Source organism: Misgurnus anguillicaudatus, chromosome 18 (assembly GCF_027580225.2).
Source record: "Misgurnus anguillicaudatus chromosome 18, ASM2758022v2, whole genome shotgun sequence".
NCBI classification, from domain to species: domain Eukaryota; kingdom Metazoa; phylum Chordata; class Actinopteri; order Cypriniformes; family Cobitidae; genus Misgurnus; species Misgurnus anguillicaudatus.
The window spans coordinates 61,274-205,452 of record NC_073354.2 but is presented as its reverse complement, the minus strand read 5'-3'; the positions used below and the strand labels follow the sequence as shown (position 1 = coordinate 205,452).

At 40.1% G+C, this 144,179-nt stretch overlaps 7 protein-coding genes and 2 long non-coding RNA genes across 10 annotated transcripts; 5 read left to right on the top strand and 4 right to left on the bottom strand.

Moving 5' to 3' along the window:
• Positions 1–26: 26 nt before the first annotated feature.
• LOC141350367 (paraneoplastic antigen Ma2-like) lies at positions 27–1,356 on the top strand. The gene is made up of 2 exons (XM_073855443.1): positions 27–1,121; positions 1,279–1,356. Exons 1-2 carry the CDS (start codon positions 27–29, stop codon positions 1,354–1,356), a joined length of 1,173 nt encoding a protein of 390 aa, XP_073711544.1.
• A 6,274-nt stretch (positions 1,357–7,630) lies between these two features.
• Positions 7,631–13,555, top strand: LOC141350366 (uncharacterized). Its single transcript, XM_073855442.1, has 2 exons — positions 7,631–10,052; positions 10,119–13,555. Exons 1-2 carry the CDS (start codon positions 7,631–7,633, stop codon positions 13,553–13,555), a joined length of 5,859 nt encoding a protein of 1,952 aa, XP_073711543.1.
• Positions 13,556–38,638: 25,083 nt separating this feature from the next.
• On the bottom strand, positions 38,639–39,922 carry LOC141350382 (uncharacterized). Its single transcript, XR_012358481.1, has 3 exons — positions 39,786–39,922; positions 39,607–39,689; positions 38,639–39,461 (listed from the first exon to the last, which is right to left on the bottom strand). It is a non-coding gene; the product is annotated as an uncharacterized lncRNA (long non-coding RNA).
• On the top strand, positions 39,804–62,838 carry LOC141349101 (uncharacterized). 2 transcript variants are annotated; one of them, XM_073855462.1, is made up of 8 exons: positions 39,804–40,260; positions 40,439–40,502; positions 43,179–43,364; positions 53,782–53,904; positions 60,747–61,679; positions 61,787–61,955; positions 62,039–62,171; positions 62,379–62,838. In XM_073855462.1, the coding sequence occupies exons 3-7, from the start codon at positions 43,181–43,183 to the stop codon at positions 62,166–62,168; spliced, it is 1,539 nt and encodes a 512-aa protein (XP_073711563.1). In that variant the 5' UTR covers positions 39,804–40,260; positions 40,439–40,502; positions 43,179–43,180; the 3' UTR covers positions 62,169–62,171; positions 62,379–62,838. The 2 variants fall into 2 exon arrangements, 1 of the variants encoding a protein (XP_073711563.1); XR_012358480.1 differs by lacking the exons at positions 39,804–40,260; positions 40,439–40,502 and having other exon boundaries at positions 40,514–43,364.
• Positions 45,563–52,296, bottom strand: LOC141350383 (uncharacterized). The gene is made up of 2 exons (XR_012358482.1): positions 50,915–52,296; positions 45,563–50,868 (listed from the first exon to the last, which is right to left on the bottom strand). It is a non-coding gene; the product is annotated as an uncharacterized lncRNA (long non-coding RNA).
• A 6,225-nt stretch (positions 62,839–69,063) lies between the features above and the next one.
• Positions 69,064–115,965, top strand: stxbp6l (syntaxin binding protein 6 (amisyn), like). The gene is made up of 7 exons (XM_073855460.1): positions 69,064–69,256; positions 69,466–69,636; positions 69,756–69,886; positions 69,965–70,214; positions 70,337–70,435; positions 111,820–111,992; positions 112,247–115,965. The coding sequence occupies exons 2-7, from the start codon at positions 69,477–69,479 to the stop codon at positions 112,265–112,267; spliced, it is 834 nt and encodes a 277-aa protein (XP_073711561.1). The 5' UTR covers positions 69,064–69,256; positions 69,466–69,476; the 3' UTR covers positions 112,268–115,965.
• Positions 115,966–116,115: 150 nt separating this feature from the next.
• On the top strand, positions 116,116–118,311 carry LOC129437604 (uncharacterized). Its single transcript, XM_055195854.2, has 3 exons — positions 116,116–117,418; positions 117,678–117,896; positions 117,981–118,311. Exons 1-3 carry the CDS (start codon positions 116,589–116,591, stop codon positions 118,186–118,188), a joined length of 1,257 nt encoding a protein of 418 aa, XP_055051829.2. The 5' UTR covers positions 116,116–116,588; the 3' UTR covers positions 118,189–118,311.
• A 417-nt stretch (positions 118,312–118,728) lies between these two features.
• On the bottom strand, positions 118,729–122,081 carry LOC141350381 (G2/M phase-specific E3 ubiquitin-protein ligase-like). Its single transcript, XM_073855461.1, has 5 exons — positions 121,896–122,081; positions 121,543–121,721; positions 121,231–121,403; positions 119,876–120,090; positions 118,729–119,128 (listed from the first exon to the last, which is right to left on the bottom strand). Exons 1-5 carry the CDS (start codon positions 122,053–122,055, stop codon positions 118,893–118,895), a joined length of 963 nt encoding a protein of 320 aa, XP_073711562.1. The 5' UTR covers positions 122,056–122,081; the 3' UTR covers positions 118,729–118,892.
• LOC141350379 (uncharacterized) lies at positions 122,066–125,525 on the bottom strand. The gene is made up of 9 exons (XM_073855459.1): positions 124,564–125,525; positions 124,299–124,426; positions 123,872–124,187; positions 123,693–123,772; positions 123,401–123,453; positions 122,637–122,676; positions 122,494–122,561; positions 122,292–122,381; positions 122,066–122,201 (listed from the first exon to the last, which is right to left on the bottom strand). Exons 1-9 carry the CDS (start codon positions 124,703–124,705, stop codon positions 122,066–122,068), a joined length of 1,053 nt encoding a protein of 350 aa, XP_073711560.1. The 5' UTR covers positions 124,706–125,525.
• Positions 125,526–144,179: the final 18,654 nt, after the last annotated feature.

Here is a 144,179-nt window from a genome sequence, read left to right as displayed (position 1 = left end):
TCACTGTAAGCGCATAACCCGTGGGGATGGCTCAGTTGAAGAATTGGTGTATTGGAGAAGGCATGGACCCTGTGAAAGCCTTGCTGGTTAAAGATGTACCCCCAGAAACTGAAGTTGGTTTCATTGAAGACACACTGCAGACTATCAAAGCACTCGGGAGAGTCAAGGTGAGAGGAAGAATGTATGATTCACAGTCTCAAAGTTTAACTGTGTTATGTGAGTGCAGGGAGAAAGTGAATGCAGACGCCATTCCTCTTGATGTTGTGCCTGAGGGGTTTACTACGACATGGAGAATATTTGGACCTTCTAAGCAGGATGAGGAACCCCAAGCTCCGCCCACCTGTGATGGTCAAAATGTGCCGCTGCCAGATTCCAGTGTTTTCTCTCCACTGCAAGGGTCCACTCCTGAAGCTATCATTCGTGCAGTTGTTGATGTCTTACAAATGACAAGCAAGCCCACACAAGGTAACAATCTTTACAGAAGATTGCGCACTTTCTCAGGGGTCATGCCCACACCACAGGGAGAAGAACAGTTGGAAAATTGGGTTGAACAAGCCAGACTTATGAATGAAGAATGCGATCGCCCTGAACCAGAAAAGAAAATGAGAATAATGGAAAGTGTAAAGGGTCCTGCACTCGAAATCCTCCAAGCTGTCCGTTTCAACAACCCATCTGCAACCTCAATGGACTACATTGATATTCTCGAGACCACATTTGGCAACCCTGAGAGCGGGGAAGAACTTTACTTTGCCTTCAGAATGTTGTGCCAACACCATAATGAGAAACTTTCTGAGTTCCTGAGACGCCTTGAGAGAGTTTTAAATAAAGTTGTCCAAAAGGGTGGACTTCAGTCATCTGCGGCAGACAAAGCACGTCTTGACCAGCTCATTAAAGGGGCCACCAAATCTGACATTATGATACTAAACCTTGGATTAAGATACCGCAGAGACAGTCCTCCCACCTTTCTCGAGCTGATGAATGAGATACGCCTGGAGGAGGAGCATGAAGCTGCACGTCGCAGACTCCATCCACCCAAAGCAGTCTACGCCAAGAGCGCTACTGTTACTTCCGACACAGAGTTAAACGATTTGAAAGCCGAAATACGCCAACTCAGAGCACAAGTAAGTGAACTCTCTACTTCCAGCGCCATGTCAAGGCACCTTTCGACGAGCACACTGCTTCCAGTCAATGTGGCGGCAGAGAACGCAGAAGACAAGAACGTGCAGGCTTTAAAGAAAGAGGTTGTTAAGCTGCAAAAACAAATCTCTGTCATGTCAGTCAAGCCAAAGTGTAGTCCTGCTACTGAGCCCTGCCTACAAGAGACCCAGTCAAGACCCTGGCCGCAAAGACCTTTGACAGTCCGAGATCCAAGTGATTTTTTCTGCTATCGCTGCGGAGAAGACGGGCATTACGCCAACAAGTGTGCTTCTCCCGATAACTATCCCAAAGTTATTCAGAAACTGCTGCAAGCTCAAAGAAAGTCCAAGCAGAACCGCAAATCTGATAACGAAGCAAGAACCCAGACCACAAATGCAAGTGTCAAGAGAAGCGCGGTATATGTACAGACCAACAGTTTGCCCGAGGGACTCGTGGGACCACCCTCCACTGCTCAGGTCAGGATCAATGGCAACCCCTGCACCGCGCTTATGGACAGTGGATCTCAAGTTACCATCATCTTCGACAGTTGGTATGCCAAACATCTGTCACACATCCAGTTAAACTCTGTGACCGGTCTAGCCATATGGGGTCTAAGTGAGTCCGAGAGCAGTTACCCATACAAAGGTTACATCCAGGTAGAGTTGGAGCTGCCACAAAAATCTAAGTCCAACAAAGTCAAGTCTGTTCCTATCCTGGCTCTGGTGTGCCCTGATCCACGGTGCTCCGAGACTATACCTGTCCTGATTGGCACAAACGTCAAAGGGGTTCAGCCTTTCAAGTCCAGAGCAGAGAAAAGAGAACTGGAGAACGTCCACTCAGACAAAATCCAAGTTCAAGAGAAAAACCATTCACCCGTTCATGCAGGGATGACCATTAAATGCAACAAAGACTTGCCTGTGGCTGAAGTTAAGTGGTCTGGGCCTGGTCCTCTCAGCATTCCTCCTGGCACCGAATATGTTGCTAGTTGCAAAGTTAAAGAAAAACAAGATATTGGAGACAGTATACTCATTATTGAACGAGCCCACTCACCTGCTCTTCCTCCAAGTGTACTTGTCCAGCCAACTGTGTTGTTCTCCAAGATGCTAGATACAAACAACTTCCTGGTGCTTTTGCGTAATGAGTCTCTTAAGCAAACTGCCATTCCAATGGGCACCGTGATCGCTCACCTTCATGTCGTTGACATGGTGACAGATGCACCCAACCCTAAAGTCGAATCTGTTCCGACCATGGATCCTTCTTTGTTTGACTTCAGTGAGTCACCCATCGACAAAGAGTGGAAAGAGAGGCTGAGTCAGAAGCTGGCTAAACACCCTCAGGTGTTCTCTATTGAATAATGGGATGTCGGTTTGGCTAAAGGGGTAGAACATCACATCCGCCTGAATGACAACACTCCCTTCAGGGAGAGATCGCGACGTATTGCCCCTGCTGATTTGGATGACCTACGCCGTCATCTGCAAGGTCTGTTGGCGGCGGGGATTATAAAAGAATCAAGAAGTCCATACGCTTCCCCGATTGTCCTTGCACGTAAAAAGAATGGTCAACTTCGTATGTGCATCGACTACCGCACCCTGAACCGGAGAACTACCCCAGATCAGTACACTGTACCACGTATCGATGACGCCCTCGATTGCTTGTCCGGCAGTAAGTGGTTTTCAGTGTTGGATTTGCGCAGTGGATATTACCAAATCCCAATGGCAGAGGAGGACAAAGAAAAGACCGCTTTTATCTGTCCATTGGGATTTTTCCAATTTGAGCGGATGCCTCAGGGGATCACAGGGGCCCCTGCGACCTTTCAACGGCTCATGGAAAAGGCAGTCGGCGACATGCACATGCTTGAAGTCATCGTCTACCTAGATGACCTCATTGTTTTTGGTAGGACTTTGGAAGAGCATGAGCAAAGACTCCTCAAAGTCATCGCTCGCCTTGAAGAAGCCGGACTCAAGTTGTCCCTCGACAAGTGCCAGTTCTGTCGCTCACAAGTCACCTATGTCGGGCACATAGTCTCCGAGAACGGCATCGCCACAGACCCAGACAAAGTTGAAGCAGTGACGCGGTGGAAGCAGCCAACCGACCTTCCGTCTCTGCAGTCATTCTTGGGGTTTTGCGGCTACTACCGCAGATTTATAAAGAACTACTCCATCATTGTCCGACCCCTTACAGAGCTGTGCAAAGGATATCCTCCTACCCAAAAGAATCGAAAGTCTGCCTCTTCATCAGACAAAAGCTACTACAAAGTCAATGAGCCTTTCGGTGACCGGTGGGATCAGTCATGTTCTGAGGCATTCCAAAAGATCATTCACTGTCTCACAAACGCACCAGTGCTGGCATTTTCTGACCCCACCAAGCCTTACATACTTCACATTGATGCCAGTTTTCATGGGCTCGGCGCTGTCCTCAACCAAGAGTCCCCCGAGGGCTTAAGACCGGTGGCTTTCGCCAGCCGCAAGCTCAGTGCATCTGAAAAGAACTACCCGGTGCACCAGCTCGAGTTTTTGGCACTTAAGTGGGCAGTGGTAGACAAGTTCCACGACTACTTATATGGAGCACAGTTTACAGTGAGAACTGACAACAACCCCCTAACGTATATTCTCACAACTGCAAAACTCAATGCGACTGGTCACCGCTGGCTCTCAGCACTTGCCACATATCATTTCACTCTGCAGTACAGGCCTGGTAGCAGCAATAACGACGCCGATGCCTTGTCCCGAAACCCTCTTCCAACCACAGAGGATGGCTGGCAAAGCGTACCGACTGAAAGTGTCCAAGCTCTGTGTAAACAGATCAAGTGCTGTGAAATGCTAAAGGAGTCTACAACTATTGCTGAGTCACTCGGAGTGTCGCCTGATGGTATACCAGAGTGTTTCGCCTTCCCAGTCAGATTGGATCTCGGTTCTTTGAGTCAGCTCAGCCACAAAGACCTGGTCAATGCTCAAGATGTTGACTCTACTATTGCTCCAGTCAAACAGTCACTTCGGGGTGGTCCCTCAGTCACCAGCTTTGACAATCCAAATGCTGCCCTGTTGAACAAAGAAGCAAGCAAGCTGTTCATTCAAAACAATCTGCTCTATCGAAGGGTTGAAAAGCATGGAAATGTGGTAAAGCAGCTGGTACTGCCCAGAGAGTATGTTTCGATGGTCCTGAGATCTTTGCATGATGAGTCTGGTCACTTGGGCATGGACAAGACTATTGAACTTATCAGACAACGATTCTATTGGCCGAAAATGGGAGTTGAGGTTGAGCAGTACATCAAAAACTGTGGCAGATGCATCACTCGTAAAGCGCTTCCTCAGAGAGCTGCTCCCTTAAAACAAATCACCAGCCAAGGCCCTCTAGACCTAGTTTGTATCGATTTTCTGTCACTTGAGCCAGACTCCCAAGGTTTCGCCAACATTCTTGTAGTGACAGACCACTTTACTCGATATGCCCAAGCTTTTCCGGCCAAAGACCAGAAGGCGGTCACCGTGGCCAAGATACTGTGTGAGCGCTACTTTGTACACTACGGACTCCCTGCCCGCATACATTCAGATCAAGGCCGTGATTTTGAAAGCAAACTGATCCAAGACCTTCTGATGATGCTGGGAATACGTAAGTCAAGAACATCGCCTTACCACCCCCAGGGAGATCCGCAGCCCGAAAGATTTAATCGGACACTATTGTCAATGCTTGGCACACTTGATCTGAAGCAAAAACAGAAATGGAGTCAAAAGATCAGCCAGTTAGTCCACGCCTATAACTGTTCACAAAACGATGCAACTGGGTATTCGCCCTACCTGCTAATGTTTGGCAGAGAAGCTCGCTTACCGGTAGACATCCGTTTTGGTGTGACCGAGGATAACCAAAAGACAAAGTCCTACCCACAGTATGTTGCTAAGCTCAAGCAAGATCTCCAAAGAGCATACAGTCTTGCAACAGAATCGTCAGACAAGAACCACCAAAGAAACAAAGCAGCACACGACAAGCACGTCAAAGAACAAGTCCTTGACAAAGGCGACAGGGTGCTACTCAGAAACTTTGGGGTCAAAGGCAAGCACAAATTGAAATGCAAGTGGCGATCCTCACCATATGTTGTGGTGGAGAAGCTACCAAACTTACCTGTTTACAAGATTAAGCCAGAGAGAGGCATGGGAGCAGAAAAAACTATTCATCGTAATCATCTGTTACCCATTGGTTACCTGGTGAGACTCCCTGTTGACGAAAGGGAAGTTGGGCCACTACAAAGACCTAGGACCAGAGCATTTCAGCAAAATACAACAGAACCAGTCCAGACAAACAATCATGATGAAGACGTGTACTCCGAGTTGGAGTACAGCGAAGTATATTTGCCAAGACCAGTTGAGTTGGAATGGGATAAGTTGCTGACATGTCCAGAATTGTCCACTAAGCAGCCCGAGTCCTTCGTCACAGAACCTGAAAGACAAGTTCAATGCACTACAGAGATAGAGCCAGAGGCAAATGATCTTTCAAACTTACCTCTTCATGCTGATCTAGAAGTGGATGTTATAGAAGAGGAGGCAGATGTCAATGCCGATATGGACATTCAAGCGGAGAGTGAAAAAGTTGAGCGTTCCAAAAGAGTCATCCGTCCAGTGGTCAAGCTGAGTTACGATGAACTTGGCAAGCCCTGTGATTACCCTGTGACCGTACTAAGCCATGGAGTATTGGTGGGAAGTGGACTCTACGGAGACTCCAGAAGCAGTCTATGTCAAACTTTCTGGTGCCACCCCATGGCGTTGTGCTTCACTTGTTCCAATTTGGTCTCTACCCTTGACATTAAAACTATTAGAGTCCTCTAAGGTTTATTTGATGAGGACATCAAAACTGTCTAGAAGGGGGAGGATGTAGCCCAGTGGTAAACTTGGGTGTTCTAATGTTCTAAAAAATAGAGGTTATGATTAATCTCTTATTAAACTTGAATACATGACTGTTAAACAAGTAAATGTTGTTTACTTTAAGTAAATCATAGAAAACCCTGATTTCTAAAGAAGGAAATATTAAATTCATTTTACATTATTAAAAGGGGATTACTATTTGTGATTTTATGTCATGACAGTGATGAAAAGTTAAAGTTTATTACTTGGTTAAATAGTATTATCAAAAGTTTAACAATGACTTTTTGTTACATTTCATTGGTCATTTGAGTATTAATGCTGTATAGTCAATAGTGATTGGCTGTCGGTATGGCAACGGATGCACGTGATCGAGAGAGAGAGGACGTGAGTGAGAGTGCGGGAGGTAGATTTCGGGCTCTCGCTGGACAGGTGTGAAAGAGAGGACGCTTGAGCGCGTTTTATAAAGATATCACGCGAAACAAGAGTGATTAACCCCGATGAAACTGAGCAGGGGTTTGTTGAGTTAACTATGAGTGAGAAAATAAGCGGAGACCCGTTTTGACGGAGCGGGAGGAGCGGACGCGTGATCGGAGGTAGCTGAAAAAGCTAGACACGTGAGCTTATGCTGGCGGTTCTGTCTGTGAATCGCGCTGCACGTGAGCATCGTCCGGACCGAAGTATTTTCAACGCTCTCAATGTTTTGCCAGTTTGTTCAGCGAACTCAATGTTTTTGCAAGAATAATACAGGCCTGCAACGTGTTTTTCTTCGTTCTAAGCAGTACAGTGAGTAACTGAAACGTGAGTGTGTGTATGTGTGAGTGGGCCCACCGCCATTGCACGTGCTAAGAGTTGTTTCAGTGCACGTGGCGACGTTGTATTGTTTATTGTAAAGTTCTCTGTGTATTTTCAATTGTTGAGAAAGAGATAAGTGATGAGAACTTTTATAACATTAATTTGATGTACAACGTGTGATTGAAACTATTGAGGTTTCTAGCTAAATTGAACGAGGCTATGGTTTAAGTATTTGGGGAATTTTTTGGTTATTTATTTTGTATATTTGTTGATATTTTGTTTTGGTGAAAAGTTTTATATTCTATTTACTCAATTTTGTGGTTTAAATAAATCAGGGCTAACCTTATTTTTGTGTTAAACTAAAACTATCTCTGGGTCTCATTATTTTTAAATATTTTGTGGTCAAAAGGTTTCACAGCTGGTTAGAAACGTATTAGGTGCACCTTCTTGGTATCCACCTGAGCTATAACGAACCCAAGCACCCGCCATTTTCATGCAAGTAATTAGCAGAGTGGCAGTACGGGTGCTACATAAATAAAATGGAGGCACCGCTGGGATTTATTTAGTTCAAAAGTAATTTTATATCAGATCTTACTCCAGTTTGACCCAGAGATTGAAATAGTTTGTTTAAAAATATAGTTTACAACCAAAAAGCTGGTTAGCTGTTAAACTACATGTAAAACCATATTAAAGGGGACCTATTGTGAACATTTTAAAACCACAAAAGTAGAGTTTTACTAAGCATTTAAGGCAAGAAAACACAAATCAAGCTTTATTTGTGTTAAAATACAACTAATACCTACCAAATTTAGTTTTGACAAGTGATCACTGTAAGCGCATAACCCGTGGGGATGGCTCAGTTGAAGAATTGGTGTATTGGAGAAGGCATGGACCCTGTGAAAGCCTTGCTGGTTAAAGATGTACCCCCAGAAACTGAAGTTGGTTTCATTGAAGACACACTGCAGACTATTAAAGCACTCGGGAGAGTCAAGGTGAGAGGAAGAATGTATGATTCACAGTCTCAAAGTTTAACTGTGTTATGTGAGTGCAGGGAGAAAGTGAATGCAGACGCCATTCCTCTTGATGTTGTGCCTGAGGGGTTTACTACGACATGGAGAATATTTGGACCTTCTAAGCAGGATGAGGAACCCCAAGCTCCGCCCACCTGTGATGGTCAAAATGTGCCGCTGCCAGATTCCAGTGTTTTCTCTCCACTGCAAGGGTCCACTCCTGAAGCTATCATTCGTGCAGTTGTTGATGTCTTACAAATGACAAGCAAGCCCACACAAGGTAACAATCTTTACAGAAGATTGCGCACTTTCTCAGGGGTCATGCCCACACCACAGGGAGAAGAACAGTTGGAAAATTGGGTTGAACAAGCCAGACTTATGAATGAAGAATGCGATTGCCCTGAACCAGAAAAGAAAATGAGAATAATGGAAAGTGTAAAGGGTCCTGCACTCGAAATCCTCCAAGCTGTCCGTTTCAACAACCCATCTGCAACCTCAATGGACTACATTGATATTCTCGAGACCACATTTGGCAACCCTGAGAGCGGGGAAGAACTTTACTTTGCCTTCAGAATGTTGTGTCAACACCATAATGAGAAACTTTCTGAGTTCCTGAGACGCCTTGAGAGAGTTTTAAATAAAGTTGTCCAAAAGGGTGGCCTACAGTCATCTGCGGCAGACAAAGCACGTCTTGACCAGCTCATTAAAGGGGCCACCAAATCTGACATTATGATACTAAACCTTGGATTAAGATACCGCAGAGACAGTCCTCCCACCTTTCTCGAGCTGATGAATGAGATACGCCTGGAGGAGGAGCATGAAGCTGCACGTTGCAGACTCTATCCACCCAAAGCAGTCTACGCCAAGAGCGCTACTGTTACTTCCGACACAGAGTTAAACGATTTGAAAGCCGAAATACGCCAACTCAGAGCACAAGTAAGTGAACTCTCTACTTCCAGCGCCATGTCAAGGCACCTTTCGACGAGCACACTGCTTCCAGTCAATGTGGCGGCAGAGAACGCAGAAGACAAGAACGTGCAGGCTTTAAAGAAAGAGGTTGTTAAGCTGCAAAAACAAATCTCTGTCATGTCAGTCAAGCCAAAGTGTAGTCCTGCTACTGAGCCCTGCCTACAAGAGACCCAGTCAAGACCCTGGCCGCAAAGACCTTTGACAGTCCGAGATCCAAGTGATTTTTTCTGCTATCGCTGCGGAGAAGACGGGCATTACGCCAACAAGTGTGCTTCTCCCGATAACTATCCCAAAGTTATTCAGAAACTGCTGCAAGCTCAAAGAAAGTCCAAGCAGAACCGCAAATCTGATAACGAAGCAAGAACCCAGACCACAAATGCAAGTGTCAAGAGAAGCGCGGTATATGTACAGACCAACAGTTTGCCCGAGGGACTCGTGGGACCACCCTCCACTGCTCAGGTCAGGATCAATGGCAACCCCTGCACCGCGCTTATGGACAGTGGATCTCAAGTTACCATCATCTTCGACAGTTGGTATGCCAAACATCTGTCACACATCCAGTTAAACTCTGTGACCGGTCTAGCCATATGGGGTCTAAGTGAGTCCGAGAGCAGTTACCCATACAAAGGTTACATCCAGGTAGAGTTGGAGCTGCCACAAAAATCTAAGTCCAACAAAGTCAAGTCTGTTCCTATCCTGGCTCTGGTGTGCCCTGATCCACGGTGCTCCGAGACTATACCTGTCCTGATTGGCACAAACGTCAAAGGGGTTCAGCCTTTCAAGTCCAGAGCAGAGAAAAGAGAACTGGAGAACGTCCACTCAGACAAAATCCAAGTTCAAGAGAAAAACCATTCACCCGTTCATGCAGGGATGACCATTAAATGCAACAAAGACTTGCCTGTGGCTGAAGTTAAGTGGTCTGGGCCTGGTCCTCTCAGCATTCCTCCTGGCACCGAATATGTTGCTAGTTGCAAAGTTAAAGAAAAACAAGATATTGGAGACAGTATACTCATTATTGAACGAGCTCACTCACCTGCTCTTCCTCCAAGTGTACTTGTCCAGCCAACTGTGTTGTTCTCCAAGATGCTAGATACAAACAACTTCCTGGTGCTTTTGCGTAATGAGTCTCTTAAGCAAACTGCCATTCCAATGGGCACCGTGATCGCTCACCTTCATGTCGCTGACATGGTGACAGATGCACCCAACCCTAAAGTCGAATCTGTTCTGACCATGGATCCTTCTTTGTTTGACTTTAGTGAGTCACCCATCGACAAAGAGTGGAAAGAGAGGCTGAGTCAGAAGCTGGCTAAACACCCTCAGGTGTTCTCTATTGAATAATGGGATGTCGGTTTGGCTAAAGGGGTAGAACATCACATCCGCCTGAATGACAACACTCCCTTCAGGGAGAGATCGCGACGTATTGCCCCTGCTGATTTGGATGACCTACGCCGTCATCTGCAAGGTCTGTTGGCGGCGGGGATTATAAAAGAATCAAGAAGTCCATACGCTTCCCCGATTGTCCTTGCACGTAAAAAGAATGGTCAACTTCGTATGTGCATCGACTACCGCACCCTGAACCGGAGAACTACCCCAGATCAGTACACTGTACCACGTATCGATGACGCCCTCGATTGCTTGTCCGGCAGTAAGTGGTTTTCAGTGTTGGATTTGCGCAGTGGATATTACCAAATCCCAATGGCAGAGGAGGACAAAGAAAAGACCGCTTTTATCTGTCCATTGGGATTTTTCCAATTTGAGCGGATGCCTCAGGGGATCACAGGGGCCCCTGCGACCTTTCAACGGCTCATGGAAAAGGCAGTCGGCGACATGCACATGCTTGAAGTCATCGTCTACCTAGATGACCTCATTGTTTTTGGTAAGACTTTGGAAGAGCATGAGCAAAGACTCCTCAAAGTCATCGCTCGCCTTGAAGAAGCCGGACTCAAGTTGTCCCTCGACAAGTGCCAGTTCTGTCGCTCACAAGTCACCTATGTCGGGCACATAGTCTCCGAGAACGGCATCGCCACAGACCCAGACAAAGTTGAAGCAGTGACGCGGTGGAAGCAGCCAACCGACCTTCCGTCTCTGCAGTCATTCTTGGGGTTTTGCGGCTACTACCGCAGATTTATAAAGAACTACTCCATCATTGTCCGACCCCTTACAGAGCTGTGCAAAGGATATCCTCCTACCCAAAAGAATCGAAAGTCTGCCTCTTCATCAGACAAAAGCTACTACAAAGTCAATGAGCCTTTCGGTGACCGGTGGGATCAGTCATGTTCTGAGGCATTCCAAAAGATCATTCACTGTCTCACAAACGCACCAGTGCTGGCATTTTCTGACCCCACCAAGCCTTACATACTTCACATTGATGCCAGTTTTCATGGGCTCGGCGCTGTCCTCAACCAAGAGTACCCCGAGGGCTTAAGACCGGTGGCTTTCGCCAGCCGCAAGCTCAGTGCATCTGAAAAGAACTACCCGGTGCACCAGCTCGAGTTTTTGGCACTTAAGTGGGCAGTGGTAGACAAGTTCCACGACTACTTATATGGAGCACAGTTTACAGTGAGAACTGACAACAACCCCCTAACGTATATTCTCACAACTGCAAAACTCAATGCGACTGGTCACCGCTGGCTCTCAGCACTTGCCACATATCATTTCACTCTGCAGTACAGGCCTGGTAGCAGCAATATCGACGCCGATGCCTTGTCCCGAAACCCTCTTCCAACCACAGAGGATGGCTGGCAAAGCGTACCGACTGAAAGTGTCCAAGCTCTGTGTAAACAGATCAAGTGCTGTGAAATGCTAAAGGAGTCTACAACTATTGCTGAGTCACTCGGAGTGTCGCCTGATGGTATACCAGAGTGTTTCGCCTTCCCAGTCAGATTGGATCTCGGTTCTTTGAGTCAGCTCAGCCACAAAGACCTGGTCAATGCTCAAGATGTTGACTCTACTATTGCTCCAGTCAAACAGTCACTTCGGGGTGGTCCCTCAGTCACCAGCTTTGACAATCCAAATGCTGCCCTGTTGAACAAAGAAGCAAGCAAGCTGTTCATTCAAAACAATCTGCTCTATCGAAGGGTTGAAAAGCATGGAAATGTGGTAAAGCAGCTGGTACTGCCCAGAGAGTATGTTTCGATGGTCCTGAGATCTTTGCATGATGAGTCTGGTCACTTGGGCATGGACAAGACTATTGAACTTATCAGACAACGATTCTATTGGCCGAAAATGGGAGTTGAGGTTGAGCAGTACATCAAAAACTGTGGCAGATGCATCACTCGTAAAGCGCTTCCTCAGAGAGCTGCTCCCTTAAAACAAATCACCAGCCAAGGCCCTCTAGACCTAGTTTGTATCGATTTTCTGTCACTTGAGCCAGACTCCCAAGGTTTCGCCAACATTCTTGTAGTGACAGACCACTTTACTCGATATGCCCAAGCTTTTCCGGCCAAAGACCAGAAGGCGGTCACCGTGGCCAAGATACTGTGTGAGCGCTACTTTGTACACTACGGACTCCCTGCCCGCATACATTCAGATCAAGGCCGTGATTTTGAAAGCAAACTGATCCAAGACCTTCTGATGATGCTGGGAATACGCAAGTCAAGAACATCGCCTTACCACCCCCAGGGAGATCCGCAGCCCGAAAGATTTAATCGGACACTATTGTCAATGCTTGGCACACTTGATCTGAAGCAAAAACAGAAATGGAGTCAAAAGATCAGCCAGTTAGTCCACGCCTATAACTGTTCACAAAACGATGCAACTGGGTATTCGCCCTACCTGCTAATGTTTGGCAGAGAAGCTCGCTTACCGGTAGACATCCGTTTTGGTGTGACCGAGGATAACCAAAAGACAAAGTCCTACCCACAGTATGTTGCTAAGCTCAAGCAAGATCTCCAAAGAGCATACAGTCTTGCAACAGAATCGTCAGACAAGAACCACCAAAGAAACAAAGCAGCACACGACAAGCACGTCAAAGAACAAGTCCTTGACAAAGGCGACAGGGTGCTACTCAGAAACTTTGGGGTCAAAGGCAAGCACAAATTGAAATGCAAGTGGCGATCCTCACCATATGTTGTGGTGGAGAAGCTACCAAACTTACCTGTTTACAAGATTAAGCCAGAGAGAGGCATGGGAGCAGAAAAAACTATTCATCGTAATCATCTGTTACCCATTGGTTACCTGGTGAGACTCCCTGTTGACGAAAGGGAAGTTGGGCCACTACAAAGACCTAGGACCAGAGCATTTCAGCAAAATACAACAGAACCAGTCCAGACAAACAATCATGATGAAGACGTGTACTCCGAGTTGGAGTACAGCGAAGTATATTTGCCAAGACCAGTTGAGTTGGAATGGGATAAGTTGCTGACATGTCCAGAATTGTCCACTAAGCAGCCCCAGTCCTTCGTCACAGAACCTGAAAGACAAGTTCAATGCACTACAGAGATAGAGCCAGAGGCAAATGATCTTTCAAACTTACCTCTTCATGCTGATCTAGAAGTGGATGTTATAGAAGAGGAGGCAGATGTCAATGCCGATATGGACATTCAAGCGGAGAGTGAAAAAGTTGAGCGTTCCAAAAGAGTCATCCGTCCAGTGGTCAAGCTGAGTTACGATGAACTTGGCAAGCCCTGTGATTACCCTGTGACCGTACTAAGCCATGGAGTATTGGTGGGAAGTGGACTCTACGGAGACTCCAGAAGCAGTCTATGTCAAACTTTCTGGTGCCACCCCATGGCGTTGTGCTTCACTTGTTCCAATTTGGTCTCTACCCTTGACATTAAAACTATTAGAGTCCTCTAAGGTTTATTTGATGAGGACATCAAAACTGTCTAGAAGGGGGAGGATGTAGCCCAGTGGTAAACTTGGGTGTTCTAATGTTCTAAAAAATAGAGGTTATGATTAATCTCTTATTAAACTTGAATACATGACTGTTAAACAAGTAAATGTTGTTTACTTTAAGTAAATCATAGAAAACCCTGATTTCTAAAGAAGGAAATATTAAATTCATTTTACATTATTAAAAGGGGATTACTATTTGTGATTTTATGTCATGACAGTGATGAAAAGTTAAAGTTTATTACTTGGTTAAATAGTATTATCAAAAGTTTAACAATGACTTTTTGTTACATTTCATTGGTCATTTGAGTATTAATGCTGTATAGTCAATAGTGATTGGCTGTCGGTATGGCAACGGATGCACGTGATCGAGAGAGAGAGGACGTGAGTGAGAGTGCGGGAGGTAGATTTCGGGCTCTCGCTGGACAGGTGTGAAAGAGAGGACGCTTGAGCGCGTTTTATAAAGATATCACGCGAAACAAGAGTGAGTAACCCCGATGAAACTGAGCAGGGGTTTGTTGAGTTAACTCTGAGTGAGAAAATAAGCGGAGACCCGTTTTGACGGAGCGGGAGGAGCGGACGCGTGATCGGAGGTAGCTGAAAAAGCTAGACACGTGAGCTTATGCTGGCGGTTCTGTCTGTGAATCGCGCTACACGTGAGCATCGTCCGGACCGAAGTATTTTCAACGCTCTCAATGTTTTGCCAGTTTGTTCAGCGAACTCAATGTTTTTGCAAGAATAATACAGGCCTGCAACGTGTTTTTTCTTCATTCTAAGCAGTACAGTGAGTAACTGAAACGTGAGTGTGTGTATGTGTGAGTGGGCCCACCGCCATTGCACGTGCTAAGAGTTGTTTCAGTGCACGTGGCGACGTTGTATTGTTTATTGTAAAGTTCTCTGTGTATTTTCAATTGTTGAGAAAGAGATAAGTGATGAGAACTTTTATAACATTCATTTGATGTACAACGTGTGATTGAAACTATTGAGGTTTCTAGCTAAATTGAACGAGGCTATGGTTTAAGTATTTGGGGAATTTTTTGGTTATTTATTTTGTATATTTGTTGATATTTTGTTTTGGTGAAAAGTTTTATATTCTATTTACTCAATTTTGTGGTTTAAATAAATCAGGGCTAACCTTATTTTTGTGTTAAACTAAAACTATCTCTGGGTCTCATTATTTTTAAATATTTTGTGGTCAAAAGGTTTCACAGCTGGTTAGAAACGTATTAGGTGCACCTTCTTGGTATCCACCTGAGCTATAACGAACCCAAGCACCCGCCATTTTCATGCAAGTAATTAGCAGAGTGGCAGTACGGGTGCTACATAAATAAAATGGAGGCACCGCTGGGATTTATTTAGTTCAAAAGTAATTTTATATCAGATCTTACTCCAGTTTGACCCAGAGATTGAAATAGTTTGTTTAAAAATATAGTTTACAACCAAAAAGCTGGTTAGCTGTTAAACTACATGTAAAACCATATTAAAGGGGACCTATTGTGAAAATTTTAAAACCACAAAAGTAGAGTTTTACTAAGCATTTAAGACAAGAAAACACAAATCAAGCTTTATTTGTGTTAAAATACAACTAATACCTACCAAATTTAGTTTTGACAAGTGATCACTGTAAGCGCATAACCCGTGGGGATGGCTCAGTTGAAGAATTGGTGTATTGGAGAAGGCATGGACCCTGTGAAAGCCTTGCTGGTTAAAGATGTACCCCCAGAAACTGAAGTTGGTTTCATTGAAGACACACTGCAGACTATCAAAGCACTCGGGAGAGTCAAGGTGAGAGGAAGAATGTATGATTCACAGTCTCAAAGTTTAACTGTGTTATGTGAGTGCAGGGAGAAAGTGAATGCAGACGCCATTCCTCTTGATGTTGTGCCTGAGGGGTTTACTACGACATGGAGAATATTTGGACCTTCTAAGCAGGATGAGGAACCCCAAGCTCCGCCCACCTGTGATGGTCAAAATGTGCCGCTGCCAGATTCCAGTGTTTTCTCTCCACTGCAAGGGTCCACTCCTGAAGCTATCATTCGTGCAGTTGTTGATGTCTTACAAATGACAAGCAAGCCCACACAAGGTAACAATCTTTACAGAAGATTGCGCACTTTCTCAGGGGTCATGCCCACACCACAGGGAGAAGAACAGTTGGAAAATTGGGTTGAACAAGCCAGACTTATGAATGAAGAATGCGATCGCCCTGAACCAGAAAAGAAAATGAGAATAATGGAAAGTGTAAAGGGTCCTGCACTCGAAATCCTCCAAGCTGTCCGTTTCAACAACCCATCTGCAACCTCAATGGACTACATTGATATTCTCGAGACCACATTTGGCAACCCTGAGAGCGGGGAAGAACTTTACTTTGCCTTCAGAATGTTGTGCCAACACCATAATGAGAAACTGTCTGAGTTCCTGAGACGCCTTGAGAGAGTTTTAAATAAAGTTGTCCAAAAGGGTGGACTTCAGTCATCTGCGGCAGACAAAGCACGTCTTGACCAGCTCATTAAAGGGGCCACCAAATCTGACATTATGATACTAAACCTTGGATTAAGATACCGCAGAGACAGTCCTCCCACCTTTCTCGAGCTGATGAATGAGATACGCCTGGAGGAGGAGCATGAAGCTGCACGTCGCAGACTCCATCCACCCAAAGCAGTCTACGCCAAGAGCGCGACTGTTACTTCCGACACAGACTTAAACGATTTGAAAGCCGAAATACGCCAACTCAGAGCACAAGTAAGTGAACTCTCTACTTCCAGCGCCATGTCAAGGCACCTTTCGACGAGCACACTGCTTCCAGTCAATGTGGCGGCAGAGAACGCAGAAGACAAGAACGTGCAGGCTTTAAAGAAAGAGGTTGTTAAGCTGCAAAAACAAATCTCTGTCATGTCAGTCAAGCCAAAGTGTAGTCCTGCTACTGAGCCCTGCCTACAAGAGACCCAGTCAAGACCCTGGCCGCAAAGACCTTTGACAGTCCGAGATCCAAGTGATTTTTTCTGCTATCGCTGCGGAGAAGACGGGCATTACGCCAACAAGTGTGCTTCTCCCGATAACTATCCCAAAGTTATTCAGAAACTGCTGCAAGCTCAAAGAAAGTCCAAGCAGAACCGCAAATCTGATAACGAAGCAAGAACCCAGACCACAAATGCAAGTGTCAAGAGAAGCGCGGTATATGTACAGACCAACAGTTTGCCCGAGGGACTCGTGGGACCACCCTCCACTGCTCAGGTCAGGATCAATGGCAACCCCTGCACCGCGCTTATGGACAGTGGATCTCAAGTTACCATAATCTTCGACAGTTGGTATGCCAAACATCTGTCACACATCCAGTTAAACTCTGTGACCGGTCTAGCCATATGGGGTCTAAGTGAGTCCGAGAGCAGTTACCCATACAAAGGTTACATCCAGGTAGAGTTGGAGCTGCCACAAAAATCTAAGTCCAACAAAGTCAAGTCTGTTCCTATCCTGGCTCTGGTGTGCCCTGATCCACGGTGCTCCGAGACTATACCTGTCCTGATTGGCACAAACGTCAAAGGGGTTCAGCCTTTCAAGTCCAGAGCAGAGAAAAGAGAACTGGAGAACGTCCACTCAGACAAAATCCAAGTTCAAGAGAAAAACCATTCACCCGTTCATGCAGGGATGACCATTAAATGCAACAAAGACTTGCCTGTGGCTGAAGTTAAGTGGTCTGGGCCTGGTCCTCTCAGCATTCCTCCTGGCACCGAATATGTTGCTAGTTGCAAAGTTAAAGAAAAACAAGATATTGGAGACAGTATACTCATTATTGAACGAGCTCACTCACCTGCTCTTCCTCCAAGTGTACTTGTCCAGCCAACTGTGTTGTTCTCCAAGATGCTAGATACAAACAACTTCCTGGTGCTTTTGCGTAATGAGTCTCTTAAGCAAACTGCCATTCCAATGGGCACCGTGATCGCTCACCTTCATGTCGCTGACATGGTGACAGATGCACCCAACCCTAAAGTCGAATCTGTTCTGACCATGGATCCTTCTTTGTTTGACTTTAGTGAGTCACCCATCGACAAAGAGTGGAAAGAGAGGCTGAGTCAGAAGCTGGCTAAACACCCTCAGGTGTTCTCTATTGAATAATGGGATGTCGGTTTGGCTAAAGGGGTAGAACATCACATCCGCCTGAATGACAACACTCCCTTCAGGGAGAGATCGCGACGTATTGCCCCTGCTGATTTGGATGACCTACGCCGTCATCTGCAAGGTCTGTTGGCGGCGGGGATTATAAAAGAATCAAGAAGTCCATACGCTTCCCCGATTGTCCTTGCACGTAAAAAGAATGGTCAACTTCGTATGTGCATCGACTACCGCACCCTGAACCGGAGAACTACCCCAGATCAGTACACTGTACCACGTATCGATGACGCCCTCGATTGCTTGTCCGGCAGTAAGTGGTTTTCAGTGTTGGATTTGCGTAGTGGATATTACCAAATCCCAATGGCAGAGGAGGACAAAGAAAAGACCGCTTTTATCTGTCCATTGGGATTTTTCCAATTTGAGCGGATGCCTCAGGGGATCACAGGGGCCCCTGCGACCTTTCAACGGCTCATGGAAAAGGCAGTCGGCGACATGCACATGCTTGAAGTCATCGTCTACCTAGATGACCTCATTGTTTTTGGTAAGACTTTGGAAGAGCATGAGCAAAGACTCCTCAAAGTCATCGCTCGCCTTGAAGAAGCCGGACTCAAGTTGTCCCTCGACAAGTGCCAGTTCTGTCGCTCACAAGTCACCTATGTCGGGCACATAGTCTCCGAGAACGGCATCGCCACAGACCCAGACAAAGTTGAAGCAGTGACGCGGTGGAAGCAGCCAACCGACCTTCCGTCTCTGCAGTCATTCTTGGGGTTTTGCGGCTACTACCGCAGATTTATAAAGAACTACTCCATCATTGTCCGACCCCTTACAGAGCTGTGCAAAGGATATCCTCCTACCCAAAAGAATCGAAAGTCTGCCTCTTCATCAGACAAAAGCTACTACAAAGTCAATGAGCCTTTCGGTGACCGGTGGGATCAGTCATGTTCTGAGGCATTCCAAAAGATCATTCACTGTCTCACAAAAGCACCAGTGTTGGCATTTTCTGACCCCACCAAGCCTTACATACTTCACATTGATGCCAGTTTTCATGGGCTCGGCGCTGTCCTCAACCAAGAGTACCCCGAGGGCTTAAGACCGGTGGCTTTCGACAGCCGCAAGCTCAGTGCATCTGAAAAGAACTACGCTGTGCACCAGCTCGAGTTTTTGGCACTTAAGTGGGCAGTGGTAGACAAGTTCCACGACTACTTATATGGAGCACAGTTTACAGTGAGAACTGACAACAACCCCCTAACGTATATTCTCACAACTGCAAAACTCAATGCGACTGGTCACCGCTGGCTCTCAGCACTTGCCACATATCATTTCACTCTGCAGTACAGGCCTGGTAGCAGCAATATCGACGCCGATGCCTTGTCCCGAAACCCTCTTCCAACCACAGAGGATGGCTGGCAAAGCGTACCGACTGAAAGTGTCCAAGCTCTGTGTAAACAGATCAAGTGCTGTGAAATGCTAAAGGAGTCTACAACTATTGCTGAGTCACTCGGAGTGTCGCCTGATGGTATACCAGAGTGTTTCGCCTTCCCAGTCAGATTGGATCTCGGTTCTTTGAGTCAGCTCAGCCACAAAGACCTGGTCAATGCTCAAGATGTTGACTCTACTATTGCTCCAGTCAAACAGTCACTTCGGGGTGGTCCCTCAGTCACCAGCTTTGACAATCCAAATGCTGCCCTGTTGAACAAAGAAGCAAGCAAGCTGTTCATTCAAAACAATCTGCTCTATCGAAGGGTTGAAAAGCATGGAAATGTGGTAAAGCAGCTGGTACTGCCCAGAGAGTATGTTTCGATGGTCCTGAGATCTATGCATGATGAGTCTGGTCACTTGGGCATGGACAAGACTATTGAACTTATCAGACAACGATTCTATTGGCCGAAAATGGGAGTTGAGGTTGAGCAGTACATCAAAAACTGTGGCAGATGCATCACTCGTAAAGCGCTTCCTCAGAGAGCTGCTCCCTTAAAACAAATCACCAGCCAAGGCCCTCTAGACCTAGTTTGTATCGATTTTCTGTCACTTGAGCCAGACTCCCAAGGTTTCGCCAACATTCTTGTAGTGACAGACCACTTTACTCGATATGCCCAAGCTTTTCCGGCCAAAGACCAGAAGGCGGTCACCGTGGCCAAGATACTGTGTGAGCGCTACTTTGTACACTACGGACTCCCTGCCCGCATACATTCAGATCAAGGCCGTGATTTTGAAAGCAAACTGATCCAAGACCTTCTGATGATGCTGGGAATACGCAAGTCAAGAACATCGCCTTACCACCCCCAGGGAGATCCGCAGCCCGAAAGATTTAATCGGACACTATTGTCAATGCTTGGCACACTTGATCTGAAGCAAAAACAGAAATGGAGTCAAAAGATCAGCCAGTTAGTCCACGCCTATAACTGTTCACAAAACGATGCAACTGGGTATTCGCCCTACCTGCTAATGTTTGGCAGAGAAGCTCGCTTACCGGTAGACATCCGTTTTGGTGTGACCGAGGATAACCAAAAGACAAAGTCCTACCCACAGTATGTTGCTAAGCTCAAGCAAGATCTCCAAAGAGCATACAGTCTTGCAACAGAATCGTCAGACAAGAACCACCAAAGAAACAAAGCAGCACACGACAAGCACGTCAAAGAACAAGTCCTTGACAAAGGCGACAGGGTGCTACTCAGAAACTTTGGGGTCAAAGGCAAGCACAAATTGAAATGCAAGTGGCGATCCTCACCATATGTTGTGGTGGAGAAGCTACCAAACTTACCTGTTTACAAGATTAAGCCAGAGAGAGGCATGGGAGCAGAAAAAACTATTCATCGTAATCATCTGTTACCCATTGGTTACCTGGTGAGACTCCCTGTTGACGAAAGGGAAGTTGGGCCACTACAAAGACCTAGGACCAGAGCATTTCAGCAAAATACAACAGAACCAGTCCAGACAAACAATCATGATGAAGACGTGTACTCCGAGTTGGAGTACAGCGAAGTATATTTGCCAAGACCAGTTGAGTTGGAATGGGATAAGTTGCTGACATGTCCAGAATTGTCCACTAAGCAGCCCGAGTCCTTCGTCACAGAACCTGAAAGACAAGTTCAATGCACTACAGAGATAGAGCCAGAGGCAAATGATCTTTCAAACTTACCTCTTCATGCTGATCTAGAAGTGGATGTTATAGAAGAGGAGGCAGATGTCAATGCCGATATGGACATTCAAGCGGAGAGTGAAAAAGTTGAGCGTTCCAAAAGAGTCATCCGTCCAGTGGTCAAGCTGAGTTACGATGAACTTGGCAAGCCCTGTGATTACCCTGTGACCGTACTAAGCCATGGAGTATTGGTGGGAAGTGGACTCTACGGAGACTCCAGAAGCAGTCTATGTCAAACTTTCTGGTGCCACCCCATGGCGTTGTGCTTCACTTGTTCCAATTTGGTCTCTACCCTTGACATTAAAACTATTAGAGTCCTCTAAGGTTTATTTGATGAGGACATCAAAACTGTCTAGAAGGGGGAGGATGTAGCCCAGTGGTAAACTTGGGTGTTCTAATGTTCTAAAAAATAGAGGTTATGATTAATCTCTTATTAAACTTGAATACATGACTGTTAAACAAGTAAATGTTGTTTACTTTAAGTAAATCATAGAAAACCCTGATTTCTAAAGAAGGAAATATTAAATTCATTTTACATTATTAAAAGGGGATTACTATTTGTGATTTTATGTCATGACAGTGATGAAAAGTTAAAGTTTATTACTTGGTTAAATAGTATTATCAAAAGTTTAACAATGACTTTTTGTTACATTTCATTGGTCATTTGAGTATTAATGCTGTATAGTCAATAGTGATTGGCTGTCGGTATGGCAACGGATGCACGTGATCGAGAGAGAGAGGACGTGAGTGAGAGTGCGGGAGGTAGATTTCGGGCTCTCGCTGGACAGGTGTGAAAGAGAGGACGCTTGAGCGCGTTTTATAAAGATATCACGCGAAACAAGAGTGATTAACCCCGATGAAACTGAGCAGGGGTTTGTTGAGTTAACTATGAGTGAGAAAATAAGCGGAGACCCGTTTTGACGGAGCGGGAGGAGCGGACGCGTGATCGGAGGTAGCTGAAAAAGCTAGACACGTGAGCTTATGCTGGCGGTTCTGTCTGTGAATCGCGCTGCACGTGAGCATCGTCCGGACCGAAGTATTTTCAACGCTCTCAATGTTTTGCCAGTTTGTTCAGCGAACTCAATGTTTTTGCAAGAATAATACAGGCCTGCAACGTGTTTTTCTTCGTTCTAAGCAGTACAGTGAGTAACTGAAACGTGAGTGTGTGTATGTGTGAGTGGGCCCACCGCCATTGCACGTGCTAAGAGTTGTTTCAGTGCACGTGGCGACGTTGTATTGTTTATTGTAAAGTTCTCTGTGTATTTTCAATTGTTGAGAAAGAGATAAGTGATGAGAACTTTTATAACATTAATTTGATGTACAACGTGTGATTGAAACTATTGAGGTTTCTAGCTAAATTGAACGAGGCTATGGTTTAAGTATTTGGGGAATTTTTTGGTTATTTATTTTGTATATTTGTTGATATTTTGTTTTGGTGAAAAGTTTTATATTCTATTTACTCAATTTTGTGGTTTAAATAAATCAGGGCTAACCTTATTTTTGTGTTAAACTAAAACTATCTCTGGGTCTCATTATTTTTAAATATTTTGTGGTCAAAAGGTTTCACAGCTGGTTAGAAACGTATTAGGTGCACCTTCTTGGTATCCACCTGAGCTATAACGAACCCAAGCACCCGCCATTTTCATGCAAGTAATTAGCAGAGTGGCAGTACGGGTGCTACACGCGTTAAAACGTCCATAAAAGATAAACATTCAATTTATTAATTTCTAAATAACATGCCATAGCCTATATATTTTAATAATTATGCATTTATACTGTATTCATTCATAGGTCTTAAACTGCATGTGGTAAGATTACTCGTAGTAGGCTTACCCGAAATGTTTTACTCCAAAACATTATAGCAAAAAATTACATTTCACCCTAAAGGCACTACTTTTATTGTAGTCATAAGTAAAGTTCGTTTTTATGTCAAAAGAATAACTTAATTACGTTACGAGTTAATGCGGAAATGGTAACGCAGCAACACGTGTATGACGTGTCTTGTGGTAAAACTGTCGTCCAATGGGATCTCTGGATCTGGACCCAGCTCCGCCCCTGGATCTGAATCCAACCCCGCCCCCTGGATGTCGTGTTCTGCAGTGAGGCGCTACTGCAATCACACACCCTCATACACAGTTTGTAATAACCCCACCGTTGCAGGCCTGTGTTCGTTGCTTGAGTACGGTGTGGCCGAGAAAACAAAACTTAACTGGCCGCTTCACTTATAAAGCAAACAGAAAAAAAACTAAATAATCAATGCACGTGCAGGTATTGTACTCACACACAGCGATGAGGAAATTGTGGAGATGAAATAACCGTGCTGGATGTGTAAAATAATGACTGGCAAATCCACAGGGTGGTCACAAATCTGGTCGGAGGTAACTCGTAGCTTAAAGAAACTCACGCAGCAGATGGGATGATGAGATATTGGTCACATAGATCAGAAAGATTATCCTGATCATGCCTTCTTCACTGAGAAAAACAGTCCGTTTTTCCTATGTAGGATGCAATAATTACTAAAACATTCAATAAATTGCATCTAATATACAGGGTTAAAGCTTACAGACCATATGTTACAACCACACAAGCTTAAATAAGCTAACAGGCTAATCGCGATTAGCATAGCCTTTATCATTACATACTGTATTGATTTAACACAGCAATCTCAACACTTCAAAAACTCTATTTAATACCTTTTTACTGGGTACATCAAGTTCCAAACGTAGCACAACGGTAAGTTGTCCAAAAGTCTGGCATATTTTAAATGAGCTTTCGTCCATCATACGGAGGCTTTCTCGCTCATCAACCTTGCGAAAAAACTGTGCACTTCCAATAAGCCCCACCCCTTTACACAGACTTTCAATGACTGCCAGGTAAATAACCAATCAAAGCAAAGCATTACCAAACTTGAGTGCACCTAACACTTGCAAAACAAAGCACATTTCAACCAAACATTATTTCTCTTAACCCTTTACCTTCTGTAACATTTTAAATCATAAAATTGACTTTTGCACAAATTAACTAAATTTAGTCTGGGCTACATTTGTTATAAGACTCAGTTATCACATCACGTCTTTTCTACTGTACAGTAAGAACACAAAAAAATAAGACGAATGATCCGCGTTTAAGTCAGATTTTTATGAAGAATATTTGACTGTTTATGTAACTGGCAAAAGAAAACTTGTTTGTCAAAAAGCTTACATGTGACATCAAAGTACTGCCAAAGCACTGAGAATCCCTGTCATGTTACTTCAATATCATATAGTATGCTTAAAGCATAAAGTCGAGCACACATCGTCGTCTGTATGGCCTACTTAAAACACAACTGTCCTCTACAGGTTTTTTATTTCCTGCGTCCCCCACTGAATCCCCCTTCTGCGGGATCTCGCAGAATTTCGGAAGCGCTCGCGGCATTCTGCTCTCAGAGACGCGCATTTTTAAAGGTCACATCTGTACATAATTTCCATTTCAGGCTCCAGCATTACCTGCAAGCCTAACACTATCTCATGGCAATTCGTAGTATTTTATGAAGTGGCTAATTATTATCTTGTGAGATCAGGCTGGCAGGCACAATACCCAAACATGGAAACTGTATACAGTAAATATGAATAGATACTGCCCTGATAGCACACAAACATCTCAAAGACGTCTATTTGATGTCTGCGTTTACATCTGCAAGACGTATTATTTAGATTGTTTGCTCATCTGCAATACGTCTCTGAGACGTTTCCTAAAAGATGTCATATAGACATATTGAAGACATCTGCGAGACGTTTTTGATTTAGAATGTATGTAAAGCAGCTCTTTCTAAGACCTTTATAAGACGTTTTTACACACCAGATGTATTCCAGATCTCCAGATCTTTACCAGACATCTTGCAGACGTGCGTGTGCTATCTGGGGTGCTTTTCATTTTAGTCTAATTAGTCTTTACAAACCCTAGGTTGCACGTGACATTAGCATCAGAGGTGGAAAGGGTAGCCAAAATCTTTACTCAAGTAAAAGTACAAGTAACAAAAAAACCTTCACATGTGTACCTGCCATTATATAGGGGAGACCGGGGCTGGTTGTCTCACGGGTTGGTTGTCACACTGCTTATTTCAGACATACCAGTGTTCGAATTGAAGGTGGTCTGGGGGGTCCCGGACCTCCTATAAGCCTTAAGGGACCCCCCATAAAGCACAAAAATATAAATTAGGGGGGTCCCCTGGTTTTTATTAAAATTAAAATACTACATGAATTTAAAATTCTAATGTTGCGTGTCACAAAGCGAAACTGTCTTTATTTGTCCCAATTTCGCAATAAACTAATTCAAATGACTGTCTGAAATAAATAAACTCGCAAGTGTGCCTCATGCTGTTTTCTGGAGGAATTGACAGACAAACAGTGGCAAAACTATCCTGCAGTCTGACGGCTGCTCCACCGAGTCACACAAAATATTTTATTGGGAAAGCAGAAAAAATCACGCTTAAATGATAATAAATGATAGTCTCTTTAACACTTAACACCAGGGCACATAAACTGCACTTGAGCGCGTTTGTGACCAACTCTCATTGACGACAAGCACACATACATAGCCTCACGCATTTGTACATAAACCCTGCGCGTGTTTGCTGTGATTGTTTTTAATGATAGAGAACACGAACCATTTGATATTTAAGATTAAATAAAACTTATCACTAAGTTAAGCATATCTTACTTGTAATTGTCATCTATGTGACGCGACAGTCTGCACTCAGAAGCACATCATCTTTTCAAATCCGTTTACAAGATGAATGCTCTTGTTATGTTAAATTTGAAGTTTACATTGCGTTGTAAAAATGATGAAATTATCTTCATACGTGCTTAATTCATAATGAGAACGTATTTATACAAGCTTTTTATGCTGCTATAATATATAACAAAATAAACAATAATACATGTCATTTTATATACAAACTATAATTCTATCTTGACATGCACATTATCTGCTTCATTTGGTCCGGTTTAATTCAGAGGACTCATTTGGTGTAATCATTTTAATTTTAAGCCTTTAAAAAGTAATTATTTTGGATGCAATATTTTAATATTTATAGCTTTAATTATCTAATATAATTTTTAAAACATTTAAAATCATTTTGCAGAATTCCGCAGATTTTTCAAAAACATTTCCAGAGATAAAGCAAAAAAGTCTGCATTTTTCGTCTGGCCCTGTTTATCGCTCAAATACGCATCATTCAGAAATAAATAACTATATTTATAGAAAGTATCTTTTGCATGTGTTTTTTTAAACCTTGCAAATGTTAACATGCACGCGATTTTAAACAATTTGAGCGAAAGATGTTAAAGTGAGCTGTTTTATGTGCGCAAAGACAATGACTCGCACACATACTTAAATGGACGCAACACTCATAAGCGGAGGCACAGAGACGCGCGATTCCTAAAGCATGCAAACACAACATTATTTTGAAATACCACAGTCCTGTCGCCTATTCTCATAAAAACATTCAGTTATGTCACTCTGAGGCTATTTTGGGGATTTCCGCCTGGATTTGGCCTACCCAATTTCAAAAGCTTCCCATTCCCACATGCAGAGGTGCACATACAAAAGTTTGGTATCATTTTACAGGAAACCCTTTGAAATTACATAAAACACTGTTAAAAGTGCTCAACATGGTTGTGTGTGTTGTCAGTCCTCTAATAAACACAAAAATAAATAGGCGCTTTTTGATGTTTTTTTTATAAAGTCTGTATTTAAAAGTGTATAACTCTGGCCCTGAGTGGTAACGAAACCTGCAGGCAGTTTTGTTTGATTCCAGCTTTTTTTCTCTATCATAATCAATGCAAAAGTTATTTTACTCCAACTGAAGGGAGGAATAATACCCTTTTTGTATTTAATTTCCGCCTAAAATATTTGAAGTGCCCCCATACCCACATACAGTGGAATAAATGCAATATCTTTATATCATTTTAAAGAAAACCCTTTGAAGTTACATAAAAAGCTGCTGTTTGTGACAAATATTGTTATTTATGTTGTTTTTCATATGATGAAACACCAAATTTTCCTTTTTTATATTGTAAATACTGTATTTTATAGTGTATAACTCTGGTTCTGTGTGCTCTAGCAGACTGCAGACAGTTCTGGTTGTTACCAGCAGCAGACAGTAAACACCAAAAAAAGAATGAACTCTTTAGCATGTCGCATTCAAAAGTTATTCTCATTTTACTGAAGTGTGCGAAAATACATTTTTCATATAAATATTAATTTTTTGTTTGGCACATATAATAAATAGCAAGGGATTATTCATGCACACAACCAAAGAAAATGCTGTGAATTGACTCATTTTTTAGAGTAGGACCTAAGAGAAAAGATGGTGTATCATTTGTGGCTATCTGTGCTATCTGAGGCAGTTCACACTCAAGTTTCCCATATGTTTACAAAAGACCATTTTTTACCTCATTATTCATTCGACTATTGTTGGATATGTGATGAAAATAGAACAAAACTAACGATGTAGCCTTATTCCTGAAAGTGAAAGCTTTCATTTGATATAAGACTTGCCCATGTTTGTCATACTTGAAAAATATGAAATATGTGAATATTAAATCATATAAAAAATTATGGGGGGGTTGATAGTGTAAATTAAGTGTAAATAACTTTCTTACAGTAAAACATATCTCAAAGTGATGCATATCTGCAGAAAGTACACTGTAAAAAACAACCTATAGAATTTACTCAAAAAAATTGTTGTAACAATTTGCACTCACTAAATTGAGTAAATTATATCCTATATATTTGATTAAAGAGTACCTAAATTTAATTACTATGATAAACTAAAAAAAATTAGGTAAGGTCTACCTATTTTTTTCATAACTAATTACTTATAAAAAAATGAATAACATTAACCCTATTGGTATTAAGCCACAGATCTATTAAATTATTATTAATAATGATAAGCCATTAACCCTCTGGGGTCTAAGGGGTTTTTAGGGCCCTGGAGAAGTTTTGACATACACTGACATTTGTGCTTTTTTCAGTTGCTTAAAAACATAATAATGGCAAAAGTCTTATAACACTGTGTTCAGCACAAACTGGGCTACTATATTATATGATCAACATGTATGTACATGTTTGTATTTTTGAGAGAAAAATGTTTATGCATGGTTTTTGAAAAAGCTACATTTTTAAGTGACTGATATAAGTAAAAAAAAACTCATACTAAACATGTTTTCCCAAGACTTTTCAAAACAGGATCTAGTAGTCTAGAGTTTTTTCTTTAAAATGATGTGAAAATCATTCTGCTTACTCATTTACATAAGACAATAATATTGATTTACAATTCCAAAGTCACTTTTTGGTTAGGAAGGCAATATGCAAGGAGGCTGGAAGCTCTTGAATAGTCTGTGATTGACAGCTGAAGAACAAAACACTTGCATAATGAGCTGCATAGGCTAATGAGCCTTTAGGCAGTAAGACGACGCCTTGTTACGTGTTTGTTTGTGAAAGCAACACAAAAGAAATGCCTTCTCATGCGTGATCCTGCGTTAAATAAACTTACTGTGCAGAGATATACGCGAACAAACATGGTTTTAGATGTGTTTAGATGCGTCTTAATACAAAAGTGCGTCAAATATGAGGCATTGTGTGTTTGTGTGTGCGTTTGGACGTCGACCGCGTCTGACAGAAGCACAAAGAAAACATAAGCGCCTGGAGATAACTTGTATTTACAGGCGAGAGAGCATACTTTATAATTTTACCACAAAGCGCGTCAAATATGAGGTATCTTGTGTTTTTGTGTGCGTTTGGACCTCGATCCCGTCACACTGACGAAGCACACACTCGCGTCTTTTTGGAGATAACTTTATGCGGGAGTAAACAAGTAGATGTGATGTTTGCAATGGCACCTTTTATAAAAAAACCACAAGGCGCGTCAAATATGAGGCATCGTGTTTGTGTGTGCGTTTGGACATCGCGTCACTGACGAAGCACACACACTCGCGTCTGTTTGGATATAACTTTAGGCGCGAGTAAACAAGTAGATGTGATGTTTACAATCGCATATCTTATAATGATACCACAAAGCGCGTCACATATGAGGTATTTGTGTGTGCGTTTGGACGTCGATTGCGTCTGTTTGATGAAGCACACACACTCGCGTCTGGAGATAACTTAAGTTACAGTTTGAGTAAACAAGTAGATGTCATGTCACCAACACTTGGGATTAAAACTCAACACAGCACTGCCACTGACTGAATGGCTACAGAGACGGAGTCTCCATTGACTGGGGTTGACTAATGAATATGGATGATCTCTGCTCTTCTCTTCAATGGAGCGGGGCGTGGCTCATTATAGATAATGCAGGAACACGAGAAAGACGGTACATCTCCCTCTTCTAACACAGTTAACAACGAATTACAATATTTGATTTCGATTTCACTTACATCTTCCAAAAGCAGACATTCCAAGCATTATGTAGATATGTATCTTTTGTTTATATGAGAAGTATTCCTTAAGTTACAGTTAATTTTTCTGACGTGTTTCTGAAAGGACTTCACTGAGGGAGAGAGAACAAAACACGCATCATGTTTATTTTCTTAATTTTGCGAAAAGCACAACATTCTGTTTTTATTGGGAGTTGACAGAAAAAAACTAGACACTTTAACGTTTTAAATAATGTATAAATCATATCTGTATGACCAAAATCAGCAGAGTTATCTAACTCTCTTTGCGGAGTGATTGAAAAATAAAGAGTTTGCGGCGCCCGCGCCACCGTCGACCCCAGAGTGTTAAGAAACGTCTCGGGTTACGTTCCCTTTCGAGGAACTCGAGCTGCGTCGCCATAGCAACGCTTTGGGGAACGAGATGCCCACGCTTCCATACTACCAAATGCCTGTAGCGTGTATAACTGAACACAGTCAAGGCAAAAGAACCTGGGACCCTAAAGAGGAGTCTAGGTCTAAATCATAAAATCTGACGAAGGTGAGCGGCGAAGACCAACCGGCCGCATCACATACGTCCTGGAGTGAAGCGCCTGACCCTAAGGCCTTAGAGGCAGCCATACCCCGGGTAGAGTGGGCCCTCACAACAACGGGTGAGGGTAAGCCCTGATGTTCATACGCCAGTGAGATAGCATCTACTATCCATCTGCTCAAAGTCTGCTTGGTCGCCGGTAAACCTTTTCTGGGTGAACCAAAGCACACAAATAACTGCTCGGACTTCCTCCACTGAGCAGTCCTGTGAACATACGTATCCAGTGCTCGCACAGGACACACCAAATTCAACTTTTCATGGTCCGTGCTCCTGAAGGGGGGAGGACAAAGGGCCTGTAGAACAATGGGCCTCGGCACATTGTTCAGCACCTTGGGAATATAACCTGGCTTCGGGTGTAAAAAAGCCTTAGCAATTCCAGGTGCAAACATGCAAGACAAGTCGGGGATACCGACAGGGCCTGAAGGTCCCCAACCCGTTTTAAAGATGTAATAGCCAGAAGGAACACTGTCTTAAAAGCCAGAAGCCTATCTGGTGACGCCTCCAGTGGCTCAAACGGAGCCAATGAGAGTCCTTCCAGCATTACCGCTAGGTCCCAGGTGGGTACCCTAGAGCGATTAACGGTTCGCAACCTGCGGGTGCCACGGAGAAAGCGGGCCACCAATGGGTGTCTACCCACCGATGAGCCTTCCACAGGGGTATGGTAGGCAGAAACTGCTGCCACATAGACCTTAAGAGTGGAAGGGGTTAATCCATCAGAAAAACGCTCCTGCAGAAACCTCAGTACCACATCGACAGGGCAGTTGACCGGGTCTGTCAGACGAGCTGAGCACCAGGAGGTGAAAATTTTCCACTTAACAGAATAAATTTTCCTTGTAGAGGGAGCTCTGGAGTTTAAAATGGTCTCCACAACCTCAGCTGGGAGACCCGAGTCTATGAGTCCGGCCCTCTCAGAGGCCAGACCCATAGTTTCCACATCTCTGGGCGGGGATGAAAAATTGCACCCCCCATTTGAGACAGCAGGTCCCTCCTGATGGGAATCTCCCACGGGGGGCTCTCCAGAAGAGATATGAGGTCCGAGAACCATACTCGGGCCGGCCAGAAGGGGGCTACTAGCAAGAGCCAGACCCTGTCCTGGCGAACCCTCTCCAGAACTCCTGGAATCAACGTGACCGGGGGGAAGGCATACAGACGTAGTCTCGGCCACTTCTGCACCATGGCATCCAAACCCAGTGGAGCCGGATGCCTCAGGGAGAACCACAGCGTGCAATGTGTGGTGTCCTGGGATGCAAACAGATCTACCTCTGCGCGTCCAAATATCGTCCAGATGTGGTCCACCACATCTGGATGAAGTCTCCACTCCCCCGGGGATGTCTGTTGTCTCGACAGGGCATCTGCCACATTCAGGTGGCCTGGTATATAGACTGCCCTCAGCGAGCACAGTTTGTTCTGTGACCAAAGGAGAATCCGTCGCGCAAGCTTGTAAAGTTTCCGCGACCGTAGACCTCCTTGGTGATTTATGTATGAGACCACAGATGTGTTGTCTGTCCGGACAAGAACATGATGGCCCCTCAGGTCTGAAAGGAAATGCCTGAGTCCAAACCATACCGCCATCATTTCCAGGCAATTTATGTGCCATAGACGATGATGCGGTTTCCAGCGATTTTGACCCTGGCGGCCTTCCATAATCGCACCCCAACCTGTGAGAGATGCGTCTGTCGTCAGCGTCACACGCCGACAGCGCGCACCTAGCACAGGACCCTGGGATAAAAATCCCAGCTTTTTCCACATTACCAGAGTACGCAGACAACGGTGCGTGACTTTGATCATATGACACGGGTTTCCCCTCGGGGAAAAACCCTTGGTCTTCAGCCACCACTGTAGAGGTCTCATGTTCAGTAGGCCAGTGGGAATAACGCTGGACGCGGCTGCCATAAGACCCAGCAGTCTTTGAAACTGCTTCACCGTGCACAGCTGGCCCAGCTTGAATGCACTCGCGGCAGCTATAATGACACCGATGCGTGCAGGTGAAAGCTGCGCCCGCATCGTCATGGCATCCCAAATCACACCCAAATAAGTGGTTCTCTGTGCAGGAGAAAGCACACTTTTCTTGGTATTCAGACGCAAGCCCAGATCTCTCATATGAGCAAGAACAACATCTCGATGTTGAACTGCCCTCTGTTCTGAGTCCGCCAGAACGAGCCAGTCGTCTATGTAATTTAATATGCGAATGCCTTGCATGCGCAGGGGAACCAAAGCCGCATCCACGCATTTCGTGAACGTGCGGGGTGATAAGGCCAGGCCGAACGGGAGAACCCGATACTGGTATGCTGTGCCCTGATACGCAAATCTCAGGAACTTCCTGTGTTGAGGAAGGATGGAAATGTGGAAATATGCATCTTTTAGGTCTATGGTGACAAACCAGTCGCCCAACCTTATTTGTGTGACGATATGCTTCAGTTTCAACATTTTGAATTTTAACCGCATAACTGAGCGGTTTAATTCCCTGAGGTCCAGAATGGGGCGTAACCCGCCATCCTTCTTTGGGACAATAAAATAGTGGCTGTAAAACCCTGTGTTTCTCTCGTGTGGAGGAATAATCTCTACAGCCCCCTTGCACAAGAGTGAGTGTACTTCTTGTTCTAAATATCGAGTCTGCTCGGGTCGCACTGCCGTGGGGCGCACGCCGGAAAATCGAGGTGGGTGGCATTGAAACTGAATGGCATAACCGTGCTCGATTGTGCGTATGACCCATTTTGATACATTTGGCAGCTTCCTCCAAGCCGCAATGTAATTTACCAAAGGAACCAGTCGCTTGAGACTGGTGTCTGGTGTGCTTTGTATACTTTGTGAAGTGAAGAGCGTCCTGCCCTGTCGCGCTACGTGCGATAGAGCTGACGTCAGGATGTGCTGGGAGCTTTGAGACACAATGGGCACCGTATACTGAGGTGCCCACCGCTCCGCCCCGGCAGGGGGAGCCCCCGCTGCGTCTAATACTAGGACCGCTTCTTCGCCGAAGCCTTCCTCGCCAGTATGACGTTGCGCAGATCAGACCTCGGTTCGGCTCTCCGTGATTGAGAGCGTTGCCCTGTCCCCCGTGTGCTTTGAGGGGGAACACGAGACGCTACACTTTGTCTCTGACGGTCTCTATGAGAGTAGCTACAGGATGGTTGGGGCTGACCACGCCCGGCAGCCTCATAACGATCTCGACGAGGGAGATATCGTCTAAAAGCTGCAGCCTGTCTTTGCGTTTCCTGGAATCTCTCGACCACGGAATTAACAGCATTGCCGAAGAGACCCGAGGGAGCGATCGGGGCATCCATGAGAAAGACCTTGTCGGCTGATTTAATATCTGATAAATTCAGCCAGAGATGCCTCTCAACAGCGACCAAAGCAGCCATCGCACGCCCGACCGACTTTGCCGCTTCACGAGTTGCCCGGAGGGAGACATCCGTCGCCAGACGCAGTGAACTGACCACGTCTGGGTTAGCCTCATTATCTTTAGCCAGCTGTTGTAAACACTCCGCCTGAGACGCCTGTAACAGCCCGATGGTGTGCAGACAAGCACCCGCCTGACTCGCTGAGGTAAAGGCTTTACCAACCAGCACGGACGTGATGCGGGATGGTTTATTAGGCAGTGAAGGAGCCTTCAGAGAGGAAGCAGAGGGCGGGGAGAGGTAACTTGCCAGGGTCGGTTCTACTTGTGGAATCGAACCATACCCATGATCTTTCGCCCCCGAGATGTTTGAGTAAATATTGGACTGAGGGGAAAAGGTGCGGGCTAAATAGGGACGTTTCCAAGACCTAGACAGCTCTCCGTGGAGGTCGGGGAAGAATGGAAGGCACCGCTTAGCAGGCTGAGCCGGTAACTTCAAATACCGCTCGTCCAGACGACTCTGCGGGCGAGCGCACTCTTGTTCAGCCGGCCAATCCAAGCCGAGCTGAGCCACCGCAAGCGTCACCGCCTCCACCAGCTCGTCATACGCAGGGGAGACCGTAGGTGCGTCATCCAGATCTCCGATGTCTCCTGCATCGACGCTTAGGACATCCACTTCTTCAGAGGAAAGAGAACACGTCAGGCTACCTTCGGGAGGAGGAGGAACCACTCCTACTACCCCAGAGGGAGGAATAGAAGCCACGGAGGAAGGGAGAGACACCGTCTCCAACTCCTCGCTGAGATCCATTTGCGACCCCCACGAGTGCAGTCGCCGCTCTACCTCAGCAGAAGCGGGACCAGAGCCGCGAGGGGCGCGAGCCTTAGCACCCTCCTCAAAGAGTGCGAGGCGAGAACGCAACACGTGCATGGGAAGCCGTTCACAATGCACACAGCCAGATCCCTCAAGACCCAACTGTGCATGCTGCGCTCCAAGGCACTTAACACAGAGGCTGTGTGTGTCCTTGTCCGTGATATAACGCCGACATGGAGGTACGCACAACTTATATTTCTTAGACATACTTCAGATGTGTAATCCATGTCATGTTTTGTTTCTGTTCTGATCGTTGTCACCTGGACATTCAGTGATTAATCACCTGATTCATTCCACCTGTTTGTCATTAGTCTGTGTATTTATACCTGTGTTTGTGCAATACTGACTGCCGGTTCATTGTCATTTCTTCCATGTCTGTTCACGTTGGATGTTCCTGTGTTCATTACCTGCCCGTTGTTTGATTCCCGTGTTTTATTTAATGTTTTATTATTAAATGTCCTTACGTTTTGTGAACTCTGCACTTGTGTCCTTACTTCTGTTCCCCGTCGTGACATTAATAGCTTACTCATTTGCACTTGTAATTTTGCTGAGCAGACACGAAACATTGAGGTTAGGAGAAAATGTTTTATTTTTATGGGTCAGAGTAAATTTTCATGTTGGTGTTGTTTTTGTGTTGAGATCTTGTAGGATATTAGTCATTCAAAAACAAAATATTTATTAAAAAGCCAAAAGTAGTAGCTTTATTTTGAGTCGTCTTTTAGCTATCAAGTTAAAGCCGTGTGGCAGCTAACTTAGCATGTTTGTCAAGAAGTCAGTTGGGGATGGTTGTCTCATAGCTTGCGGAGTTGGTTGTCACATGTGAGTATTGGTCATGTAGACCTTTTAAGACTGTTTGTTTGTTTTTGTTTGCTGTTAAAATAAAATAAATAAAGCATTAAATAAAGAGGTTTTAACACTAAAAATTATTTCATTTTATTTCTCAACAAAGTAGACAATTCAAGTAACTGATCACCCACTTTAATCCCATTGTTTAAACATAATGGGCATTGATGACAACTATCATATGGGTGGTATTCATATTAAAACTTATTTGCAGTTTCTAGCTTAAAAAACTAAAAAATGACACATTATCTTTTCAGATCCCAATTTATCACTGAAATCCTATTGAACCACTATAGGGACAACCAACCCCATACCCCGTGACAACCAACCCCGTGATGGGGTTGGTTGTCACATTGTGTCAGATTGTCTTTGATGGTTAATTACTTCCTGTTACAATACATTCGAAAAGTAAAAAGTATACACATTTAAAGCCAAGACCCCAAGTTTTCATTTCATGTAAGAATTACTGCTGAATTTTATTTTTGAAGATGAGCAATTCATGCTTGAGTAAAAATTGTGACAACCAACCCCGGTCTCCCCTACATGCGATTTGTTCATTGTCAGACACAATTAAACGTGTGCAACCTCCAGAAATATTGTTTACACTTGAAGCACAGAATGAAGAAAATCCATCAATGATTGACATCTGATTTGCTACAGTATATACTATACTGTATGATGTAAGTAGTGATTGGAGAAACAAAGCTTTTCAAAGCTTCAAATGAATTGAATCAATTGCTTTGCAAAATGATTCACCATTTCGAAGCGTTCAAAACATCATACATGCTGGTGACACCTGCTGTGTAAAGGCAACGAGATATAGGCCCAAACATAATCACTTTCTACAAAGAATTGCAAATATGTTCATAACAGTGTAATGATTTCAATATAATTTATAAATAACGCATTAACCCAAATTCATTTTAGTGTCACTACTTTTAACGGCGATTAACGCAATGCAAAATTTCAGTTTGACCATTGATCTAGCCCATAGTTGGATAAATTGAAACGCAGCTTTAGACAGTAAGGGCCAAATCATACACATGGCACAATGAAACTGGCAAGTGTCTTTTGCCAGTTTCAACCAGGCCGGGTCTACGGGGGGGCTGGGAGGGTCATTGCCCCCTCAGATTTTCCTTCTGCCCCCCCAAAAAATGTCCAGCCAACCATAAAATAACGGAGTCTCTTTAAACAAAAAACGTCTTCTAACGGCAAACACTAGTGTTAATGGCTCCTGCCCACTATTGTCTGATTAGCTTATACACTGTAAAAAGTCATTCTGCAGGCTTGTAGATTTGATGAAATTGAATATGTAAACTTTATTTAATAAAATTAATTTCATGTAGTTTGGTATTTTTTTTGTGTTAAAATTCTTTAAAAATGACTGGAATAAAAACAACTAATTGTTTTTGTGAAGGATTTAGCTATTCTTATTGTGTATCTGCGCATGTAGCGAAAACTGAATAAATCCAACGTAATACGAATAAGCTGTTTTAAATCAAAAACCATTCCGGGTTGATATGCAGGTCGTGAGCGCTGAGCAGACGGATTTAGGAAATATTTCTGTTATTGTGCCAAAATTCAAAGTTTTGAAAGCATTTCAGTCGAGAATGTATGTTTTTTAAACAATAATCTGCAGTAGGTTCATAAAGATATCGCCTATTTAAACATTTCCTTCGCGCTTTGTGGCGCTGGGAGCTCCAGATAATCAGCGGGGGCTCCGCGCGTATACCGGACAACGGCGCCTCACCTCGGCCAGTCTTGCTGAAAATCTCCGCTGGCTGTGACGTCAATGTAGTGTTTAAACTGTGGATAAAATTCATTTCGGGTAAATTTAACGGGCAATCTTTAGCCTTATAAGTCTATAAGCAGTGTTTCTTTGTATAATTTGTTTGTAATTTGTAAATATTAATTACAATAAGGATTAATATGAACTGGGTTTGGACGTAACTTCAGCTTTAGGACCCAGGAGGTCTCATAATTAGGATGCATTCGTCGATTCGCATGCTGCGATTGGTGGTCCAGATGCAACTCATTTTGAGTGACAGAAAAACTGACCAATCATACTGTTCCTCTGAATGGGTGGGTTCTCTTATCACTAACTCTCATAGATATGTATCATGTATGTATCTCTATTATGACAAATTCTGCTCGCTCGCTCGCTTGGTTCGTGTTTTAAAGATAAATGTGACTCTAATGCGGTCTTTCTCGCTTTATTTAGTTTTGTGTTAATTATATCCACAAAGTATTCGAATAAATTGGTAATGTAAAACTATTCTCCGCTGTAAATTACTTGTGTGCTCAATTGCGACGCCCTGTGTTGAATTTTCCCACGGATAACATGAACCATTTCTGACTGAATTGTTAGACAAAGGCGTCTTACGGGAGTACAGTATCATTACTGAGGGGAAATATAACATTATTCATTTAATTCCACAAAAGGTGAGTATAATATTAAATGTATAAGTTGTCTTTTTAAAATGTTTAAGCTTTCAACATAATGTAAATTGAACATTTAATATTATTATTATTATTATTATTATTATTATTATTAATTTCGCGCCCTATTATCTAAATTGTGTGTTCATGAAGGCCTGTAACATACTGCAGCTTCCTGCAGGCAACGTGAAACATTGCTGAGGGAGAACTTTATTCACAACAAAAAGGTGAGGAATATTATTAAATAAATATATTGTACATATTATATTGTGTATATAGTGTATGTGTGTGTATATACACATGTGAGTAACTTGGTTAACAAATAAATATGTGACTGTATCGTGTGACAGAAAAAAAATGTAGGGAAAAGATTTGCCCTAATTATAAATATAGATTATATATCTTTTCAAACATTTTTGATATTATTTGTAATTCCAATGATAATTTATTATCAGTTTTCAATATTACTGCACATTTCAAACACACATAATAAGCCACAAACTCGGATGAACTCCATTGCACATCTCTTCCAGTTTTCTTTAAAACATTTTACACAAGTTTACTGTGTGGATTATTTCAATATTCAAGCTGTATACATTTATAAAGGTTTTAACACATAATTGCTGTTTAATGTCGCAGGATAATGATGAAGAGGTGGGACTTGAGCAGCTTGTGATGCCTGTATTTGTAAAGAATGGATCTTCTAGGAGTGGAAGCCCAAAGGATGCTGGAATTGTTATCGAGGCCTTAAAGGTGTTCCCAGGGCAGGCTTTATACTCATTGGATTGGATTGGATCTATGCATTGAATCTCCAGTATCCCAGGCATCTTTTCAGGTGTTTCAGAAACTTTTCTTGGAGCTGGATTCTTCAAAGTTTATGAACTGATTACAGTACAGTAAGTCTAAACTGCTGTCTGATTTTCTGGGTGTGAATCAATGTAACAGAACACAAACATGGAACTTTTCGTCGGGAAATGTGGATGGTTTTCTTTAAAGACTGTAAAATACTTTTTGAAGTTTACACTGTTACAAATACATCATTAAAATGAGATGCTTTACTGTTCTTTTGACTGCAATAAAATAAGAATTGATTCATCTTTGTCTGTCATTCTGAAATCAGATATAATACTCATTACTAATAAAAATATTAATGGATGATGTTAAATTAAAATAGTATAATTGAATAGTATTTATTGTATAGTGCTAGGTCTTTGTCCTGTATACCCAATATTTTGTTTACATTTAAATTAATTTCTAATTGCAAATTGCAGATTACCTTTTTGAATGGGTTACACTGTAAAAAAAAAACACAGAAAAAAACGAGCAAATGCATGGCAGCACAGGGTGCCAAACGTTTGCCATTTATGAAAATAACGGTAAAACCCCATGAACTGAAGTAACATGTTTACACAGCTACATGAAAAAAGAACATTGACCAAACAGTACTATAAAATAAAAAAAATGTAATCTGAAATAACATATTTTGTCTGTATAATTGCAAATACATGCATAGACCATTAAATGTAATGGCATTATTTGACTGTAAGTTAACGTAACATGTTTAAACCCTTTTTAATAAAATTAATGTTTTGACTGTAAACGTAAAAGGATGGTGTAACAGTTGTTTAACATGATTTGAATGTAGATATAAATGACATGTTGACACCATCACTTCATAAAGCATATTTTGAATGTAAACTGAAATCATGTTTTAATCATTATTTAACAGAGTTTGACCGTTATTTGAAATAACAAGTATTGACCGTTATTTGAAAAATGAACTGTGATGGACCATAATTTTGAAAGGCATGTGCAGCATTTTTATTTTGATTATGGCTTACAGATAATTTTATATGTAGTTCATGAAATGTATGTTATATGTCACACTAAAAGTCATTATAGAAAATAATTTGTATTTCCCCTCTTTATTTTTTTCTGTTACAATAGTTTCCATTGTAAATAACAACAATATTAAAAACTTTAAACAGTGTCACAGTACCATCATATGAACATTGCTTATATGCTTAAAATACAACATTGACAATTCAAAGTAATGTCATCATTGCATCTTCCACAAACTACACTTCGAACAGAACAATGGTCTCCAATTCAATCTCCATGTTGATGCCTTTAAATAAAAAAAGAGAAAATGGTTATATATCATCCATCACATTTCTATTTTAATTATGATGTCTGATCATGTTACTCTTTTTAGATGTTCTTACACTTCTTACATTAAAAATTTTGGTCCATTAAATATGTAATGCACTTACAAATTTTATGATGGTCCACGATAACTTACTTCTTCAGAGAGTTAAGTGATGTGACCTCAGCCACTGACAAGGCCAATGGTGCACTGCAAAAAAGCAGAAACAACGTAAATACAGTAACACTTGTTGATTACAATTTTATTTTCAATATTATATGCCAGCATATTTACCCAGTAGATTACCTCACAATGTCGCAGGAAATTTCACCTTTTGCTTTCTATGGTAGACATTTTTTGTGTGCGTTTCTTTCTGCACTGTTTTGATCTTTCTTGATAAATCCCGCCTTCACGCACGCCATTGGTCAAACTGCTTCTCAGTCATTGCCCTTGCCCAACAGCATCAGCCAAGACATAGCAGCAGCCTGTTATCTGCAGGTGGTACACAATGCTCCAAAACAGCGTAAAAATGCCTCGAGAAAAAATCCCTGGGTTTTTGTTTTGGTCGGGAAACTTACTCATTGACATGGTTAATAAGCTAAAACACGGAGCGGAGTTGGGTTCGCTGGAATATTTGCAGGCGTCAGTTTGTTTTCAAAATTCGTAAGTGACTTTGTTAAGTAGCTTTGTGTGTTAGGCAACATATTCTGCTGTATGGATGCAATATATAACACAATGACAAATCAAAACAATCATGGACCTCGATGTCAAGTCGTGAATGGTAAGTGTTTAAAAACATCTGTTGACGTATTATCCAACCTAATTTAAAGGTTAACTGGCAACAGTTGAATACAATTACAATAGTTAATCATCACATACGTTTTTAAATCTTATTGTTTGATGCAAGTTGCATTAAAAAGTACTAAATAGGTTTCTGAATTGTGTTGTTGTTGTTTTAGAACAATGCTTTCACAATCATTTAAGAAGACTCGTTTTCCTGGACAACGAATTTCATCTTATGAGGTGTGTTACCTTCCAACATATGGATGATTATGTATTTGTGCAAATTTTGTGATTGCTCTCTGAAGACAGTTAAGGGATATGTTAATCATCAAATCTTACACAGACATGAAGCAAATGTTCAATTTCCATGTTGCTTCCCAGAATGCAAATGTAAATTCTCAAAATACAATGCTCTCAAAGCTCATGTTTATCGGCATCACAAAAGACCACATACTCATTTTGATGAATCGATGGGCACGTTTGTTTGCAACAATAGAGTGTCAACAAAAATTTACAGACATGACCAACGTCCTTTCTCATCTCAGGTCACATTTAGCCAAGGGAGCACCTCTGGTGTGTTGTCCTTTTGAAAAATGTGACAAAAATTTCCGTTTAAGATCAAGTTTCACTGCCCATGTTTCACGAAAGCACAGGACTTCTACATTTGCACAATTACGGATTATGGATACTTTATCTGAGCAACCTTATTCAGCATTTTCTGATGTCACTGAGGATGAGGTTAATGAAAATAATTTCAAAGACTCACCGACTAAATGTAACACACATTCATTGTACATGAAAAATCTCTGCCTGTTTTATATGCAGCTGCAAGCCAAATACCTGGTGCCATCGTCAACCATTCAAATGATTGTGGAGGAAATCAGTGGTTTAAATTATATCTGTCATCAATACACACAGAAGTTGTTCAGTGAAATACTCAAGTCAAAAACAGCCCTCTCACAATGTGATATTGAATCTGTGGTGCAGACTTTGCAAGGCCAAGATTTACATTCTGCTTGTAATTCATTACTTTCCACAGAATACCAAAGAAGACAGTATTATCAGAAAAATTTTTCATACGTGCATCCACAAAGTATGTGTCTTGGTCGTGATGAGAACAGAAAACAACGTTATGCCCAGTATATTCCATTGAAGAACACTTTAAAAACCATGTTAAACGACCCAGTGGTGTGGGAGCAGTGTGCCAAACATCAGCATCTACACTCTTCTGTATTCTCTGACATCTGTGATGGCTCTGTATTCAAATCCAATGACTTGTTTAAGCAGCCAGAGATTACAATCCAACTTATCTTGTACCAGGATGCCTTTGAGATTGTGAATCCCCTTGGGTCAGCTAAAAAAAAACACAAAATGATTGGAGTGTATTTTACACTTGGCAACTTTGAGCCATTTTACAGATCATGCATTGATAACATTCAGTTATCACTTTTGTGTTATGAGCGAGACTTTAACTATTTTGGTCAAACCAAGATTTTTTCCAAGTTGGTGGCAGATGTCAAAGAGCTTGAAGAGCATGGATTTGTGACATCTTCAGGAGACATAGTACGCGCAACAATTGTGGCTATTATCGGGGATAATTTGGGGTCCCACTGCATCGGAGGTTACTCGCAGAACTTCAGTACTGCCAAGCATTGCTGTAGGTATTGCTTGGTATCTCGCAGTGAACTTCAGAATGTGTGTGTAGACTTTCCCAATCGCACAGTTGAGTCCTATAAGGCAGCAGTGGAAACTCTAAGGATGACCGAAGAAAATGTTGTAAATGGGTTGAAGTTTGACTCCATTTTCAACTCTCTCAAATATTTTCATGTTGCTCAGCCTGGCCTTCCTCCATGCCTTGGCCACGACTTGTTTGAAGGCGTTGTAGCTATCGATCTTGCCATTTTCTTGGAATACTTTGTAAAAAGGAAGTGGTTTTCATATACACAGCTGAACAGGAGACTTGCACAATTCAAATATCTGGATTCTGATGCTGCTTCTGCCCCTTCCCAGGTATGTGAAAAAGGCAGAAAGTTAGGTGGTCAAGCAGCTGAGAACTGGTGTCTCCTCAGATTTCCTCCTGTCATAATTGGAGACAGAGTAGAGTCACAAGATCCTGTATGGCAACTGACTGTTAAGTTGAAAGAACTGGTTGAGCTAGTGTGTGCTCCCAAGATTACCACTGCACAGATTGCATATCTCAATGTCTTAATACGAGAATATCTGGAAACCAGAAAGGAGCTGTTTCCTGGTCAAAATTTGAAACCAAAACACCATTACATACTTCACTATACGTCACTCATTTTGAGTCTTGGACCTTTAATTCGTTTATGGTCATTGAGATTTGAAAGCAAACATTCATACTTCAAAAGATGTATGAGAAGAACACAGAACTTCAAAAATGTATGCAAGACATTGGCACACAACCATCAACTTCTTCAAGCATATCTTCACTCACGGTCATTTTTTTCACCAAAGCTTAAAAGTGTTGACTTGGCCACATACTCTCCTCATTTGTACAGTGATGCTGTGTGCAAAGCTGTTGAGAAGAGCTTGCTTAATGAACCAGACTTTGTTTCAACACGGGTAGAATGCAAGGGTACCCTCTACAGGAAAGGAAACTTAATTTGCCTTAAATGTGAAGAGGAATATTTTATTTCACAATTTGGACAGATTGAGCTGATTTTCGTGAAAGATGATGATATGACTTTTCTTGTTACTCCTCGTCCCTCAATGTATTTGCATGATTATGGACTTTATGAGATTTTGCCTGCGACAAAGGAACTAATTTGTGTAAATGCTGAGGAATGTCTGGATTATTATCCCTTAAATGAGTACAGTTTTATGGGACTGAAGGTCATTACTCTGAAGCACAGCGTTGTTCATCTGTAAAAAGGATAAACTGTCCTTTCCCAACAGAAATGGATGCATTGTTGCATTTTATTGAGACTGTGTTCCCAAACCCTACTACTTCAAAGCTAGCCATAGAGGGTTTGAACAGCCTAGGTGTGGAGACCATAGATGACCTACAGTTTTTGAAAGATGATGATCTAGGTGGCTTTCTGAGACCAATTGAAGCAAGAAAACTAATAGCCCAAATCCCAAGTAAGTTTTCAAATCAATGGTTATTTTTACATATACACTAGTCAATATTTGAAGCGGATCAAAAAAGTTCATTAAGTTTTCCTAAAACAAGAACAGGTATTGGCTATTGGTTTTATGACAACTATTATGAAAGGTTTGATCCACTTTAAATGTTGATTATTGTACATGCATACAATTAGATGAAACGGAAAAAACAACACCCCAGGTCTCTTTCATTCTGTACTTTGTTAGCTGTACTCTTTACTTGTATTACAGTATAGTATGTCAATATGTTTCTTGTTTTTGCAGTATGGTTTTTAATTCAGTTTGTTGTTTATGAAAAATCACAACATCATGTCCCGCTGTATACAGTGAATGCATGCTGAAATTATTGTTGCGTGGCTACATAAAAGTTTAAGCATACGTGATGCATTGCGCGATCGATCTGACTCGCGTGAGAGAGAATAACTTCCTTATGCTTAACTCCAATAAGGCAGAGATTATTATTATTGAACAAAATATGTCAGATTACAAGTTGCCCATATATGATTGCACTGTGGTGCCGTTTTTTGGTACACACACCTGTAAAGTGCATGCGTGTGTGAAGAGGTTCTTTTTTAAGCTATATACTCTCCTGCAATTGAACGTGAATACGTTTACTACTTAAAAACATCAACGCTAAACATCATATCTAGTCAAACCGCATAACGACATCGCTACAGAAACAGTATGGGAAAAAAAAAGCGGAAGCTACGTTACCCTGGCTACATAAAAGTTTAAGCATACGTGATGCATTGCGCGATCGATCTGACTCGCGTGAGAGAGAATAACTTCCTTAAGCTAAACTCCAATAAGGCAGAGATTATTATTATTGAACAAAATATGTCAGATTACAAGTTGCCCATATATGATTGCACTGTGGTGCCGTTTTTTGGTACACACACCTGTAAAGTGCATGCGTGTGTGAAGAGGTTCTTTTTTAAGCTATATACTCTCCTGCAATTGAACGTGAATACGTTTACTACTTAAAAACATCAACGCTAAACATCATATCTAGTCAAACCGCATAACTACATCGCTACAGATACAGTATGGGATTAAAATCAGCGGAAGCTACGTTACCTTGTTTCATCGACGCTTGGTGTAACAGCAGTTGATGTTTTCGGTTCAGATGCTGAATGTAATGATAATGTAATGATCCCAAACTTTAGACATTCTCTCTCTGCCGTTTATGGACATATTCACTCCGCCATCGCGCCAACTAAATTCAAAATGTAACACGCGCTATGATGTGCTTCCTGAACATTGATCAACGGTCCGTGTGAATCAGATCTCGGCACGTGTAGTGCGCGTCATAGGAATTTAACGAGGCTTCGAGGCAGAATTTTTGCCTCGAGGAATTTTTTGAATCGAGTAAATCGAGTAACTCGATGAATCGTTTCAGCCCTGGTGTGTATGTATATATATATGTGTATATATGTATGTATAGATATGTGTGGATATATATAGATATATATGGATATATGTTTGTGTATATGTACATGTGTATACATATGAATGGCCCCTACGCTAATTGGGTTTTGTTTTTCTTTCTTTATGTCTCGTCCTTCTCTTCGAGGACAATGAGACAAACAGACCCAGTTCTGGTAAATGTGAAAGTCGGCACACCTCTGACCCACCGGCAGACCTTCAACGTGATGCCCAGCTGATGCATGACCAACAATCACCAGCAGAACCCGCTTAACCTCCGCCTAATCTCCTTAATCGTTTCAATGTACAGGGGTGTGATTCTTCCGGATAAATCCGGAATTCCGGCTTTTCCGACCTGAAAATGAGGCTTTCGTGAATCATGCAAATCCAATTTTTTGTGTGTGCGTGTGGGTGGGGGGTTGCAAGGCACCGTTATAAATAACCGCATATCACGATGGAACTTCATTCAAAGCAGAGCTCACCAAAGAGCTTGCAGTCAGATCTCCGGCGTGTGTTGTTGGCTGCGAATAAAAAAAACATGCGTTTGCCAACAAATAGTATGAGAGAAACACATCTTTCACTCTCAACCAAACTAACAAACTAGCCAATCAGAAGTAGAATGGGGAGGGGTCTTTGAGGTGCGGCTGAGGTCCAGCTACAGATGCCGCGCGGCCGTGGTGATGTCGTAACAAGTGTTGGACTTTAAGGCGTCCATCTGCATGTTCATAATTGGAGGAAAGACACAAATATCTAAATTGAATATTTATTGATCAGATATGAAAAAGTTTACAGCGCCGGGTTGTCTCAAGTCTTAACAGCAAGATTCGACCAACAACCAGCTCAGGACAAAAACATGGGTATTTATCGTCGTTCTTTCTTCAACATTCTCCTCCCCCAGATGGCTGTTTTCCTTATCAGATTCCATCACCACATACCTGTGGGGGGTTGCATAGCAAACAGACAGAAAGACATACACAGACCATTCTGTTCCCTGGGGCATTATGTCCTTATTTGGACATCTTTGTAACTTTGTAAAACATAATTATTCAACAACACAACAATACTCCATTGTTCATAAATTGGTTAAATGCATTCATTAGTTAAACATACTAATTTTCACTTTCTCTAAATGTAACATAGTTATAAAGCAAGCAACTTGTTTATTGAAACCATCTGTTCTGTGTGTTTTCCCTTCAGGGCTTTTTCTATAGCCCCCCTGGCTCCCACACACACATCAGCCACTTTGTGCCCTCGAGCATTTCATCCCTACATGTCAATGTCTTATTACAGGGCAATCTTCTACATTAGTCATGGGCACAAAGGCATAATCATTTATATATTTTAACACATTAATATTCATAGCAACATGTAATTTTATAAATCCAAACACCTCTACATGTAACAATCTGGAAATGAATGATTGCCAGTGAACTAATATCAAAAGCATGCACTTCTTTGTCTGTGTGTTTTCTCCTTAAAGCTTTGCTCTTATCTCGGCCATCACCAGCTGGAAATTCCTTCACTCAAGCTACCTCCCCCCAATAACCCTCCACACACAGACAGCTCTCTTGTACTCAGCACAGAAATCATTGTTTTAAAAATACACATGAATTAAGATTATAAACAGCACGACTAATAAAATAAAATCAAATCCCACAATTCCCTCTCTTGACCTCTGAAAGAGGTCACACATTTTCTTATTCCTCCTCATCCAGGTTCTGTAAGCCTAATAGGGGCATGCTACATGGGGGTGGATTGTTCTCTTTTTTCTCTATTGCAGATACTATTAATCTGTTGCACAGGGATCTAAGACAGGGAATGCAACAACATCCACAGGTCATCAGGATGGCCACGAATACACCAATGGACACTACTATGGAGGTTACTATTGCCCTCCACAATCTATCATACTGCAAAGGTGTATGACGTCGTTGAATTTTTTGTGTAATTCAATTCAATTCCCCCATATCCCTGTACACACTAATCTTGTGATGTAGTTTTGGACCTTTTGTCAATTTTCAGATTACCTCCATTGTTTATGCTAAATATTATGGTGATTATAATTGCAGTTATAACCCCTAGGGCCCACAGAACCTTCCAATTGCCATATAGCTTCATCTCTGTGGAAAAAATACACTTATGCCTATTGGCTTAATTAAAAAAAAAAAACACTGTTAAATTGAAACTTAATAACAGGTAAGAGTATAGCAAAAGAAGTAAAATGATGGAAAAACATACACTTATATGACGTTTACAATCACTTCTGTCAGGATCTCCACCTTATGGAAATCCAATTTATCTAACCCACACCCCATCCGGGGAGTGGATACACTTGTTATTCCTTTTTCCTCACACCCATCTCTCATACATTTGAGGCTGTTGGTAAAATTCTCATATGTTGGTAAATCAGTACAATTTTGTTTTGTTATTAAATGAAAAATCAATCTGCCGTCGTCCTCATGAGTAACTGCACATTCACCTGTGTGTTTGTTCTGTCTTACAACCTTTTGTGTTCCGTACTTGGTCTTGAATTGTACGGCTATACCTGCTCCGTAGGCACAATCTGTGCAGTGTGCTAAAGGTTCTGTTGCTGGGCTAGGAAAAAAATGTCACCTTTTTTATGCACAATTTTACAGAGTGTTTGTTGACTTTGTTGTTGGTGTTGTGTGAGTGTTACCACTGATATGTTACCACTGATGTTTCACTTCCTGTTTGTTCTCTCTTTATTCCAGCTGATTTACTTTCACTTTCACTTTCACTTTCAACACTCTCCCTCTCTTGGACCTGAGTCCTCAGGTCCACACCGATTTCTGTGAGAGACCTGCTGGGAGAATCACATGTAACACAAGAAGAGATGGAACCAGGTGTCGCCTTTGACCTGTAGCTGGACACAATGTTAGGTTTTTGCTTTTACTCTGGGTAGCCTGGACCGTCTCGGTTCGGCCCAGCACCGTCTGAACACCTTCACTTTTATTCAATCATCATTTGTAACAGCTTGGTCTTTGTCCCGGTGTCGTGTAGCCTGGCAGGAAAAATGTTTAATCATAGCAGTTAGTTTGTAAAAATAAACACTATGAGTTAGTGGCAGGATTGGATCCTACACCAAGGCGTTCCGTGGGCCTGGAAACTGTCGACCTGTAAGCAATTCAAAGGATGTGAAACCAGAAATCCTGTTAACAGAAGAGCGAATAGACATTAATGCAATTGGCAATGCGTCAAGCCATGTTATTTTTGTCTGTGCACAGATTTTGTCAAGTCAAGTTTTAATGTCAAAGTCAGGTTCATTATTTCAGCTTTGCTCTGGCATTGGGGTGATAAGCAGCCCCAAAACTATATGTCAATTCCAGTGCGTGTTTGTCAGTTTGTCAGATCTAACTTTGTCTTGGGAAACCATGGTTGGGGATATAAGTGGTTTATTAGGCAGTTGACAACAACCACTTCATTAGGTACCTTCACAGCCTGTATTATATGTCAGGCTTCGCTAGCATTTATTTATTATAGGCCGGCCTTTCCTGGTTTCTAACCCACCTATCTGCCATATGGCAGTTCCATATATACTGCACCAATCACTATGCAGAGTCACTATAAATAATCACCCTCTCTTCACCAGTGTAGTGCAAGGCTTTGATAACAGCTATCATTTCAGCTGTCTGTGCTGACTGCTTACCCTCCAATTTACCACTCACTCTAGTCACAAAATCACCCTCAACCTGGTCAACCACAGCAAACCCTGCCTTTAGCGTACCATCTGATGCTCTAAAACAAAGCCATCCATAAATAACGTGATTACCGGTGGGGGAGTTGTCAGTGGTACCGCGAACAAACCATCTCTCAATTTGTTTGCTTTTTTTTTTTTTTCAGTCAATGGTATGCAGTTATATGGCTCACCCTCAGTGATTAGATCTGCCATGTGAACACCTTCATGCACATATATGATGTCTGGGCTGGCAATTTCCTTAAATACAAAGTTTGTTACAATAATCAGTTATTTTTCTATTCTCACAGCTTTTCTTGTTTACCTTTTATAGTGTTCTATAGTGTTCTCTTTGTTTTTTATTTATTTTAATTTCCTTTCTGCCATAGCTGTTCTATGCCATTTATATTTGCTTTTTAGCTTAGTACCATCATTGGAGTTCTAACTTCCTCTTTAGATACCAAGTTCAATCATTCATTTCTTCCTGTCAGATTAATAGGAGTCTGATTTGATTTCAGAACAGGTAGTCACACCTAACAACAAAGTTCTTGATCAGCTTTTAAATTTGTCTAGCTGATTTTCTCATAAAGATTGTCTGTGTCCCTATTATATCAAGGTCTTTACTTAAACATTGAACGGCTGTTTTACTCTTTCCCCTTTTTCACTCAAAGGCTCATATGAAGATGAAAAAGTTCAGTGTCCAGTGAAGTGTTTTCCAGTTTCTCATGCCTCCAAGAACATTATTGTCTGTGTGAGTCTTTCTGGACTCCACTCAGTCTTTTTTCAGAACATTGTGCAGTGCCCCCATCACTGCTTCATATAATCCCATTCATGTAGGATGTGTCCACAGTCCAGTTTATGAGTTAATCCTCTCTTTGCAACTCCAACACTTTGATGTCACACACAGTTTTTCATTGTCTGTTTCTTGCCAGCTTTTATTCACTTTCTTGAATGTCAAAGGATCAGAGCTTTCAGCCTTTCAAAGTTTAAGTTAACCCATTGCAAAATATTGCCTTTCAATTTAAAATAAAATTTATCTTGTGACCACCTTCAATCATCAGATGAAGACTCCTCTTCATTTTGTAATAATTTATCTTTGTATAATTTATCTGTGTCATTCACCTTTTAATAATTTTCCTGTCCTTTTTATTTTTCTCTTTATTTCCACCTTTAATAACTTGGTCTCTACTTTTTTCTCTAATTTGTTGTTTTTTCTTTTCAAGGCTTTACTTCTGTCTTCCTGCTAGATTTAGCTTAATCTCACAATTCCCTCGAGCTATGGGAGCTGACCTTCCCCCTCCCTTTCTCTCTCTCTCTCTCTCTGTCTCTCCTTCTCCCTTTGAGCATTTCTTTGTCTGTTAATTATCTCCTCTTATCTTTCATTAGTTTATATTTTTATTTAATTGTATTTCTCCTCACACAATGCCACATCAAATGTTTCCTCATTTGAACTCCAATTATTTCATTTTCTAATTCTCCACACAACAATTGTTTAATCCTTATTTTTCCATTAATGTGACTGCCATAATCTTTTCTTTGCAATATAACACACCTTATATTTTACAATTATTTCTCATTTAACCACTTCACAACCTTATTGTTTTTATTTATCCAATTTATATATTCTCCAAATAATTACTTAGATTTCCAATGTGTCTTTAAAATAAAATTTCCTTATAATATTTTGTAGTGTTTTGTCAAATAGGATCAAATACCATCACCAACATCTGTCCTTTTTTGGACAAGCAATCTTTTCCTATTGAGCACAATTTTTTATTTTAATCAATCCTTTAAATGAATTATTTAATTTCTAGAAGTTTATATACTTCACTGTAATAACTAATATTTTTGGCTACAATACCTCAGAACCACAATGTCTTCAAATCTAATCTTTAATACCCAGCATTTGTAACTGTCTCTTATCCATAATCATATTCTTACTCTTATTCACATACTTTCAAACTTTATCCCCTTTTTTATAGTTTTAAACAATCTTCACTCCTGTAACACAACACCTCTCTGTCTCTCTACAGAGCAACAGAAGAAAGACACACCCACTGCTCACTCAGCAACCCCCACTCTTTCCATCTCATACATTCACACAATTTACAAGCGTTCAAAATTAAAAAAAAAAACACACAAAACGTCACTCTTATCTAACAAAAGGATATATACACCAGTAGTTTTCAGGACTTACACCCGCGCGACTACTGACCCGAGTATTAGCAAAACTTAAAACAATTAAAAAATATCCGGACACACCAATCCACTATTTACGGAACTTTCATCCGAGGGACTTTAACCCAAAAAAATAATAAATTTACGAGACTCTAACTCGATGGCCTTTAACCAAACTTATTACTTTATAATGTCTAATACATTAAGGGCCTTTAACCCAAACTAATACATTTATAATGTCTAATACATTAAGGGCCTCTAACCCAAACTAATAAATTTATAATGTCTAGTACATTAATGGACTCCAACCACAATTTTACCTTTATGGGATTTTCACCCAAGGGACCATTCAACCCTATTCTCTCTTTCTATTAACCTTATTTTTTTTTTTTTAAAAGTTTTTCAATCTGATCTTTTATTCAATTATTTATTACTTTCAGTTTGGATCTCCTTATCAACACAATTAATTTGGTATATGTCCAATAGCAGAATTTGATAAAACAGGCTTCTGCTTACCTTTGTTTTAGAAGACCGGTCTTTTTGTGTTGAAATGGAGCCCTCCCTTACTCAATCTTAAGCAATTCGAAACTTCTCTTAATCTTCTTTTCCCTCCAACAACGTCGGGGATCACCAATTGTTGGACTTTAAGGCGTCCATCTGCATGTTCATAATTGGAGGAAAGACACAAATATCTAAATTGAATATTTATTGATCAGATATGAAAAAGTTTACAGCGCCGGGTTGTCTCAAGTCTTAACAGCAAGATTCGACCAACAACAACCAGCTCAGGACAAAAACATGGGTATTTATCGTCGTTCTTTCTTCAACATTCTCCTCCCCCAGATGGCTGTTTTCCTTATCAGATTCCATCACCACATACCTGTGGGGGGTTGCATAGCAAACAGACAGAAAGACATACACAGACCATTCTGTTCCCTGGGGCATTATGTCCTTATTTGGACATCTTTGTAACTTTGTAAAACATAATTATTCAACAACACAACAATACTCCATTGTTCATAAATTGGTTAAATGCATTCATTAGTTAAACATACTAATTTTCACTTTCTCTAAATGTAACATAGTTATAAAGCAAGCAACTTGTTTATTGAAACCATCTGTTCTGTGTGTTTTCCCTTCAGGGCTTTTTCTATAGCCCCCCTGGCTCCCACACACACATCAGCCACTTTGTGCCCTCGAGCATTTCATCCCTACATGTCAATGTCTTATTACAGGGCAATCTTCTACATTAGTCATGGGCACAAAGGCATAATCATTTATATATTTTAACACATTAATATTCATAGCAACATGTAATTTTATAAATCCAAACACCTCTACATGTAACAATCTGGAAATGAATGATTGCCAGTGAACTAATATCAAAAGCATGCACTTCTTTGTCTGTGTGTTTTCTCCTTAAAGCTTTGCTCTTATCTCGGCCATCACCAGCTGGAAATTCCTTCACTCAAGCTACCTCCCCCCAATAACCCTCCACACACAGACAGCTCTCTTGTACTCAGCACAGAAATCATTGTTTTAAAAATACACATGAATTAAGATTATAAACAGCACGACTAATAAAATAAAATCAAATCCCACACAAGTTAATGTTGTCAGCAGGATGAAGAGTAAGTTTATGAAGCAGTAAGACAACCTAATTGATAAAGGACTTAAATCAGTGGCGCTGGGCATGGATAGAAGGAATAGGCAGAGACAAACAGCATTTTAGTAGTAAGAAAATTAAGAGAACCCGCCAGGTGTTTGCTGCTTTGACAAAACTGTCCGTTTCAAATCAGGCTATGCCAGTAATGTAAATATCAGATTTCTCGTCGAGGTGAAATGCTGTCTCGCAATATCAATATAAAGTTGCGTTTGGGTCAAAACGTTTGCTTGCATTATTATTCTGTAATCACTTACGTTAACGCACGCATATAAGTTACGCAAACCGATCCAACGTCATCCGGATGAACACACGCATACGTTTGCTCCTCTTAATGGTTTGTGAATCTGGCAGTAATGCTTGTGATTACAGAATAATATAATGACAAACACACACATTCATGGATCTGGTTTGCCTGTGTGTATGTGCGTGTGTGTGTGTGAAACGCGTAGATCGACGGTGCCAAAAGAACTATGCAAAAGACAAATGCACTTGACTGCCTTTCCAGAAAGTCATAACATTTGAATTAAGTAACAAATGTTGCTATCAATAATTAATCTGTAATAAATGCCCCCACTAATTATTCTATAAACATTAAACATATTTATGCTATGACCAATAGCAAATCCCATTTATCAAATTGTGTATGTGGCTTGTGTGCCTTATTATTACCATATGCAACCAAAGATTTTACTAAAAGGGCATTCATTTCTTTAGAAGAACATAAAAATCCTCATAGATCTAGTCACTTATTTTTACTCTCAAAATGCACCACATTGATGTATTTACTTTTAAAAGCACAAAAGGATTTTGTTCAGTCTGATGCAGTGGCAAGGCTACATAATGGTCAGGGTGGCACTTGCCCACGCATTGACGATTGGCCACTCAGATCGATCAACTTTGAGCCCAAATTATATTTCAACTGTATTTCATTTTATATGTGTGTGTGTGTGTGTGTGTGTGTGTGTGTGTGCGCACGTGCATGTTTGCATATGTATGTCACCACGCCATGGTAGGTGTGCCGTATATTTTCCTGCTTTTTTGTCTTTTGCCAATCACACCTATGAATGTATATATAAATATATCTCCCAAGGGTTTTTCCCTCCTATGACTTTTTTTACTTCCCCGGCTGAGCCTGGGGTTTTTTTTCTCCTAGGGGGTTTTTCAACCCGGGGAGGCAGCCCTCTTGGGCTTAACTTAGCACCCTCTTCTTTACGTTACATTAGCAATACGCACGCTTATAATGTTGATTCATAGCCGCATCAAATTTAGCTGCTTGTGCTATCGTGTATTATGTTGTGCTATCTGTCGTTTTTCTGTGCTTTCCACTGCTTCTATTAATGTAAAGCTGCTTTGAAACAATCACCAATTGTGAAAAGCGCTATATAAATAAAATTGAATTGAATTTAATTGAATTGAATTATGCCATGTAGATATTGTTTCCAATCTGCAAAACACTGCCAATGATTTGTGTGCTGCTGAATACACATTTGATGCATCAGGTTCACCTGCTCCTGGATGTTCAATTTCACCATCCAGCTCTTCAAGTGGAAGACGTGAGTAAAAAGCTTAAACAACATTAAACAATCCACAAACATTTTGAAAGCAAAACATGTAATTTGTCAATTCTTGGAATTCCTATACAGAGAATTTGCATTGTGAGCATGCCCAGCCTTTAGCATGCGCAGTTCACAGAGATGTGTGGGTGTGGTTGTGTGTAGAAATCTGCAGATATATTGTACACTAGTCAACATTTGAAGTGGATCTCCTTCCGGTTTCACGCTGAACAGATCGTGCATCGGAGCTCCGTCGAGTTCTTCATCTAAAAGCCTTTTTACTATCTTATTCCTATTTATATATTAAGTTATACCTAGGAATACTTTACCGTGAGGATAATTGAGCAGTACTACCACGTGAAACTATTTATCACTAATAACCACCCACCGTGTGAGCATATAGCCCGCTAGCCTCAACAAACGCTGCCGCCTGAAGCTAGCATTTTCCGATCTAATGGCGGATTCATCTGATATATGCTTTTCTGACCTGTCCTCGCCTGAGCGGGAAGCTGCGAAGGAGTTGATCGGTTTGAGCAGATCCAACGCGAGCTACAGCGCCCACTTCACCATGTCTCCGGACGTCCACAAGCGACCGAGGAATGCGACAAACGAGTGCTCCACGCGATGCAGCTTTACGGACCGTAAGCGAGTGAACGGAGACGCCATTGCCCAACATGAAAGCGATCGGGAAGCTGTGGAGGAGCCGCTGCCCGGCCTTCGCAGATTCAGCATGCCCAACATCACCCTGGACCCAGACGTTCGCAGGCGACTGAGGCGTACCACAACCAAACCCCCAACGCGATGCAGCTCCGCGGAGCGCGTTCGGGTAAACAAAGACGCCATCGCCCAGCATGAAAGCGGTAAGACTCCGCTTGTTATTGTAACATGTACTACTTGCTACATGTATAGTTTAGCTTCTGCCGTTAGCATAGATGGGTTTACATGCACTAAGTGTATTGAAGTATTAAGATTAACTGAGAAGGTTGCTGAACTAGAATCGCGCATCCGAACGCTAGTTGAGGATAGCAAAACCGCTAATGTTACTGTTGTAAATACTGTATCGAGCGAAAAGACTAATGGCTCGGTTCCGACATCAGATGCTAATGTAAACATTACAAACAATGTATCGAGCGCACATAGTGTTCCGACATCAGATGCTAATGTAAACATTATAAATACTGTATCGAGCGCGCATAGTGTTTATCATAATACACATGGCTCGGTTCCGACATCAGAGTCAAGTCGGCGGTCTAACTGGGTGACTGTCAGGCGGCATAGTCATATACGGCGTCCATCTAAGACCCATAACGTTACGGTACTTTCTAACAGATTCGATCCCCTAAGGAATACACTAGCTGAAACACCTGTTAAAAGTGCCCTGGTCATTGGAGATTCTATACTCAGGAACACTAACATTGAGGCACCAAACACCCTAGTCGACTGTATACCGGGAGCCAGAACGTCTGACATTAGATCCAAACTTAAAGTGCTGGCTAATGCTAAACGGAAGTTTTCTAAGATTGTTATTCACGCCGGAACAAATGACACCAGACTCCGACAGTCGGAAATCACCAAAGATAATATTAAGGAGATGTGTGAAATTGCAAAAACAATGTCAGACAATGTAATATGCTCTGGTCCCCTCCCCGCCTACCGGGGAGATGAAACACATAGTAGATTAGTGTCTCTCAATGGCTGGATGTCAAAGTGGTGCCCTCAGCATAATGTAGGGTTTATAGACAATTGGAAGCATTTCTGGGGTAGACCATTTCTCCTAACCCGAGATGGCCTTCATCCGACATCAGAAGGAAGTGCTATACTCACCAGAAATCTGATTAATATTCTTAATTCTGATATAGTATGACTATCCAGGGCCCAGGTCAGGAAACAGACGGATCAGCTTAACTGTCCGTCTGTTAGCTGGCATGATATGTCTAGATCACAGATATCCCAGAACTTCGAGTCGATCTTACCAGAATATCAACACATTTCAACTGTATCTGTTCCCCGAACAAGCAAATACAGAGCACCGCTTGCCACATCACGTACAAATTTGACCAACATAAAATTAGAAAACAATACATTACAAGATGAACCTCGAATGTTAAAATTCGGCCTTCTTAACATTAGATCGCTTACCAATAAAGAACCTAGTGTTAATGAATTAATTAATGACCAAACCTTAGATGCACTCTGTTTAACAGAAACCTGGCTTAAAGCAGACGACTACATTAGTTTAAACGAATCCACCCCACAAGACTATTATTATAAACAAGAACCTAGGTTAAAGGGGAGAGGGGGTGGTGTAGCTACAATATACAACAAAATTTTTAAAGTAAACCAAAAATCTGAACTAAAATTTAAATCATTTGAACTAATGTTGTTAAATATGGAAATAACTGATCGTAACCACAAACAGCTCTCTTTTGCCTTAGCTACAATCTATAGACCTCCGGGCCACCATGCAGATTTCCTTAAAGAAATAGCAGATTTTCTGTCTGAGCTTGTAGTCACTGTAGATAAAGCTCTTATCGTTGGTGATTTTAATATTCATGTGGATAACCATAAAGATGCATTAGGACGTGCGTTTATGGATGTTCTAAATTCTCTCAATATTAGACAAAACGTGACAGGGCCAACGCATACTCGTAAGCACACATTAGACTTAATTCTGTCACTCGGGCTTAATATTAATGACATCAAAATATCACCTCAGAGTGATGCAGTTTCTGACCATTACCTTGTGTCATACACTGTACTTCTAGATAGGATCACTCAATCCACAACATGCTACAGATTAGCCAGAACAATAATTTCCACCACTAAAGATAGCTTTATTAGCACTCTTCCAGACCTGTCCCAAATTAAACATGCAGATAACTGTGATGATCTAGATATTGTAATAGAAAACCTAAACAATGTCTGTTCTAACACATTGGATGCCGTTGCTCCCATTCGAAAAAAGAGAATCAAAGAAAAACCGCCAGCTCCATGGTATGATCATCACACCGCAGCTCTTAAAAAGGCAACTAGGAAAATGGAAAGAAATTATAGAAGCACAAAATTAGAAGTATGGCGTGCAGCATGGAAAGATAGTGTTAAACACTACAGACAGGCTATTAAAACCGCCAGATCTACCTATCTTAGCAAGCTTATAAATGAGAATCATAATAACCCTCGTTTCCTCTTTAGCACCGTTGCAAAACTGACTAGAAACAAAGAACAAACAGAAACCAATAGTAAACTCCAACACAATAGTAACGACTTCATGAACTTCTTTTCTAACAAAATTACGGCTATAAGGGAAAACATCGTAGCTACACAGGCAGCCACCACTCTACCCGTTAGTTCACTTAACACTAGACTACCACACGAACATCTTGATTCATTTAAACCTACTACAATAGAAGAGCTCTCTAAACTAGTAACGTCATCCAAATCATCGTCCTGTATATTAGACCCCGTTCCCACAAAACTACTTAAAGAGGTATTTCCTGTAGTGTCAACCCCGGTTCTAAATATCTTTAACTCATCGCTAGAAATAGGATACGTTCCAACATCTTTCAAACTAGCAGTTATTAAACCGCTGATTAAAAAACCACAGCTTGATCAGGGAGAGCTTAATAACTTTAGACCAATCTCAAATCTCCCTTTTCTTTCGAAAATATTAGAAAAGGTAGTGGCAAGCCAGTTACGCACATTTTTGACAAATAATAGTACATATGAAAAGTTCCAATCAGGATTCAGGCCCCACCATAGCACAGAGACAGCGTTGCTTAGAGTTACAAATGACCTCCTATTAACATCCGATCGTGGTGAAATCTCAATTCTTATATTATTAGACCTTAGTGCAGCCTTTGACACAATAGATCATACAATCTTACTCAATAGACTAGAAAACTATGTTGGTATCAGTGGTCAGGCGCTAGCATGGTTTAGGTCGTATCTAACCAATCGCTATCACTTTGTTTATGTAAACGAGGAAGAGTCATATCACTCCCTGGTTAAATACGGTGTACCGCAGGGATCGGTTTTAGGTCCTATCCTGTTCTCGTTATACATGTTACCTCTAGGAGACATTATCAGGAAACATAACATAAGTTTTCACTGCTATGCGGATGATACCCAGCTTTACATCTCCTCACATCCCAGCGAAACACACACGTTTTCTAAGCTAACAGACTGCCTTAGAGATGTTAGTGACTGGATGGCACATAACTTTCTTAAGCTGAACTCCAATAAGACAGAGATACTTATTATTGAACCGAATCGCTACAAACATAATATGTCAGATTACACGTTGCACATAGATGGCTGCACTGTGGTGCCATCTTCCACGGTAAGGAACTTAGGTGTGATGTTCGACAGCAACTTATCCTTCGATAGTCATATCGCCAACGTCTGCCGTACAGCTTTCTTCCACCTTAGAAATATCTCGAAAATACGCCATATACTGTCTACATCTGACGCAGAGAAGCTTATCCATGCTTTTATGACCTCTAGAATAGACTATTGTAACTCGCTACTCGGGGGATGCCATGCAAATCAAGTAAACAAGCTTCAGCTAGTTCAAAACGCTTCCGCAAGGGTACTTACTCGATCTAAAAAGTACGACCACATAAGCCCAATTCTGGCATCTTTACACTGGCTACCAGTTAAATATCGCATACAATTTAAAATATCACTACTCACCTACAAAGCTTTAAAGGGCCTAGCACCCTCATACCTTAGAGAATTACTATCAGAATACAATCCGTCACGCACACTACGGTCACAAAATTCTGGTCTCTTGATTATCCCTAGACTATCAAAAGTGTCTAAAAGTGGAAGGTCATTTTCCTACTTAGCCCCTAAGCTCTGGAATGATTTACCAACCGATGTCCGAGAATCAGACACAGTCGATAATTTTAAATCTAGACTTAAAACTTTTCTCTTCAACAAAGCATTCGCATAATTTGTCTAGTAAAAGTACTTAACTCGAAATAGTTATTTGTACCGAACAAAGCACTCGCGGTCATAAAACAGACCAACCAAATAAATAAATAAAAACCTTATCTTAACGTATAGTCGGATTGCGATTTTGGAACTTTCGTGTTCTTGTGAATAGTATGCCATACAAACCCGTTTGCCACTGAACCTGCATTAACGACGACAGTGGGGCATCCGGCCTTAGTCAAACGGGTTGGCACGTACGGTTGGGTTGGGCTTTTGGCGCTTTCTTTATATTGCGAATACTATGCCATACAGACCCGTTTGCCACTGAACCTGCATTAACGACGACAGTGGGGCTTCCAGCCTTAGTCAAACGGGTTGGCACGTATGGTCGGGTTGCGATTTTGGCGCTTTTTTGTGTCTTGTGAATAGTATGCCATACAGACCCGTTTGCCACTGAACCTGCATTAACGACGACAGTGGGGCCTCCAGCCTTAGTCAAACGGGTTGGCACGTATGGTCAGGTTGCGATGTTGGCGTTTTCTCATGATCTTGTAAATAGCATGCAATATAGACCCGTTTGCCACTGAACCTGCATTAACGACGACAGTGGGGTTACAGGCCTTAGTCAAACGGGTCGACAGGTTTCATTTTCTCTTTCTCTTAAAAATCAGAAGGTGACCCTTAGTTACCATATATACCGTCGCAGTGGGCCCCCAATTTGCAAAATCCTCAACTGTGGATAATATAATTATGCCGCAATAGTTAGTCTGTCTGAAACTAAGCTGATTAAACCACATCACTGTGTGACACTTGCATTACATGTGAACGGCCCCTACGCTAATATGATTTTGTTTTTCTCTCCCTGTCCTGTCCTCGACCCTGAGGACAATGGGACAAACAGACCCAGTTCCGGTAGATGTGAAAGTCGACTCACCTCTGATCTACTGGTCGTCCATCACTGTGATGCCCAGCTGATGCCTGACCAACGACCACCGGCAGAACCCGCTTAAACCCCGCTTAATCCCCGCTTAATCTCCTTATCCGTTTATATGTGTTTATATACATATATATCTCCCAAGGGTTTTTCCCTCCTAGGACTTTTTATTTTTTATTTCCTCGGCTCAACAACCCGGGGTTTTTGTTTTTTTTCTCCTAGGGGGTTTTTTACCCCGGGGAGGTAGCCTGCTTGGGCTTAATTTAGCTTCTTCTCCTAGACGTTACATTAGTAATACGCTCGTTCATAATGTCGAGTCATAGCCTCAGCAAATTTGACAGCTTATGCTATTGTGTATTATGTTGTGCTATCTGTCATTTTTCTGTGCTTTTACTGCTTCTATTAATGTAAAGCTGCTTTGAAACAATTGAGTATTGTGAAAAGCGCTATATAAATAAAATTGAATTGAATTGAATAGTAGTTTGATAAAGAACAAACTGTGATGGCACGGGGCCTCAAAACATTGATTTTGAAAATTGCATATCTTGTGATCCGTACATGTGCCACTGTGGTGACTCTGTGGTGCATGAATAGCCAAAATATCATCCAGTTGTGTGTCATCCGCAGCTTATGCCAGCAGAGAGTGAATACGGCTGTGCGTTGTTCAAAGCAACTACAGGGCAGTGCAGCAAATCACCAGCAACATGTTAAATGTGCCATTTTATGCTAGTGACTTGTTGCACTGTGGTCCTGCGGTCCCTGTGAACAATGCACAACAGTGTCCCCTCCTCTCTGACAATAATACACTGTGGACATAAAACAAGTCTGTGCACCACTTGCATATTCACACACGTGCATATTCTATAATGTGGCACATTAACAAACCCACAGTGGGTTTGGCAATTTTGCATTAAAAACATTAAAGCTGCATTAAAAGTTCATCCTATAACCTGTGGACAGGTTTATCTTCTAGGTGACAGTAGCTGTGAAACTTCATTCTATGATCATGACTGGCATTATAGTTTTGATGTTCCATGGCAAAAAATGCCAGCAAGTTTTATGGAAAAGTTGCAAAATGGCGAAAGGCCAAGTTGCTCTGAGAGAAGACAGTTGGTCCGCGTTGTTTCTTCTGAGATCCTGGAAGTCAGCAAATGTCCAACAAAAAAACATGTATCAGAAATAGCCCGACAGATGGTGATTACATACCCAAACTCTTTTAGAGATGAAATTAATTCCCAGGTTGTAGGAAGTGGATATGATTCTCTCCTCAAACAACTGGTGTGTAGAATTGACAATTGTAAAAGAGCAAAAGCTATTAGTACACCACTTTGTGGTACTCTAGAAGTATCAGCAAACAAACGAAAGTCAGTGTATGGTTGTATAAATTCTGATCCACAAATGCCAGTTGGAGAAACATCTGAATTGCAGCAGGAAAAAAAAGAGAAGTTGCTAGTAATGTTTCAAAATAACGAAAGTGATGTAAAGACAATCTATGACTTAATGACTTCTACTTACACCTCTCAAAGAAATGACATCCAATCTGGAATAGAAACCAATGATTTACTTGATGCGTGGCCATATCTTTTTCAGCCAGCAGGAATGAAAGCACACTTTAAAGAGCTCACTGGCATTGACATAAACAACAGCTTTGAAGAATCTGCTTCCAGTAAGTTCAGAAGAATTTTGGAGTACTTTCAATTTCAGTGCACAGAAAGAGCAAGCAGAGCAGGGAGAATCCTCACAAAGTATAGAGCTGGAGGGGATCATCTTTGTGGGGCAGTGATGTTGCTGCTAACTCATTTCAAAAATGACCACGACCACTTTCTTGTGATGGTAGAAGACACCTGTGTTCCTAGTGATATATGCTCAGAAAAGCTTCCAGCAACACCATGTATAGTAGTGTGTGGTGGGTATTATTTTCTATGATCTTGCACCACAGTAATTGTTTCGGGTGACCAGGACCCACAATCTGTTAAATATTATGTCTTAACTGATTTTTGTGCTTGTTCAAAGGAGAGAACCCTCTGACAGCCATTGTGTACATGGTAGCAGTAGACCAGATGATTGTAAATGACCATCTCTTGAGTTTTACAGAAGCCCTGTATCTGATGTTCTCTCTTTACTATATATTGAACATCAGTTACCCTGTAGAACTGGGAGCCACACTAGAATTCTTGCAAAGGTAATTCATCGGATGCATTCCTTTTGGTTAAGAAGGTTACAACAATTATTTAAGGTTATTGTTTGTGTTGTTTTGTTTTAAAGGTGCATCTTTAGAATAAATCCTCATAAAGGTACCAAGGTGGAAAAGAGAGAGAAAAAGAGAGCGTACTCTGTCAACCCCAGAGTATTGAATCTGACGTCAAAAATTGCTGCATTTGACTGGGGAGAGTAACGGGTATAGAAGCTTTATTGTCTTGTATAGTAGTGGTAGACTTCATTTTCTGTGTTTATCATTCATCGATGGTAAAGTGCACCAAATACAATTTTTATGATTAACTCCAATAAATGTGATGTAATTGTCTGAGAGTATTTGGTTAAGGCTTGGTGCTGTTTCTGCCCTTCTTTTGGTTTGTGTTTTAATTATAACTTTGTGTCCCCACAGATGTGGTCTTTCAGAAGATTGACATTTCTCTGAATAACAGGACAGACAGACTTTTTGTACATCAGTGCAGTGCTTTGTTCCTTATATTATTTTTATAACCTTGTGATGTGATTGGGATTGTCAGAATACAGGCCCAGTGTTTTGTTTGTTTGTAAATTGAACAAATTTGTGTTCTAAAACATGCCTTATCCATTTTTACCCATTTGACATTTTTGGGATAATCAGAATCCAGGTCGGCGACGACTTTTTTTTTTAATTGAAGAAATTTGTGTTCTAAAACATGCCTTATCCATTTTTACCCATGTGACATGTTCGGGATAATCAGAATCCAGGTCGACGACTTCTTTTTTTTTTTATTGAACAAATTTGTGTTCTAAAACATGACATTTGCTGGAAGTGTTATTTCCATTCCATTTTGAAGGCTTGCTATATAATAAAAAGCTAAAGTTGTTAACAGCAATACTCTGGATCCCATCATTTATTGTATAACATTTTACAAAAGTGCTAGCTGTTTTTGGTGTATTTTGTAAATATGCAGTACAATTTCTGTTTCAAGTATTTTTCATTAGTTTTTAGCATTACATCTGTCACACAGTATGCCAAGATGTCACGGTACATTTTGTTTTAAAAATATTATGGCATGAAAACATGTAAGCCCGGATTTGCTAACTGTTTGTGGCAGTGCACACTTTCTTAATGTGTTTAAAAGAACTGTCAGGGTTTACAGAAGACATGATAGAAAGGCATGCACAGTGATTATTGCATCTCGACCTAATTGGATATGCATTTGTAGGACATTTCCTTTATGAAAGCACAGTATTAAGGTATTCAAATATAAGTGGTTTGCAGTAGTCTGTTTACTGCTTAGTCTCTTTAACGCCTCCAAAAAGCATCCTTTAACCCTTTTTTTGTGCCTGACCTGACAGTCATGGTTGCTAATTACACTTTTTTTATTTGGTCTTTATGGAAGTGAGCTGCTGCAGATGTGTTCTTGCTCAGTGTTAGTTTAGTTGTAGAAAACATTCAAATTTATCCTGAAGTCTATTTTACTCTGCCAAAAACAATATTAGCACATTTTAAGTTAGGATGCATTCTATTTACCATTAATGTGATTGTTCACATTATGAAAATCTGTCTTGTACTCTCAAGTTGTATAAATTAATTCGTTTTGCTAACCACAAAGAAATTTATTTTCACTAATGTTTGTAATGTTCAGTGACAACTTTGACTTCCATGGTATTTTTTTCGACTATGCACTTAAGTCATGACATAACGTAAGGAATAATGTTTCCGGGTATACTGTAGAGGTGTAACTATCTGCCAATATGGATAGCATCTAATTAGTATTTACACTTAGTGCAAATTTGATAGTTATATTTATTAAATGAAAATTATTTACACCTAATGTAAATAGCATATTATGTGCAAATGCTGATATTGTCACTTAGTAAAAATAATATATCTGTATTTTTCTTAGTGTAATTAGCATCTACCGCTATTTGCACTTTGCGTAAACAGTTGCTCCCCATTAATAATTCATTAAAAATACGTCCATGAGTCCATGTCTGGTTATTTAGGATTTTGTTATTGTTATTTGTTATTTGACTTAACAGGTGAATAGGAGGCAGTGGGGCCCCAGCACTGCTTAGTTACAAACATTTTTCTAGTGGAAAATGTTTCCTATTACTATTTTTCTGTATATGAAAATCATTAATCATAGCTTAACTTAACAATAAACAGATTTTTCGATGTAACGTAACAAGTGGGTTGGACGGGAGGGTGTGTTTGGATGAGGATACCAATAAGTGAAAGTATAAAACGCATACTCGAAATGTGACCTCTTTAACCCATCCCAATGAGTTGTGAACACACGCGAGGTGTGGGGAGCAATTAGGAAAAGGTACCTGCTCAAGGGCACCACAGTCGCAACACGCCGGCCGTGAGACTCGAACCGGCAACTTTTGGGTTACAAGCCCGACTTTCAACCACTAAGCTACTACTGCCCCCACGATAATAAAATGCTCTAACAGCCACAAGACAACACCGATGCCTTTCGCCACTAAAAACAGCGGCAAAAAACTAAAAAATATGATTTTAGAAAAAACACGGTCCAGCGATAGATCGCCTATTTAACAAACTAATGATATGTATGACATGCATGAAAAAAGGAAACAACATAATACATTGTGTCCGATCACCATTAACTTTACAAAATATGCGCAATTTAACGTCTTCAGTGGCACAGGTACTAGTGTGGGTGTGTAAGCCTCATCTCGTAGATCTGACGCTTCAAAGTCCTTGGTTCGAATCTGCATTTTATACCTTTTGGTAATACAAATCACATCGAAAAGGCATTTATTTTCAACAAAATTAAGTAGAAATAAAGTGTCTAACGAGTGTTTATTAAAACACTTTGTACTATCATTGCATCCTGTTAATGTACAAAAATACTGAGATGCAAATAGAATCTGACAAAATATAGAATACAGCATCTAATTACTTAGACTTATTGCAAACTATTGCGACATTTACATGATGTACATAGAATATATAGCTATTTGTGATTAGTGAAAATCACAACTGTTGCTTTTTGCACTTTGTGCACATATAGTCACTGCCTAATTCAACTGGAAAAATGTAGGCTTTATTTGATGTTAGACTATGCATTTTTAGTAGAAAACACAGTTCTGATGAAAATGTGACATGACTGTAAAATTCTACTGGTTTTCTCTGTAAAACAATTTTTTTTTAAAACTCTGACCAAAAAATACACAGGAATGTTTTTTTAAGGACATTGCAGGATAACAATAGCCAACAATTACTGTTATTTAAAGGAAAGTGACATTTTTTGCAGGAACAAATTTAAATAGTTAAAAAACAGGGAAAATGTACATTAAATGTCAAAGTTAGCATTTTTATGGAATTTCACAGTTCTAATCAAAATGTCATAATACTGTTAAATTCTACGTTTTTTTTCTGTAAAAATATAACATTATTTGTTGAATTTAATTAATGATATTGCTTGTAATCTGTTGCCACACTTTTATTGAGTAGATATGGCATAATATTTTTTATTGTATAGTGCTAGATCTTTGTCTAGTATACCCAATATTTTTGTTTAAATTTTAATAAAAAATTTAATTGCAAATTGCAGTTTGGCTTTTTGAATAGAGTAAATCTAAATCAAATTTGATTTGTTAAATGTAATTAATGATATTGCTTGTAATCTGTTGCCACAATTTTATTGAGTAGATGGGGCATATTATTTTTTACAGTGTACAAGCCATGGTGGTCTTTTCAGCAGTATTTAACTCACAGAAAAAGTACTACTGACAGTAACTAAAAAAAAGCATCTTTAAAAAAATATCAGAAACAATGCAATTTAGTATTACATAAACGTAATAACACAACACATATTAAAATGAAACTTTTTTTATAGTAAAACATGCCCAAAATAGCCCCTTATCCTTTCTTAGACTCACCTCATTATGAATCCATTCAAATACAACAGCCAGTGGCAAGTCTCCAGCACCATTTAATGTGTTTGTTTTAGACGTAGTTCTGTTTATTAAAATTAGACTATGCAGTTTGGTTGTGGCATACTATATAGTAGATATAAATGATATAAGATGGTTATACCATAAATATACAGTATTGTGACAGCTGAGCATCGCGTGCAGTTTTAAAATCAAATTTTTGTCATTCATCAGCTCATTCAGCTCGCATTTGAGAAAAACTTCACTACAGACTTTTAAGTTCAGGAGGAGCTGTCACTCTGCAAAGTCATCGTAAGGTAAAATGTTGTATTTTATAATGTTGCATTGTATTATAATATCTAATTTGCTGTGTTATGAACAAAGCAGTGTGATTTAACTTTGGTCTCGTCGCAAATCACACTTACAGTATTTTAGGGCTTGTGCTTTTGTCTAGTGCTGTTATAGGCAAACAAGGTAACCTTTTACGAATTTGTCATGCATGTCAAATTGCTTTCATGATGTTTCAAAATAGATTATTTAAAGCATTTTGCTTTGTTGTGATATTTGAGGTTGCTGCAGCAGCATGATAGGGTCAGGAATTAATTGAAATATAGCTTATCACATATCACATTGAAAATTGCATTATTTTAAATGAAGAAAATGTTTGAGAAGTGGAAATAAAGTGTTTATTTAGAATAAAGGCATATGTTGGGTAGGGTAGGTATAAGAAGGGCTTTAATTTATCTATAAGTGAAATAATAGATTAAATGCAGTGTACACATTAATAAAATATAGCTATATGTACAGCTTTGCATTCATATCACCTGCTTGCCTGATTTCATTAACTGTGACTTAAAGGGGGGGTTTAATGGTATTTCAAGCATTCTGACTTATTAACACAGTTATAGAGTTGTTTCCTCATGCTAAACGTAGGCAAAGTGTCAAAAATGCAGTTGGGCGTGTTTCAGAGTATTTCTGTGCCGAATGCACTTCGCCAGGGTTCGTACAAGTTTCGGCTAATTTTTTTCGATTACGGTTCTAACTGACGTTTCAGGGGTTTTCGATACGTATCACTTCTTTATATGGGCTTCCGCCGGAAAACTTCCCCCGGAAAACCCCGCCCAGCCGTCAGTCAGCGGGAGACGCTAGAGCTTGCTAACAGCTTATCACGCCACTCAGCTTTGTTTAATTTCAAAAGTCAACAATGGCACAACAAGAAGTGTGTTTTTGGATGTAAGGAGAAGACATCCAGCCTTATGGAAACAATGGATATAGATTATTATCCGGATTAGCAGCGGAGTTTTGCGTGTGTGTTTGATGCAGTGGATTTTCAGAACCGGGTCATGACGAGTTACACGTGGTAAGTAAGACTTCTGTCTTATGTTGGAAATAGGCGCGTGTATATTATATAAATGACACGAACATGTAGTGAATCATACGTTATAAGTGTTGTATAGTGTTGCATGACTCGTACTCGCTCCTCCCGTGTTATAACTCCTCCTTCTTCATTTTTTCGTACGTTATCGGAAAGATTCGTTAAAGCTAATATTTCTTTTATAAATCTGATTAAACTAAAGACTCTTCAGAGATATAAAGGATGTCATACTACTCTATAGGTACTCCAGATTGATATCAGAAATGCAGAAACAGCGTGTGTTACGTGAGCTTTAATGTGTAAAACTACAGTAAGTGTAATTATTATAACATTATAAATCATTATAAATCTAATCAGATTTTCTTTTAAAATTTGAACGTGCAAAGGACATATAAATGGCCCTTTATTAAAAGACATATGCAAAATAATATTGGATTGAAACATCCATAATTTAGTGTATGATTCAGTTTAGTCGAGAAATGGCTGCCCACCCAAAAATCTTAACTGCCCCCCCCCCAGTCCAGCAAGCCTAGTACCGGGCCTGGTTTCAACCCGGCGCAATTATTATTTTCATGTTCAGTGGCTCATTGTTTAAATAGCAAATGCATTTGCATTCAATTTTGCACCCATGGGCATTCTGGTCTGAAAACGTGATGTGTTCAGGCGCATTTTTGGTTCGTTGCTATTTTGAGGCAACTAAAAACGACTACACCATTGACCAACTAAAACTGGTCTAAAGTCAATGGCGCAATATTCTTTTTATCCAATGTGGGCATATTAAGACCATTGGCTCAGAAGTGTTTAAGTGATGAGCTGTGTCCTGATGCATTGTTCACACATGAAAAGCAGATAATGTGTATTATCAGTTTGATCCATTTCTTCTGTGTCTTGCGTTTGGGGACAACACACATTAGTCAGCATGTATGATTGTTGTTCTTTGTTGGCAAAGCATGTGTGTTAATTAATCAAAGGTTAATCAAATGTGACCTTCTGTAGTTTTGATATTATGCTTTTACTAAATAGATATAGATAGTAAAAGTAAATGTACTCTTAAGAGTATATATATTCAACATCTTACTCAAGTAAACGTAGCTACGTAAATGTAGCACATTCCTTACTACCTCTGATCAGCATACTGGGTTTCTGTGTGTGGGTGTGTATAGACCCCTTCACAGTTCACGTCACAGGTAGTTCCCACTGCGCATGTCGGGGTCAGAAAAGTCATTACAGCAGGTTGAGTTGCGTGTTATTCGGTATGAAAATCGCACCAGGTCTGACGTTAAGTTTTTTAGGATTCCTGCAGAATCTCAAAAACAAAAAATACAACATCTGTGGCTGCAAGCAATTAAACGTGCAGACTGGGACAATGCTGCAGAATTTTAGAATCAGAGAATGTGTATTAATTGTTACTTCTGACTCTAATTGCAATGTTTTTGTTAGGCAGGATACAGGATTTATAGAAATTGTCAAGGTGAATGTGTCAGTTTGCATAGAAATTAAGTGTCGTTTTTATACTAACCAAAGGGAATGTGAAATTTAAACTGCAGGAATGTAATTCTCTAATTTTATGGTTAAAATACTCAGCAATACTCAATGTCGAGTGATGAATTACCACATAGCAAATAAGCAACAATAAAAATCCTCACAGGGGACTTTAAAAGAATGTCTGTGCATACAAATATGGTGGTGAGGTAGCTTTAATATGGTGACGTCATGCTTCATCCATGGCTGTCATCACTAAGAAACCACACCCCTTTTGAAGCTCCCGCCCCGTTGTAAAGTTCCCCCCCCTGGTTTGGATATCTCCAGGCTGTATAAAACCCTTCATCCTGCCTTACCCACAATTCTGCCTTGGTAGGCAGCTCACTCACTAGCTTTATTGACACAGTCCGTTTGTCTGCTATAGAATGTGCTACAAGACCATATCAATCTCAAATGAAAAGATGGCTTGACGACGCAGATACAACTGAGATACAAATACTATTTACAGCTTTTGAGATTTGCTGAGGGAAGAGAGCTAAAGAGAGGTAAAATGTGTGTGTCCATGCGTGTGTGCTTTCACTGATTTAGGTTTCTGTGGATTTGAGTAATTTTGTGTTTTTAAATATAAGAAAAATTTAAGTTTTTATCAAAGTTTCAATTAAACTAATGCTTGAGCATGTGAGTTGTAAACATGTTTATTTATAAGTATCATAGTATAGTATTGTATCGTAGTAATATTTTTATCACATTTAAGGCACTTTAAAGATGAACATTCAGTCAGCCATCAACCGTGAGCTCTTTATCCCAAGAGATGAAAATTTGCTTGTAACCATTGAAGTGAGGAGGAGGAGGACAAGGAGAAAAGGACTTTATTTTCTCAAGGCAGGTCGCAAGAAGGACTATTTAACTTTCCTTTGCTTGTCAGGTAATCTGTGAACGTGAAACCGAAGCTGATGATGATATTGTTATTGGTACTGATATGGTATTGGTTTATGTATCAGATGTGAAATTGAGAAATTGACTCATGTTTCAATTTTTATTTAGTTACTAACAGTAGACCAGCTCAAGTCCTTATTACTAAAGTTAAAAGGTATCGAGGCTCGAGACAGCTTTCTAAAAGATCTCAATGGTCTGTGAAGCAGCTTCGTCAGGTCAATGGCATTAACCCAAACAAGGTAACCACTATTCATTTAATCTTTTAAATTTAAGAGCTAAATTTTAAATGTACTTTAAATTACTTTAATAATTTTTAGGACTCTCCGGAGTTTGACCTAGTGTTTGATCACACTTCTGATCAATGGGAGGCCAGCTCAGCTGCAGAGAAGTGCATGTTTGTGCAAGTTTTGTACCATGCTTGTCAGAACTACTGGGAGGCAACCCTTGGCCAAAATAATCCAGTTTCCCCTGGAGATCAGAAGATACCTGGAGCTCCAGAGAACAAGAAAAGCCATGGTGCACCACAACAAACTGACTTTGTCAATTGTCAGCCAAAGCTAATGGGAGGTAAGAAAGGTTCAGAAAGCAAGATTACAAAATTGCCTTACATTCAGTACTATTTATAAAAGTTCTGAGATCTCTAACAAAACATATAATTTGACTTTTTTGTTTTGTTTTCTATATTCTAGATGCTTGCTCTGTTAATATGGTCATCTATCGCTGCAAGATATTTTTAAACAGAATGAAAAATAGTATGATTTCAAACAAGGGTCAGTTCAGGGGTGAAGGTAAGAAAGATTTTATTGTGCTAATTTTTTGTAGTTATGTTTACAGTGACGTATAGAAAATATAATATATATTAAATACTGTACTAAAATAATAATAAATGTTAAAAATATAAAATGAAAGAAAGCAGTTGGTTGTTGCTGGTCAGACATCAGCTGAGCAGTAAATCAGTGGTGTGTTGAACATCACGGCAGCTGAAACTGGGTCTGTTAGTTTCAGTATCCTTGGTCTCCGAGGACGAGAAAAGGAAAGAGACACAAAATCCTATTAATCAAATCCTATAAATCAAATGTAATTACCCTGACCAAACAATATGCAATATACTTATAAATTTTCTTGAATATATAGAGGGATATTAATGCTTATAGCAGCAATTCATTCACCATTATAATATATTATAGTGTGCATTCCTTGCCAGACATGAGTTTATAGCCTATGAGGTAGAAATTGGTAATTCATTTTGGGGGAAAACTCTTCATAGCATAGCCTCTGTTGTATCCCTCAGTTTTCTTCTTCTTCAACTCTTTCTATCTTTTGGGAATCTTATAGAACCACATCTAGGAAACTGTGTGCATTTGATTCCTCTTATCACACTCATCACATTTAACATTTAAAATAAATTTTTCTTCATAAAAAAAATAGCCTATATAAATATATAGTATGATTGCTTTAGATTTTAGCTTTGATTAGTTTTAATGTGGAAATTTTGTTGACCTTAGACTATACAAGCAGTAATCAAGTGCGCAGTTTATTTTGAATGTTTATAAAGAATATGGCATGCAGTTGCCTCAAAGTTATAAAACATTAAAAAACTTTGATGCAAAGTCGAATTAACATTAATAATCATAATTATTTTTTGTAATTTTACCCGATTTATTTATGCAGCTAAAATACTAGCCAGTAGACTAAGATTTAACCGATATGAAATGCACAAATGAAATAGTTGGAATCGCTGTATAGCTGCCAGTTTCACCAACTCCATCACCCAAAATATATTTTTTAAATAGTTTCTTAATCCTGTAGCATTTAATAGTTCGCAGTTGATGTCCCTTTGGAAAACATAATTAAAAATCTAACAACCATCAATGTAATGATGTCTAATTATGTGAATGTTTTATTCTTTAAATATAAAAATATTTGCCTAATTAAACAAGGAATGTACTGCATTTTTTTTTTTACAAATATTTAGTTATATAGACTGCAATGTAAGCTTTTATGAAAGTGATGGCCCCTAGTGGAGTCATGTGGGATAAGGTAAAATTAAGAGACCAACCAGACCAACCTTCCGAACGAACGACTTATGCCGAGTTCAGACTGCACGATTTTAGCCCTGATTTTGACTCGCCGACAGGTTTTGAGAAATCGCCGACAAATGCCCGAAATCACAGGCAAATCGATGCTCGTGCACGCGAGTGACAATCACACAGTGTGAATTATAAAAGACGCGTTCTGAGAGGATCGCCGACGAGTCGCCGACACCCTTGAGATATTTGGCATGCTAAATATCTGGACCGGTCGGCGATTCAAAATCATGCCGTGTGAAATGTGTTTTGACTGACAATAACATCGGCGATAACCTACATCCAATGAGAGAGCAACATACGGGACAGCTGGAAGTTCGGGGAGGGGTCTCTCAAAACATTTCCTCCTTCATAATTTTTATTTCTTCTTCTTTCTGCTGAAAATGAGCGCACATGCAATTTGTATGGTAAACTTCTTGCGGGTGACCATTTTTAATAATAATCCCAGTCTCACGTGAGAAATCCAGTCTTGCACGCGTGACCTCGGCGTTGTTTCCTTCGCGTCACTTCTCGCGTGCGTTTGGTTGTGAGACGTAGTTTGCGGACCGGGAAAAAGTTATCGGCGATTCTTCTTACGGTAAAGTCATGCAGTATGAAAACCCCTGTCGCCAATCCATCATGCAGTCTGAAACAGCAGCGACTGAACCCTTCCCCAGATAATCACGCAGTGTGAAACCACAGGTGACCCGACTAGTTTGAAAATCATACAGTCTGAACTCGGCATTACAGAAGTGTTACGGAACTAAGAACGTTTCGGAAAACACATATTAGCGATAAGGTATAGCTTAAGGTACAACTTAAGAACGACGTAGCGTTAAGGTAGTTTCGGAGAACGCAGCCCTGATCATTTAGCATGCTTTTGATCATTTAATTAATGCTTCATTCAACTAATGCTTTTGATTGCTCATTCTCACAGTTATTTTCTAAATCAGCATTGCACTGATCTTTCAATCTTTCAGTATGTAAATAATTATTTTCATTCATATGTTTTTTCTTCCTCTCTGAATCCTATTGGTAGCAATTACCCAAACATATATGCTGCTACATTGCATTTTTCTCTTGCATGATCTTTTGGGCTTCATACTGCACTTACTGCACTTTCTTTTGCTCCGTCGAATCACATTGACCCTTTCTCTCTTAATGTGGACTCATTTAAATTCTTTAGACAGCTTCATCTTAAAAATGTATTTTCTAGGTCTAATTTCTTATCCAATAGTCATACTGTTTGCAGGAATTATGATTCCAATACTAGCGAGACCCCCAGAGAAGTGACCACTTTCAAAAATAAATCAAGGTTTTTGCCTTCGTCTAATTAAAATCCTACTATTGTCACTTTTAATCAGTTAGTTAAGTTAGACTTGGCCAAATTAAGTAGGCCAGGTCCTTCAACAAAAAATAAAAATATGGAAAATAATTAATTGGATGCTCTATGGAATCTAGACATGAAATTATTATTCGCCTAGCTGACAAGGGGGCTGCTGTTGTGGTTATGCGCTTAAAGAAATATGAAAATGGTATATTTAAATTACTTAATGATGAAAAACATTATCAGCGTTTTCGTCATAATCTTACCTCTAGCATTAAAAATTTGATTGCTGAATTTATTGATACATCTTATAAAAAAGGCTGGATTACTGATAAAGAAAGGCCTTTTTACCATCCTCGCTGTCCAATTTTCTATGGTCTACCCAAAATCCAGAAATGTCTTGACAATTCTCCTTTACGCACTATTGCATAGAAAGTCTTACTGAGCCTTTTTCTCAATGTTTTGATGCTTTTATAAGACCATTATGTTCAAAGTTTACCATCATACCTTGGAGATACAACTGATGTTTTAAATTTGATTGTTAATTTGAAATGCGAAAGCAATGATTTCCTTGTATCGTTTGATGTGCAAAGTCTCTATACATGCATACCCCACCATATAGGCCTACAAGTCATAATACATTATCTTACCAAACGCCCTAATGATGTTTTGCCCCCTTCAGAGTTTCTTGTAAATCTTGTCGAGATTATTTTATCTAATCCCTTTTTGGTAACGCTTTAGATTACAGCCCGGAAAGTACTGCGTAAGTACAGCGAATTTGCAGCGTACGTTTCTGTGGTTGTGGTGTACTTATGAAGTACGTACGTGTAATTATAAGGGAACAATTTATAATATTTGGAAAATAAAGGGATAACAACCAGGAAAAATACAAAAAATATATGCAGTAAAGTACTGCGTAAGTACAGCGAATTTACAGCATACATTTTTGTAATTATAGTGTACTTATAAAGTATATACATGTAATTTTAAGGAAACAATTTATAATATTTTGGGAACAAAGGGGTAACAAGTGCCACTTTAATTTACAGCCCGTAGATGTTGTATTTACTTTTTAACTACGTGAAACAAGGGGGTAGCAAGTGCCACTTTAATTTACAGCCCGTAGATGTTGTATTTACTTTTTAATTACGTGAAACAAGGGGGTAACAAGTGCCACTTTAATTTACAGCCCGCAGATGTTGTATTAACTCTTTAACTACGTGAAACAAGGGGGTAACAAGTGCCACTTCAATTTACAGCCCGCAGATGTTGTATTAACTCTTTAACTACGTGAAACAAGGGGGTAACAAGTGCCACTTTAATTTACAGCCCGCAGATGCTATACTTACTCTGTAACTATGTGAAACAAGGGGGTAAAAGTTTTGTTGTTTAGTAATCTCCATCATCATGCATCATGAAATGATATTAAATATGTACCCCCCATTGTTAAAAAAATACTTAGCCTATGCCTTAATATATTTCAATAGCCTACCTATATTATTCCAAAAATATATGTGGTGTATGACTATGACTGAATGAAGACCCACAGTTTTCAGAATCCATGTGAAAGCAGCCATGGTATGACGCCAGTGCGATCACCACGCACTAGCTATATGTGGAGAGGAGTGTGATCGAGCAAATTCAGTGAATGTGTGTGTTCTCGCTAAATTACTCTCAAACATAAGATTGTTTTGCATGTAGCCTATACGCCATATCACGTAGGCCTAATATTTAAATCGTTAGTCAGAAATTATGAATTACTTACTGTATTAATAATTTGTAATTTCCCACATTTTTACCATATACGTCATACATACCATGTAATATTAAAATAGTTAGCCCTTAGTTATAAAATACTAACTGCAAATATTATTTGTATTTTTCCTGGAAGTTACCCCTTTGTTCCCCAAATATTATAAATTGTTCCCTTATAATTACATGTACGTACTTCATAAGTATACTATAATTACAGAAACATACACTGTAAATTTGCTGTACTTACACAGTACTTTACTGCATATACTATTTGTATTTTTCCTGGTTGTTACCCCTTTAATCCCCAAATATTATAAATTGTTCCCTTATAATTACACGTACTTCCTTTATAAGTATACTATAATTACAGAAACATACGCTGTAAATTCGCTGTACTTACGCAGTACTTTCCGGGCTGTAATCTAAAGCGTTACCAACTTTTTTAATTACTATGACAAATTCTATTTACAACTACAGGGGACTGCAATGGGGTCTAATATGCTTGTTTGATTATGGGCTTATGGGAAGAAAAATATATACAGAATACTGAAAATAACCCACTCCATCACTCTGGCGCCGATATATAGACAATGTTCTGTTAATATGGAAGGGTAGATTAAATGAGTTAAATCAGGTTTTGACTTATATACAGATTACTTGTCTTTTACTATGGAATTTAACAAGCAGTCCATTTATTTCTTAGATCTTACACTTTCCAAAGACGTAAACAATATCCTACAATCCACTATCTATCATAAACCTCTCAGCAGGAACACCTTATTATGAGCAGACAGTAACCACTCGCCTCATCTGATTCCTAATATGCCAATGGGTCCGTTTTTGCGAGTCAGAAGAAACTGTGGTACTACAAGTGATTTTTTGTCAAAAGCAGCGCATCTAGCGTGTCGTTTTAAACAATGAGGTTATGATAAATCTGATATAACTAAAGCATGGGATAGGGCTCTAAATACAGCCTCACTGTTAAAGGTCACATTCTTTCTGATCCCATTTTTTAAAGCCTAGTTAGTGTGTAATGTTGCTGTAATAGCATAAATAATACCTGTAAAATGATAAAGCTCAAAGTTCACAGCCAGGCAATTTATTTTCTTTAACAGAATTTGCCTTTCAAAGTTTACAGCGAACATCCGATTTGGACTACAGTCCCCTACTTCCTGCTTTAATGACGTCACTTGAACAGTTTTTTGACTAACCTCCGCCCACAGGAATACGTCAGTCGCCAGCTAAGTTAACGGCAAGCTAAGCTGCTATCGAATCACAACACACTAAACAAGAACTCGATATGTATTTCTGAAGGAGTGACTTCATAGAACAAGGAAGACATCAGCCCGTTTTGAGGACAGTAAAAACAGCGGTATACAGATAAGTAAAATGTGTGAAAAATACTGCGTTTTTTACACGTGAAACATGAACACATGTTACAGTATATTGCGCACTGTAAACACAATCAAAGCTTCAAAACACAGAAGGAACGGGAACTTTAAGGAATAAACCTAAGCCACACACAACATCAAAATTATTTTTTTCCACTAGCTACACTCCAGCAGCAGGAAGAATAAAAAACATTCATCGAAAGCATTGGCATGTTCTTAATAGTGACCCGACTCTTAAAGATATCTGCACTGAACCACCTAGGTTCCTAGTTAGATGCACCCATAACATTCGTGACCGTTTGGTCCACTCAGATATGACAATTCCAACTTTGATAACTTGGCTCCCTACTCTACCTCTAGGTTTCGACAAATGTGGCAACTGTGCACAATGCTCTACAACCCCCCCCCCCCCCCCGCCCCAAAAAAAGGTGGGACACTGTAGAAATTGTGAGTAAAAAAGGAATGGAATAATTTACTAATCTCATAAACTTATATTTTATTTATTTATTAATAGAATGTAAATAACATATCAAATGTTGAAAGTGACACATTTTGAAATGTCATGCCAAATATTGGCTCATTTTGGATTTCATGAGAGCTAAACATTCCAAAAAAAGTTGGGACAGGTAGCAATAAAAGGCCGGAAAAGTAAAATGTACATATAAGCTATATACATATATATTTTTTATTTTACGCAAAATTCGTTATCCTGTGAGTTATTTTGTCATCTTTTCTCCCTTTTGTCCAAACTGCTACAAACTCTTCCTTCCCTGCAGAATGCAATAAATCTGCCCAACAAATCACAGTGCATCATTCCACACATTGTAAACAACAATGGCAGCGCTTTGAATACACACAGAATCCTAGTTTTCCTCATCTACTCTGTACTCTATTTTCAACAAACAAACAAAAACAAAATAAAACTTTCCATGGCAATAATAGTTTTCTGTGGCGGGGAAAATCAAAATCGAATAATTTACGTGAGAGGCACTCTGGAGACGGAAAAATGCCGGCTGTTGCTTGTTCTCACACGGCAGCAACAAGTTTCAGTCATGCTAACACATTGGCCCTCATTTATCATTCTTGCGTAGAAACGGGCGTATATGTTGGCGTAAGATTATGCTTACACTGCTCTCACCGCCTGATTTATGAAACTGTGCGTACCGTTGATATTCAGGTGTAAGCAATATCTGCCCTTCATAAATGCCGCGGCCGAAAACGATCGTCATTAGAATAACAAGTCCATATAAATTCAAGTCTCCGCCTCCCCCACGCCCTCATTTTACGCCATTGACACACGAAAGACGGCAAAGAAGAGAATCCGGGGAAGTGAAAAGAAACAAAATTGTTTTATTTGGGAGTTTAAAGAGTGGGATTAAAGACACATTAATAATTGGATGACAATTTGTAATATTTTATTATTATTTTTATTATTGATTGATATTTAGAAGAATAATTATTTATTATTATTATTATTATTATTATTTACTGTTGCTTACATCTAAATTCTATGTCTGCTTAATGGTTCAGTTAATTTTTTTTTAATAATATTTTAAAATGATGTAGTAACTTTTGTAGTGTGTTGTTCTGTATTTACATACAGTTGTTTGTTAGCTGTATCTTAGATCCAGTTTGATACGGAGCTCCGGATATAATTCAAATTAACAATTTGTTTCTACGACATCCACATGTTTTAGCTAAGCTAATTCATAATTTGAAGTAATAATAATTGTAATAGTAATTACGAAATATTGTAATAATTAATTCCAAGGAACAAACTGTTGAATATTGGGAACAAATTCTAAATTTATTGCCATACTTTAGACTAAATAAGAAAAAGAAGTGTCCATAATGTAGCATAAAAATAATTCGTGGCCATAATTTTGTCCGCATGTCATCATGATCGGATTTACGGCTCCATTCAACACAAGCATTTTAGTTTACCTCATCTGTATTTATTTATCATCGAATGGTACGTAACTATCTTACCTTTTATTGCATTACCATGTTTTCGTAGCACATCCTTGTGCTTTCTTGCAATGTGCCGCTTCAGATTCCAGGAAGAATATTTGCTAACTCTTTACAGTCTCTCCGCAGTCCCTTTCAATTTTTTCTTCCTGCTCAATCTTAACTTTGATTTTTACTTTACATTTATGTATAAGGCTTGAATTCCATAACTTATTGCTAGACGTTTTTACAGATTCTCGAACTAGCAAATTATCAAAGGGCGTTCTGGGTTCAACGAGCGGTGCTGAGGGAGCGGAATTTTCGGAAAGGCGCTTTGATGGTAATATTACCGCACCGCTACCACTAAGCTCCGTTCACATGCTCGCTCTGAAACATCAGGTAAAGCGCACAGGCTCTCAACTGAAGGAATACGCATACAAATCAAATGCTTTGATAAAGTCTCACAAATTAAACATTGAACATTGTTGCATAAAAATAAACACTGAAGTTTATAATTACTATGTTTTTTTACAGTGGGTCATAATATATCATATATTTTAGTTTGTCAGTGCGTTTTGTGGTGTTAGGAAGTGTTTGCGCATTTCTGCACTAACTCAAAATGTGCGTACACCACCTCCTGAGCTGGCGTAGGATTTGAGCGTGCCGTACACCAACGTCCATATTGATAAATCTCAAAGTCACCGTGGTTTTGGGTGTACGCAAGGTGTACGCTGGAAATTTGGTGTACGTACTTTTGATAAATGGGGGCCTTTGACCCCAGGGGATCTTATGAAAACCTTTCCATTATTTTACTCAAAGTAAATCAAGCAGGACCAAAACATTTTACAGCTGATCGCTGTCAAAAAAGTGCAGCAACGACGACCCAAGGATGACAGCAACAATGACAGTGTTCTTAATATGACAACGTAAGTCTTTGGATTAATGCCATTAATGTTTTTTTATCAGTGTATACCACTTGTCAACTAAAGGAATATAAAATGGCAAAGATGAATGCACATTTACTGATTCAAAAGATTTATAGCATTTCGAAAAAAAAATGCAGATTTTTTTTAATAATAAATCTTTGAAAATCAAATTATGGATTGGAATTTTTAATGTTATCATAACCTAGAGATGCTATGTGAAAGTTTGTATAAGAAAATAGTGGTTTTCATCTTGTCACTTTCTTGGTATAGAAAACACGTTTTTACCGAAATTAGTCAGAATGGATTTATTGTGTTTTATATGTCAAAAGTTCCCCAGTGACCAAGACAAGCCATGACATTTAGACAGTATATTAGTACAAATGCATCCTTTAGGCAGTTTACTCATTTCCATCCTTTCCTGCTTGTTGTTGTGTAAATCAGAGCAGTCATAGTAAAGATGTTATGAAAGAACACTTTGTTGCTCCTGTCAGCGGGTGGTTGTTTTGTGGTCTTCTGACAGATCTCTCGGCAGTGGTAGAGAATGGATCTATTGCAAAGACGGTGCAGTTGGTGCAGAGGCCACTTTGTTCTGATGAGGACATGCATGGGTATACAAAGACAGGCGTTGAGGGAGAGTAGCAGAGATGAGTAAAGTGGCACCAGGCTTCACAGCAGATGCCTGTAATGAATAGGAGAGGTGCCAAGCTGCCCTTGTGGTTCAAAATGCCGTGTGGTGGTTTCTTTTGCTGTAGATACACTATGATAACTATTTCTTTTGATTATTTGTATTAACTTATGGCATATAATGACAGATAAGTGTGTTGAAATTGAATTTAAGGGTATGGAGAACCCTATGTAGATGGTTGCTTTTTAATTCCTCCTAAACAGAGTAGGATAAGAACAGAAGACCTGTTATTATCTTATGAGGTGACATTTCTCTCAATTATTTATGACATCACATGTCGTGGATTTTTTCAGGAGAATCAGAGACGGGTGAGATGCAAAATTCTCTTCAAAGTATTTTATTAAAGAATTGTGTCAGACAGCATGAAACACAATACTGGTCATAGGGTGTACACCTGGTAAAATGATAATGACAATGACCCCGTTCTGAGTTTTTCAGTATATTATATAGTGTTCCAATAGTGGTCCAATAGCCCTGCCTTTCTTTCACTCTGTACTGTCCCAATGTCCAGCAGACTCCTACCTTCAGGCCCCTTAGCTCCTTCTCATAACTCATGACAACTTGGTGATGCTGTGGCTTTATCTCTATAACATTCCAAACTGGTACATAAATCCTTCCATGGGTGGTAAAACTCATTGTCTTTGTTCTCTAACACATCATACAACTATTTGCTATCCTTACCATGGACACCCTTATCTCCTCCAGGCCCAGCTATGGAATAACACATTCATATGCAAGCAACAGAGAGACAACTTAAAACTTAATTCATGTAGACCTTAACCACGAAACACATTAAAAGCATACCATATAAAACATTTATACTAATCTGTAAGATAAAACACTCAAAATTTCTCTACCCTAAATCCCCCCTTTGGAAACTAAACGTTTTCGATAACCACCCTGCAAATACGACTGCTGATACCAGAGAAGCCGGGCTAGGTACTTTAAAGAAAGAAAACATATAAAAGAATAAAATACCCCTGAGAGTTCGGGCCAGACCCTCAGTCACTTTTCTAATTTAAACATTCATTTCACATGGGTCATCCTTTAAGTGATAATTAACAACCTGTAAAAAAGAGTAATGATAAACAACATGAAAAATATAACATAACATTCAATTTTAGATCAAAAGCAAGCATATCATCTTTTCAAAAAATTCTTTTCACTTTCTGGTAAGCCGTGCTAGGTGGATGTTTTACCTCCACCCCCAGGAGATTCCTGGACCATCAGTCACTTACCAGGCTTGTTACACTGTCATCACACCGTGGACAGTGATGCTTAAAACCATCCCTTTCCCTGTTTTACACAGGTTTGCAACTTGCATTACTAATAAAAGATTATAACTTGTAATAAAAATAATAAATGCAAACGATAATACCTTGTTAATAAATGATAACACATGCAATAAATTATAAACATTAATAAAAAATATAGTTGCAAGCAGCGATGGCGGGCCCTCGCACGTTTTTTAACCGCTACACGGTGCATCCGAGAAAACGATGCATGGTGGGCATGTGCATCAAGTGGGTAAATATCAGGACTATTTCATGTTGCTACTGATCCATTTAGGTACTGTAGGTAAAAGAAACCCCACATTTTAGACAAACGGGGGCGCTAGTGAGACACTAAATAGACACGCCTTTATCTGACGTTTTTGTCAACACTTAACTCTGTGCCAAATTTAAATTTAATCTAAGCACGCCAAGACCCTTAAATATGCCTGAAATAAAAGTAAAGTTTGATGCGTTGCCATGGGAACAGCGTTCAAGACGCAAAAAATTCCATCATGTTGACCACTTTTGGTGTCAATCGCATGAATCCCATACGAGGAGTATTCAAAAGTTCACTGCATGTAACTGTCAGTCTTAAATATGTGTAAAAATGAAAGTAAAGTTTGACACGTTGCCATGGGAACAGCGTTCGAGACATCTACAATGTCTCAGCATCATGTTGACCACTTCTGGTGTCAATAACATTATTTACCTAGAAGGAGTATTTAAAATAACATCGCATGCAACTGTAATGCTTAAATAAGCCTTTAAAATGAAAGTAAAAATTGTCGCGTTGCCGTAGGAACAACATTCGAGATACAAAAATCCCTTCACAATTTATCATCTACAATGTCTCAGCATCATGTTGACCACTTTTGGTGTCAATCGCATGAATATCCTAGGAGTATTTAAAAGAACATCAGATAGAACTGTCAAAAAAATCCAGCTTTGTGACTGACACACTTCCTGGCCCTGGTGGTGTGGCGCTATACCCGAGACTCACAATAGGCACATCGATGCGATCAGAATCTTCAGACGAACAAACACCCCGCATGTCATCACAATAAGACATTTTTTGCCTCAGATATTAGACACTTCCTGTTTCTCTGATTTCGCCATGACTTTGTCGCTTCGCCATGGCAGAACCGTTCGAGATATCAAAAATCCCTTCACAATATATGATTATTCTAGAAGGAGTATTTAAAAGTTCACTGCATGCAACTGTAAGGCTTAAATATGCCTTTAAAATGAAAGTAAAGTTTGACACGTTGCCATGGGAACAGCGTTCGAGATATCAAAAATCCCTTCGCAATTTATCATCTACTATGCCTCGGCATCATGTTGACCACTTTTGGTGTCAATTGCATGATTTTTCTAGAAGGAGTATTTAAAAGAACATTGCATGGAACTGTCAAAAAAATCTAGCTTTGTAACTGACACACTTCCTGCCGCCTGGTGGTGGCGCTATACCCGGGAGTCACAATAGGTGCATCAATGCGATCGGAATCTTCAGATGAACAAACACCCCGCATGGCATCACAATAAGATATTTTTTGCCATAGATATTAGACACTTCCTATTTCTCTGATTTCACCATGACTTTGCCGCTTCGCCATGGCAACATCGTAATTTAGCAAGTCCAATGTCTTGACATCATGATCACCATGTTTGGTGTCATTTGCATGAATCCCCTAGGAGGAGTATTCAAAAGTTCACCGCATGCATTTTTTAAAAATGGTTTGCTTCCTGTTGGGCGGAGCTAAAATGTTAAGGCACCCAAAATGCCCAAAAGTGTTAAAAAAACAAAAAAAAAAACAATACATTTGAGCAAAACCAATAGGACTTCGCACCTTTCGGTGCAGGCCATTCTGGCCTGCTCCTCGGTGCTCGGGACCTAATAATAAATCCGAGCAAAAACAATAGGGCTTCGCACCTTTCGGTGCAGGCCATTCTGGCCTGCTCCTCGGTGCTCGGGCCCTAATAAATCAGAGCAAAAACAATAGGGCTTCGCACCTTTCGGTGCAAGCCATTCTGGCCTGCTCCTCGGTGCTCAGGCCCTAAATAATAAATGCATTAGTATAGGTGACACCATATGTCCAGTTTAACATGACCAGTAACATAATGATTCTCACATGAAAGTGTTTTGCTCTGATGGGCAGTCCACACAGAGTCTTTCTAAGAAACATGAATTCTATATGTATATAGGGTGCATCTTCCAGCTTTCAGCGGTCTTCAACCCATGCGCTTAGCACGTGTAGAGGGCCGTGTGAGGGAGGAGGGTACTAGCGCCTCGTTGGTTCCCCATCACACATGGATGTCGTCCTCATTCATTTGTACCCGTTGGTACATTATCTTACCCATTATTTTTTTCGATAGTTTTCTCAATCAAACCCCTGATACATGGTATGCAACAACAATCACACAATTCAAGGATAGCAACAGCTACAGCAGCTGACATCAGTAAGGAAGTTATCAGTGTACTGCACTTCCCAAACCATTTTCAATCATTTTTGTAAACGGATCATCTATCCCAGAGTTCTCAGCCAATTCATTTGACAAGTCAGTCAAACCTTCTAATGCCCTTATAATGCTCCCATCAGGGGCAGTATTATCAAATAAATTTTCAGCATCCATCATCTATAATTTTTTAAAACACCCCCCTTTTCAGCCAACCACATATCTAATGTCAGCCTGTTTTGTTGTGCCATCAGTTACGTTAGTCCCAATTGTGCAGTTAACATAATACAATTTAACGTAATACAATTAATTAATCCAATCCACATTTTTATTGAGGGTTGAACACCAGAAGATGATTGACTCAAAACTTGCAACAATTTGATTTCTCGCTTTGTATTCAACTGGCACCCCCCCTTGGAACCCCTATGGCATCAATATACTGTACACTCTATATACACGTATTATCATAAGATCCACCAGGCAGATTTCCTGTCTGCCTGTTAATACTCTTACCACTTTTTTTATCATGTAGGCTCCCAAAATCAGGTAATGAAAACATTTGAAATGGCATTATTAATTGTACAAGGTTACAGGTTCCCTTCCAATTTACTCTCAAATTTGGCCTTAATTTCATGTCAACACACATCCACCATACGTCTGCCCTTTCTGTGGTCTGGCCTATAAACCTGTTTGCCTTGTATCCCTCTTTATCATTTGTAACATCAATTTCTCTTTGGCACCACCCATCTGTAAAATGTTTAACATCTTCATTTCCAAAGCTTCTCTTAAAACATGTATAATTACTCTTATAAGCCTGTACATTTGGTGGGAAAAACTTTTTTATTATTAGAAACAAATAGAAAACAGTCAAGCAATCTTCATCCTCCATATTCTTAAATGCTTTGATCATACATTACCAATTCATTGTGATCTCCAAATCCAGTTTCTATGGTTCATCACATCACTATCTAAAAAATAAGGTTAGAGTGTTTATTTATCATATGGTTATTTCAACATAATGACATGGAGACAGTCGCCGGGGGTCGTCTTCTCTGGTACCTGAAAGCAATGAGTATTATGATACCACAATTTGTAACCTTTTACCTTAACAGCTGTTGGGCTAGCTTCTGTGACCTCATATGGGGCTTCTTGTCTGGGTTCATCCCACTTACACTTGTAAACTTTAATGTACACCCCGGTTTCCACAGGAAAAGGTGTTGTAGTCTCGTCACCAGGTGTCTCTTTGTGCCTGCTTTCAATCTGTAAAATAGCTTTATGGTTTCTCATTAGTTCAGCAATATAGGGGAGACCGGGGCTGGTTGTCTCACGGGTTGGTTGTCACACTGCTTATTCCAGACATACTACATGGCGCTGTGGTACAATTTTGATATCAATTTGTTAGCCTTTAATAGCTTACTATTTGCACTTGAAATTTTGGTGAGCAGACACAAAACATTGAGGTTAGGAGACAACTTTTTATTTTAATGGGTCAGAGTAAATTTTCATGTTGGTGTTGTTTTTGTGTTGAGATCTTGTAGGATATTAGTCATTCAAAAACAAAACACTCATTAAAAAGCTGAAAGAAGTAGCTTTATTTTGAGGCATCTTTTAGCGATCAAGTTAAAGCCGTGTGGCAGCTAGCTTAGCATGTTTGTAAAGAAGTCAGTTGGGGATAGTTGTCACATAGCTTGCGGGGTTGGTTGTCACATAAGAATATTGGACATGTAGACCTTTTAAGACTCTTGGTCTGTTTGTTTGGTTTTGTTTGCTGTTAAAATAAAATAAATAAAGTATAAATAAAGAGGTTTTAACACTAAAAATTCAATTCAGTTCAATTCAAATTTATTTATATAGTGCTTTTCACAAGTGTTAATTGTTGCAAAGCAGCTTTACATGAGAAGATGTAGAGGAGAACACAGAAAATCAATAGATAATATAAGAAATAGAGATAGCGACTAAGGTTAAACCATACAAGCAAGCATTTTAATAATGTAACGTATACAGTAAAGTGCTAAGTTAAGCCAAAGTTGTCTGACTCGCCCTGGGACGAAAAAACCCCCTAGGAAAAAACCCAATGGGAAAAACTCCTAGAAGGACAAAAACCCTTGGGAGGAATTAATATATATATATAGATACGGTAGGGATAGGAGGCGGGTAAGTGGATTAAACTGGTTTAGCCGGTGGTCGTTGGTCGGGCATCGGCTGGTCATCACGTTGAAGGACAGCCAGTAGATCAGTGGTGTGATGACCTTCACAGCAACAGGAACTGGGTCTGTTTGTCTCATTGTCCTCGGGGTCGAGGATGAGACAGGGAGACAAAAACAGAGTTCTATTAGCGTAGGGGCCATTCGCATGTAATGCAAGTGTCATACATTATAGTGGTTTAGGTCAGCTCAGTTCCAGACAGGCGAACTATTGTGGCAATAGTATATTACCCATATGAGGTATGTGAGTGCTTTGTTCTAGACAAAATAACTACTGCGGGAAAAGTACATTTACTGGAAAAAAAATTTTCTGAATGCTTTGTTAAAGAAGAATGTCTTAAGTTTAGATTTAAATTGATCGACTGTGTCTGATTCTCGAACATTATTTGGTAAATCATTCCAGAGGTTAGGGGCTAAGTAGGAAAAGGATCTACCACCTTTAGACACTTTTGATATTCTAGGGATAATTAAGTGACCAGAATTTTGTGAGCGCAGTTTATGTGATGGATTGTATACTGATAGTAGTTCTTTAATATACGAGGGCGCTAGGCCATTTAAGGCTTTGTAGGTGATAAGTAATATTTTAAATTGTATGCGATATTTAACTGGTAGCCAGTGTAAAGATGCCAGAATTGGACTGATGTGGTCATACTTTTTAGATCGAGTAAGCACTCTTGCGGCGGCGTTTTGAACCAACTGTAGCTTGTTTACCTGATTTGCATGGCATCCCCCGAGTAACGAGTTACAATAGTCTATTCTAGAGGTCATAAAAGCATGGATAAGCTTTTCTGCATCTGATGCAGACAGCATATGGCGTATTTTTGAGATATTTCTAAGATGGAAGAATGCTGTGCGGCAGACGTTGGCGTTATTACTATCAAAAGATAGATTGCTGTCGAACATCACGCCTAAATTCTTAACCGTGGAAGATGGCACCACCGTGCAGCCATCTATGGGCAACTTGTAATCTGACATATTATGTTTGTAGCGATTCGGTTCAATAATAAGTATCTCTGTATTATTGGAGTTTAGCATAAGAAAGTTATGTGCCATCCAGTCCCTAATATCACTAATGCAGTCTGTTAGCTTAGAAAACTGGTGGGTTTCGCTAGGATGCGACGAGATGTAAAGCTGGGTATCATCCGCATAGCAGTAAAAACTTATGTTATGTTTCCTGATAATGTCTCCTAGAGGTAACATATATAACGAGAATAGGATAAGGCCTAGAACTGATCCCTGAGGTACGCCGTATTTAACGGGGGAGTGATATGACTCCTTCTCATTTACATAAGCAAAGTGATATCGATTGGTTAGATACGATCTAAACCAGGCTAGCGCCTGACCACTGATGCCAACATAGTTTTCTAGTCTATTGAGTAAGATTCTGTGATCTATTGTGTCAAAGGCTGCACTAAGGTCTAGTAATATAAGGATTGAGATTTCACCACGATCGGATGTTAATAGGAGGTCATTTGTAACTCTAAGCAGCGCTGTCTCTGTGCTATGGTGGGGCCTGAATCCTGATTGGAACTTTTCATATGTATTATTATTTTCTACGAATGTGCGTAGCTGACTTGCCACTACTTTTTCTAATATTTTAGAAAGAAAAGGTAGATTTGAGATTGGTCTAAAGTTATTAAGATCTCCCTGGTCAAGGTTTGTTTTTTTAATTAGCGGTCTAATAACTGCTAGTTTGAAAGCTGTTGGAACGTATTCTAATTCTAGAGATGAGTTAAAGATATTAAGTACTGTGTCTGACACTACATGAAATACCTCTTTTAGTAATTTTGTTGGAACGGGGTCTAGTATACAGGACGATGATTTGGATGACGTTACTAGTTTAGAGAGCACTTCTATTGTAGTAGGTTTAAATGACTCAAGATGTTCGTTTGGTAATCTAGTGGAAAATGTACTATTGGGTAGAGGGGTGGCTGCTTGCGTAGTTTCTATGTTTTCCCTAATAAACATAATTTTGTTAGTAAAGAAGTTCATGAAGTCATCACTATTGTGTTGGACTTTACTATTGGGTTCTGTTTGTTCTTTGTTTCTAGTCAGTTTCGCAACTGTGCTAAATAGGAAACGAGGGTTGTTATGATTTTCTTTAATAAGCGTACTGAGATAGGTAGATCTGGCAGTTTTAATAGCCTGTCTGTAGTGTTGAACACTCTCTTTCCATGCTGAACGCCATTATGTGAATATACAGTGTATCGTTTTAAGCTTTTGTCAAAATGACAAATCTCCTAATTTATAACTTTTATGCATACAATATATGGTAGGTTTATTAATAGTTTGTTAATTTGCAGCTTTTCTTTTAACAGTCCTTTAATTGAACCATTACCTTTACTATATGTCTAAAAGAAAACACTTGTGACTCCTGCACTAAGGGTTAAAAACGTTATCCCCTTCATATTAATCTACATGTGACAAACAAAAAAAAAATTATTGTCTAGTTTGAAAGTCAGACAGTTAGTGATTTCACATAACTTACCGGTATACACAGTGATATGTAGTTTGTTTTCACTCTGTTCCAAACGCCATGTTTTCATGACGACTGACCAGAAAAGACGCACGTGACGTCATGTTTACATGACTCCCGATTGTTAAAATAAGTCTCAAATTAACGATAAATCATACAATAAACTTTAACAACGGAGACACACGTATGCAACTACACTGAGATGCACAAAACTGCATGCGTGATGCGTCTTGCGGAAGAACATTGTAACCGGCGCTACTTTTCTCCGTTTAAGTCTATGGACAAGTCACACAGGTACTGTGCTACTCTGCAGCGCGCGGGTACCCGACGGACTAAAATAATCAGAAAATAAACACTTATTATACGTGTACCATGGTGATTCAGTATAAGACAAAAACACGGCTTGAAAGATTGATTCGTGATGTACTCGCTCATTATAAACATAACGTAAACATTTTGTAAGATTTGAACAAAAAGTTGCATCACAAGCTGATTCTCACTCTGCGTGTGTTATGCGCTGAATGACGGTCGGGCTAAGCGATGCAGGTACAGATAAGTAGAAGAAGAGGGTGACACCATTTGCTAAGCGGGGAGGTTTTCATTTTCTACCTTAACATATACATTTTAAACCACAAACTAAGGAGTATGTTTTGGACATTATTTAACCTTGTCAAAGACGAACGAACATTTTAGAATAAATAAATTTCTTGCTCCAAGTTTTAGGGGTGCTGAGCTCCTTTTTAGGGGTGCTGAAGCACCCCTAAAAAGGGGCTAGCCTCGCCCATGCCTCTAACTTTGTGCTTCGGTAGTTTCTTTCCATTTTTCTAGCTTTTTTTTAAGGGCTGCAGTATGATGGTCATACCATGGAGCTGGCGTTTTTTCTTTGATTCTCTTTTTTCGAATGGGAGCAACGGCATCCAACGTGCTAGAGCAGACGTTGTTCAGGTTTTCTATTATAATATCCAGATCTTCACGGTTATCTGCTACATGTTTCATTTGAGACAGGTCTGGAAGAGTATAAAGCTATCTTTAGTGGTGGAAATTATTGTTCTGGCTAATCTGCAGCATGTTGTAGACTGAGCGGTCCTATCTAGAAGTGTTGTCTATGACACAAGGCAATGGTCTGAAACGGCATCGCTCTGGGGTGATATTTCGATGTCATTAATATAGAGTCCGAGTGACAGAATTATGTCTAGTGTGTGTTTACGAGTATGCGTGGGCCCCGACACGTTTTGTTTAATGCTGAGAGAATTTAGAACATCCATAAACGCACGTCTTAATGCATCTTTTGGATTATCCACATGGATATTAAAATCACCAACGATAAGAGCTTTATCTACAGTGACTGTAAGCTCAGATAGGAAGTCTGCTATTTCTTTAAGAAAATCTGCGTGGTGGCCCGGAGGCCTATATATGGTAGCTAAAATGAACGAAAGCCGTTTGTTGTTACGATCAGTTATTTCCATATTTAACAGTATTATTTCAAACAAATTAAATTTTAGGTTGGATTTATGGTTTACTTTGAATATTTTATTGTATATTGTAGCTACACCACCCCCTCTCCCTTTTAGACGAGGAACGTGTTTATAATAATAGTCTTGTGGGGTGGATTCGTTTAAACTGGTGTAATCGTCTGCTTTAAAGGAACAGTATGTAAGAAATTTATAGCAATTAATCATAAAATGGCCCTGATATGTCACTAGAAATTAAGAAATCATTTTCATTTCAAATACTTATATCACTGACAACAGTGGTCCGGATAGGATATTGTCATTTAAAAAGTGGAGTTGCAGCTCTCAACTGATGTTTATGTTGTCATGTTGTGTATTGGCCACCAGTTGTGTGATTGCAGTACCAGTTTTAGCCACAAGTTTTGTGATTGCAATACCAGTTTTGGCCACAATCCTACATACTGTTCCTTTAAGCCAGGTCTCTGTTAAACAGAGTGCATCTAAGTTTTGATCAGTAATTATTTCATTGATAATTGGTTCTTTATTGGTAAGCGATCTAACGTTAAGAAGGCCGAATTTTAACATTTGAGTTTCATCTGTTAACTCTTTCCCCGCCATTGACGAGATATCTCGTCAATTAAGAGAAAACGCTTCCCCGCCAATGACGAGATTTTCCGTCTTTCCGCAATACCGATTTTATCCACCAGGTGGCGCACTTCCGCAACTTATACAACCCGGAAGTATTGCCCTCTGACAAGCTGCTGCATGTCCGTGTCTGTTTTAAAGATCGCTCTGAATGGGATCTCTATTAAAAGTCTGTCACAAAAATGGAATTATCTCTGCTTTTTGCTTAAAATGTGGTGTTTTTGCAGAAACCTACTCATATTCAAAAGCTGATTACACAAGAACTACTCAAGGTAGGATGAAACGGTTTTTTTGTTTGAAAGCAGAGGGTCTGTTCTTTCATTTGGTATATTGTATGTTTATATATCTGAAGAAGAACATTTTCTGGAAGGCATTAAACTTTGGTGAAAATCATGAAAAACGCTGGCGCTGGCTGGCAACTTTTTTAAAAAATGCTGGCGGTGAAAGAGTTAATGTATTGTGTTCTAATTTTATGTTAATAAGATTTGTACGAGACGAGGTAAACGGTGCTCTGTATTTATTTGTTCGAGGAACAGACACAGTCAAGATGTGTTGGTACTCTGGTAAAAGGCTCTATGTGCTGGGATATATGTGATCTTGACATGTCAAGGCAGCTAACAGACGGATGGGTAAGCTGATCTGTCTGTTTCCTGACCTGGGCCCTGGATAGTCAGACAATATCAAAAGTAAGACTATTGGTCAGATTTCTAGAGAGTATAGCACTTCCTTCCGGAGACGGATGGAGGCCATCTCTCTTTAGCAGGTCAGGTCTTCCCCGGAAATGCTTCCAATTGTCTATAAACCCTACGTTATGCTGAGGGCACCACTTTGACATCCAGCCATGAAGAGACATTAATCTACTGTAAGTTTCATCCCCCCGGTAGGTGGGGAGGGGACCAGAGCAAATTACATTGTCTGACATTGTTTTTCAATTTCACACACCTCTTTAATAGTATCTTTGGTGATCTCCGACTGGCGGAGTCTGGTGTCATTCGTGCCGGCGTGAATAACAATCTTAGAAAACTTACGGTTAGCATTAGCCAGCACTTTAAGTTTGGATCTAATGTCAGACGCTCTGGCTCCCGGTATACAATCGACTATGGTGGCTGGTGCCTCAATGCCAACGTTCCTGGGTATAGAATCTCCAATAACCAGGGCACCTTTAACAGACGTCTCAGCCGGTGTATAGCTGAGTGGAGAAAATCTGTTTGATATTAAAACAGGAAAGTGATTTGGGTGCCGAATGTGACTATGCCGCCTGACAGTCACCCAGTTAGTCAGCCGCCTTGACTCTGAAGTCGGAACCGAGCCATGTGTATTACGCTTAACACTAGGCGCACCCGAAACAGTGTTTGTAACATTAACATCAGCGGCCTTACTGTCCTCAACTAGCGTTCAGATGCGCGCATCTAGTTCTGCAACCTTCTCCGTCAGCCTTACTACTTCCATACACTTAGCACATGTAAACCCCTCTATGCTGACGGAAGAAGCTAAACTGTACATGTGGCAAGTAGTGCAGGTTACAATGACAAGTGGAGTCTTACTGTTTTCATGCTGGGCGATGGCGTCTCCGTTCGCCCGAACGCGGTCCGTGAAGCTGCATCGAGATGGGTGCTCGCTTGTTGCATGCCTCGGTCGTCTCCGGGTGTCTGGAGCCAGGGTGATGTGAGGCACGCTGTACCGCCTGGTGCGAATGCCGGGCCACAACTCCTCCACAGCTTCCCGCTCTGGTGAGGAAAGGTCTGAAAAACATACATCGGATGAGTCCGCCATTAGATCGAAAAGGAAGGCAGATTTACAGTAAACAGACAGTGAGCAAGTGCTAACTTCAGCCGGCACGTTTCTTGATGCTAGCGGGCTATATGCTAACACTAGGTGTTTACTAGTGATAGATCGTTTTACTTATTAATACTGTTCAATAATCGTCACGGTAAAGTATTCCTAAGATAAACTAGTATGTTTTATTATATAGATAGGAACGAGATAGTAAGAAAATAGGATTTAGATGATGAACTCGACGGAGCTCCGATAACAGTGTTGCCTCTCTCTTGCGTCTCTCTCTTGCGTCTCTCTCTTGTGTCTCTCTCTTCTTGATCCTCAGTTTAGCCCACATAGACTTATATTTAATTTTATTTCTCAACACAGTAGACAGTGGACAATATGCCCGGCTGCACTACTTCCTGAACTTGAGCCGGCTTCTTGTTTCCTGTCTGCCATTGTTGGACGGGCTGATTAATCCAGGTGTGCCTGACTTCAGTAGTCACAACAACAATAATCAGACACACTTGGATTGATCAGTTTGTCCGGTGGTGGCGGGCGGGAAGCAAGGAGCTGGCTCGGGTTCATAGTGCAGCTGGGCATAAAGCCTATTAACTGATCACCCACTTTAATCCCATTGTTTAAACTTAAGGGGCATTAATAACAACTATCATAGGGGTGAATTCATATTAAAACTTATTTGCAGTTTCTAGCTTAAAAAACAAAAAAATGACACATTATCTTTTCAGATCCCAATTTATCATTGAAATCCTATTGAACCTCTATAGGGACAACCAACCCCGTGATGGGGTTGGTTGTCACATTGTGTCAGAATGTCTTTGATGGTTAATTACTTCCTGTTACAATACATTCTAAAAGTAAAAAGTATACACATTTATAGCCAAGACCCCAAGCTTTCATTTCATGTAGGAATTACTGCTGAAAGAGTTTTTGAAGATGAGCAATTCATGCATGAGTAAAAATTGTGACAACCAACCCCGGTCTCCCCTATTCATTAATATATTCATATATTATATTCATTAATATTCAATTAATTTTTTAGATCCTCCTCATGCTCCAAATTAATTTCTTTTTGGTTAGCTTTGAACATTGGTCTCCCAGTTACCATTTCATGAGGGGGTAAACGCGTTTCCCTGTTAGTACTAGATCTTATGGCCATGAGTGCTATTGGTAAGGCCTTAACCCAATTTAGTTTAGTCTGTGCACAGATCTTGCCTATTTTTGATTTAAGTAAATCGTTACAACTCTCAACCACCCCTTGAGACTGTGGATGATACAGTGATCCAAATTTTTAGGTTATTCCTACCCTATCAAGTGCTTTTCTCAACAGGTTGGCCTGAAATCCTGGTCCATTATCTGACTGTTATACCTTGGGAAGCGCAAATCTTACGACCACTTCCCTCTTAAGTGCTCCAGCCACTGCTTGCGCACTCTGCGTTCACACTGGATAAGCTTCTGTCCATCTCGAAAAAACACATTTTCTCCTTAATTGGGTGGATCATATCTACAAAATCCATCACTAGATGCACAAATGGTCCTTCCACACTTGGAAACAGACGCATTGGATGTCTTGCTGGTTTTACATTTCTTTTCATATATATGTCACATTCTGAAAAATATTCAATAATCTTGTTTTGAATATTGATAAACCAGAAACCCTGTTGTCACAAAATCTTATCTATCATCTCCCCCCTTGCGCAATGTTCACTACCATGCGCATTCATCATTACCATTTTCTCCATTCTAGATGGTATTACTAATTGTTGTTGCTCTGTTCTCCACAAACCTTTTACATTGACAACACCTCTGCTTTGCCACTCCATCTTTTCAATTTGTTACACTGTATTTTGCATGTCTCTGATTTCATCTACAGTTAAATCTGCGGAAATGCTCACCTGTTCACTGTCAGTCTTTTTACCTGATTTTGTCACTACCATAGCCATAGTTTTCAACTAACTCTGGTTCCCTTTCAGTCGGTCACTACGACGTCACGTCGTGGCCGGCGGGTTGGGAGCCGCTTCGCGGGTGACCTATCGACTTCGAGAAACTATGAAAACGCCAATGAACTTGGCATGCAGGTATTTGCATAATGCCAGCGCCGCCCCGCCAGGTGCGTATATAAGCCGCAGGTGCATAATACCAAATCAGCTTTTATTGCTTCGAAGCCGGCAGACATCTGCTTTTGAGAAGCTTAAACTGATCTTCGTAGATCCTTTGCTGAAAGGAAGAATTTATCTCATCTTGCTGAAGTTGGTTGGGCAAAGACACCTCAGCGGAGGCTCGCAGTGTTTTCTCCACCCTTTCTCTCTCTCTCTGTCTCTTTAATTTAGGACTTGAGTTCGAGTGAGTGCGTTGCCTCTCCCTGTGTGTTTCACCAGCTTGCACAAAGAGTGATTTCCCTAAAAGAGCAGCACGTTTGAGCTTTGTGTCTTTTTAAAGACAGCCACTCATTCGTGTCATGGTCGGGGTCGTCTTTTTAAAGATGGATTTCCGTCCGTGCTCCGTTCCTGGATGCGGTGTGTTCATTGCCCCCCGGGATGGCCACGAGCATTGTCTTTCGTGTCTGGGGCTCCAGCACGCAGAGGCAGCGTTGCGTGATAGTTCATGCTCCGTCTGCGAGGGCATGACTATGGCGGATTTGCGGAGACGGGTGTCATTCCTCCGGCAACGGCCCCCGCCTTCCAAGCCTGGTGTTGCTAAGAGCGCAGTCACCAGGCTTGCGAAGGATGATCTCCGTATAACGGTGCTGGGTCGGTCTGCTGGTTCATCCAGCAGCTCCCAGCGCCCTGATCCGTTGCCAGCGGAGGTCCCGATGGAGACGAGCAGCCCATGTTCTACGGTGTCCTCGCGCTCTGTCGAGCCTCCACCGGAGACGATGTCCACCGTAATGTCGGAGGGGGGGTTGTCAGCCTCGGACGTCTATCCAGATCCGCTCCCGCCTTCGGGTCGGGTTGCGGGTCCTGCGTTTGACCCTGAGATGGCAGCCATGCTCGTTCGGGCGGCAGCGGTCGGCTTGGAATGGACTGAACCTTCCCCACCCGAATCGTCCCGCCTCGATGATTGGTACTTTGGGGGTGCCAGGGCTTCTCAGTCCTCGCCCCCGGTGCCCTTCTTCCCCGAGGTGCATGAAGAGCTGACGCGGTCGTGGAAAACCCCGTTTTCCGCCCGGAACCGGCCGTTTCAGCCTTCACCCCTCACCTCTCTCAAAGGGTGGAGATGCCAGGGGGTATACTGGTATCCCGTCAGTGGAGCGGCCGGTGTCGCTTCCTCCTGGCGGGACCGCCCTACTCTCCCCTCACGGGCTTGTAAGCAGTCTGCGGCGCTGGTAGTCCAGGAACGCCATCTCTGGCTGTGTCTGGCGGATAAGACCCGGCTCCTGAATGCTCCGGTTTCCCAGACCGGCCTGTTCAGCGAGACGGTCGAGGAGTTTGCGCAGCAATTCTCCGCGGCCAAGAAGCAGACTGAGGCCATCGCTCAGATCATGCCACGTCGGAAGCATCCTGCGCCTGCCCTGTCCACGTCGGCGCCTCAGCCTGCTCCTTGCCGAGGGCGTCCTGCGGTGGCCGCCTCCGTTCCTCCTCGGGGCTCTACTAAGAAGCAAGGAACCGGACGTCAGCAGCCTGCCCCACCCACTCCAAAGGGTGGAAAAAGAAGATCGAAGCGGCCCTGAGACGGGCAACCTAGAGATGGAGGGGATCGCTCTTCGGGAGATGGTGAAGGCACCACTCCCCCCACCGGAGGAGGGCCGGTAAGGGAATCCTTTGTTTCATTTTTCTGTTCTGCCGACTGAGACACAGAAAGAGCGAATTCCACTTTCATCTCTAGGTCTTCAGATGAGCGCCGGAGGCACGAGCGGGCTCATAACCCCCCCTCGTTCTCCGACTCATCAGAGGAGTACAAGAGTGATGCACGGGCTCATAACCCCAATGCGCTCTCCAACTTCTGCCTGGCGTCTCACCAAAATTCCCCAGCATTCGTTTCACTGCGGTGAGATCGTCCTCCGTGCGGAGATTGCTGTTCTATTGACGAAGGACGCAATCGAGCCGGTCCCTCCAGTCGAGATGAGGTCGGGGTTTTACAGCCCTTACTTTATTGTACCCAAGAAAAGCGGCGGCTTGCGACCGATCCTGGACCTCCGTTCGCTGAACCGTGCACTTCACAGAATGCTGTTCAAAATGCTGACGCCCAAGCGCATATTTCCATGAATTCGTCCAAACGATTGGTTCGCATCTATCGACCTGAAGGATGCGTACTTCCACGTATCGATTCTCCCCCGGCACATGCCATTTCTCCGCTTTGCGTTCGAGGGGCGAGCATACCAGTACAAAGTCCTCCCATTCGGGCTCTCTCTGTCGCCCCGTGTATTCACCAAAGTAGTGGAGGGGGCTTTTAAACCCCTGAGAGAGAAAGGTGTGCGCATTCTCGCGTATCTAGACGATTGGCTCATAATTGCTCAGACACGTCAGACGCTGTGCGATCACAGAGATTTAACTTTAAAACACCTAGCTCGTTTGGGTCTTCGGGTCAACTGGGAAAAGAGCAAGCTTTGCCCCGTGCAGAGAATCTCTTTTCTCGGGATGGAACTGGACTCGGTCGATTTGACAGCTCGTCTAACAGAAGCGCGTGTACAGTCGATTCTGACTTGCCTGAATACATTCAAGAGCAAGAGCGCGGTCCCGCTGAAACAATTTGAGAAGCTCCTGGGGCATATGGCAGCAGCTTCACTCGTGACACGGCTCGGGCTGCTTCATATGCGACCGCTTCAGTATTGGCTTCACGATCTAGTCCCGAGGAGAGCGTGGCTGCGCGGCATTCACCGTGTTATCATTACACCTGCGTGTCGTCGCACTTTCACTCTGAGACAGGTCTCCAGGCATGCGATAGTATACACAGATGCTTCGGACACGGGGTGGGGGCCACGTACGATGGGCTTGCGGCTTCGGGGGTCTGGACGGCACCCCAGCTGCATTGGCACATAAATTGCCAAGAAATATGGGCTACATATCTTGCGCTCGTCCGTTTCAGCAACGAGTTACGGGGCAAAGACGTATTAGTTTGCACAGACAACACTGCGACCGTGGCGTACATCAATCTTCAAGGCGGTTTACGCTCGCGTCACCTGTCGCATCTCGCCCGTCACCTCCTCACTTGGAGTCAGAAGAATTTGAGGTCTCTTCGTGCCATTTACATTCCGTGCACGCTCAATGTAGAGGCGGATGCGCTCTCTCGGGCTGCGCATCCCAGCGAATGGCGACTACACTCCATAGCGGTTCAGCAGATTTGGAGACGTTTCGGCAAAGCGCAGATAGATCTGTTTGCTTCCCCAGAGATGACTCATTGTCACCTGTTCTATTCACTAGCCGACGACTCGCTCAGCGTGGATGCGTTGGCACACAGCTGGCCGCGAAACATGCGCAAATATGCGTTCCCTCTGGTGAACCTCATTGCGCAAACCCTATGCAAGATCCAGGAGGACGAGGAGAGCGTACTGTTGGTGGCACCGTATTGGACAACCAGGAGTTGGTTTCCAGAACTCTCTCTCCTCGCGACAGCCCCTCCTTGGAAGATTCCCCTGAGGAAGGACCTTCTTTCTCAACAAGAGGGGACATTATGGCACCCGCGCCCCGACCTGTGGAACCTCCATGTGTGGTCTCTGGAGGGGGCCCGGATGATTTGAGTGGTTACCGCAAGAGGTATCTAACACTATTGCTGCTGCGCGAGCGCCGTCTACGAGGCAGGCTTACGCGCTTAAATGGAACCTGTTCTTCTGGTGTTCTTCCCAACGTGAGAACCCCCGAGAATGCCCGATTAGTGTTGTGCTTTTGTATCTCCAGCATCGTTTGGAGAATAGGCTGTCACCATCCACTATTAAGGTCGATATTGCTGCGATATCAGCTCACCATTCACCCGTAAACAGTAGGACAGTGGGTCAGCACAACCTGGTCATTAGATTTCTCAGAGGCGCTCGAAGGCTGAATCCTTCGCGTCCTCCCTCTATTCCTCCTTGGGACCTGTCCTTGGTGCTGAAATCACTCCAGAAAGCCCCATTTGAGCCTCTGCATAGTGTGAATATTAAAGTTCTTACTATGAAGACATTAACTCTCCTTGCTTTGGCTTCTGTTAAGAGGATAGGGGATATTCATGCATTTTCGGTCGATGATTCGTGCCTTCAGTTCGGGCCAGCTGCATCCAGCGTAACACTGAGACCCTGGCCCGGCTTCGTGCCCAAAGTTTCCACCACTCCTTTCAGAGATCAGGTGGTGAACCTGCAAGCGCTGCCTTTGGAGGAGGCAAACCCAGCCATGGCTTTGTTGTGCCCTGTTCGTGCACTACGTGTGTATATAGACAGGATGCAAAGCTTTAGGACCTCAGACCAGCTCTTTGTTTGTTACGGTGGTCAGCAGAAAGGAAAAGCTGTCACCAAGCAGAGGATGTCCCATTGGATTGTGGATACTATAGCCCTTGCATATCAAAAGCAAGACGTGCCTTGTCCATTTAATTTACGTGCTCACTCTACACGCAGTGTGGCATCATCTTGGGCACTGGCTCGCGGTTCCTCGCTAACGGATATTTGTAGAACGGATATTTGCAGACCTGCATGCTGGGCGACACCGAATAAGTTCACAAGATTCTATAGTGTTCGTGTCGAGCCGGTATCCACTCGGGCTCTTTCTGTTAACTAGTTAAGAACACCGAGGGTCGGCTCGTGTTGGCTTGGAGCCTCTATTTTGGTGCTGCACATTTGCACCATTATGGAAGGCCGTCGAGGCAAAAACGTCACAAAAACTCTTTTTGGCTCTTCTCCACCGCCCTGATAGCCGATGTTGCAGAGCATCCGCTGTCAGCCTATCACTGATGTATTCTCTGTAAACCTGTGTAGGCTAGGCGCCCACATTTGTGTCCTACGTGGGGTTCATTTGTGTGTATAGTCCGTGGGGTTCTAATTCTCCACGTTTTTCCTTAGCAGAGCCTGCTCTGCATCTCTCTGCATACCATGTATTGTTCAGAGACTTCTTTGAGCAACCTGTCGGTTGTTTCATATTTTTATGTCATCCATTTAACCTTCTTAGGGGATGGCTTCCGCATTGTTCTAGCTCCGCTCAGTATAGACGCTTTCCCAGTTCGCTGGTTCACTATCGTGGGTTAAGGAACAGGTAGTGACCGGCCTTCTGCATTTCGCCTTAGGTTCCGCCCCTTATGTGGAGGGCGGAGGGCTTTTGCAGGCACTGGAAGGGTTCAGCTGCAGTGGCGTTTTGGTAGGGATTCCCAATTCGTCGATCACAATGTGACGTCGTAGTGACCCACTGAAAGGGAACGTCTCGGTTACGTATGTAACCCTCGTTCCCTGAAGGAAGGGAATGGAGACGTTACGTCCCATCGCCACAGTTTGCTGTTCCATTGCTGTTTTAAGGCCGGGCACTGTTGCTCGGCTTCTCAGCAATAATATAGCTGATTTGGTATTATGCACCTGCGGCTTTTATACGCACCTGGCGGGGCGGCGCCGGCATTATGCAAATACCTGCATGCCAAGTTCATTGGCGCTTTCATAGTTTCTCGAAGTAGATAGGTCACTCGCGGGGCGGTTCCCAATTCGTCGGTCACGGTCCAGATGTTCTAACTGACTCCTGGTATACTGACTAGCTCCTCCTTCTGCCTGACTTTGTTCACTGAATGATCCTTCCTTGCCTCTATGCATCTCATCATACAGTTCCACATTTCCCTCAACTTCCAATTCCCCTTTAATCGGCATAGTTCCTTTAATAACTGGATACAGTGTGCTAGCATTTGGTGAAGGAACAGGGGTGGTTGGGGCTGGAGTGAGAGCAGTGAAGGGAGGGCGACTTTCAGAGAGAGTAGTGAGGGGAGGGCTGTTTGTGTGTGTGGTAGAGGGAGGGCATGGATTCAGGGAGGCAGGAGCAGTGGGCGGTGCATAGGGCGGTGGCTTAACTGTTTTAGTTACCACAGGTAATTGGTTTGCAGTGTCTCATGGCTGTTCTAGCAATCTTGTCTTTTCTATTCTTTCGTTGCGCTTTACCAGCTCTTGACCTTTGACCTTTTCTCTATCAGCAATCACTCTGTTAGCTTCCTTACTCCAGCAACCTGTAGCTTTTTCCACAATTCCATTCCATCTAACAAAGCTTTCCTCTTCTCTTTCTTTCCATCTTTCTTGGTTTTCAAATCCTGATTAGCTATATAATTAGTCATCCAAATTTTCATACTCTTCATTTTTTCTTTATTCCACGTTCCCTGTTCTGGCCAGTGAAAGGGAGGCTGCTCTCCTTTCTTATATTTGTTACTTCTGGTATACCATTTTAGATCATTACACCACTTAGCCAATGCTTTACCATCAAAACCTTTGTCTTGTAAGTTACACCATTCCACTGGGGCCACAGTGATAGCACGCTCTAATTCTTTTGTTGCTGCTTCCATGTTACACTGAATGGTTGTTTGCTTCATTTATTTACCAATAATTCAATGCACTTCTCTGCACTATAAAATGTTCCAGTCAGGCAACTGGAATAAATCACAAAGGGTCCCACAAGTATGTAAATGATCTCCTTTTCACCAATCACTTTATCTGTCACACAACCACTTTTAAGATTTGATTCAAATTTATACTTAGCACTTACAATGCTCAGTTCTTTATATCCCACAATTTTCTTTGACACATACATTTTACAACTGAAAAACTTCTTATCTCAGGCCAACTAAAACTAACAAAAAGATCCATCTGATTAATTGGGCTATTTTAAATGTATACGTAACTGTATTGATCTCAGAGTCTTCTGTTTTAATTATTAAACTTCCTTCTGTTAACTTTTCTTTTGTTAAATCAAATACACTCAATAATGACTTTTCAATATTTGATAAAGATTTCAGGTTCCACCAAAATTCAATGTTTTCAGTAACAACTGACATTCAATCACGGACAATATTTTTCACACAGGATAACTCTTACCCCTAACTTTCAAAATCAACATTTTTATATGAGTTAAATAAGATGCAGAAATCCTTTTTTGGGGCGTTTTTTTTTAAAACCATTTACTTATGGTAAGTCCTTACCATGCAACAATTAATAAACACTTTCTTAACTTTAAGTTGGACAGAAGCTTTTTCCCGTGTCTCTCCCGAGTTTATTTGATAGAGTAATTTATAGTATCACAGTTCATCGATAAAGCACCCTTAAACACTGTGTCCATATCAGTGAGCTCTCTATAGTATCATAGTTCATCGACAGAGGCCCTCATAAACACTCACTCAAGCAACCCACTGGTTTTTCCCTCACTCTAGTCTCTCTCGCTCACCCTCGTTTGCACGTTCTAAGCACCTTGGTACACAAACTATGCAAAGTCTTCATATTTGTTTCATAGAGCAATTTATAGTATCAAAGTTCATCGATAAATTACTCTCAAATACTCGTTTAAGCAACCCACTGGTTCTCCCTCAACAAAAATCTCTCTCTTATCTCACTTTTGTTTTGTAACTTAACCAGTTACATCAAAAAAACAACTAACAATCAAACCCACTGGTTTTCTTTCCTTTAAAAAGATATATCCGTACTCATCTCAGATAATCTATTTAAATCAGCCCACTGGCTTTACAAAATTTAGTTTCAAAATTAATGTTTTAGTTTGAGTCCATAAAATCAGCTAAATTTAGTATAATTAAATGCCCTCTTGGCTATTAACAGTCAACGCCCTCTTGGCTATGTTAATATTAATTTCCATCAACTGTTTCACAGCTGGGTCCTCTTGACCCTCATATAAGAGTACACCTACTCAGAAGACCAGGTTTCCCTATTAGAGATAATTTATCTTGTTATATCATCCACAAGTCCCTTCTCATTAATCGCAATACTAGTTAGTTTATGAGTTACAGAGAGAATTCAGGAATTCAAATGAAAACGCTGGGCTGTCTGTGTTTTCCAAAAAGAGTCAAAAATCTCATCAATGCAGGTGAAAAAATGCTATAACGCTTTGCTTACCTTATAATTTAAGAAGCAAGCGGCTGGCCAGCCTTAGCAGTTTAACACCAACAAAGACAAAACAATCGACTCAGGTTGGAGAACATCTCCCCCGACCGTGAACGGCCTCTGAACGATCCCACTCGGTTGTCCAATGTTCTCTCTTGTAACCCTGCTCGCAGCGCCAATAATGTCGTGGATTTTTTCAGGAGAATCAGAGACGGTTGAGATGCAAAATTCTCTTCAAAGTATTGTATTAAAGAATTGTGTCAGACAGCTTGAAACATAATACTGGTCATAGGGTGTACACCTGGTAAAATGATAATGACAATGACCCCCGTTCTGAGTTTTTCAGTATATTATATAGTGGTCCAATAGTGGTCAAGTAGCCCTGCCTTTCTTTCACTCTGTACTGTCCCAATGCCCAGCAGACTCTTACCTTCAGGCCCCTTAGCTCCTTCTCATAACTCATGACAACTTGGCGATGCTGTGGCTTTATCTCTATACCATTCCAAGCTGGTACATAAATCCTCCCATGGGTGGTAAAACTCAGTGTCTTTGTTCTCTAACACATCATACAACTATTTGCTATCCTTACCATGGACACCCTTATCTCCTCCAGGCCCAGCTATGGAATAACACATTCATATGCAAGCAACAGAGAGACCACTTAAAACTTAAAACTTAAAACTTAATTCATGTAGACCTTAACATTAAAAGCATACCATATAAAACATTTATACTAATCTGTAAGATAAAACACTCAAAATTTCTCTACCATACACATTGTCCTATACAGTGCTTTAAGTGGGCCAGAATGCGCCGGTACTCAGTACCGCCACTTCCAGATTTAGCTCTTGAGCGTATCACCACATCTCTGTGCGCCCAGAACGGGGGTGGGCAACTCCTGGTCCTGAGGGCCAGTGTCCCTGCAGAGTTTAGCTCCAACCCTAATCAAACACAGCTGAAAAATCTAATCGAAGTCTTCAGGACTGTTTGGAAATGACATTCAGGTTGAAGCTAAACTCTGCAGGACTGTGGCCCTCGATGCCCACCCCTGGCCCAGAACGTGCTTTTAGCATCGGGGAGATTCCAGGATTTTATAAATGGGGGGGGGCACAGGGGGGACCAAGAACCAGTCAGGGGGGCCAATCAGAAAATTCAAATGAAAATAAATACTGGTTTAGAAAATATTAAGCATGATTCTTGTCAGAGGCGTTGCTAGACATAAATCTCTACTGGGGCACAGGCTCCCCATTTTTTGCTGCTGTGTGCAAGACGTGTGCAACACTTATAATGTCCTTTGCTTAAGCCACTTTTATACAGTGCAACCGTTACTGTGAAAGATACATACAAGTGTAATCTTCATCATACCTAACATTATTAACATTGGTGAACCATGCATGATGGCGGACAGGAAGTAGGTTGACGGTAGATACTCTCTCCACTCAAAGTTATCATTGCACTCTAACTTTGATGTCAGGGAATTAAACAAGGTCTTTTGTAAATATGCCCAAACCATCAAAACAACTGCCGAAAGACCGTGATGCCTCAGAGAGGGCGACCAGTCAGTTAGTTGACACTGGCATAGGTGCTAGTGCTAACGCTAACTCTGAAGGGACTTCTTTTCTGATGACTGAAGCTTTGTTAAAGAGTATTTCTGCGGCGGTTGCTGAGGAGGGTAAGCGCATTTTACGATCAGTAAACGAGTCGCTTGGGAAACTTGAGACTAAAGTGGATAATATGATGAAGAGTATTGATGAGGTCGCGGCTACGACAACAGCACTTGTTGCTCGCCAAGCCGAGGCTGAAACGCGCATCTCCCAGCTGGAGGATGACATCGCTCCGATAAAAGACAGAGTGGACGCGTTGGAAAAAGTGAATAAGGAGCTGAAAGATAAAGTATCGGAATTGGAATGCCGGCAGAGGCGGAAGAACATCAGGCTGTTAAATCTGAAGGAGTCTATAGAAGGGAATGACCCGCTCGCGTTCTTCAAGGTGTTTATTCCCAAGCTCCTGCAGCTACCCGTCCAGGCTATTTCCATTGACCGTGTTCATCGGGGTCTTCGAGTACCTGAAGAGGATCGCCCGCGCGCCGTGATCATCAAACTTCAACATTCTAGAGATGTTGTGAAGATAATGACAGCAGTGAAACGTCTTGGGAATCTTCAGTATGAGGGTCGGTTACTGCGCATAGTGCCAGATGTACCTCCAGAGGTTCGGGCTGCAAGACGTGCATTTAACATGGTTTGTGCGGAACTTATTAGGAGGAACATACGTTTCAGGATGGCTTATCCAGCTATCCTGTCATTTAAGGTAAACGAAAAACAAAAGTCATTCAAGGACCCTATTAAGGCCAAAACGTTTCTTTCAACCCTGACTTGACTGGTAAAGTAGTCTTTACTTATTAATGTGATCATGAGTGCTTTTTTGCCCCTTCTAGTCTCTTTGCTGATAGTTATGTGTGAATGGGGCACAGAAGTATTATGAAATACATGATACATCTAAAGCGGAGAGTTGGTAACTGGATACTGTGAATAGATGGTTTTCTCTCTTCCTTTAACTTTATGTTTTTTTCTTTGTTTTGTTATTTTTTTCTTTTGTGCTCACAGGGTGTTGTAATAAAAAGGAGAATATGGTCCCAGGTTTTTCTGTATGATATATACTTCTATAATTAAGTGTGAATATGATTCTATCATAAATTATGGGAGTGATAGATATAAATTGGAGTATTGAAAATGAGGAATTTGAACAGCACTCCTGTACATCTAACAGCATAAGCTGTGACTATTATAATCCTGAAGATTTAAAACAAAATCATGACACTTCTTTTTCTCTAATTCATGTAAATATTAGAAGTCTTAAAAAACATCATGATGACCTTGTTGCACTTCTTGCTAGCATTGGGAAAAGTTTTGATATAATTGGTTGCAGTGAAACTTGGATGAGTGAGCAAACCTTCTTGGATATTTATAAAATAGAAGGATACTCAATGTACTGTATTAATAGGCAGGGTAGAATTGGAGGAGAGGTATGTTTATATGTAAATTCACATTATTCTGTTAAGGTGCGCCATGATTTGTCAGTTAGTGATGGTTATACCGATTCGTTATTTCTAGAAGTTAAAATGTCAAATGGCTCATCTATCGTTATTGGAATAATTTATCGACCACCAAACTCTGATTATGAAACATTCAGAATACACTTTGATAATCTTCTTTTTAGTATAAATCAGATGAATAAAAATAGTATTATTTTGGGAGATTTTAATATTGACATTTCTAAAGAAGATATAAAGGGAATTGATTTTATAAATATGCTTTACTCATCATCATTCTTTCCTACGATTGATAAATACACACGTGTCACAGAGAGTAGTAGGTCTAAAATTGATAATATTATAACAAATATTCAAAACACTGACTGTAAATCAGGTGTATTATATTCTGACATCTCTGATCATTATCCTGTGGTTTTTTTCACAAACTGGATAAAGAGAGTATCTGATCCATGGATTGATAGGAAGGTAAAAGTTCTTAATAATAAAACATTAGCAAATCTAATTCAACACCTCCAGAGTAAAAGCTGGGATGAAATATATAATGCTAGTGATCCTAATTACGCTTATAATTTCTTAATTGGTGTACTAACTGATGCTATCAATGCGATTATTCCAGAAAAGATATTCAAACAAAAAAAGGAATCTCATCCGTGGATCACTAAAGGAATCCTAAAGTCTATCCAGAAAAAGGATAAACTTTACAAACAATATAGGAAGAATCCAAATAGTAATAATAAAATCTTATATACACAGTATAAAAATAAATTAACAAGTTTAATACGAGATAGCAAAGCGAATTATTTCACTGTTCGTCTCAAAACTGCTTCGGGGGATCAGAAGAAATCCTGGAAGGTGTTGAATGAGATACTTGGCCGTAGTAATAAATCCTCGGTTATCCCTGACACCGCTGTGCCAACCCAATCAGATAACTATATTATACAAGATCCCCTATCTGACAGATTAAATAGATATTTTGCTTATGTCGGGAAGAATCTATCCCAACAACTTGGTCCACCAGGGGGTGCTACTTATAAAAAATTCTTGAGGAACAATTATCCAAACTCTTTTTATTTTAGACCTACTTGTAAAATGGAAGGCACTAACATTATTAATAAAATCAAATGCTCTTATACAGCTGGTGCTGATGGAATCTGTAGTAAGATCCTTAAAGCCATAGTAAATGAAATAGCTGAGCCCTTTGCCCATATAATAAATTTATCACTACAGTGTGGTGTAGTTCCTTGTCAAACTAAGGTGGCAAAGATAATACCAGTATACAAATCTGGGGATAAAAGTGATTTTCAAAATTATAGACCCATATCTATTCTACCAACATTTTCGAAGGTATTAGAAAGGGTGGTTTACGCACGATTGGTGGATTACCTAAATAAACACAATATATTAGAATCGTCACAATATGGCTTTAGGAAGAACTGCAGCACAAGTATGGCCATTTTAGATCTGGTAGAGAAAATCAATGATGCTTTTGAAAGAAAAGAAGCTGGTATTGGGGTTTTTCTTGATCTTTCAAAAGCTTTTGATACGATTGACTTTCAAATTTTACTTGATAAATTGTCGCACTACGGGGTCAGGGGTGTAGCTCTCCAGTGGTTCAGGGACTATATTTGTGGAAGACGGCAATATGTGAACTTAAAAGGTATAGATTCTGGATTAGAAAATATAGTATTTGGGGTTCCCCAGGGATCTATTTTGGGGCCTCTTTTGTTTATCGTTTACATTAATGATTTTGTATTTTGCTCCTGTGATGTTCAAAAAATACTTTTTGCTGACGACACAAATCTCTTTGTATCTCATACAAACATGAATTATTTGGAAAAATTCCTAAATGATATATTAGCAGAAGTAGAGACCTGGTTTAAATGTAACAAATTATCGCTAAACATTAGTAAAACCTTTTATATTGTTTTTCGATCAAGTAGTCATAAGTCTATGGATTATGACATTAATTTAAATATTGATGGTAGAGCAATACAAAGAGTTGATGCAATAAAATTTCTTGGAATTCATATTGATCAATTTATAAACTTTAAGGAACATATTAATGAGCTAGTTAAAAAACTATCTAAACTTGTGGGTTTGTTCTTTAAAGTGAGACATGTGCTCCCATCTGATGTGCTCTTGTCACTATATAGGACTCTGTTTGAGCCTCATTTGAGTTACTGTAATTTTATTTGGAATAATACCTACCCTACTCATACTGAGAAACTTATGATATTACAAAAGAAAGCTATAAGAGCTATTTCTCGGTCCACATACAATGCTCATACAAATTTGTAAGATTTACATTAACATCGGCCTAACCGCAGGGTCAGTACCCTGAGAATACTGGGAAGTGCCAACTAATTTGCAAGAAATAGAAGACACCATACCTTACCCAACTGGGAAGATTGTATGGAGATAGGCAATGATCTCACCATCTGGGGAAAACACATGACTTAAATGTGTCTGAATCTCACACCCGGGACAAAGCATTGCAGTGGGCTTACCGGGGGGGAACTGGGGCGGGGCCAGGGGGGGCACGGGCCACCCCCACAATTTGATTGGCCACCCCAAGTGCCCCCCCTCCCACTCCATCAGTCTCGTCAGTATTAATTATGTACTAGTGGTTTTGTTTTTCTTAAAATAAAATTTCATATTTACAAGGCTTTGATTTATTTATATTACATTTTTTTATTAGCTTAAAATATTAAAATGCAAGTCCGCATTGGGGAGGAACCACTCTACCATGACATGTTGTTATCGGAGTCAATTAGTAGGCGCACACTTAGAGTAACGAACGGTGGTGGCACCAAGAAAAACAAGGGAAAAAACAGAGGACGGAGAAAGGAGTTTTATGCAGATGGTGAAAAAGGATAACAAAGTCATTGGTAAGTCAGCTATGTTTCCTTAAATGTGGAAAGCTACGATTAGTAAGTTAGGGCTAAGTCCTCTCTGTTACTGTCGAGAATGCTCATTACTAAAGTTGAAGACAACCTAACGGTACGTTAAAATTATATATAAAGTCACGTTTGCCTTTGCGTTTGTAATAAATAGTGTAGGTATGTGACAAAATGACGTAATACGCACGAGCGCTTTGTTCCCATGGCTATGTTCCCAGCAGGTATTCAGCGCCAGACGCGTTGGTTACTTAGGAAATCTGTCATATCTTTGCTTTGTGAATACCTCTAAAGCCCATATACTAGTGACATAAATTACTTCCTCAAGTTGATTCTCACGTTCGAATTTCCAAGATCGCTGTGGTAAGAAGAAAGTTATAAGCGAAGCAAAATTTTGAGTATTTTTTTGTTTCAAACCAAATACTTTTGATAGAATATACATTTAACTTGAATGAGGTGAAGTTTGGGATTGATTGTAACATTCGCATGTGCTTTTTTAAGATCCGCAAGTGACGTTGTAGTCAAAAGCAGAATCGCCCATTCAATCATATTGGCTTCCAAAACTTATCAGTTTTCATCAATCCGTGCAGTATTTTTCAAAGTAATCATGAAGGATTAGAATCTCTAGATTACATTATTGGCATGATTTTGTCAAACATATAAATAAATACATGCATGCAACATGCATGCATTTATTGATTTATTAATGATAAATAACATAATCATCAATTAATGTATTAATAATATCTGACCATTTTAAATTGCTCGCCAGCATTATTAGTCAATTAAGAAATATTAAAGAAACAATGAAATGTTTCTTTAATATATAAAAATATAGCTTTTATTTGAAAGGGCTTTGATTTCATATGGAAAGATATGCGTGGATTGATGCTCTCGGTTTCATTAATTAGTGGTTAATCAAAAATAATAAAATTTTTATATCTTTTAAAAAGATGTCATCTTGTTGGGCTTTTAATTACCTACAATGTGGTGTTTGAATTATGCTAATAGACCAAGAAATGAGGAAGTTATGATATTTTAAAGTGTTTGGTCAAGCGGAAGAGGTCACAGTTTTTCATAGTTTTATCGTTTTAATTGGGTACAAAAATGCCCCCTAATTTTCGAGTAAAAAAATTCCATAACTTTCTTAATAATTATCTGATTTTAATAATTTAAAAACCACGTTAAAGTTCTTTTTATTATCTATCATATGGTTATAATTTTATATGAATTTTCTACTATTTATATTTTTTTGTCACATACCTAAATAGTGGTGTGACAGATCGCAGTTTATCCATACGGATCACAACCCACGTTTCGACCCGCATGCGATTCGATCGCGAGAGTTGCGCTATTGTGTCTCAGTGTATGGAATAGATCAATGAAAAACAACGTAACGTTTTTATGTGGAGTGACTGTTAGATGCGGCGTCTGTGTGTGCGCGGGTTTATTTAAGACGACAAGTGCCCTCAATAGTCGACACGGAGAGAGCTTTGCGTTGATTCGGCGCATGCAAAAACATTAACATGTCATACGACTATGAATAAACGTTTACAATTTCCTCAGCCTCTAAACTTTCATTGCTATTAACTGTTTTCCTTTTGTTAAGTACATTTTCTGTTGCATGAAGCTGGTTTCACTTTCAGGTGCACAGGCTTTGCAAACTCTGGATAAAACACAAAGTTTAAACCAAGCATTGTCCAACATCTGATCCTGATCTAAACCAGTTTGGATTTATCTGGATTTGTCGACTCCAAACTTACTCTGAATTCTAAAAATTAAGAGTTTGTTGTTCAAATAGCTTCATGCAACAGACCACAGCCTCAGTAGCATATTTAAAGAAAACAACATAGGAAACATTATTTTTTTCTATACATTAACTCACTGGGGCTCTGTGCAATATGCCATTTAATACACCCAAATGTAATATCTTTATTAAGATGATATGCGGACAACATTCAACTTTAGGAAATAATTTAGTTTATGACTTGACAAAGTAACTGAGAAAAATGCATTATTACTTCTTTAGGGACAGACAGACAGTCAGATACAGGCAATAGGACCAATGAAAAGGTCTCAAAAAAGAATTTCTTTATTTTGAAGAAAAAAGAGATAGAAGCAGAAAGGCATGAGGAGAGGGATGAGAGGAAGACGCAGCATCAGTCCACTGACTTTTCTGCAAACCAAGGTATGTGTATTACATGCAGAGACCAGAGGGAGGTTAAAACAAATACACATCAGGAGGTTTAAATGTACTGAATGTATCAGGATACAGTATACAGTATTATTACCTTCAATGTAGGGCAATTTACACTAATTCACTGTTTATATGTATTTAAATGTGCCACCCCTCTCTAAGTCTGTGCCCCAGTCCGGCCCCCCCATGAAAAATTGTCTAGACCCGCCCCTGCTGGGGAAAACACTGTACCAACTGAGAGAGGGGAGAAAAAGTCAAATAGTTAAAATTTGAGCCAATGATAACTGCTCCGCCCAGTTTCCATCAGAGAAGACAAGTCATGGAAGGGGTACCAACTCATTCATTTAAGAAGGGAAAGTTGGTATAGGACCCTGACTCACCTGAGAGGGCACGTGGGATGCCTGGCCAGCCGCCCAGCCTATACGTCTCCTCTGAGAACACACGCTGACACTGGTCCAACATGGAGATTGTACAACCAGTAGAGCTGCACGATTAATCATTAAAATACTGTGATCTCGATTCGACCCCCAAACAATCCTTTCTACGATTCAGGTAATTATATTTTCAAAGAGGAAAGACGCAGTCTTGCCAGTTCTCGCGACAACACGCAATCACTAACAGCGGCTGCGCTGACGTCTTGACGTCACATCGGGTATTGCGCAAGCCGGATGTGCTTGTGTTCTCTCCACTGGTACAGCAGATGCTTTCGCGGGGAAGTTACACAGAAGGAAACAGAATCTAAAAAGAATGAGTGAGGTAGAGCAACATTGTTTTAGTACCAAAAAGAGGATCTTCAGAAACATTGGCTGCATCCAAATAACCACACTTGCTGTCTTTGCACTTGACCACTTGACTACATACATGACATTATGAATCAGTACGTCCGGATCTGATATTTACAGTGGATTGTCATCACTTTTGCATCATTTCTTAAAATAAATCGATTGTTTGACCTCTGTACACTTGAAATATTTTAAGTACATTTAAAAAAAGTTGTGACTGTTTTGTATGCTGTGTTTATATCATATAATAAATAAATGGGAACGTTATTTGCTTTAAATGCCTGGATAGTGTAATGTGTAATAAAATACAATTAATACTGGCTTTTTAAATTGGAAATCTTATCCCAGTACATGTTCTCATAGCAAAATTATACCCCAAAATATAATTTGATACCCTAATAAAATAAGTTCACCTGCTGCCGGTAGAGGCGCTAATTTAGTAAATGCATCTATTGGTCGTATTTGGTGAAATAGACAAACGACCAAAGCAATCGTATGGGTTGGAGGATATGTTGTGATAATTTTTTTAATATAGTGCCTAAAGTTTTATTAGACAGGTGACAATAATCAGGTAATACACTTTATTTTTCTTGTTATAATGTACACATAAATCATAAGGCTAGTAGATATTTTATCTTAATATATTTTAATAGGATTTAGTGACTCTACAACATATACAAATCTGTATCCAGCTTAAGCATTACCTGTCTATAAAAATATATTTTTTTTGCATCTGTCCCTGAAATGTTCTGTTTGTTTTGTTATAGGGTCTTTTTTCTTTTTTCCTAGTTTTGGGGAAATGAAAAAACCTAAAGTAAATGTTAAAAAATAGATTCTAGACTTGAGCTTTAGACTTGACTGAGAGTTCATGACCCATTTTCTTTTTTACAGGACCAGCTGTAAAAACATCTAAGAGTAGCCCCTCCCCTCCAGTGGTAAGTAAGATGGGAAATGTGATGCGAAGGGCTAGTCAGGTTCTAAGTGAGCGTGGAGAGCGTTTGATGAAGGTTGACGATAAGAACAACCAGCTGTTTCGTGGTGCCAAATCAGAAGCTGCTCAGAAGGTTAGCTAATCAAAGGGCCTACACACATTTTTATTTATGTCATTTTTGTCTATTTTATGTGGTATAATCACTAATTAATCTGAAAAAATTGGTTCTTGAAAAACTGAACCTGTTTGTTTCCTTGTTTATAAAAATTTCTAATGGCTAAATTTGTATGATAATTCATAGTAAAGGAAAGTGTGGTCTACAGTAATTTTTTATTTTTGTTTTAATTTAAGAAAGTATGATTAACACTGTTTTCGATTCCCCCCCAGCTGGCTCTGAAGCAGATTTAGAAGTGTTCAGGACGGATTGCCAATAAACATTTTAAATAGCTTTTAATCATTGGTAGTTGTATATAAAGCTTTTAACCATCTAATTTTCACAGTGAACCTAAAGATGTTACCTGCAAGCAATCCTTTGATAAAAGCAGTTTTAATTATATTTTTAGAAAGTGGATGCTTTAATCAAACAATTGTGAGGGGTGTCATGGCTTTCAGTCTGGCTGAATGAGATCACACAGAAGACAGATTTGTGGACTTGTGGATGTTAAAATAATATAGCCAACTAAAGCAATTCCTCCCTACTGAAATTGCATTAGTGTTTTCCTTTTGCTTTTTTCAGTCTAATTTGCTCAGTGAAAACTAAAATGAAAATAAGTATACTTGTTTGTTGGACCTGAACAAACAGAAGTGAACAGTTGGACCTGTTTTTCAATCCCTCATGTGGATCAAGTTGAGGTTAATTTATGTTTGTTTTGTAAAATATGTGTCATAATATTACTATACTAGCCAACATTTGAAATGGATCAAAAAAGTTTATTAAAGTTGTCCTAAGACTAGAATGGGTAATGTAAAATATTTAAGGACAACTTTTACTGATCCACTCCAAATGCTGATATGTGTATTATGATCTTATCTTTTTTCACTTTCATGGGATCTAACAAATTACAAATTACTTTCTCTTGAAATAGGATTTAGCACTTAGCAATAAAAATGTGTATGGACAGGGACGTGCACATACATTTTGAGGGGCAGGGGCTCAAGTAAAATAAAGGGCACTTCTCATAATTATGTTTTTTTTTTCTTTTTTTAAATGAAAAAAGTGTATATATATATATATATATATATATATATATATATATATATATATATATATATATATATATATATATATATATATATATATATATATATATATATATATATTCAATTCAATTCAATTTATATAGCGCTTTTCACAATTTGGTAATTGTATCAAAGCAGCTTTACATAATAGATGCAGTGAAAAGCACAGAAAATCGACAGATAGCACAACATAATACACGATAGCACAAGCAGCTAAAATTACTGCGGCTATAAATCAACATTATAAGCAAACGTATTACTAATGTAACGTATAGAAGTTAAGCTGTCAGGGGGACAGACTCTTGATGTAAATTGAGAAGTACGCCCCAACATTAAATTACACATTAATTTACAAATTTGTTAAAATACTAAAAACAAAGTTGTGACTCCTGAGTTAGCGCTACATGCCAATAAATGCTATATGCTAGCGTTTAGCTGAAGTTCTATTAGTTAACAATTAGTTGTTACTCAAAATCTGTATTTTTTGTATTTTTGAAAAGGGCTCAAAATATAAGGTCTGTTTACTAATGTGAGCTTCTGACATGAGCCTCAGAGCAGAGCTCAACATTATTATTCATGACCCTTTAGGGCAAAAATAGACCATTTCATTCAAATGACAAATCCTAGGGTTGTAAATGGACATGTAAAAACGTTTTTGGATATTTTTTGCACTTAATAAAGCCACATACCTTCTATGTAATTATCAAATAACAATTTAACATATTATGGCAACACATCCTTTGGCACCTTTAATCTTAGGTTTCATATGTATTAGGGCTACACATGTCAGAAACAACAAATATAGATTCGGTTTATTTTATTTGTATATTATATTTTAATTTTTTGTGATGTCAGTGAAAATTCTGACTAGGCAAGTAAAATACTGAACCATCAGATTTTTCTCAATCTACTACAGCACTCCAGTATAACACATTATAGGCTACTTATTTAACAGCCATTACAAAAAAACTCAAACAAAAAAAAGCTTACTACTGTAGTTAGCAATTATTTTATTGTTTGGGCTTTATTATTTTATGAGCAGTCTGTTTAAACTACGTACACTATACGGTTACAAGTTTGTAACTCTTCAAGTTAATATGGGCTTGCCATGGAATACAATGTCCCTGAATCATTATGTGTAACAACGTGTCCAATATTTTATGCATAAAACTGTTAATATAAGAATGTGTTCTTCCTCACACACTTACCTATAGCCTGCCTGCATAATCATGCACATCGTGTCTCATTCAGGCTGAGCTTTGGCGCTTCTAAATGCAAATGCAGCCGCCTACATTACAAGAGTATAGACAAACCAATCATAAAGCGAAGTAGGTTAGAGAGGCGGGACTTAAGAAAGGTAAAGCCAATCATATTAGCGATGTGAGTTTTGGAGGCGGGACTCATCTGTTAACCGTTTGTGTACCACAAATAACGGTATTTTTCTTTTTATAAGAGTTTAAATCTCATTTAAATGATTCCTAAATGAATTCATGTTAAATTAAATAAGTATAAATATTAAAAGACACAAGAAACAGACGGACATCAGTTGTTATATGAATAAAGATTATATATATATTTTTTTTAAATTAAAAAGCACCCCAGAAGAAAAGGGTACTTTCGCTCCAGGAACAAAAAGGGCAGGTGCTCAAGCCCCCTTTGATGTCTATGTGTGCACGTGCCTGGGAACTACAAAGTTTTTATCATGAATGTCTGATCTTTGATTTGCAACACACTACTTGTAGTTCACACTGCATCAACAAACAACAACAAATACTGTATCAACATTCTTAATTGGCCTGTACTTTTAGAGTGTTGTGAATAACAACTCTTGCTTTCATACTGCACCAACAAACAGCAACAACTTGCAGATATAGGGAGCATATTAATAATTTGAAATTGCGTTAATTTTTTTTGGCAAGTTTGTTGGTGTTGATTAGATCAGTGTGTATCAACTTAGCTTTACCTTGGTTCACCCTTGGAGAAAATTTAATTTGAAAGAATGTGACCTTTATTGTTTCGATCACCTCAGCATTATGGGATATAAATTTTGTTTGTAATGTGAAAAATAAAAATGACTGGCATGTAATTTTACACAAGAAATATGCCAAATATTTATGGATATACAGTAACACAGAGACATAATTGAAGAGTTTCGTTGCAAAACGAGATAACCACAGTTTTTTTAAGTGTTCAGAAATCTTGTTTGTTTTGATTTAAACCTTCATGATTTAAAAAAATACAGCTAAGTAGCACCATAAAACAAAATTTTAACATGATAACGTAATAATAAACATGTTTTGACAAAAATGTTAAAAAATGGATTTATCTCGTTTTGCAACGAAACTCTTCAAATATAGATTGTGTACTTTAATATTGCCTGTACCTCATTTTTATATATTAACACATGATGCTGGTTAAATCTGCTTCCTAGAGGTTTATAAGAGATGCTGACAAATACTGAAAGCTCATTGTGAACACAATGTCTATGTATTTAAAAGTCTTGGTAAGTCTCTTTGTGGATAAAAGTCTTGTTCAGTCAAAAATGTTAAGTGTCTAGTGTAACTAATGTATGTATCTAATTCTGGGCTGATAACTGATGTGAGAAACCATTTTGTGATTGTCTGTAGCAGGCACATGAACCTGTCCAATAAAAAAAAACAGAAGGGTATTTTTTGCTTTAAGTTGAATACACTGTTTGGTGATGGCGTATTCAGTGCAGCCTGCTTTTGGTTTCCTTCCTTGAGTTTCCTAATATATTTGTAACTAAATTTTGTTTGTTTGTAACTGTGTTCTTGTCTTGTGACACTGATTTAAGAAAAACAAGTTAAATTGCCCACCTTTACTTAATAAATTAAATGTGATCCACATGGTGTTGCCTGCTATGCATGATTGTAACGAGGTGCTTTAAAGAAAGCGATGAAGAAGTGAATCCATGTGCAGAAGGTGTTTATTGTAAAATCCCATAAAGGGCCAGCAAACAAATCCAAAGGTAAATCCACAATCGTAATCCAAAAACAGGCTAAGGTTCAAGGAAGGCAGCAAAACAGGCAGAATCCAAAATAAACAGGCAATGGTCAAACACAGGCAGATGCAGGTAACTACGGTGGCCGAGAAGTGCGAAACAACATTACAATGTGTGAAACACTTTTACGAACCTCGAGACAAATTTACATTTTGGAAAACATTTATACGTATCATAAAACACATTTACATTGGGGAAAACACTTTTACCAAGGACGAAACAAATTTACATTTTAGAAAACAAATTAACAAGACGCAAAACAGTTTTACCAGTCCCGAAACAAATTTACAATGACAGATTCTAGCGGAAAGGGAATGTACCACTCACCGGAACTGACGCTATACCCACACACCGGAAGTGACGCGGTGACGTTGTGTTGTTGGTGGTAAGCGGCAAATTCGGTTTGTGGTTGTGTAGTAAATAGCGAAAAAAAATTGGTGGGCGTACAGGTAGGAGTGCGGCCGAGGTATGTTTTGTCCATTTTGTGGCCAACATATGAGCACCGTAACGCGGTTTTGCGTCACGTGTGGTCGGTGTTTGGAGTTTTTGAACGACACGGACCAGATGGAAACACGGGACATACTGAATCAATGTGTTCAATATTTTAACGAGGGCCACTCGTACGCTGTAATCGTGGACATGATGTCAAGTCTACACGGTGTAAACATCAGCTTGAGGACTCTTAAAAGTAAACTAAACGAAGCCGGGTTGTACCGCCGAAAGGATTATTCTTCTCCAAACTCCGTGTGTAACGCCATCAGATTGGAACTTCGTGGACCTGGACAACTATTTGGCTACCGCACGATGTGGCAGGTACTCAAACAAAAGTACAATTTTCGAGTGAGGAGAGACGATGTGATGAATTTGCTCCGGGAGCTTAACCCTCGAGGGTGTGAGAGTAGAACACGCAGAAGGTTTACAAGAAGAACCTACCACTCAATGGGACCCAACTATATGTGGCACGCAGATGGTTACGATAAACTTAAGCCATTTGGTCTGGCCATATCGGGATGTATAGATGGATTTTCACGTAAAGTATTGTGGCTTGAATGTGGACCAACAAATAATAACCCAACAGTGATTGCTCACTATTTCATTTCATGTGTGCAAAACCTCGGTGTCATCCCTATGAGACTGAGGACTGATTGCGGCACTGAGAACGGCATAATGGCTGCAATTCAATGCATGCTACGCCACCATCACAGTGACTACTACTCTGGCGCGTCCAGCCACATGTACGGTTCATCTATAAATAACCAGCGTATTGAGTCCTGGTGGTCTATATTTAGAAAGGGAAGGTAAGTGGACTTCATACTGCATTCTTGCTTTGGTCATTCGATTTTCTTCTCAGGAACGAGTAATGAAAAACGAGCACAATAAAAATCAATACAAAATGTAAAACAGATACAACACGCAAAGGAAAAGTAGTTCCTTATAGAAAATCGAATGACCAAAACATGCAGACCATAAATTTCATTACGACTAACCTCTTATTTTATTATTCAAACATGTGTATATGCTTAAAAGTATAACTACAATTTGTATAAATTTCTATAGGTCTCAGTTCTGGATGGAGTTATTTGCAGACCTTAGAGAAGCTGGATACTTCAACGGGAGTCATGAGCATCAGTGTCTATTGAGATACTGCTTTGGTGATGTTATTCAAAAGGACTTGGATGAGTGTGTGAGACTGTGGAACAGTCACAGGATTCGCCCTTCCAGAACAGCAGCGTGTCCAGGAGGAATGCCCAATGAACTCTACTACTTACCACACAGGTGATGCTTTGATAATAAACAGACAAAAGTATTATTTTAACGTTTTGGCTTAAATAAAATGCTTATGTTTTCTATTTAACATAGGTTTGGCTCGAGAGACTGCGGATTTCAAATTGAACAAACTGAACTGGATGCCTTTCCTGAGGCTAGCCTGTCAATAACTTCTTGTGGAGACCCAAACATGCAGGAGTACTTGGACTTTGCCATAGAACACAGTCAGTTACAGAAGCCAGAGAACTGGGAGTCTGCATCAGAACTGTACATGAAGCTAAAAGAAATGGCTCAGCTATGAAATGATCAAAAAAGGAGGGGTTTTTGTAGTGGTCGAATAGTCCTGTCTGTCTGAACACAATGTTTATGAATCTGTCACCCACAGCTTGATTGTTTTAAAGTATGAAGTAAATTATTCAAAATAGCAATGAACATTTATAAAATTTTTGTAGTATAGAAAACAAAACTTCTTTCACTACTTGTTTCTTTATCTAAAACAGTGATTCACAAAGCATCACAGTTTGAGAGTCACAAATCTAAAACATTTTCAAAATGTTAACAGTGAGAAAAGAACATGCTCACATACTGTTATATTATAAAACAATTTTGGCAACTGCACTTTAAAGTGAACCTTTAAAGGGATAGTTCACCCATAAAATAAAAATTCTGTCATTTACTCGCTCTCGTGTTGTTACGAACTTGCATAAATGTTTGTTATGATGAACACGGGGGAGGATGTTTTGGGGGGTGTTTGTGGCCGGGCCGTCTGTGGACCCCATTTACTTCCATGGTAGCAAAAACAACAAGACTACTATGGAAGTAAATGGGGTCTACGAACAGTTTGGCCACAAACATCCCTCAAAACATCCTCCCATGTGTAACCAAGAAATTCATACAGATTTGCAACAGCATGAGAGTGAGCAAACGACAGAACTTTCATTTTTCGGTGAACTGTCCCTTTAACAACAACCTTTTGAGAGTCTTAAGGTTTATCCATAATTTAGCTTAAAAACAGCCAAATCCTGGACTATTTTGAATTCCAAAGTCCATTTGTGACTTAAACAAAGTGTATGAGTCCAGGAGTGGTAATTTCAAGGAGTTTGCGCATGTATTTGCCATAGGGAACACAGAGTGATCGAGGAACTCTATTTGTGGCAGTGGTTCCAAGCCAGATGGGGGAAGCGAAGACAGCCCAGTAGCAAACATCAAGACATCTTCCACCGACACAGCAGCCTGGCCTTCTGCAAAGAAAAACAATTCAGATACATTATTTAGTTATATAGTGGCTTAAAGAGCTCAAACCCTATTGTAATTGTACAGATTTTTATTATTAGGGTTTTTTTTATTCGTTTTTTTACAGAGTTTACAGCTCTGTAATCACGTGGTGCGTATCATTTGATAGATATCCTCATACTGAATGACTTTGCCTCAAGAACTACTACTGTTATTCAAATTGTTCCTCAAAAAACCCCTATCATCTTAAAAATGTACTTGCGCAAAGTAGTCCTCAATTTTTCACCAAATCGCAACCAAACCAGTGCAGTACAATTCTCTGTACTCTCTAGGATAATTATCTAAAAAAAGTTTTACCATTTGGCCATAACAGGATCATTTAGAAAATGGGTGTGTCAAAACACCCAACGCCTATAAATCCTAAACAAAAACTCAAAACTTTACAAATTTGTGAGCATATGACACATAACATTCGGAAGAAGCAGCAAAATTTCATGGAGATCGTACCATAGCTGGCAATATAACTTTCAAAAAGCTTTGAAAACGATAATATTTATTATAACTACAATGTTGCCTGTAATTTTCTTTGCCTTCTGTGATTTAGGTGGTTACATTATTGCTAAATAAAACGTAATGTCTATTGATGCTTATGTGCTTAAAGGCTGGAAATGCCTGAACCACGATAAATGCTGCTTGTAGCTTTAATTGCCATGTGTTTTCTTAACTAGTTATAAAAAACAAATAAACCAACAAACCTTCACAATCAAGGAGATAGTCTGCCCAGTAGCCCATGGTTTTATTTTCTTTAAGTCTTCGACTGCTTCCAGAAGGACTGAGGTCAGGTTTAAAGAGCATCTCCAGATCAGAAGCAGTGAGTTGCTTTTCAGAGTGGCACAGGACAGGGGCCAGCAAAGTAGGGTATTGCTGTAGTGCATTCAAAAACTTCAGGGCTGAAAGACCCTCCCTGAATCTACAGGGTGAACACAAACATTGTTGTAGTGGCAATTGACTTTAAATTAAAGAAAACTATTGAATATTCTTTTCTCTACAATTACCATCCACCTTAACAAACGTACATTTGGGGGGAAATTAGTCGTATTGAAAATTGATTTTAAAGAACCCTATTTTCACGGCTGAGTAGCTTGAACACACCCCATGCACTTTTTCAAAACTTTGTGTTACAGATTTAATTTAAAATGGTCATACTAATCTTTTTACTCAGCAGTATACACACACAATACATAAATGACAAAGCAAAAATAGTTTTTTTTAGAAACTGTAGCCAATCTAATAAAAAAATTAAATATCACATTCACTTAAGTTAATAAACCCTTTTCTCCGTATGCTGTTGAACCACCTTTGGAATAATTCCAGTCTGGCTTTACACACCCATTAACATCAGCACACTCTTATATCTGATTATATCACTCTTTATATTATATATTTTATCTGCTTTTATATTATATAATAACCCATATAACCCTTTAATTCAATTCAATTTTATTTATAGTATCAAATCATAACAAGAGTCATCTTAAGACACATTACAGATAACCACACTCAATAATATACAAAGACCCAACCATTTAGTAATTTCCACCACACCAATAAGGGCAGGAATAGATTCAGATGTAAATGACACTGGCAGAGTATGGAGCATGTGGTTGGATAAACAGCAGCAAGTCATCAAGGGTTTGATGGATCAAGTGAGCCTCAAACCATAACTCTGCTGTCAGATGTGCAGTAGAGGTGGATGGATCACTTTAAGGTGTAACTGGACTGATTTTAACTCTATGGAGGAGTCAGTCAGGAGGAATAACTTAATATCTAATTTCTGTTTTTGGCTTGTCATTATGATGTATTGTGTGTAGATTCACAAGGAACAATATTAATATCTATTTTAAATTGAATCTATAAGGTGTGTAGACTTAACGAAGACACTGTAGTTTGACATCACATATCAGTTGAAATTTAGTTTAAAAAAAGTTACAAATGCTGTCACATACATGCCTGCATAAACCAAAGATGGGGACTCAATGTATTTCAAACTAAAAATTCTTCTATAAATGCATAAAAATAGAAAGTCTCATTTCTACAACTATCATCTTACCTGTCAATTACAGATGAGTTACGGTCAATAATATACCACTGGAGGTAGTCAGAAACAATTTCTCTCTTTTCTTCCACAGTAGCCACATGTCTCAGACAACCTGCTGTCTGTAACATTGTGCTGTGTGTCATCATACATTCGCGCAGAGCATTCAATGAAGCAGCATTCTCAATCTGAAACACACAAAAAGGGACATAAACACCCCAGAAAATAATTCTGTACTTCATATAGGAAGTAAACAAGGTCTCAAAACACTGAAGTACTCTATGTAAAACTCTGCCCTACCATATCGTAACCTTATGCTATTCTTACCTCTTGCAAAGCTTTCCCTATTTCTTCATCAGTAATTAAATTAATTGGTGCTTTGAATGAAGGCTGGCCTGCAAGATAATGTACAAGATCTTTCAACAGGAAATGGGGTCCTGGACCTCCATGCACAACTGACACAGCAATTATCTTTCCTGCCAGGTAGTATTCATCCTCCCTAACAGCTGTAAATGAATTCATATTGCAAAATTAAAACAAACAATGCATTATATACTGTAATATACACGCATTTGTCATGTTATGTTTGTCATATATATGACATATGACATAAATATATGGTCAATGATCATTAAACAACCATTAGTAGACTATAGTTAACATCTAATCCATATGCATACCATTTGCATTGTAGACCAAGAATCGATGTCCTTCTGGTCCATCAAAAATGGGCCGGTCTTTTAGATGTTTCATTAGTAGAGTTAAAAACTCTCTTCTTGGACCACCAGTGTCAATTGCCTCTTCCAAAGCACCAATATCATCAGTAAATTTGACAAGCATGTCACAGGTTTCAGAATATGTTGAAACCTCTGACTGCCCCATCCCATACATTAGCCCTTGAGATGTTGAACCGACTGACTTTTTTGTGATCAATAGGAAGTGCCAGGTTTGCTACAATGTCAGGTAATGTAATACCGGTCTCATCCCTGTAATGACAAAAAATGTATAATCCAGATATACCAGAACTACAGTACAGTGAAAAACAGGAAGGTTATATTCAAAAGCTGTCATATTACATTACTGTGTGTTGAGAATTCTTCACACTGACAGCAACCAGCTCTTCGTCCTCTTGCTCAACATTTGGTGAATACAGGTCTGTGTATTTACTGTTGGGAAATTATCATTTTCATGTTAAAACATCTTACAAACCAAAATGTCCTCCCCATGTTATCAGTTAAATAAATTTAAAGTCAGTCATTATGATAATTATTTTTTTACCTGTAGCAAGAAGTTTTTTCTGGATTTTCTTCAGGTGGATCCAGATCCTCAGCATCAGATATTAATATCTGAAAAAAGATAAAAATGTTTGAAACAACAACAATGAAAGCACAAAATGTCATGGTATCAGTCTGCCTTATTACCTGTCCTGGCTGAACTGTTGATGAATGTCCTGGTGCATCTCTAAATCATGATAAAACATAAAAATTATTAGCTTTATGATAAAGTCTATAATCTAGTTTTTAGTAAAAGAGGCAACCCAAGACTTTATAAATGAAAGATTATTTTGTTATAAATCCCATTACACATATGTTTTTTTTCTGTTTCAAGTTCAACAGAGCGAGTTCTCTGATCACATCAACAACTTAAAAAATTGATTATTTAAAAGTACTCTCATGCAATTTGGCATCTAGCCTTGTCAGCGAGTAAAACTGATTAAATGAGATACAAACTTTTCTAGTGTCCAAGGTGTTCTGGGCTACAATAGAAGTTTTAGACATCTTAAAACCAGCAGGTGTCCTTCAGGCCTACAGTCAAATCATGTAAACGTTATGCATACACCAAGATACAGCCAAGATTCCTTTTGGTTGATTACTACTAGAAAAGCATGCAGCAACGTTAAAATTATGTATGGTCTTGCTGTATTTCCAGGTGAACAAAAGTGGTAAAACAGCTCAAAAACCGCAATATAAATGTATAATGTGTATGTGAATAAGTACCGGTAGTGACATTATCTGCTAGTAGTTTTATCACAATTAAATGAGTTAAATGAAAAAAATAATTGCCCTTTAGCAAAGCACTGTAGCCTAATAAGATAATAGTTATTATTTCCAGTCAAGAAGTAAATAAATAATTTCAACTCATGCATGCCTGAAAGTTCCTTTGTGTACAAGTGTGCAACACCTACCTTTCATCTTCCAGTTTGAGTTTGGGAGTACTTCGATTTTGTGGTTCAAAAACCTGAAAGGAAAAGGATAAAATGATCAACAATTTTCAGCAGCTTCCATTATTGTTCCATTACCACATACAGCATATATGCTGAATGGTTTCCTGTGTTACTGTATAATAGTTACTGCGAAATAATCAAAACAAACCTTTTTTCACTAAATTATTGACCAGGACAAAAATGTTATGCAATCCAATGCACATCTAATAAATAAATGCAAACATACATACATAAATAACTAATACTAATGTACCAAAGTGTCAGCTCGATTGAATTCAGCTGTGCTCCTTGTTGTGATGACAATTTCAGAATCAGAGTCTGTAGTATCATCCACTGAAAAAAATAAATCAAACAAAAAAACAAACAAACATTATCTATCTACCAGCAGAGTATCAAAATATGTACAAATATTGAATCACGAGATCCACTAACCTCTTTTATAGTGTTTTTCCAGGCAAATGAAAAAAGTGATCCTGGAATATGCCTTTCCTATTTCCTTTTTATATTCTGCCAATTTGAATGGCCTTTCTGACCCAGGCACATGGACCACCTCTGAGCAATCTGGATACAAAAGGACGTATGGTCCTTCGTGCATGTCCTTGTTAAACGTTCTCATTTTCTGTACAGCTTGTTTCAGTAGATCAGGTGCTGCTACCTCCGGGTCTGTAAATAACGGGAGTGTTTTCCCTCTTAGAGGTTTTAAATCGGTTCCATCAGTTTCATGTGGCACCATTAGTCCTACATTTATCTAGTAAAATAACAAAGATATATAATGAATGTATACATAGGTAAAATAAATATACACATACACAAAAAAACATATAGAGCATTCCAAAATGTATAGGTCAGTACAACTTACCTGGACGTGTTTTTTTTCTTTAGGCTTAAACCTTCCTTTTGGCCCATAGTTAAAAGACTGCCGTTCTTTTGACTTTGAGCTTCTGTACTCCATGAAATGTTTGTATGATGGGCATGGTTGTTGTTCTGCTGAAATGGACAGAGTTCCGTTTCAAAACAAAGTTATTAGCCACTCAAAAAAATAAGTATTAGCATTACATATTTTTATTCAAATGGCCTCAGATATCTAGCGTGTTGCTACACTAAAAAATGAAAACTTAACTTACTTTGCTTAGCACTGTCCGTCTGTCGAGACGTCCCCGGTGTTTCCGTCTGGTCCATGTCGTTCATAAACTCTAAAGACCGACCACACTTGAAGCAAAACCGCGTTACGGTGCTCATGTGTTTGCCACAAAACGGACAAAACATACCTCAGCCGCAGTCCTACCTGTACGCCCACTAAATTATTTTCGCTATTTACTCCACCACAAACCGAATTTGCCGCTTACCACCAACAACACAATGTCACCGCGTCACTTCCGGTGTGTGGGTATAGCGTCAGTTCCGGTGAGTGGTACATTCCCTTTCCGCTAGAATCTGTCATTGTAAATTTGTTTCGGGACTGGTAAAACTGTTTTGCGTCTTGTTAATTTGTTTTCTAAAATGTAAATTTATTTCGTCCTTGGTAAAAGTGTTTTCCCCAATGTAAATGTGTTTTATGATACGTAAAAATGTTTTCCAAAATGTAAATTTGTCTCGAGGTTCGTAAAAGTGTTTCACACATTGTAATGTTGTTTCGCACTTCTCGGCCACAGTAGGTAACAGATACAGATACAGATAAACAGATAACAGGCAGATATACAGACAGGTTGGGGCGATGTAATAATCAGCATTGAATTGGAGTACAGGAAGTGGCTTTATACAAACAGACAGGAAGTGTGAAGTGAAACATGGCAGGATGTATTTCAAAATAAAAGCCAGAACAGAACAGGATGTCAAAATAAAAGTCCAAAATACCAAAATACACAGAATACAAGAAAACACAGAACAAAACCATTACAGAACCCCCCCTTTAAAGGGCGACTCCCGGAGCCCAACAAACAAAACATACAGTCCAATAGAGGGTGGGCGGGCGGGCCAGGACCTCTTGGCGAAGGCAGGGCAGTTCAGGAGAGGTCCTGGGTCATATGGCCAGGATGGTCCAGGAACATGGGGCAGGCTAGGACCTGGGTCATGGGGCAGGCTAGGACCTGGGTCATGGGGCAGGCTAGGACCTGGGTCATGGGGCAGGCTAGGACATGGGACAAGGGGCAGGCTAGGACCTGGGTCATGGGGCAGGCTAGGACCTGGGTCATGGGGCAGGCTAGGACCTGGGTCATGGGTCAGTCTAGTACCTGGGTCATGGGGCAGGCTTTGACATGTGTCATGGGGCAGGCTTGGACCTGGGTCATGGGGCAGGCTTGGACCTGGGTCATGGGGCAGGCTTGGACCTGGGTCATGGGGCAGGCTTGGACCTGGGTCATGGGGCAGGCTTGGACCTGGGTCATGGGGCAGGCTTGGACCTGGGTCATGGGGCAGGCTTGGACCTGGGTCATGGGGCAGGCTTGGACCTGGGTCATGGGGCAGGCTTGGACCTGGATCATTGGGCAGACATGGAGCTATATTATGGAGCAGGAATAGACCTGGAACACAAGGAGAGGAAGGGTACGAGCACACTTCGGCCTCCGCCTTGGTGTCCTCTGCCTCCTTCCTGTGTCCGGGTACTACCCCCCCCCCCCAAAAAAAACTTGGGAAAGCTTCCACTGTCCAAGGTGGCGATGTCCCAGATGGTGAACCAGACAAATCAGATGAGTCAGTTGAGCCAGGTGAATCAGACAAGACAGGTGAGTCAGGTAAGCCAGACGAACCAGACGGGACAGACGAATCAGGCGAGACAGACGAATCAGGCGAGACAGACGAATCAGGCGGGACAGACGAATCAGGCGGGACAGACGAATCAGGCGGGACAGACGAATCAGGCGAGACAGACGAATCAGGCGGGACAGACGAATCAGGCGGGACAGACGAATCAGGCGGGACAGACGAATCAGGCGGGAGAGATGAATCAGATGAGTCGGGCAGATCAGATGAGTCGGGCAGATCAGATGAGTCGGGCAGATCAGATGAGTCGGGCAGATCAGATGAGTCGGGCAGATCAGATGAGTCAGAAGGGTAAGATGAATCAGATGAGCCGAGTGAATCAGGTGAGTCCAGTGGTTCAGATTCAGGGCCTTGAGGAACCTCGGGAACAACAGAGCAGAAGGCAGACCAAACGCACCACAGGGCTATGGCAAATTCAGTAAGTACAGAGTCAATGAGACATACCTCTGTGGTAGTTGGTTCAGGCAAGACGGCCATCTTGACGGCAGGTGCAGGGTGAACGACAGCCCTCATAAGTGCAGGTGTGGTGGTGACGATGGCCCTCTGAATCTCAGGTGCAGGGATAACTGTAGCTCTCTCCAAAACAGGTGCCAGTGCAGAGACAGGCAGGATGGCGGCCATTTTGGGAACAGGCAGGATGGCAGCCATTTTAGGGACAGGCAGGGTGGCGGCCATTTTAGGGACAGGCAGGGTGGCGGCCATTTTAGGGACAGGCAGGGTGGCGGCCATTTTGGGAGCAGGCATGGTGGCGGTCATTTTGGGAGCAGGCATGGACAGAACAGGCATGACTTGGCTTTGTGTGTTGTGAATAGCCTCTGAAGGTGTATCTGCAACACCCACAGTGAAGGGGGAACCACACAACAGCAACGCAAAGTCAATATATTGCTCCAGAGACCAGACAGACATATCACGTGGCATACACAAGCGCAACCATTCATCCAAAGCATTATAAAATATCGGTTTCAATGTGTCCTCATCAAAATGTACCTGATTCGATAATTCCAGAAAGTCACTCACGTAATCCTCGATGGCACGGTGGTTTTGGCGGAGTTCAAGCAGAGCAAAAACTGGTTTCATGTTGCTGGTGGGAAGTAACTAACCTTCGCTGGATCCGGGTTATGGCTGATTATTCTGTAACGTGGTGCTTTAAAGAAAGCATAGAAGAGGTGAATCCATGTGCAAAAGGTGTTTATTGTAAAATCCCATAAAGGGCCAGCAAACAAATCCAAAGGTAAATCCACAATCGTAATCCAAAAACAGGCTAAGGTTCAAGGGAGGCAGCAAAACAGGCAGAATCCAAAATAAACAGGCAATGGTCAAACACAGGCAGATGCAGGTAACAGATACAGATAAACAGATAAACAGATAAACAGATAAACAGATAAACAGATAAACAGATAAACAGATAAACAGATAACAGGCAGATATACAGACAGGTTGGGGCGATGTAATAATCAGCATTGAACTGGAGTACAGGAAGTGGCTTTATACAAACAGACAGGAAGTGTGAAGTGAAACATGGCAGGATGTATTTCAAAATAAAAGCCAGAACAGAACAGGATGTCAAAATAAAAGTCCAAAATACAAAAATACACAGAATACAAGAAAACACAGAACAAAATCATTACAATGATGAAAAACATCTGAAACCCACTTATCACCACATGTCTGTACGGGAGGGGCCTATTGGAGCTGACATATCAGCGCGGCCGCTGCATTTATTTCTGAGGAAGGTGTATCATCAAATACAATAATCATAAATCCCCGAATTTTTACCAGGTTTCACATGGTTTGGTTACACGTAAGTAACATCGGTTATGATGACATAATATTATAAATGGTAAAATAACCAAAATTATTGTTCAGTCATACTTGTGAAAGGTGATATCAGCAACCATAAGCTGCACAAAATACGAACATAGTTGCTAGGGGTGGGAATCGCTTGGACCCTCATGAATCAATTCAGAATCGATTCTTGATGTACTAATTTGCATATCTGTGACGTCATTACGTCACATTTGCTCTCAAGGCCAGGTTAATGTTTGCGCTTTTGCTACTAGTCTCTGAACTGTCATGTACTTTTCCTTTTTAATGCAACTAAGGGATAAATAATGTCATTCTTATATACATATATGTCCTGTTTCTGTTGTAAGCCATTAAAACCAGTAAAAATAGTAATTAAAAATGACATATTAATTCTATATGTTAACCGTCATTAACTTCCACGAACTGACTAATGTTAAGCATCTAGCATCATCATAATACACAGTGATTTTGGCAGTATTACTGTTTTTTATATAATGCAGCACACCCAGCGACTGAAGAACAAACTATGTGCATATTTTTACAGAAGTGTATTCATGTTATATCTAAACAGTCAGCGGATGGTTTAGGGAAACGCTATAAGTGTCACGGAGTGACTTTTAGGGCGGAACTACAAGTAAGAGGGAAAGTTCCGCCCGGACCGAATTCCGCAAACACCCGTCACTTTCTGGTTCCCCGGGCAACCCAAATCAGGCTGAATTCGTGACAGGTGTGGAGGATGAGGTGGCGATTGTTGACTGGGCAGATTCGCATATTGAAGGAGGATAAAGGAGGAGTGAAGATGCAGGAAGAGAGGCTGATTTTGGGCAAGCTCACTCTCGCCAAAGGTGAAGCAGTTGACTTCGGGCGGGTTCGTTTTCCGCCAAAGGCGGACCAAACCACACACCCTTGTGCAAGAGTCGGAAGGCCCTGCTGGTGTGTACACCCGTAAGGGTGTGTTGTTGTTTGAGGAAGAGATGCCACGAGTGAGTAGAGTCACGTTGTTGGGGAAGAAGCGCCATGGGCGAAGCGGTGAGTTAAGGACCCGGAACTAACAGGATGAGTGAGCTCTGGAGGATTTCGGCTGTGTGTTGTGAAAGAGGGAAAGCTGACGAGTAATCAGGGTGAGCAACGTAAATAAAAACAAGGAAAACTACTCTCCTTTGTGTGTGTGTTGTGTTTAAGACACGGAGAAGGAAAACAGCCTGGGTGAAGCCACGGTGGAGTTGTGGAACATTCGGTAAGCGGACTGTGGCGAAAGGAAGACAAATATCAACATAGACTGTGAGTAAAGCGGATCTTCATGCTTGCCATGTTCTCTTGATTGGGCCTTATTAATGCAAAGTACAGCTGCTGTGTAGATCTGACCACTGTGTATGAAGACATTAGTGGAGAATAGGAAGCGGCACATTAGGCCTGGTGGTCTTGCGGGCCTGACCGATTGGTTGAATATTGTGCATGTACAGCAAATCCAAGTTTCCCCTCAGGATGGGCCTCAACCCGGTGGAGAGTACAGACCTTATTGAATCACTAAAGTGTGTGTGGAGTGCTGTGGGGGAGCTTTTACCTTGACGTGTGTGCACTTAAAGCTTTGCAGTGCTGTGCCGTCTCTTTCTGCTGTCTGTACTCACTCACAGGTCCGGGGAGCCAAAACCCTATAGCTGCCCGCTGCCAGTCTCGGCCCTGAGGACACGGCGGTGTATGAGTCCATCGATGAGGTTCTGTACAGCGTTATAGTTAACTCACCTTATATGGCAAGCCTAAAGTAAGAAGATCATAACGACGAACGATACGTACCTGTACCTAGAGCTAAAGCGAAATCGCCTTGTATGGCAAGCCTAAACGTAAGAAGATCATAACGACGAACGATACTTACCTGTACCCAGAGCTAAAGCTGACTAACCTTGTACTTTCTGAGCGCCTAGAGAGAAAGAATACGGCGACGAACGATACTTACCTGTACTCAGAGCTAAAGCTAACTTACCTTGCCCCTGTTGAGCGCCTAGAGAGAAAGAATATGGCGATGAACGATACTTACCTGTACTCAGAGCTAAAGCTAACTTACCTTGCCCCTGTTGAGCGCCTAGAGAGAAAGAACACGGCGACGAACGATACTTACCTGTACCCAGAGCTAAACCTAACTCACCTTGCACCTTCTGAGCACCTAGAGAGGCAGAATACAGCGACGAACGATACTTACCTGTACCCAGAGCTAAAGCTGACTCACCTTATACCTTCTGAGCACCTAGAGAGAAAGAATACGGCGCCGAACGATACTTACCTGTACTCAGAGCTAACTCCCTTTGTGTTCACAGAGATCTAGAGAGGAGGAAAATATCAACAATTCTTGTTACTTACCTGTCTATGTCCGGGCATCCAGAAGGTTTCACACAGAAGAGGAAGTACGGACATTAACACCTACCACCATCTGAGCAGGAGAACGCGGCCACTGGAAGTGGGCCCGAGGACGCTAGGGCACTGAGGACTCAGGTAGTGCCGTCCACTCATTTTCCCCAATAATTTTTTTTTTTTTGAACAATTTTTTTTATTGAGATTTAACAAATTCTCCCAGAATATTTCAAAAATATTTTAAATGAAATAGTTAGATCTCTTTTAACATAATAACAATAAATAACATGACAATAAAGGAAAGACACCAAATAACATTAAATAAAAAATAAATAAAAAAATGCACAGGTCAATACAAATATCAAACCAAGAAGAGTTGAAAGTAGTTGAAAATAGTCAACCAGAAAGCAAATATAAAAAGGGGTAACTTGGGCAAAAAACAGTAATTGGCTAAATGATTACTAATATAATGTGGGTGTAAATACGTTAAGAATCAAGATATTTTGTCTCTTTCAACCTCACCCATTACATTACTAAAATCAGAGTTTGAGATAAAGGATATAAAGGGTTTCTAAATATCTTCAAATTGGGACAATTTACCTTTTAGGATATATGTAATGTTTTCCATTGACAAACAAAAAGACATATTATTAATCCACTGTACAACAGATGGCCTTTCCACTTTTTTCCAGTATATAGCTATTAAACATTTTGCTTGAAGTATACACATGTCAATTAGTTTACGAGTGCTGCTGCTACAACATACAATATTTTCAGTTATTTCAATAAAAATACCCAAAATAAAAATTTCTGGATTCATTGGAAGATTAACAGATATCATCTGAAAAATAAGTAGAAGAACTACCTCTTTCCAAAACTCCTGCACCATAGGACAACTCCACATGCAGTGTAAAGTGCCTTTTTCAGATGCGCATTTAATGCATGTGTCTGGAGTGTTCTGACAAATTTTGTTTCATCTAACTGGAGTAAAATACGTTCTCATAATCCAGTTATACTGTATTAATTTAAGATCACTGTTAATAGTTTGTGTTTGAGATTTTGTACATATTTTTTCCCATATATCTGAGGAAATGTTAATTTTTAAATCTTCTCTCCAAGAGATCAATTTGGATTCTGTAGATTCTTTAGAGTATGACTCTAATAGTTTATAAAACATTGAAACTAAGCCTTTAGATTGCGGTGACTTTGATAGTAAAATTTCAAGTGGGGTCTTAATAGGTTTTGTAAGCTTTGTGCCTTGGTGAAAAGAAACATAGCTCCTTAATTGAAGGAATTTAAAGAAGTGTTGTTTGGGAATATTAAACTGTGCCACAATCTCAGCAAAAGACATCAAGTCATTTCCAATATAAAAATCCTCAATTTTTTGCAGCTCTTTATCATGCCATATCTTAAATCCTGAATCCAATCTAGCTGGTTTAAAACTCTAATTTCCCCATATTGGGGTAAAACATGATAAGGTATTTGTCCAACCCAAGTAATTATGCACTTCGTACCAGACTTTAATTGTATTAATGAGAATATGGTTAAAAGATACAATATCTTTGCCTTTACGGAGAGTTTTGAGATCTGTCAAATAAAGATAAAGGTTAAAGCATGGGTCTTCAACCGGGGGTCCGGAACTGCAGGGGGTCTGCCAAATGATGTTTGACCACAAGCTATTTTTTGCTAAAAACGTAAAATATATGTACAAAAAACCGTTACATGTCCCCTTTAAATTGTGCACGTGCGTGGCCGCGAAGAATCAGTGCGACATTGTCTCTCATCTAAGTTATATTTTTGAACTTGGACGGCTGTTTCACGCGGTTCAGATTTAAAGCGCTAACCCCTCGTTCAGACAGCCAGCGAAATTATCGCTGTGTGTCGCTTGTCTCTTTCAATGAGGCGTTTCTAAATCTGCTTGTGATAAACAAATGAGTACCATCCCCTCCAGTAACTGACGAGAGAAGGATGACGTGAACTCCACTGCTTTGTTCTTATTGGTAGTCGCTCCCGAAAGTCGCTCGACATTTGCATAAAGTTAAACTTTTCTTAACTTTCTCGTGTCGCTGGACACGCCCATACGGTCGCCAACGGTCACTGTCGCTCGTGTCGCCGGAAGTCGCCAGGTTTCCATTGAAATGAATGAGATCGCGTCGCTCTGCTACTGCTTGTCGTTGGCTGTCTGAACGAGGGGTCACTCAACAGGCAGATGACGCCACACTGCATTATAAACTTTGACAAAAATATCGCCCGCATTTAAAAATGTATGAAACGCGCACCGTGATGGTGCTTTGTGCAAGATTCATTGTAAGGTTGAAATCCGCTTCTCAAAAAGTTGCCCCAAAGAGATCCGTGCGGACTCAATGCATGTTTTCTCCTGAGTCTGATATGAAAGCTATGCAGAAAATAAACCTGCGTTACTCAAACTCGTGACAATGACGATACACGAGAAAGGCAACAAACCTCAAAATTATAAAGTAGCACAACCTCTATCCCCACCAGAATAGAAAGTCTTTGTGTCATTCACCATCAGTCATCTTTATAAACTGAAAGCCCAGGTTCAGGTAAATTCACACTAAAATGAAAATCTATTACACTGCAAATACCTTAAAATAATATTATAATATTATTATTATTATATTCATATTCATATTATTATATTTATATAAAGACTAAATCTACTTTAACAAAAAATTATGCATGTACAACAACAGCATAATAGTGCCAATGTACTGTCAGTGTCTTAATATAGAATGGCTGTGTGACAATATGGTTTGTTTCTATTTATAAAACAGTTCCAGTCCTTGATTCTGATTGGTCAATAGTTGTACTTCACTCCACTTTGCTTTGTGCCTAATACAAAAAGGCAGCCTCTTGTACCTTACTGATTACTTAAATATCAGTTTTACACATTTAGTATCAGGGAGTCCCTGCTCCATGCCTCTCTCATCTAAGGGGTCCCCGACCCAAAAAACGTTGAAGACCCCATGGGTTAAAGGGTAGTTTTGATTTTACAAAGGAAGATTCAATGTCCAACCAAGATGGGCAGGGTTCGGGTGAAAAGTAATGTAAAAGAGATCTCAATTGCGCTGCCCAATAATACCACTGTAAGTTAGGAAACTGGAGACCACCCCTATTATATGATAAGTATAATAGTGACAAACGAACTCGAGCTCTTTTATTATTCCAGATAAATTCAGTGAATAGTTTTCGAAGTGATGTAAAGAAGGAGAGTGGAGGACATAGAGGGATATTTTGAAAGAAGTATAGTATTTTAGGTAGTATGCTCATTTTTATTGCATTTATGCGTCCAATTAGTGATATGGGTAAACTTTTCCATCTATCAATGAACTGAGAAATATTATTTAAAAGGGGTTGATAATTTTCTGAGGATATACACTCTACTTTAGCTGTGATTTTAATACCTAAATAAGTAATGGAATCTACTATATTGAATTGAGTAACAGCCAGTAGCTGACCATCATCCTTATTTAATAAGAGAATACATGACTTAGACTGATTAACTTTATAGCCAGAGAAGTTACCGAAAGTTGAAAGAAGTTGTATTAGAGAAGGAATGGATTGGGCCAAACGTGTAAGATATAAAAGTACATCATCTGCATACAAAGAGATACATGTATATATGGATTTTAGTCTGATGCCTAGTATGCTACCGTGTGACCTTATTGCTATAGCAATAGGCTAAACTGCCTCAAAAGAAGAGACAAAGAGAAGAGGGGACAGGGGGCATCCTTGACGAGTGCCCCTTTGAATATTAAAAGCCATGGAAACTATGCTATTAGTCAGTACTTCGGCCATTGGACGCGTGTAAAGTATCTTAATCCATTTGCAAAAAAATTCTCCAAATCCAAATCTTTTCAGGAACTCAAATAGATAGGGCCATTCCACCCTGTCGAAGGCCTTTTCGGCATCCAAAGACAGAACGGCTGTATCAGAATTTCCTTTTTTAAGATATAAAATATTAAGCAGAGCTCTAACATAATGGAAGCCTTGCCTGCCACAACTAACAGCATTATGTGCGGGAACTCCTTTCTTAATTTAGCGGCACAGTTTCTTGTGCATGGGTCAGAGACTTCTGCATGCCAGAGACTCAGCTGAACGAGCACAGAGAGCGAACGAGCGAGCGCGCACACGTAAGAGAGAGAGAGCTGCACCTCACTAGTGCTTATTTGATCAACATAAAATTAGAAAACAATACATTACAAGATGAACCTCGAATGTTAAAATTCGGCCTTCTTAACATTAGATCGCTTACCAATAAAGAACCTATTGTTAATGAAATAATTAATGACCAAAACTTAGATGCACTCTGTTTAACAGAAACCTGGCTTAAGGCAGATGCCTACACTAGTTTAAACGAATCCACCCCACAAGACTATTATTATAAACACGAACCTCGATTAAAGGGGAGAGGGGGTGGTGTAGCTACAATATAAAACAACATTTTTAAAGTTAACCAGAAATCTGAACTAAAATTTAACTCATTTGAACTAATATTATTAAATATGGAAATAACTGATCGTAACAACAAACAGCTTTCTTTTGTCTTAGCTACAATCTATAGACCTCCGGGCCACCATGCAGATTTCCTTAAAGAAATAGCAAATTTCCTGTCTGAGCTTGAAGTCACTGTAGATAAAGCTCTTATCGTTGGTGATTTTAATATTCATGTGGATAACTCAAAAGATGCATTAGGACATGCATTTATGGATGTTCTAAATTCTCTCGGTATTAAACAAAACGTGTCAGGGCCCACGCATACTCGTAAGCACACATTAGACTTAATTCTGTCACTCGGACTCAATATTAATGACATCGAAATATCACCTCAGAGTGATGCAGTTTCTGACCATTACCTTGTGTCATACACTGTACTTCTAGATAGGATCACCCAATCCACAACATGCTACCGACTAGCCAGAACTATAATTTCCACCACTAAAGATAGCTTTATCAGCACTCTTCCAGACCTGTCCCAAATGAAACATGTAGCAGATAACTGTGACGATCTAGATACTGTAATAGAAAACCTGAACAATGTCTGTTCTAACACACTGGATGCCGTTGCTCCCATTCGAAAAAAGAAAATCAAAGAAAAACCGCCAGCTCCATGGTATGATCATCACACCGCAGCTCTTAAAAAGGCAGCTAGAAAAATGGAAAGAAATTATAGAAGCACAAAGTTAGAGGTATGGCGTGTAGCATGGAAAGAGAGTGTTAAACACTACAGACAGGCTATAAAAACGGCCAGATCTACCTATCTCAGTACGCTTATTAAAGAAAATCATAATAACCCTCGTTTCCTCTTTAGCACAGTTGCAAAACTGACAAGAAACAAAGAACAAACAGAAACCAATAGTAAACTCCAACACAATAGTAACGATTTCATGAACTTCTTTTCTAACAAAATTACGGCTATTAGGGAAAACATCGTAACTACCCAAGCAGCCATCACTCTACCCATTAGTTCACTAAACACTAGATTACCATATGAACATCTTGATTCATTTAAACCTACTACAATAGATGAGCTCTCTAAACTAGTCACATCATCCAAATCATCGTCCTGTATATTAGACCCCGTTCCCACAAAACTACTTAAAGAAGTATTCCCTGTAGTGTCAACCCCGGTTCTAAATATCTTTAACTCATCGCTAAAAATAGGATACATTCCAACAGCTTTCAAGCTAGCAGTTATTAAACCGCTGATTAAAAAACCACAGCTTGATCAGGGAGAGCTTAATAACTTTAGACCAATCTCAAATCTCCCTTTTCTTTCGAAAATATTAGAAAAAGTAGTGGCAAGCCAGTTACGCACATTCTTGACAAATAATAGTACGTATGAAAAGTTCCAATCAGGATTCAGGCCCCACCATAGCACAGAGACAGCGCTGCTTAGAGTTACAAATGACCTCCTGTTAACATCCGATCGTGGTGAAATCTCAATCCTTATATTACTAGACCTTAGCGCAGCCTTTGACACAATAGACCACACAATCTTACTCAATAGACTAGAAAACTATGTTGGTATCAGTGGTCTCTTAGTTATCCCTAAAATATCTAAAGTGTCTAAAGGTGGAAGATCCTTTTCCTACTTAGCCCCTAAGCTCTGGAATGATTTACCAACCGTTGTCCGAGAATCAGACACAATAGATACCTTTAAATCTAGACTTAAAACTTTTCTCTTTAACAAGGCATTCACATAACTGTTTTAGTAATGGTACTCATCTCACAATAGATAGCTTGTACAACCTGATAAATAAATAAACTAAATCCTCATTTTCGTCAACATTTCAAAGCATGGTAAATGCTATTAATAAACTTAAGAAAATGTTTAATCTCTCCTTACTTGTTTACATATGTGCAGCAAACCATGAGCCGAGGCATAAACTTTCAAAAACAAATGTCACGTATAAAATAGAAAAGGCTACATATAAGGAAAAGAAACGCTACTTTGTGCACATACAAACCACAATACAAGGCCAAAACTTCAACACTTGACCAACAAAACCCCGAATCGGGCCATTAATTGCCAAGCGCAGAGGAGTGATTGAAAATTATGTATGGCATTATGTTATCACTTGCTCGGCCCTCCACCTGAGGTTTCTGAGTCGAGTAGGAGAGTACTGTGAAGCCCAGACAGGCATCAGGGAGATGGCTGGCGCAGTCACGTCCCCGTCTCCCCTTTACTCCCTTGCTCGTCCGGATTTCAATAAAGCTCGGTGGGTATAGATTTGTGGTGTTAAGCCCACTAGTCGGGGGCGGGACTTCAGTCCTTAAAAGGGTGTCACTGCATCCATTTCCTAAAACATTCGCGTGTATGTTTGTGTGTAACAGAGTTTAAATAATGTTGTTAAATTCATGCATTAATTGGGAAAACTCGACATTGGCTGTTACGTCACCCGCATTTACGTGCATGATATTACAGGGGCGGAGCTACATCACCAGCAGCAGTTGTTTACATCTCTTGCTGCTGGTGAGTCGCATCAAAGATTGCTGCGTCTTGACAATTAAGTTTAAACTGTTTTTAAGTGCAAGGTTTGACTTTTATACTACACACAATGTTATATAATTTGTCTGTCAGTTCTTAGTTCTGTCAGTCGAGTCAAATGTGTTATTTGCAATGATAAAATGAAGTGTGTGTGTGTGTGCTAACCTGCTTGTGAACTCCGAATCTCTGTTTATTTTATTTAAGACATCTATGCCACGTGATGCACTGTACGTTAACCAGCTTTTGGTCGTGTTTGTTACAGGTATGTTTTAATCAGATTTGTTGTGTTCTGTGTAAAATATATTAACTGAATCGAGTGTTAGATTTAGTACACGTGCGATTTGCTCACACGTGCGATTTGCTCACACGTGCTGCTGAACTGTGTATCTGCACCATTTTAGATCTGTTCTTCATTTTTTGTGTTTCATTTATACAAAAAGATATGTAAAATTATGGTTACTTAAGTTTATAATATTTCTGTATTTATGTGAAATGATGAGGACAAAGACAGTGACTTTAATGTATGTTTTATTTGAGTTTTGTCCACTATATGTTCACAATCATTTTGAATAAGCAGTTGTTTACATCTCTTGCTGCTGACATCTATCCCACGTGATGCACTGTACGTTAACCGGCTTTTGGTGGTGTTTGTTACAGATCTCTCACTGCTGGCTCAGTAAAGTGCAATTTTGAGTAACCATCCACCTGCTCTCAGAGTGATTTCATCCCTACACATACAAACACAGTCACATGTGTATATGTACATGTGTATACATATGAATGGCCCCTACGCTAATTGGGTTTTGTTTTTCTTTCTTCATGTCTCGTCCTTGTCTCCGAGGACACTGAGACAAACAGACCCAGTTCCGGTAAATGTGAAAGTCGGCACACCTCTGACTCACCGGCAGACCGTCAATGTGATGCCCAGCTGATGCATGACCAACGACCACCAGCAGAACCCACTTTACCTCCGCCTAATCTCCTTAATCATTTCAATGTATATATAAATATATCTCCCAAGGGTTTTTCCCTCCTAAGACTTTTTTTTACTTCCCCAGCTGAGCCTGGGTTTTTTTTCTCCTAGGGGGTTTTTCAACCCGGGGAGGCAGCCTTCTTGGGCTTAAATTAGCACCCTCTTCTTTACGTTACATTAGCAATACGCACGCTTATAATGTTGATTCATAGCCGCAGCAAAATTAGCTGCTTTTGCTATCGTGTATTATGTTGTGCTATCTGTCGTTTTTCTATGCTTTCCACTATTAATGTAAAGCTGCTTTGAAACAATCACAAATTGTGAAAAGCGCTATATAAATAAAATTGAATTGAATTGAATTATGAAATTTCAGAAATTACTCTTTCATTTGTTGGTGGATTATTTCCCGTTTCTCTGTCACACTCAGTCTAACGTGCAGGAATGTCAAGTTGACAACGCGCACTTAATTACATTACGCGGAATAAAAAATATGTTACGTCCCAGATAGCAAAAAATATCCGCAGGACTTCTTTTTGACGCCAGCCCTAAGCTGTTGGCTATAGGTGCGTCCCGCTGACATTTTATTTCACGTTAAGTTACAACGGACCAATCAGCAGCCATGTAACGTGCAATTAGAGTGATTGACAGAAAACCCGACAAGTTACAAAACAATAGGACATTTTCAGCTCGTCATGAACGCAAACTTGGGAGGCCCTTGAACGTGGGAGGCCCCTGGGCTTCAGCCCAGGTAAGCCCGTGCATTAAGGCGGCCTTGTTGATGGTCAAGAACTAAAGGATGAGCTCCAAAGTCTTGATGACTTTCTTGGTGAACTGCAAGAAAGGCGGCAGCACCAATGAAGACACCTGAGCCGAGGGTGCATTGGAGAAAAAGAGACATTGATGGAAATATTGTCTATGCAAGGCCAAGGTCAAGCAGGAATCAACAAAAGAAAGGTAAGCATTGTTTATATTTTAAATATATATTTTTAAAATGTACATTGTTTACTTACAGGACTTCATAGAACAAGGAAGACATCAGACAGTGGTATATAGATAAGTAGATCGTGTGAAAAATATGTTATTTACATGTGAAACATAACCACACTGAAGGGGTTTTCACACTGCGCTTAACCCTGGGTTATCTTCATTCTAAACCCCGCTTTTAACCCTGGGTTAAGGAGCGTTTCACACCTGTAATTTGAAAGTGGTGTTAGCACCGCTTTTTACCCAGGGTTATGAAACCCTGCTCTGGAACAGGGTTAGCACCGCATTTGTGGTGTTAACCCCGCATTGTGGTGCCAAACGCATGCAGTGTGAAACGAAGCAGGGTTAGAATGTTATGACCCTAATTAAACACAGCTGAAGTAGCTAATCAAGGCTTGATAATTACAGACAGGTGTGTTGAAACTGCGTTGGAGACTCCTGACCCAGGGTTTAGGAATGCACAGTATGAAACGTCAAATTATGAATACCCAGGGTTATCTCTTAACCCCTGGTTAAGTTTGAACAGTGTGAAACATGAAAAAAATAACCCAGGATTCCGTTAACCCTGGTTTTAGAATAACCCAGGGTTAACAATTTCAGGTGTGAAAAGCCCTTGAATGTTATATTGCACACTGTATACACAATCAAAGCTTCAAAACACAGTAAAAACAAGACATTTAAACAAAGAGCTTGCACCATTTCAGACTGGTAACTAGACTGTGCCGCTAGCCTTGAGACAAAGTTGGAATTTTGTATGTATGTATACTTTATTGTATATTATAGATAAATGCTTAGATTGCTTTGTGATGTTTTTATCCTCTAAAGCTGATCACATTCGGAACACTGATCCTCCCAATGCTCTTGACACTCATTGTGAGGTGGCCTTTGCTCCAGAGACTGTTGGTGTGTACTTCAGTGTGTTTAAATTACAGAATATGACAGTGGGTTATAATGTAAATCCGTAGTTTCTTTTCTTAAATTTGATAGAATACTGGACCTTTTACACTCAAAGCCATTCCATGAAGTACAATTAAATGCTGTAAATATATATACATAAAGGGAAATATAAAAGTATTGTTTTTGTATACTCTATAATGTTTTAACAGAGTGTATTCACTGAACGATTTCTCAAGTAACGACGCATCACCTACTGGAACCCCAAGAGATCCTCTACTGGCTTCCTCAAACTGGAGCACACACAAAGTCTCTTTTCAGAGAGGTGGAGGGCAGAGAGACCCCGTCTGCTGAACACGGCTGTGGCACAAGAAAGTGTTGCAGCACATCTGCCAGAGTGTGGGAGAAGCCCAAGCTGTTATCCAGTGTTGTGACTGACGACCTCGTCCCTTCTTCTGTGCTGAATGTGACGTCATCATGTCCTCCATAGCAGAGATGCCATGACTGCTGGATTCTTCCACCCATTGCCTCCAACAACTGTTGTGGTGGATAAGGCTCTTTCCCATTGTGGTAAGTTTTGTGTATGTACATATTGTGTATGTACAACATATATCATTTTCAGAATAGTTAAACTACAGTAAAATGCTACTATTTCAATTATACTTTTTTGTCTCATTGTTTGGTGTTGAATTTATGTGGATACTCCGTTTCAGTCAGCATTTTAAGCATATCTCATGTACTTTTTCAGCAATGTGCTACACCACCATTACAATCTTACTCAGTCAAAACAAATGATCTTAATTGTCCTCCACTGATGTTTTTCAATGCGGCTTGTACCTGTGGAAATGTCTGACAAAATCTGTGGTTGTTCACCAGAGTCATTAAGGGTCTGTCCAGGAAAGACAGTTGCTGTGGTCACAATTAATGGTAAGAATGTGAAGAACTTTGTTTTGTTCTGTTATAGTAGAATCTTAAAAATCTTTTCATAATTGATTTCAACATTTTAGTAATGTATGAAGAGTAGAAAGTAATGTATAAATGGTAAAAAATACCTAAACAGAAATGGCTACTGGCCGGCAACCCTTCATTTTGCCACAGTTTATGCAATAGATATCTTGTTTTCATTTGAAGAAATGAAGATGGCGGCACCAGGACTGCCTTTCAAGCATTTTTAAGAATGCTGGATCAGCGAACTGTCTGCTTTGGTTAATTCAATTTTTTTAATTCAATTTTATTTATATAGCGCTTTTCACAATTTGGTAATTGTATCAAAGCAGCTTTACATAATAGATGCAGTGAAAAGCACAGAAAATCGACAGATAGCACAACATAATAAACGATAGCACAAGCAGTTAAATTTGCTGCGGCTATAAATCAACATTATAAGCAAACGTATTACTAATGTAACGTATAGAAGTTAAGCCCAAAAAGGCTGCCTCCCCTGGTTGAAAAACCCCCTAGGAGAAAAAAAACCCGGAATTTTAGCCGGGGAAGTAAAAAAAGTCATAGGAGGAAAAAACCCTTGGGAGTTATATATATATATACACATTGAAACAGAAGGAGATTAAGCGGAGATTAAGCGGAGATTAAGCGGAGATTAAGCGGAGATTAAGCGGGTTCTGCCGGTGGTCTTTGGTCAGGCATCAGCTGGACATCACATTGAAGAACAGCTAGTAGATCAGTGGTGTGCCGACTTTCACATGTACCGGAACTTGATCTGTTTTTCTCGTCCTCGGGATCAAGGACGAGACAGGGAGAGAGAAACAAAATCTTATTAGCGTAGGGGCCGTTCACATAGAAAACAAGTGTCACACAGTAATGTGGTTTTAGTCAGCTCGGTTCCGGACAGGCTAACTATTGCTGGTTAAGTGTATTACATATAGTTGATGATTTTAGAAACGTGTGTGAGTATTTATCCTACAGTATTGATAATATATTAAAATTGTAGGTTGAAAAGCTGCTTGGTGCTAATGTATTTGTTGCACATTATTAGCTGTTGATTTCCTTATTTTTAATAGACTGGCAAGATCTCAGCAGACAGTTTTCAGAAACGTTTTTTGAGTGGGAGGCTGTGCGATTCAAGGTGGACAATATATGCAAGTAAGAGCCTTCATCTGCATGCACTCCTGATATGCTTGTCGTTTCAGTAGATGGAAACCACAAGTAATATCCTTTAAAGAATGCTGTTAGGTACTCCAAACTTTGTAACACAGTGTTTGTATTAAGAAGTAAATAGTAACACTTTACAATAATGTTGTATTAGTAAACATTAGTAAATGCAATTAACATTATTATTATTGTTAGTAAACAATTAACAATATCGTTTTTCATCATGTATTAATTGTTAATAAAATTATTGTTAATGTTAGTTAATGTCAGTACAGTTATTAATGTTTGTTCATGGTGCATTAATTCATTTTAACAGTTTAATTTTAATTTAATTTTTTAATTTTATAAATGTATTGTAAATGCAGATATTAACATGAACAAAGATTAATAAATGCTGTAGAAGGATTGTTCATTGTTAGTTTATGTTAGCTAATGCATTAACTAATTGTTAACAAATACAATCTTACTGTATATAGTTACCTTACTTAGCTTTTTAATGTGCATGAAGTAAACCTAGACAATAAGTTATCATAAATTGTTTTGCCCCTTTTTTAGATCTGAGGAACCGGACATCTTTGAAGGCATCTTCATAGCTAAGGATGAGGATATTACCAAACTTGTAAAATTGTAGATGATAATTACACTATAGGACTACAATATCCTCTTATTGAATAGTTTGTGTAGGAAAGGCTTATTTTCACCATTTTCCATATTGTAGGTCAGTGGAAGAGGTGTTTGTGGAGGGGAGTGGTCAGCAGCCAGAGAGACCTCCCAAAAACTGCCAGCAAGATAGACGAGGAGGGATTGTAGTTGTGGTATGTCGGCACGGAGTGCTGCTCTGTGCTTTAAATATGTACAGGGTGGAGATTTTTGCCCATCCCCTATACCTGCAAGAAAAGATTGCCAGAAAACATATTACTTTTTTATGGTGTTTTTTTATGGATGTAACCTGCAAATATTGGCCCTACCTTCAAAGAGTTGCAAAAAACTGTTCAGAGCTTCAGCACTTTTTGAAAGGAACACACAGACTTTTTGGGATTTTAGCTTATTCACTGTATCCCCCAGAGTTAGATAAGTCCATACATACCCTTTTCATTTCTGTGCATGCTGTAACTCTGTCTGACGCACCCACCGCTAGCTTAGCTTAGCACAAAGACTGGAAGGAAATGGCTCCAGCTGGCGTGCTGCTCCCAATGGGTGACAAAATGATGACAATGTTTTCCTATTTATATGTTGTGATTTGTATAGTTACAGCGTGTACAAATAACAAGGTCATATGAGACACAGCGTTCTTTTAACCATATTCATACTGGGAACTATATTCTTAGAAGACGAAGCACTGCTACTTGGGCAAAGTGATTAGCTCAATCTGACTTTACATTCACACAGGGCGTAAGCGTTAACGCTTCCCATTCACTTTAATGGGTGACGTCATGCGTTGCTCGCTGTAGAATTTGAACATTTCTCAACTTTTCAAGCGGCAAAGTGTGCCAGATTGGCAGAGCCAGCCATTTAAGTTTATGGCCACAGTGATTGTCTTTTGGCCACGTTTCAGACAAGCTTTTCGTCAAGTGTTAACGCTTCTGTCTCGTGTGAATGTATGGTGAGCGAACTCTCTGCTCCTCACCATGGGGCTTCTCAGGTGCTGCGAGCAATCACTCCACCCAAGTTCCTTTAACATGAAGCCATTCCTTTAACATGAAGTATCTCATGCCAAAGCCCATGATTTTAAATGTGAGGTTACAAAAAATACAAAAGTTGCTATGCAATAGAAAATTAATTGAACATCGGCAAACATCTGGATCTTTTTATTTATTTTAACCAGGTGAAATGGAGTATGGCATATCAGGATGGTACTG

What these genes read in the sequence shown, in the direction of transcription:
- LOC141350367 (XM_073855443.1), top strand. Translation starts at nt 27, where the DNA reads ATGGCTCAGTTGAAGAATTGGTGTATTGGAGAAGGCATGGACCCTGTG. An exon ending in TACGCCAACTCAGAGCACAA is followed by an intron (nt 1,122 to 1,278) that starts GTAAGTGAACTC and finishes CTGTCATGTCAG; the next exon opens with TCAAGCCAAAGTGTAGTCCT.
- LOC141350366 (XM_073855442.1), top strand. Translation starts at nt 7,631, where the DNA reads ATGGCTCAGTTGAAGAATTGGTGTATTGGAGAAGGCATGGACCCTGTG. An exon ending in AGAGTGGAAAGAGAGGCTGA is followed by an intron (nt 10,053 to 10,118) that starts GTCAGAAGCTGG and finishes GTTTGGCTAAAG; the next exon opens with GGGTAGAACATCACATCCGC.
- LOC141349101 (XM_073855462.1), top strand. Translation starts at nt 43,181, where the DNA reads ATGGATGCATTGTTGCATTTTATTGAGACTGTGTTCCCAAACCCTACT. An exon ending in CAGCTCTTCAAGTGGAAGAC is followed by an intron (nt 53,905 to 60,746) that starts GTGAGTAAAAAG and finishes TTTATCTTCTAG; the next exon opens with GTGACAGTAGCTGTGAAACT. An exon ending in ACCATGTATAGTAGTGTGTG is followed by an intron (nt 61,680 to 61,786) that starts GTGGGTATTATT and finishes GCTTGTTCAAAG; the next exon opens with GAGAGAACCCTCTGACAGCC.
- stxbp6l (XM_073855460.1), top strand. Translation starts at nt 69,477, where the DNA reads ATGAACATTCAGTCAGCCATCAACCGTGAGCTCTTTATCCCAAGAGAT. An exon ending in ATGGCATTAACCCAAACAAG is followed by an intron (nt 69,887 to 69,964) that starts GTAACCACTATT and finishes AATAATTTTTAG; the next exon opens with GACTCTCCGGAGTTTGACCT. An exon ending in AATCAGAAGCTGCTCAGAAG is followed by an intron (nt 111,993 to 112,246) that starts GTTAGCTAATCA and finishes ATTCCCCCCCAG; the next exon opens with CTGGCTCTGAAGCAGATTTA.
- LOC129437604 (XM_055195854.2), top strand. Translation starts at nt 116,589, where the DNA reads ATGTTTTGTCCATTTTGTGGCCAACATATGAGCACCGTAACGCGGTTT. An exon ending in TCTATATTTAGAAAGGGAAG is followed by an intron (nt 117,419 to 117,677) that starts GTAAGTGGACTT and finishes AAATTTCTATAG; the next exon opens with GTCTCAGTTCTGGATGGAGT. An exon ending in CTCTACTACTTACCACACAG is followed by an intron (nt 117,897 to 117,980) that starts GTGATGCTTTGA and finishes TATTTAACATAG; the next exon opens with GTTTGGCTCGAGAGACTGCG.
- LOC141350381 (XM_073855461.1), bottom strand. Translation starts at nt 122,055, where the DNA reads ATGCTTGTCAAATTTACTGATGATATTGGTGCTTTGGAAGAGGCAATT. An exon ending in TAGGGAAAGCTTTGCAAGAG is followed by an intron (nt 121,404 to 121,542) that starts GTAAGAATAGCA and finishes TGTGTGTTTCAG; the next exon opens with ATTGAGAATGCTGCTTCATT. An exon ending in CTATCTCCTTGATTGTGAAG is followed by an intron (nt 119,129 to 119,875) that starts GTTTGTTGGTTT and finishes TTTTCTTTGCAG; the next exon opens with AAGGCCAGGCTGCTGTGTCG.
- LOC141350379 (XM_073855459.1), bottom strand. Translation starts at nt 124,705, where the DNA reads ATGTTTTGTCCGTTTTGTGGCAAACACATGAGCACCGTAACGCGGTTT. An exon ending in AAGAAAAAAAACACGTCCAG is followed by an intron (nt 124,188 to 124,298) that starts GTAAGTTGTACT and finishes TTATTTTACTAG; the next exon opens with ATAAATGTAGGACTAATGGT. An exon ending in GGAAAAACACTATAAAAGAG is followed by an intron (nt 123,773 to 123,871) that starts GTTAGTGGATCT and finishes TATTTTTTTCAG; the next exon opens with TGGATGATACTACAGACTCT.